Below are 126,336 nucleotides of genomic sequence, written 5' to 3'. Positions count from 1 at the left end.
AGAGATAGAAACATCAGTGAAGAGAGAGAATCATTGATTGGCTGCCTCCTGTTTGCCCTGACTGGAAATTGAACTGTGACCTCCTGATTAATAGGTTGGTGCCCAACCACTGAGCGACACTGGCCAGGCTGCTGTTGAGTTTTAAGAGTTCTTAATATATATTCTAAATACTAATCCTTTTTTAAAGTTTTGGTTTACAAATAGCTTATTTTTTCATCCTCTAAACAGGATATTTTACAGAGCAAACGTTTTTAATTTTGATAAAGTCCCATTTACAGATTTTTTTCTCTTATTGATTATGCTTTTGATGACATGGCTAAGAATCTGCCTCCTGCTAGATACTGAAGATTGTCTCCTGTGTTTTCTAAACTTTATAGATTTGTTTTACATTTAAGTCTGTGATCCATTTAGAGTTAATTTTTGTATAAGGTATGACCTTCTGGTCAAGGTTCTTTTTTTCTCAGTTTGCATTTTACTGTTTACTAATGAGATTGAGTGTCTTTTTACGCATTGCTAGGCAATTCATATTTTCTGGGAAATGCCTGTTATATCTTTTGTCTTTTTTAAGATTTTAAATATGATTTTATTAATTTTTTAGAGAAGAAGGGAGAGGTGTAGTATGATAGAAACATCAATGATAGAGAAACATCACTGAGAGGCTGCCTCCTGCACCAAACCAGCAACCTGGTCATGCGCTCTGACCAGAAATCAAACCAGTGATCTCTTGGTCCTGGGTCAAAGCTCAACCACTGAGCCACACCAGCTGGTCTCTTTTGCCCTATTTCCATTGAGTTTGTATTTTTCTTATTTATTCATATGAGTTCTTTATGTGTCCTGGGTTCTAATCATTTGTAGAATAAATGTGTTGCAAAAAGTTCTCTGTTTGTAGTTTATCATTCTACTTATTATATCTTTTGATAAATAGTCATTCTTAATTTTTTTGCAATCAGACTTATCAATTATTTTCTTTAATGGTTTGTATTTTGTGTCTTGGTAAACCCTTTTCTACCCTTTTGTCATAAAAATATTTTTCCACGTTATCTATCTACATGCACACATAAACACACATTTAAATGTCTAACCCACCAGAAATTGATATGTGTATGCACTATTCCAGTACCAACAGTACAACGATTGAAATTTCTTTTGAGAGCCAAATTTTTTAAACTTAAACTTTTTCTAACGCCACTTCTTCAAAATAGACTCGCCCAGGCCGTGGTATTTTGTGGAAGAGCCACACTCAAGGGGCCAAAGAGCTGCATGTGGCTCGCGAGCCGCAGTTTGCCGACCACGGCACTATTCAATTTCCTTTATTTTTTCCCAAATGGATAACCAAGTGTTCAAATCCTACATATTGAGAAGCACATCTTTCTTCTTCTCTCTGTAATGCCCTCTGTCATAAATCAAATGTTCACATATGTATTGATTTGGTATCTTGCAACCTGACTATTTTTTTTTCTAATAATCTTATGGTGGCATCTTTAGGGTTTTCTATATAGTATCATGCCATCTACAAATAAGGACAGTTTTACTTCCCAGTTTGGATGCCTTTTATTTTTCTTGCCTATTTGCGTTGGCTAGGACTTCCAATACTATGTTGAGTAACAATGGTGAGGCATCTTTTCCTTGTTCCTTATCTTAGAAGAAAAGCTGTCAGTTTTTCATTATTGAATATGATATTGGCTGAGGGTTTGTCAGAATTGGTCTTTAGTATGTGAGGTACTTCTGTACCCATTTTATTGAGTGTTTTAATCATTAATGGATGTTGGAGCTTGTCAAATGCTTTGTCTACATTTATTAATATGATCATATGACTTATTTTGTAAATTTAGTGTATTATTGCATTTGATTGATTTGCGTGTGTTGAACCATCCTTCTGTCCCAGGAATGAACCCTCCTTGATCATAACGTATATGATCTTTTTAATGTTTTGTTTGATTTGCTAGGATTTTTTTGAGGATTTTTGCATCTATGCTCATCAGAGATATTGGCCTGTAGTTTTCTTTTTTTGTGTTGTCCTTGCCTGGTTTTGGGATCAGGGGAATGTTGAGCCTCATAAAATGAGTTAGGAAGTTTCTCCTCCTCTTCAATTTTTTGGGGAGAATTAGAGGAGGATATTAAATATTCTCTGAGTGTTTGGGTAGAAAAGCCATCTGGTCCTGGGCTTTTGTTTTTTTTTTTGGGCGGAGGTTTTTTTTTTTTTTTTTTTGTGTTTCAATTTTGTTAACCAGTGATTGGTCTATTTAGGTTTTCCAGTACCTCATGATTCTGTCTAGGGCGGTTATATATTTTAAAGAATTTGCCCATTTCTTCTAGGTTGTTGAATTTGGTGGCATGTAACCTTTCGTAATATCTATATATATAAAAGCCTAAGCGACCATCTGACTATTTGACTGTTTGACCGGTAGCTATGACACGCAATGACCACCAGGGGGCAGATACTCTGCACAGGAGCTGCCGAGCTGCGGTGACTTGGCAGCTGCGGTTCTCAGGTGACGCACCTGGAACCAGAGAGGAGGGAGCCCGATTCCAGGGTGTGTCACCTGAGAACCACCCTCACAATTCGGGACCCCTTTGGGGATGTCGGAGAGCCGGTTTTGGCCTGATCCCCGCAGGCCAGGCCGACAGACCCCACCAGTGCACGAATCCGTGTACTGGGCTTCTAGTTCTTATATAATACTTATATTTCTGTTGTGTTCATTGTAACTTATCTTTCACTTAGGATTTTATTGAGTCTTTTTTTCCATAATTTAGCCAGAAGTTTGTCAATTTGATTCTATTTCTTTTTGTTCTTTATTTCATTTATTTTCACCCTAATTTTTATTATTTCCTTCCTTCTACTGACTTTGTGCTTTTTTTTTTCTTTTTCTAGTTCTTTAAGGTTTAATTTTAGATTATTTGAGTTTTTTTCATGTTTCTTGAGATAGGCCTGTTATGCTATAATCTTCCCTTTTAGAGCCACTTTGCTGCATCCCAAATATTTTGGTGTGTCATATTGTCATTTTCATTTGTCTCAGGTATCTTTTTTACCGTAAAAAAAATATTTTTATTAATTTCAGAGAGGAAGGGAGAGGGAGAAAGAAACATCAATGATGAGAGAGAGTCATTGATCAGCTGCCTCCTGCATGCTCCACACTGGGGATCGAGCCCACAACCTGGGCATGTGCCCTGACGAATGGAACTGTGACCTCCTGGGTACATAGGTTGATGCTCAACCACTGAGCCTCACTGGCTGGGCTGGGTGCATATATATTGATGAGTGTTAGTTCTTGATTGTCTCCTTTATCATTGTATATCTATCTTTGGTCTCTAATAACCTGTTTGTTAATCTTCATCCGAGGATATTTTTCCATTGATTTAGATAAAGAGCAGAAGGGAGGGGAGGAGTCAGAGAGAGAGAGAAAGAGAAACATGGATGTGAGAGACACATTGATTGGTTGCCTCCCATACTTTCCCCAACCGGGCTAGGGATCAAGCCTGCAACCGAAGTACGAGGTATGTGCCTTTGATCAGAATTGAACCCACAGTCCTTCAGTTCATCAGTACAAGGTATGTGCCTTTGATCAGAATTGAACCCACAGTCCTTCAGTTCATGGGTTGATGCTCTATTTACTGAGCCAAAATGGCTAGAGCTCTAATAACTTTTTTTTTTTAATAAATCTTTATTCAGATTATTACAATTGTTTCTCCTTTTTCCCCCCATAGCTCCCCTCCACCCGGTTCCCACCCCACCTTCTGCCCTTACCTCCCCCCCACTGTCCTCATCCATAGGTGTATGATTTTTGTCCAGTCTCTTCCTGAACCCCCCATACCCTTTCCCCCTGAGAATTATCAGTCCACTCCCTTTCTATGCCCCTGATTCTATTATATTCACCAGATTATTCTGTTCCTCAGGTTTTTAATTCACTTGATTTTTAGGTTCACTTGTTGATAGATATGTATTTGTTGTTCATAATTTTTATCTTTACTTTTTTCTTCTTCCTCTTCTTTAAGAATACCTTTCAGCATTTCATATAATACTGGTTTGGTGGTGATGAACTCCTTTAGCTTTTTCTTATCTGTGAAGCTCTTTATCTGCCCTTCAATTCTGAATGATAGCTTTGCTGGGTAGAGTAATCTTGGTTGTAGGTTCTTGCTATTCATCACTTTGAAAATTTCTTGCCACTCCTGTCTGGCCCGCATAGTTTCTGTTGAGAAGTCAGCTGACAGTCGTATGGGTGCTCCCTTGTAGGTAATTAACTGTTTTTCTCTTGCTGCTTTTAATATTCTCTGTCTTTTGCTCTTGGCATTTTAATTATGATGTGTCTTGGTGTGGTCCTCTTTGGATTCCTTTTGTTTGGGGTTCTGTGTGCTTCCTGGACTTGGAAATCTCTTTCACCAGGTGGGGGAAGTTTTCGGTCATTATTTTTTCAAATAGGTTTTCAGTATCTTGCTCTCTCTCTTCTTCTGGCACCCCCATAATTCTGATGTTGGTACACTTGAAGTTGTCCCAGAGTCTTCTTACACTATCTTCAACTTTTTGCATTTTTTTTTCTTTTTTCTTTTTTGGTTGAGTGTTTTTTGCTTCTTTGTATTTCAATTCTTTGACTTGATTCTTGTGCTCCTCTAGTCTGTTGTTGGGTCTCTGTATAATATTTTTTATTTCAGTCAGTGTATGTTTAATTTCTAGTTGGTCCTTTTTCATATCTTCGAGGGTCTCATTATATTTATCGGCCTTTTCTAGGATATTCTTGAAAAGCCTTATAACCGTGGTTTTGAATTCTATATCCAGTCGTTTGTTTTCCTCCATTTCTTTCGTTTGTGATCTGTTTCTTTGACGCCGCATTTTCACTGCTTCCTTGAGTTGGTAGGGTAGATTTGTGTGCTAGGTTTCCTATATGGCCCAGTGGGTCGGCCTCCCCAGTTAACCTGAGGTGGACACTCTTGGTGCACCCCTTTGTGGACTGTGTGTACAGCCTTGTTGTAGTTAAGTCTTGATTGTTGTTGGTATCACTGGGAGGAATTGACCTCCAGGCCAGTTGGCTGTAAGCATCAGCTGTGTCTACGCTCGGAGAAGTTCGGTGCTGGAGACAGCCTTATAGGATTAGACTTGCCAAATTGCAATAGCCTCTGTGCTCAGCTTGGATGGGGTGGAGTCTTAGGGCGGAGCAGACAGTCTTGGCTTCCAGTCAGCCTTGCCCTTGCGCGCATGCGCGCCTGCATACCTCTGCCCTCCCCAGCTCCCGAGAGTCCAGATTCCCCCCACAAGAGCGTGGGTCCCCAGGGGCTCGCCTGGAACTGGGGTTCAGTGCAGTCAGAACTGGGGCTCAGTACAGTCAGGAGCTTCTGACTCCCTTCCACTAGGGAAAGCCTGTGGCAACCTCCGCAGCCTTTGTGCGCACTGGCATGCGTGTGCCTTCAGACCTCTGCCTTCCCTGGCTCCCGAGTCTCCACCCGAGAGTCCAGATTCCACCCCCCCCCCTCCGTAAGAGCGCGGGTCCCCGGGGGCTCGCCTGGAACTGGGGTTCAGTGCAATCAGGAGCTTCCTACTCCCTTCTGCTAGGGAAAGCCAGTGGCAACCTCCGCAGCCTTTGTGCGCACTGGCGTACCTCCAGTCCCCTGCCTGCCGGGGCTCCCCCGGGTCTCCTCCGAGTCTCCGGGTGCCTTTCTCTCTACCTGACAGTCCAGACTCCCTCTGTATGAGCCTGGGTCCACGGGGTTTCGCCCGGGACTGGGGTTCAGTGCAGTCAGAACTGGGGTTCAGTGCGGTCGGGGGCTTCCTTCCCCCTTCCGCCAGAGAAAGTCAGCCAGGGTCTCAGCCGCCCTTCCTCTCTGCGCGCACAAAGACCCTTTGCCGTACCTCCAATTCTCTGTGAGCTTTTCTCTTTCCTTCTAGTTGTAGAATTTTCACTCAGCCAGCTTTCCTGTGGTTCTGGATGGTGTCCGTTCTGTCTTTTAGTTGTAGTTTTGAAATTGTTGTGCGAGGCAGCAGTTTAGGTGCTTACCTATGCCGCCATCTTGGTTTCTCCTCTAATAACTTTTTTTAAATCTTGAAATCTATTTTGTTTGATATAAGTACAGCTACACCCACTTTTCTTTGGATGCCATTGCTTGGAGTATCAAAGGTCTTCTGAAGGCAACATAGAGTTAGTTGGGTCTTGTTTTTTAATTCATTCGGATACTCTGCCTTTTGATTGGTGAGTTCAGTGCATTTACATTTAGGATGATTGCTGGTTTGTGAGGACTTAACTACAGCCATTTTATCTTTTGTCTTCTGTCTGCTATTTTAGCTTGATGTTTTTCTATTTCCCACCCCCATCCCCCTGTTTTCTCTTTTATGTTTCGTGTCTCAGCTCTGGAGCTTTGTTTTGTGGTTACCGTTAGGTTTATGTAAAATGAAAGTTCCATACTTACCCTAGTTCTTTTTCTTCCGGTTGCGGCTCCACTCACCTGTGTAAGTTCAGTCGCCCTCCTTTATGGTTTTGTTGTCACAAAGCATCCCTTTTTATGATGTGTTCATTTCCAAATTGCAGAGTTATAGTCTCTTTTTAAAATACCTTTTCCCCTTTAACCTTTATGTCATATTTGTTTAATACTATATTCTAAAGTAGAGTTGCAGTTTCTTGCTTCTATCCATTTTTCTTCTTACTCAAAAGTTTTTATTGATTGATTTTAGAGAGAAACATTGATTTGTTGTTCCACTTATTTATGTGTTTATTGGCTGACTCCCTGACTAGAATTGAACCCGCCACCTTGGCATATCAAGACGACGCTCTAACCAACTGAGCTACCTGGCCAGGTCTTAACAGTTTTAATACACTCCCATCTTTTTGTTTCCTGTAGAAGAGCTCATCTAAATATTTCTTGTAATGAAGGGCTTGTGGTGGTAAAGTTCCTCAGCTTTTGTTGGTCAGAAAAAGCCTTTATTGCTCCTTCAGATCTAAAGGCTAACTTTGTTGGATATATTCTTGGCTGGTGGTTTCTCTTAAAATATTTCAAATATTTCATTCCATTCTCTCCTGGTTTGTAAGTTACCATCTTTTTCCCTCCTAGGATTATTTTTTTGTCATTAATTTCTGACAATTTTAATATAGGGTGTCCTGGAGGTCTTTCTGCATTGACATAATTAGGTGTTCTGTTAGCTTCTTTTTTTCCCCTGTATGATTCCATTTATTTATTTTTTAATATATTTTTATTGATTTCAGAGAGGAAGGGAGAGAGAGAGAGAGAGAAACATCAACGATGAGAGAGAATCATTGATTGGCTGCCTCCTGCACATGCCCTTCCCCCCCCGCACCCAGGATCGAGCCTGCAACCCAGGCATATGCCCTTGACTGGAATCGAACCCTCACCCTTTAGTCCACAGGCTGATGCTCTATCCACTGAGACAAGCTGGCTAGGGCTGTATGATTCCATTTATATGAAATTCCAGAAGAGGCAAAAGTAGCCTATAGTGTCCGGCCGACGTACTCAGTGGTTGCTGACCTAGGAGGTCATGGTTTGATTCCTGGTCAGGGCACATGCAGGCTCAATCCCCAGTAGGGGGCATGCAGGAGGTAGCTGATCAATGATTTACTCTCACCATTAATGTTTCTCTCCCACTCCCTCTCCCTCTCCCTCTCTGAAATCAATACAAATATAGTTTTTTAAAAAAGAGTAACCTATAGTGACAGGAAACAAGCCCCAGCTGCGGGGCCTGAGGGCTGGTGGGTGATTGACTGCAAAGGGGTGTGGGAGAGCATTTTGGAAGATGTTGTTTGTGTGTGTGTGTGGTTGTAATTACATGGGAATATACATTTGTCAAAACTCATGTACTCTGAAAATGGGTGCATTGTAACTGCATGCAAATTATACCTCAAGTTGATTTTTTTTTTTGTAAGAGGACATTTACTGGGTGAATTACAGAGGTAGAAAAAGTAACAAGCTTAAGAAACAATTATAGAGGTAAAGGAAGGGCCTGTGGAGCTTGGGAGTGAGGAAGCTAATGGTAACGTTTGTGTGTGTGTGTGGGGGGGGTGTGGGGGGGAGAGGCACTGGTGTGCTCCCAGGAGGGAGAGCAGTTGAGTGGATTTGTAACAGTATAGAAAGGCAGCAAGAACAGCATATTCACATTAAAGATAACATGAGCTCTGTTCGCTTCTTGAATTTGAGGGCCCAGCCCTTGGGATAGGTTTGATGAGTTATCAATTATTTGGTTGAATAAGCCTGTTCCCTTCTGCTCGTCTCTTTTCTGGTATACCCGTTATCCTATCCTTGTCTCTAATGGAGGCAGGTGGTTCTCGTCGAGTTCTTTCATTGTTTTACACTCAGTTCTCTGCCACCTGAGTCATTTCTAGATTTCTGTCTTTGAGCTCCCTACTTCTGTCTTCCATGTGGTCTGCTCTTTTCCATCTTTCTAATTCATTCTTCATCTCATTTCTTGAGTTCTTCAGCTCCAGAATTTGTTTCTTTTTATAGTTTCAGTCTCTGATAAAATTCTTTTGTTTATAGATTTTATTCCTTAGCTCATTGAACTGCCTGTTTTCATAATTGCAATCTTGAATTCTCTGTCATTTAAATCAGAGTCTTCCATTGTCTTGGAGTTTGTTTCTAGAGACGTTTCTTTCTGAGCTACCTTGTCACTGTGGCTATTCATGGTGCTTGACGGGTTGTTCCAGGGGTCCTCAAACTTTTTAAACAGGGGGCCAGTTCACTGTCCCTCAGACTGTTGGAGGGCCGGACTATAGTTTAAAAAAAAAAACTATGAACAAATTCCTGTGCGCACTGCGGGCCCGGGACGAGTCGGCTGCTAAGCAGGACAGGCAGCGGCACCCGGCGGGCCAGATGAATGTCCTCGGCAGGCCGCATGTGGCCCGTGGGCCGCAGTTTGAGGACTCCTCTGCCTGGCCTCTCGAGTCCGTGAACTCTTAGGTACTGTTTTGCTCACAATTTTGCAGGTCGGTAAGTATAGGTCTTTCTTTTGTTCTCCACTAGATGGTGCTATATTGCAAGTTTTCATTTTCTCTTACCTGCTCTGCTGGCACCTGGGGACCTCCTTGGGGCAGTGTTGCCTCAGTCATGGAAAATGCCCCGTGTTTCCCAAGGAGTTTGGTGTCCCCTCCGTGTCTGGGTTTCCTCAGTCTCAGTACCATCCCTGTGATGGGCTATTGGGCTCTGGGCCTGAGTCCCCAGTGCTGCCTCTTTGTAATCAGAGGCCGCCATCTGAGGTGTCTCCATACCAGGTTCCACCATGATGGGTGGTAAGGGTGGTGGTGGTGGGTGGGGGAGGCGGGTTCACAAGTCTGAAGTTTTGCCTTCTTGCTCATAATGGTGACCAGTCTGCTGCAGTCAGAACACTGCTGTGCCATGTTGCAGCCCAGTTTGGCTGCACTGGGAGCCTGCTACTCAGGCTGGAATGTCACTTCTGCCCATTCCACCCTTTGGGCTGCCCCCTGAGGCTGCCCCTGGCTCCTCCACTCCTGGTTGAGCTGGCCTGCAGCAGGCGGGGGCGGGGCAGGTTTGAGTGTCTGCAGCTGTCGCACTGCTGTACCACATCTCCACCCTTGTCACCGGTTTAGCTACAATAGGTGCCACCCACTCAGGCTGCAGTGTTGCTTCTGCCCTCTACTGTTGTGTGAGAGGAGCTGCCCGACTTCTTCCTGCTTTTGAATCAGCTGGGGCCAGGGTGGGTGCCAGACTGGATCTGCGGACCATCTCTGTCCTCCCCGCCCTGCCTCCCCTGCTCACTGTGGGACACCCACCTTCAGGTGTCTCAGTGTGCGGATCTCAGGTGTTTGTGTGTTGACATTGACCAGGGAATCCTTTTTTGTTAGTTGTCTGACTTGTAACTTTCTTTTTAGCCTATAGATGTCCAGTTGCCCCAGCACCTTTGTCTTTTCCTTCATGAATTAACCATTTGTACACCATTAAGTGTTTATACGAGGGGTGGGCAAACTTTTTGACTCGAGGGCCACAATGGGTTCTTAAACTGGACTGGAGGGCTGGAACAAAAGCATGGATGGAGTGTTTGTGTGAACTAATATAAATTCAAAGTAAACATCATTACATAAAAGGGTACAGTCTTTTTTTTATTTCAATAGTTTTATTCATTTCAAACATTTTAACAAGAATGTAAACACTATTATAATTTGTAACTTCAAAAAATGGAGGAATCATAGCACAATAACATACCTTATATTGAAGATGGCAAAGGCAAAATAAAATTGCCTAACAAAGGAAAGGTACAAAAGCCTTTCAAATTAAACTTAAATATAATAAAATAATTTAAAACTAAAACAAATAGAAAAGAACAAAATGTGTAAACAGTAAATGCGGTTAGTGGCCACGGTAGCGTTACTGATACCGCATCCGTATCAGCAAAAAAAATGCAGCCGCAGCATGGCTAGTGTGACACGTACTCTTTGTCTTTTTCCCTGCTGCGCGCGTCCGCAGTGGGGAAAAAAAATGCAGTGGATACAAGCCCTAAAAGCTGAAAGTCTTTGTTGTTTTATTAACAAGTCATTGTGATGTACAGAATGTGGGAACAGGAAAAAATTGTGTTTGAGTAGAGCTCTTAATCTTACCTCAGAAAGGCTCTGATACTGTGCTCTCCAGGGGCATGTCTCCCTACATCACCAGGATAATGTGTCTACGCATTCCCAGGGTGATTCAGGAGACGCGTCCGCGGGCATTACAAGGAGCCTCTGGAAGATTGAGAGGTTGTTCTTCTACTGAATGGGTGGATATAAATCCGCCCACTCAGAAGAAGGAGCTGCGGCCCTGTTTCCCGAAGTTGCCATGTTAACACTGCTGCTGGTGAAGGAGCGGAGGGGAGAGCAAGAGAACCCTCTGCTCTTTCGGCTCCGCGGGCTGTATAGAACAGCCGAATGGGCCGGATCCGGCCCGTGGGTCGTAGTTTGCCCATGGCTGGTCCATACACTCAAGCAGTGGACCTTTTTAAATTCAAAATACTGTGGCAGTTAACTGGTTAAATCTTGCATCTTTGTAGAAAACCATTTGGGCATATTGTGCCTATTTCTGGATTGTGGATTCTGTACTATTGGTCTGTGTGTCCATCAATACCACACTGTGATTCCTGAAACTGCACACAGGCACCTCATTTTATTGCGCTTCACCTTATTGCTCTTCACAGGCGTTGTATGGCTTACAAATGGGAGGCAAGACTCCCACCAGCAAAAAGATGAGTTTACTTTATTGCTGTGGCGTGGAACCAAACCTTTGCTATCTCCGATGCATGCCTGTAATGAGTTTTGAAATCTGGTAGACTTTTTCCACTTTATTCTTTTTCAAAATGGTTTTAGCTAGAAGTTTAAAAATAATCTTATCTACCTCTATAAAATACCTTACTGGGGTTTTGGCAGGAACTGCATTAAATCTGTACATCAATTTGGGGAGGATTGAAATCATTGCTACGTTGCATCTCGTAGTCCATGGACACCGTAAGTCTCCATTTAACTCTTGTTCGGTTTCATTCATTCATGTTTTGTAGCTTCTGGCATATATGTAAGCCCTTATGTGTTTTGTTATATTTACAATTAAGGACTTTATTTTTAGAAGCAATTGTAAATGGTACTTTGTCTTATCCTCACCAAGGATATGGTTTATTGATTTTAATTTTTAATCCTCACTGGAGGACATACTTACTGATTTTAGAGAGAGGGGAAGAGAGAAATATTGATTGCCTCCGGTATGCGCCCCGACTAGGAATGAAAACTGCAACCTAGGTATGTGCCCTGACTGGGAATCGAACTGTAACCTTTGGGTGTATAGGACGACACTCCAACCGAGCCACCGGCCAGGGCAGCACTTCGTTTTTCATTGTGGTGATCACATGGTCATTGTTAATATGTAGAAATAGGTTTTGTATGTTTACCTTATATCCTGAGATCTTGCCAAACTCTTATTCTAGGTGGTTTTGTGGGTTCCTTAGGATTTCCTACATGGACCAGTGTGTGGTCTGCATGACAATGCTAACATCTAGGTCCCACCCCAGGGACTCTGATTGCGTTGTCTGGATATTAGGACTTTTAAAACTTTCCCTTGTGATTCTAATAAGCAGCCAAAGGCTGAGAACCACTACTCTTTGAACCTGTCCATCCATGAGCAGAGATGCCTTGAGCGTGAGGGCCAAGGGCCCAGACTGCCCAGTGTGCATGGGGCCTACCTTGCTGTCTGCTCTGGCGTGGTTAACAGGCTTGCGCTTGGCTGCTGGGGAAGACAGAGCCCTGGGCCTGATGGCCTCACTGCTTCTAGCCCAGCACACACTAGACCGGGATGGATAACCAGCCAATTTTAATGAACACATTGACGCGTATAAAAAGGTACTGTTGTCGGTCACTTAAGTGTCCCCATTTTCTGGGTGGGGAGTCGTCTTCTCCATGGACTAGAGTCCCTGCTTCTCCCATGGCCCCAGCATCTGGTGAGTGCTGGCTCTGTCCCCCAGGGCAGGGGCCGCCATGGGAAGGGAAGGGAAGGTGTGGGCTCTAGTCGGCTTTTTCACACAATAAGAAGAGCCTGGATCTTGGCCCGAGAAGGCCACCAGCTTAGACAGAAGTAACTTGCTTGGTACAGTGTCTGCCCAGGTGCCACATGTGTGGGAGGGAGGCCAGCCCTTCACCTTGGAGCTGCCCCTCGGCCTACAGCTCTCGGGTGAGGGCTGAGGTTCTCAAGGTTCACTTCCTGGCACCGAAGACCCAGCCCCGCCAGGAGCACGTCCACACCAGCACAACTGGAAGTGCCAGGGACAGTGGGAGGGGAGGGTCCATTTGGAGAGTAGGTGAAGTTGGGCCCTACACTTGCGCGGGGCAGGTGTGCTGCTCTGTTTCCCTTCACGGCGGTGCTCAGGACCTGTGGTGCCCTGCACAGAGGTGGCAGAGGTGACAGCTGCAGGGTACAGATAAGAGCTCCAGTGGCATTAGTACCTGAGGCAAAGGAGGGTTACGGGCCACTGCCCCAAAAGCTGAGTGGGCCACAAGCAACCCCAGCACCCAGGCACTTCACCGTTACCAGGAGAGCTATCAGCTGACCACCTGCAGAGCAGTGGACAGGCCTGACCGCAGCCTTTCGTCAGTGGGCGCAGGTTCTCTAAGTATTGGCTCCAGCTCCTTAGTCTTAGGGCTCCTGTGGCAACCAGGTTGGCACTGGACTTCTGCGGTGGGGCCTCAGACCTGCTGAGCAGCCCCGTCCAGACCCGACACCAGAGGTCCTAGGACCGGAGCTGTCCAGAGCCACTCCAGACACCTGCTGACAGGAGCGGAGTCGCTGAGAGACCCATCCAAGGCACTGAACAGCTGCGCAATTACCACCTGGCAGGAAACGCCCGTGGGAGGGATGGGCACCAGCAGTCTCCTCGATGGAGGCTCCCTGGCACCGGGCAGCCTAGCACAGCCCTGGAGGCTGAGCTTCCTCAGCTTCGTAGTCATTCCGAACACCCAGCTCCACTGCCCCTTGTCTGGGCCCTCCTGGGTTCTGCTGCAGCCTTTCCTGGCTCGGGCCCCACAGAGGGCAGCTGCTCCATCTACCTGCTGGCCGGCTCTTGAGCTGACACGACTGCCTGCCCTGGAGGCCTGAGGTCAGAACCGCAGACACATGAGGGGAGGAGAAGGGGGTGGAATGGTGGCTGAGTGGCACTGCAGGGCTGCTACCATCAGCACCGGCTGCGGGGATGCCCCTGGTAGGCCTGCAGAGCCTCCCGGATGGCCCGCTGCCAGTCTCGGGCCAGCTGCACGGGGGTCGCTGAAGCCTGGGAACAAGTTTGCTGGGTCAGTCCTTTCCTCTTAGCACCCCCACCTGCCTTCCCTGGGTGCGGGGCCTGCTGGGACTCACCTGGTTCCGCACACCCAGCTGGGCTCCGTAGAGCAGCAGCATCTTCATGGCTCTGTAGTGGCCGTGTCGCACAGCCTCATGTAGAGCTGTATCCCCTTCCTGTCGAGAAAGGGGACGTCGGTGCTCTCCCAGGCCTTTCCCTTCCCCCACAGGAATGCATTTCCTAGACTCTTAAGGGACCCCGCTAGGTGTGCGACCAGGGGAGCAGTGGCAGCAGCAGCTCTTCCTTGACTCACCCCTGAATCTGTCCCCAAGTTCCCTGATCTCTGACTTCTCAGGGCGCTAGAGCAGCCCCACCTCGGCGCTCCCCTGTTGCTGCTTCTATCCTAAACCCTTATTTTACTGTCCTCAGCTTTAATAAACGTATTCTCAAAAAAGGAAACATCATCCTCTCCCTGAGCTCAGGCCCAGGTCACTGTCCCCCGCTGGAGCTGCCCCAATAAGCACCTACCTTGTCCTGTGCGTCAATGTGGGCCCCGCACGCGATGAGGTGCTCCAGGCACTCACAGTGCCCCGTGCGCACGGCCACGTGCAGGGGGGTGCTCCAGATCTAAGGGCACAAGTGGCAGTGTCACTCCTGAGTGGCAGGCTTCACCCCAAACCCAAGGCTGTGCTTCCTCCAGGAACACTCAGCTCCGAACAGGCCGCCCACTGTGGAGTGCCCTCACCTTGTCCCGTGCGTTGACTTGGGCTCCGTGGTTAAGCAGCTGTTTGAGGATGTCCAGGTGTCCTCCACGGCAGGCCCAGAACACAGGTGTCCTGTCCAGCTGCAAAGCAAAAGCGCTGATGTCTGACGCACTGCATGCTGTGCCCAGCCTCTGCGGGAGGAGGAGCCTTCCCCGATTCTCACCAAGTCACGAGCGTCCACAGTGGCCCCTGCCTCCAACAGCTTGTTCACAAGCTGGCTGTGGCCCTTCAGGCAGGCCCAGTGCAAGGCCCTGCGGTGGAGCTGGTGGTGGAGACTGGGAGGGTAAGCAGGGGCAACAGGGCCACCTCTAGAGGTCCCACCCCCACCTCCACCCCCACCCCCAGAGTTGGTGCCCTGAAGAGAGCTACCTGCTCCTTAATCATGCAAAGAGCCCCTCTCTCCTGGCTCAGGAGGCCCCCGGGATTTGTGTCCCATAAACAGAAAAGCCCCGTGGTTCCCTAGGCTGCGCTAGAGCACCCCGACGACGACGGCACTCCTGCAGTGCTGAGCTGCTCTCCGATTCGCCCTCCCTCGCTACCTTGTCATGGGCATTGGGGTCCCCTCCGTCCGCCAGGTACTTGTCAATCAGGGCCTCCTGATTCTCAGCCGTTGCCTTCAGGAACGTCTCCAGGCCCACGGGCTCTGGCTGGGCCTGGGCCTGGGGCTGGGTAAGTTAAGGACGAGAGCAAATCAATTGCACACTGAAGGCTGCAGGGACGTACGTCACCACTTCACTGGTCACACCAAGTGGTCCCCACAGAGACACTGTTGGCTTGTACAAATGACAGTTTTTAAAAACTTATCTCAGTAGATTCTGGCCAGATAGCTGGTGGGGTGGGGGAGTTATGGGTTGACTTGTGCCCCCCGCCCCCAGTTCATATGTTGGAAGTCCTGACCCCCAGAACCTCAGAATGTGACCTTATCTGTAACCGTCATGGCAGCTGTCGTGCAGGTGAGGGCACACGGAGCAGGTGGGCCCTAAGCCAGTGTAACTGGTGTCCTTACAGAAAGGGGGCATTGGGAGTAGAGCCATGCACAGGGAGAAGGCCATGTGGGCATGAGGCGGAGGTCGGGTGATGTGGCCACAAGCAAGGGAACAGCACGGATGGCCGCAGCCCCCAGGAACTTGGGGAGCAGAACCTGCCTCCCCCTGACCTCAGACTCCAGCAGCCCCAGGGCCTGAGCACAGGCGGGGCTCCCGCTCAGGCTGTGCAGCTGGGCAATTGCTGCCACTCAGGCGTGGCTGGCAGTGCCCCCTCTTCCCCAATCCCTCCCACAGGTGCCAGAAGCTCTTCCTCAGAACTCAAGCCTTGGGGGTGCGCCCTCTTACTTCCCCCATCTGACTGCTCACCCACCTTAACCACGGGCTCAGGTGCCCTGGGGGGGACTCTGCGTTTCAATCGCTTTTCTCTTCGTCTCTGAACCAAGTTTTCCAAGTCAGCCAGATTCTCCAGATTAATTCTGGAACTCTTAAATCTCTCAAGCTGAGGCAGAAGACCAAAGACCATGCCATTCATCAGCCAGGGTGCCAGGATGGGGCAGGCTCTTGTTCCCGTCTGGCCTCTCCCACCTACCGCAGAAACACCAACCGCCCCGGCTGCCAGCACGCCCCGCTCTGCAGGCCCTCCCGGCTCTGGGCCTGCCCCCCCCCCCCCCCCCCCCCCGCCAGGGCCACTCGCCAGGGCCACTCACTCTCCTCCTCTTCTCCTCTTCCAGTCTCTGCCTCTCCTGGGCCACGGCCTCATGGGGTCCCAGCCTCCAGTCTCCTGGCCAGCCTCCAGGATCAGGAATTCCATGTCCACATCCCAATACTTTCCTTCCTTCTCTTTCTCCACTTACCTGTAAGGACAGGGTAAGGATGAAGAAGACAATTAGGAGAGTCCTTAGAGAGCCCAGCTGTGCAGTAGGGGGTCCAACAAGAGCTCACCCTTTTCAAAACTCCGATGCAGGGTTGCTGCTGGCTCTCACCAACTCCGCCTGCCCTGCCCTGCCCTGTTAGCAAGGGCACAGGATGGGGCGTGACCCGGTCTATTTATACTGCTGGGCTTTGTCCAGGGGAGCTGGAGCACATGACACCTCAGCTTTCCTTGCATTCCTACCAGATCACGCCATACTGCCAGCCGACCCCAAGCTCAGGGGCACAGGAGATGCCTCGGGGGCGGGGGGGTTGTTTGAATTCCTGGGTTCCAGTCTTGGCTCCTCACAAAGCTGTTTCTTCATCATTAAAAGGGTGTAGAACTAGCACTCAGCTCAGCTGTGCTGGGACAGAGCCCCCACACAGTGCTCTGCCCTGCCTCTGCCTGGCCCACCCCAGGCATCAGGAGCTGGACGCACCAAGGAATGAGCGTGTAGAGGCGAGAGGTTGGAATGGCAGGATGGCCGGGCCTGGGGCTTCCAGCCACAGGGAACTGTATTCCCTTTCAAAGCAAACGCTGGCCACCTAACACGTCTGGGGCCCGCTGGGCACTGTGGCACCAAAACATGTCCCAAAGTGCCATAGGTGCTGCCGGTTCTCTCACAGCCCAGGGAACTAGAGAGCATCCTCCTCCCTCCCCAACCAAGGCAGCTGGCCTCTGGCCCATTTCCAGAGCAATGGATGTCCGACAGTTGAGCTAAACTGAGACGCAGCTACAGTGGTGTTTTCCAAGACAACCTGCCATTTCCTGTTCCTCTTTAGCCATCACCATCCCTGTCCAGGGCAAAACTCACTCCACTCTAGGATTTTCACGTCTCTGTTTCCCTCTTGCTCCCTAACCCCCTCCCTCGCCACCCACAGGAGAATCAGCACACAGACCAGGGAGCTGCCTGTTTGGGCTCTGAAAACCCCATCCTTAGACCACAGAAGCAGCTGCTGCCTCCTCATTTGGCTGAGAAGGTCTGGGGGTACCCAGATGACTGGCTGCCCTCCTTTCCCTCTTCCCATGTCCTTACCAACTGCTGCACGCTGATGACATCCATGGTCCCCCCCAGCTCTCCAAACCCCAGTGAGAAGAGCTGAGCTGCCAGCCCTTTTATAGGCGAGCTGTACCCTGGGGGCAGGCAGGGCGGGGCAGTGGCTTGCACCCGAGCCAGATGACTTTGTGGCTCTGTAATGCCCACCAAAATACCAGGGTGGGCCTGTAGCTGTGCAGGCAGGAGGAGCTGCTCTGAGCTGAGTCAGGTGCATCCTCAGACACCTACTACCTTGCACCTATGCCATCCCCCCTGCCTACTCCGGAGCCGTTGCACCAGACACGTGTCCTAGGGTGCCTGGGCCACTGACCCGGATTCAGGGGGAAATAGCTCCCACTCTCCTAAGTCCAGACACCACTTATGAAAAAGAGTCAAGTGTGAGCCTCGACACTGTAGGTCCGGCCGCCTGAGACCCTGCAAGGCCCAGCCCTACTGCCCTTGCGACAGGAGGCCCGAGTCCCGGAGGGCCTGGGAACCCTCATGGCACCAACAGGAAGAAATCAGGCGGCAAGGGATCTCCCAGTGCCAAGGCTGCCCCCACTCTTGGTGGCTCCCCCAACGTGCCCTTACTTCTCTCTCACCACTGGGGCCAAGTTCAGCCTGTTGCCAGCACCTCAGCCCTGGGAGACCCAGGCCCCACAAGCAGGTCCCTACCAGACGTTCTCCTGGAGTAGGACATGTCTTTCCATAGGGAAGGCGAGACTGACATCGCTTCAGGTCCAAGTACATAACATTAACCGCTAATCCAGTCGCAAAGCAACCTGTCACCAGCCACAAAATCAAAGTTCCTAATAGTCCCTAAATGCCAGCATGCCCTTCAACCAGCTGAGCAAAAAACTCTGTCTTGACCTTTGAGAGGAAACCTGATAGCCAGTAAATAAGACTCCAGAATGGGAGTAACATGAGCAGAGATGACCAAATGAGAGGGAGGGGGATTTCGGGTCAAGGACAGCCCAGGCCTTGAAGGGCTGCCAAGGTCCTACCCAGGGCTGGCTGGCTAATTTGTAAGTCTTGCCAGTTCTGAGACCAGATTTTTAAAAAAAATAGTTACATCTTTTTTTAAAAAGTATGTTTTTATTGATTTTATAGAAAGGAAGGGGGAGGGAGAGATAGAAACATTTATGAGAGAGAAATATCATTGATTAGCTGCCTCTTGCACGCCCCCACAGGGGATTGAGCCCACAACCCGGGCATGTACCCTGACCGGGAATCAACCCTGACCTCCTGGTTCATGGGTGGATGCTCAACCACTGAGCAACACTGGCTGGGCTGAGACCAGAATATTTTTTTTTTTTTTTAAGAAACTCAATCTGTATGCTTCAGGGTGTCTGTCAAAGGTGCTTTCTTGTCTTTCCTTATGAGGAGGGAAAGGGTTACCTAGACCTGAGTGAGGGTGGACAGACAAGAAAAAATTAGACTTCAGCTCTGGGCTCCACTGCCAGCCACCTACTCACACTCCTCTCCCTCAATGTTCCCGGTGGGTTTCACCTGAAACTCAGCGGAAAACTAGTTTCTTCCACATGAAACTAACGGGCTTATTAAAAAAAAATTACTCCTTGTAAAAAAATCCATACATAACAAATAAAGCTCAACAAGAGCCCCTTTACTAACCACAGTGGCCCTAGGGAACCATGGTCACAGTTTGCTATACTTCCTCTGACTTCGTTCCTGCAATTTTGTGAATGTACATACTTGTTTCTACAGGCATGTTTTAAGAGGCACATACTGTGATCACAACTCAGCACGCTTCCCACATTAGCATACACCATTCCACTGCATTGCACTCAAATGGTATGTGGACCAGAAGTTAACCATTTCCGTATCGGGGAGCACCCTGGTTCTCTCTCTCTCTTTTTTTTTTAATATTACACCCCAGGCTCAAATGTGTATCTTTGTGAATACCTCCGTAAATAGGCATCTTTGTAGATATGAATATTCTTCTATGTAGCTACAGAGAAACAGAATTATTGGCCCGTTTAACAAAATTTTTTTAAATTTTTTTAAATTTTTTTCTTGATTTCAGAGGACAGGAGAGGGAGAGAGAGAAAAATCAATGATGAGAGAATCATTGATCAATTGCCTCCTCCATGCCCCCTATTGACCGGGAACTGAACCCTGACCTTCTGCTTTATGGTTCAATGCTCAGCCACTGAGCCACACTGCCAGGCTGTTCATTTAAATTTTAATAGATATTGCCAAATTGCCATCTATAGTGGCTGTACCAATCCATGAATAGATGCCAACAAAGTTAAGACAAATGACAGTATGAAAGGAAAAAATACATACATCTAAAACAGAGTCAATATCCAGAAGCCATAAACAACTCCTATCCTTTATAATAAAAGGCTAATATGCAAATCGACTGAATGGCAGAATGACTGGTCACTATGACACACACTGACCACCAGAGGGCAGACACTCAATGCAGAAGCTGCCCCCTGGTGGTCAGTGCACTCCCACAGGGGGAGCGCTGCTCGGCCAGAAGCCGGGCTCACAGCTGGTGAGCGCAGTGGCAGTGGCAGGAGCCTCTCCTGCCTCCACAGCAGTCATACATCCCCTGAGGGTTCCCGAACTGTGAGAGGGTGCAGGCTGGGCTGAGGGACCCCCTCCCCGAGTGCACGAATTTCGTGCACCAAGCCTCTAGTTTATATATATAAAAGCCTAGCGACCAGAACGGCGGAACGACCAGAACCAATGGTGGCTATGACATGCACTGCGACAGCCAACCGGCCTGATTTGGGCCCTGATCAGCCCCAGCTCCCAGCTGGCCCGGCCCCCAACACCCTGATCAGGGGCGGGGTCAGCCAGCCTACTGCCGCGGCCCCTCCCCTCTGCTGGCCCAATGTGCCCCCATGGCGGGGGGGCCGGCCAGACTCCACCCACGCACGAATTTGTGCACCGGGCTTCTAGTGAGTCAATAAAAACAAATTTTTTAATGGGCAAAGGATGTGGACAGGAAGTTCACAGAAGACCGGTGTCAACCTCACTAGTAATCAGCAATTCAAAATAACAGAAACAGCATTTTTAAATGTATCAGATTATTAAAATGCATGAAACTATGGTATAAAAACGTGATCAGGTTTTGAGAAAGGGTGTGCTCTAATACACTGCTTGCAACATGCCAGGCACTCTCTCCAGTGCTCCCCATACATTCAAATACCTAATCTCCAGTGACTTTGAAGCAGGTCCTACTAAAACCATCCTCATCTCACAGATGAGGAAAGTGTCATTTACCAAAATACCTCAGCTAGCAAGAAGTTTGTTACGTATTCTGTAGTTTCTCCTAACACTTACTTCCAAAGTTCTGTGGTTTTCAGTTAAGTCTTTTTATTTAAGCTTTTTGTTGTTATTTATTGATTTTAGGAAGAGAGGGAGAGAGAAAAAGAGAGAAACATTTATTTGTTGTTGTTCCACTTATTTATGCATTCATTGATTGATTCTTATATGTGCCCTGGTGGAGAATTGAACCCACAACCTTGGAGTATCTAACCAACTGAGCTACCTCGCCAGGTACAATTTAGGTCTTTAATTTACTTGAAATTTAATCTGGGCATGGGTGAGGTAAGGATATAACTTTATTTTTTCCAAACAGATAGATGTTTCCACATGAACTAATTTAGAATAGGGTCATCTGTCCAGGCTTAAGCACTTGCAGCCCCCCAAATCTACTCCGTCACTCCAGGGGCCAAAATTAGGCTCTTCCTGGGTCTTTGGGCCTCACTTCCCCACCCTGCAGCATGGATGCTGACCAAAGCTGGGGCTTAGAGACCTAGTCTGTGTACTCTTGCATGGCAGCCTGAGACAGAAGGGTGGTGATTCAACTGGCCAGCAGGTCCCGCAGTTCACTGTTGTGGGGCAGCAGGTCACATGCTAGTCGTGCCTTCCGATCCCGGACGGCCTTCAGGGCTGGGCTGTGTTGCAACAGAAGGGAGCAGATATCCATGTGACCCTTCTCAGCAGCCTGTGGAGAGAACGGCCTGAATCAAAAGTCATACCTCACTAGGCCCTGCTCTTGCACTACTTCTGGGGGTCTCTTAGTCCTCGTGGAAATGGAGACACCGGCTGTTTGGGTAGACTTCACCTAACTCCTACCCACTCCCATGACTGACACCCAGGTGGGCAGAGTACTCTATGACCATCCTGGCAGTTAGCTTGAATTTTTTGGTTCTCGTGGTCTTTGGCTCAGTGGCCATTCTTCCTTGTCCAGGCTGCACAATGAAGATAAGTACAGAACCCTGGGTCTCTATGTGTATTTTACAAACATTCTGATCATCTATAGGGTGCTGGGCACCATGAGCACAAGAGACATCAGACATGGTCTCTGACCTCTTGGAACTTTCAGATGAGCAGAGAAAAATGGGCCCAGGTCCCCAGCTTTCTCCTCTCCTCCTCTGAGATAGATTATCCCAATCTGGATGTCAATTTCTAATTTATTTCCAAAAAATAGCAATTAAGTGATTTACATAAATTATCTTATTTAACTTTCATAGTAACTATCAGAAGTAGGCACTATCATTATTCCCATTTTATAAATGAAGAAACGGAGGCTTATAAAAGTTAAGTGACTTACCTAAGGTCGCAGAGCTAATGTGGCAGCCTGGGGATTCTAAAGCAGGTCTGTCTGACCTCAAAGTCTGAACTCTTAACAACTGTTATACTACTATTCTCCCTACTCCTCCCAATAGACAAACTGATGGAATACAGGGGCTTTTGAGAGGTATCAAAATTAATATTAGTAGCAACCATCATCTCAAATTTGAACCCAAATCTTTTTTAGCAGGTCCTTTTGATGATTATAGACCCAGGTTCTTAATTCTGTTGCCTCATTTCAGGCAATGGTATGTTGTGAACAACTGTGAGAAGTATTTCAAGTAATTTTTTTTTTTAACCAAAAAAAAGTACCAATGTTCGCAAGTAGTTTATTTAAAAAATAAAGAGAAAGTGAGGTCCAAGATGGTGGTGGTGAACTCACCCCTCCATGAGCACACTGAAATATATGCCCACATATAGAGAGAGCCACTCCTCCAAAGAGACCACTGGGAGTGACTGAGCTGCTTCTGCACAAATGCCAGAGAGGAACTGTACAGAGAAGGCTGGGGGACTGTGGGAGGCCTCCAAGATGGTGTGAATTCTATGAGTGCCAGTGAACACCCTTGCTTGTATTTCCCTCCACCTCCATAGGGCAGGTAGCAGCTCTACCCAGGTACTCTGACCTCCATGCAAGGTCACTGCAGTGCTTTTCCAGCCATACCACCCAGAGCCCATTTCCGCTCTGAACGAAGGGATAAAACAGGATCAATAGGGCATTACCACACACAGCTGGCTCCAATGGCCTGCCAAAGACCCAGCACACAAAGCCACAAGGCCACTTTTTCTTTTTTAATTTATTTTTATTTGTATTGATTTTAGAGATGAAGGGAGAGGGAGAGAGAGATAGAAACATCAATGATAAGAGAGAATCATTGATCAGCTGCCTCCAGCACACCCCCCCCCCCCACTGGGGATCGAACCCACAACCCCGGGCATGTGTCCTTGATCAGAATATAACCTGGGACCCTTCAGTCCACAGCCCGATGCTCTATCCACTGAGCCAAACCAGCTATGACAACACAAGGCCACTTTTTCAAGACTAGAAAAGATAGTTATTTTGTCTAATTATATAAACTAGAATGTCAAACAAAATGAGAAAATGAAGGAATATCTCTCAAGGGAAGGAACAAGAAATATCCCCAGAAAAGAATCCTAATGAAACAAAGATAAGTAATTTATCTGATAAAGAATTCAAGAAATGGTCATAAGGATGCTTACCAAACTTCAGGGTAAAAAGGGACTTAGAGAGAACTTCACCAAAGAGTTAGAAAGTATAATAAAGAACCAAGCAGACCTGAAAAATACGATGAGTCAAGTGAAAAATACGGAAGGAATCAGCATCAGATTAGCTAAAACAGAAGAATGGATCAGCAACCTGGAAGCCAGACTAGTGGAAACCAATCAATCAGAACAGCAAAAACTTAAAAAAAAAAAATTAAAATGAGGATAGTTTAAGGGGCCTCTGGGAAAACACCAAGCACATAAAGATCATATTATAGGGATCCCAGAAGGAGAAAGAGAGAAAGGAACAAACTTTCCTAACCTGGGAGAGGAAACATATCCAGGTTCAGGAAGCACAAAGAGTTTCAAACAAGATGAATCCAAAGAGACCCACACCAAGACATATTGCAATTAAAAAGGCAAAAGTTAAAGATAAAGAGGCCATCTTAAATGCAGCAAGAGGCAAATAAGTTGCATACAAGGGAAAACCTATAAGGCTATCCATAGATTTCTCAGCAGAAACTGTACAGGCCAGAAGGGAGCAGTAGGACATATTTAAAGTGCTAAAAGAAAAGAACCTACAACCTAGAATACTTTACTGGGCAAGATTATTATTCTGAATTGAAGAAAAGATAAAGAATTTTCTGGACAAGCAAAAACTTAAGGAGTTCATCATCACTAACCCAGCTTTACAAGAAATGTTAAAGGGTATTCTTTAAGGAGAAAAGAAGAGGCCATAACCAGAAACAAGGAAATATGAGAAAGGAAAATAACCTATAGGTAAAGGCAAATATTTAATAAATAACAAATTAGCCATTTGAAAAGCTACTATGATAGACAAAAGTACCAAACTCAATAAAAACTACAACAAATAGTTAGGAGACACAAAAAACAAAGATTTATTAACAACAAAAAAAGAAAACAAACAAAAAATATCTAAAGTATGACTTCAAAAGCCCTAGTTCAGTGGTCGGCAAACTCATTAGTCAACAGAGCCAAATATCAACAGTACAACTATTGAAATTTCTTTTGAGAGCCAAATTTTTTAAACTTAAACTATATAGGTAGGTACATTGTTATTAACTTAATTAGGGTACTCCTAAGCTGGCCTTTGCTAAAAACTCAAGGGGCCAAAGAGCCGCATGTGGCTCGCGAGCCGCAGTTTGCCGACCACTGCCCTAGTTGGTTTGGGTCAGTGGACAGATGGTCAGCCTGCAGACTGAAGGGTCCCAGGTTCGATTCTGGTCAAGGGCACGTGTCCAGGTTGTGGGCTCGATCCCCAGAAAGGGGCGTGCAGGAGGCAGCTGATCAATGATTCTCTCTCATCATTGATGTTTCTATCTCTCTCTCCCTCTGCCTTCCTCTCTAAAATCAGTTATAATTGTTTTAATTAAAAATAAATAGATAAAGTATGACCTCAAAACATAAAGACTGGAGGGAGGGGGAGCAAAAATGTAGTCCTTTTAGAATATGAGAACTTACATGCCTAGCAGCTTAAAATAAACAGCTATAAATATAGAATGACACACATAAACCTCATGGTAACCACAAACGAAAAACCTACAAACGATATAGGAAAAAAAAAATAGAGAAAGGAACCCAAACAGAAGAATAAAGAAAACCAGCAAACCATAAGGAAAGATAAAGAGAAGAAGAAAGGTATAGAGAGGAACTACAAAAACAACCAAAATAACAACAAATGGGAATAAGTACATACTTACTAATATGACTTTAAAGGCATTAAATGTTCAACAAATATACATAGGATGGCTAAATGGATTAAAATCATGACCTATCTATATGCTGCTTGCAAGAGACTTACTTAGAATTGACAAAAACATACAGACTGAAAGTGAAGGGATAGAAGAAGGTATTTCATACAAAGAGAAATGAAAAGAAAACTGGGGTAGCAATGCTCATATCAGACTAGACTTTAAAACAAAGAATGTAAAAAAAGACAAAGAAGGACATTATATAATTACTAGAGGCCCGGTGCATGAAAATTCATGCACTGGAAGGGGGGTCCCTCAGCCCGGCCTGCCCCCCTCACAGTTTGGGAGCCCTCAGGGGCGGGAGGCAACCCAGCAATCAGGGGAAGGCAACGCCCCATCACACCTCTGCTGCTGCCACTGCTGGCAGCACAAGCTTTGGCCGGCCCTGGTTACCTGAGCCTCAGGTGGCCCTGGGCGGCTGGGCAGCCGTCATCCAAGGCTCGCTTGCGCCTCGGGCGTCAACTGGGCAGCTGACATCTGAGGCTTGCCTGTGCCTTGGGCCAGCCCTGGGCAGCTGGCGGGCTGGGGGGACTGGGGGACTCCAGAGGCACTCCGCACGCCTGCCACCCCAACAGGGCTGAGGGGACTGGACGCCGCCATCTTGTGGCTGTGGGCGCCACCATCTTTGAGGGCAGGACAGTCAATTAGCATATTCCCTCCTTATTGGCTGTGGGCACCACCATCTTTGCGACCGTGTGAGGGTCAATTATCATATTCCCTCTTTATTAGATAGGATAAAGGAGCCAATCCAAGCAGAGGATATAACAATCATAAATATATACACACCCAACATAGGAGCACCTAACTATATAAAGTAATTATTAATGGACATAAAGGGAGAAATCTACAGTAATCCTCGTATATAATAAAAGGCTAGTATACAAATTGATCAAACGGCAGAACGACTGGTCGCTATGATGCGCACTGACCACCAGGGGGCAGACGCTCAATGCAGGACCTGCCCCCTGGTGGTCAGTGCGCTCCCACAGGGGAAGCTCCGCTCAGCTAGAAGCTGGGCTCAAAGCTGGTGAGCACAGCGGCCTTGGCGGGAGCCTCTCCCACCTCCACGGCAGTGCTAAGGATGTCTGACTGACGGCTTAGGCCCGCTCTCCATGGAGAGCGGGCCCAAGCCATCAGCCAGACATCCCCCAAGGGCTCCTGGACTGTGAGAGAGTGCAGGCTGGGCTGAGGGACACTCCACTGAGTGCATGAGTTTCGTGCACCGGGCCTCTAGTACAATAGTAGGGGATTTTTAAATTTCTTTCCTTCCTTCCTCCCTCCCTTCCTCCCCTTCCCTTCCCCTCCCTCCCTCCCTCCCCCTCCCTCCTTCTCTCCTTCCCTTTCTTTCTTTCATCTATATTAATCCTCACCCAAGGACATGCTTAGAGAAAGGAACAGAGAGAGAGAGAGAAACATCGATAGGTTGCCTTCCGTATGTGCCCCAACTGGAGATTGAACCCGAAACCCAGGTATGTGCCCTGACCAGGAATTGAACTGGCAACCTTTTGGTGCACAGGATGATGCTCAACCAACTGAACCACTCTGGCTGGGCAAAAACTGACAAATTTTTAGCTAAATTCACAGGAGAGAGCCCAAATAAATAACATTAAAAATGAAAGAAGAGACATTACAACTGAATTTGTAATGATTACAAACCAATTTTTAATGATACAAAGCATCATTAAAGGATACTATGAACAATTATATGCCAACAAACTGAACAACCTAGAAGAAATGGATAATCTTCTAGAAGCATATAACCTTCCAAGACTAAACTAGAAAGAAATAGAAAATCTAAACACACTGATCACTAACAATAAAATTGAAAAAACTCCCAACAAACCAAAGTCCAAGATCAGATGGATTTACAGAAGAATATTTATCCTTCTTAAATTATTCCAAAGAATAGAAGAAGGAGGAATGCTTCCAAACTCATTCTACAAAGTCAGTATTATCCTAAAACCAAAATGAGACAAACACATTACACACAAAAAAAATTTACAGGCTAATATCCTTAATAACATAGATGCAAAAATCCTCAACAAAGTATCAGCAAAAAAATTCAGCAATACATTAAAAAGATCATACATTATGATCAAGTGGTACTTATTTCTAGGATGCAAGGTTGGCTCAATATCCACAAACCAATTAATTTAATATACAACATAAAATTAAGAATAAAAATCATATGATATTAATAAATGCAGACAAGGCATGTGACACAAAAACAACATCCATTTACGATAAATTCTCAGCAAACTGGGGACAGAGAAAAAACACCTCAACCTAATAAAGGCCACACATAACAAACCCACAGCTAACATCACACTCAATGATGAAAAGCTGAAAGCTTTTTCTTTAAGATCTGGAACAAGAATGTCCATTTATACCACTTATATTCAACACAGTATTGGAAGTTCTAGTCAAAGCAATCAGACAAGAAAAAGAAATGAAAAGCATCCAAATTATAAAGGAAAAAGTAAAACTGTCATTATTAGCAGATGATATAGCATTATATACTAAATAAATAAATAAATAAATAAACAAATAAATAAATAAGTATACCACTCTACAATCTACAGTTTCAATGCAATCCCTATCAAAATATCAATAGCATTTTTCATAGACCTAGAATAAATAATCCTAAAATTTATATGGAACCACAAAAGACCCAAATAGCCACAGCAATCTTGAGAAAGAACTATATCTCTGTAAACATAACATGTCAAGGCTGCTGAGCCCATGCAAGCACCTGTCAGGTTCCGCTCCTGGAGTCCAGCAGCTTGCTGTGAATTCGTCAACCCTGAGGTCTCTGTTATTAGCGGGGGCAACAGAGTTGGAACACTGATTCCCAGAGGCTTTCTCCTGGAAATAATGATTAATATTTCTTGTCTTCTATGCGTGAGGGGATGGAATATAGTCTGTAATTGGAGATCCCCTTTTGAGAGACACGTCTCTAATATGAAACAGTTCAATCATTATTGTACACCTCAAACTAATATAACATTGTATATCAACTATAATTAAAACTAACTTTTTGCCATACCTGGTTTGGCTCAGTGGATAGAACGTCGATCCGAGGACTAAAAGGTCCTGGGTTTGTTTCCAATCCAGGGCACGTACTTCAGTTGCAGGCTCGATCCCCGGCCCTGGTCAGGAGCATGCGCAAGAGGCAACCAATCGATGTGTCTCTCTCACATCAGTATTTCTCTCTCTGTGTCTCTCCCTAAGAATTAATGGAAAATTATCCTTGGGTGAGGATTAACAAAAATAAACAAACAAACAAAAAAAACAATTAAAAAAAAAAAGTGAGCACAGCCCAGCTGGAGTGGCTCAGTTGGTTGACTGTTGTCCTGTGCAGTTCGATTCCTGGTCAGGACACATACCTGGGTTGTGGCTTCGATCCCTGGTTGGGGCACATAGGGAAAGCAACTGATCAATGTTTCTCTCCCTCCCCCTCTCTCTCCTTCTCCATTCCTTTCTCTCGGGTAGGAATTAAAAAAAGAAAAAAGCGAGCACAGATTTTTAGTGAATAGCAAAAAGTGTCAGTCACAGGTTCTGTTGTTAACGTAATGCAGACAACTACTTAAATTTTTCTTTTTTAAAAAATGTTTTTATTGATTATTTGAGAAAGAGAGGGATTGAGAGATGGAAACATTGATGAGAGAGAAACATCATCAATCGACTGCCTCCTGAACATCCCCCTACTGGGGATGGAGCCTGCAACCCAGGCATGTGTCCTGACTGGGGATTGAACTGGTGACTTGTTGGTTCCTTGGGTCGATGCTCAACCACTGAGCCACACTGACTGGGCTTCAATTTTTCTATCTTAATATTCACAGCCAGAAATGTGTTTCACAAACTACAATTCAAAAATATTATTTATTGTGCTCCTGGTTGTATAAATAAATAAGTTAAAAAAAAGATGAACTGGAGAGGCAGGCAGGGGCTAACCTCAAGCCTGGTAAACTATATTCAGGACTTTAAAAAGCTCAGAAAGAGTATAAGTTTGGCATGATCCAAACTGCTTTTTAAAACCATCACTCTGGAGGAAAATCAAGTGGGGACAAGACAGAAATAAATTTACACATATCCAATAAACCACTTCTCAAAGATGCATAAGAAATGGTTAAAAATGTATGCCTTAGGGAGGGACCTAGAAGAGGGACTAGGGACCAGGGGTTGAAGGGAAACTCATTTTCACAGTATACCATCTTGTACTCCTCAGATTGTCTACCACGTGTAGGTATTTCTAGTTTGAAGTGTTTTGGGACAGGTGAGTATATGTGCAAGTTTCAGGAAAAAATTATGTAGAAAAGCATTCATGACATATCACTAAAGGAAAGAAAAATTAAATGATACTATATTTAATTCTAATTTACATACACCGGAAAAATGCTGGAAAATTACACATTAATCCTAAAGTGATGAGACGTGAGCACTGCAATTACAAATGCTTTTTATTTTCTGCTTTATGCTTTCCCGTTTTCCCCAGGTTTCCTACGGTGAATATGTTCTATACCTTTTATAATGACAAAGATCAAGGTTTTAAAGGGCATGAGGGGGCATACCTTATGTAGACTGGTCATGCCATCATCATCTACCAGCCTGGGATTGGACCCATGGGAGAGTAGAAGCCGTGCAATCTCTGTGTGCCCACAGTAGCTGGCCCGGTGCAGAGCGGTGGCACCCCCACGTGTCTGGGCGTCACACTTGGCCCCACTTTCCAGCAGGAACTGGCATACTGCGTAGTGTCCATTGCGGCTGGCATAGTGCTGCAGGGAACAGAGACCAAGGTCGGACAGCAGAACCAGGCAGGCGACAGGGGAAGGGAAGGGAAGGGGAAAGCATGGGTCCTAGAGCAGAGGCCTGGCTCCATCAGCTGTGTGACTTGGGCAACTGGCTTCCTCAATCATTTCTACCTCACAGGACTGTTATGAAAATGAAATTAAATAACTGATGTAAAGCACACTTATTTTAAAAATCCAGGTTCACATGACACTTAAAAAGAGAAACCCTGCTGGGAGAGAAGAATGGGAGGGAGGAGATAAGGTCAACCTCAACCCCCTCAGAGAGCAGGACCCCAAGTTCCTCCCAGCTCACCAGAGCGGTGTAGCCGGCCAAGTCCGGCTGACTAGGGTCCACTGCCTTCTGGATTAAATACTTCACTCGGCCCAAGTCTCCATTCAGGGCTGCTGACCAGATTCCTAAGGAAAGACAACCAAAGTACCAAAGTACTGAATGGTTTTGACCGAGAACATTTAATATTTCCTTCACCCCTTGACCTCCACTTTTTTTCATCCATAAAATTGGTAAGAAATGGGTATTGGATTAATATCCATTCAACAAATATTAACCAAGCACCTCCTCTGTGCCAAGGATTGTCCTAGGTGCTGGTGACATAGTAGTGAACCAGACAATGAGCTTGCCTGACCAGAGCATGGGGGTTGGACACAGAGATCCCTTCTCCCCACTTTAAATGTTGAGTAATGTTTAAAATGGTTGAATGCACAAATTCAAAAGCACGACAAGAACCTTGCTAGGTGCCAGAACAAGGAGAAAACCACAGCCACAGTGGTGAGCAAGCACTGGGTATGTAGGACCCAGAGTCCTCACAACTAGACACACACCTCAGGGGCTTGGGCTCCAGTGCCTGAGCGGGGTCTGGAGCAAAGGGAACTAGATAAGCTCTGTGCACAAAGCCAGGAGGTGCACATCATGGATGAACTGGGACTGAAAGATATCTCTTGTCCTGGGAAGCAAGCCACCATGTACAGGCCCTTCACTCATTCAACAAATATTTACTGAATACTTACTATGTACTAGTATCTGGCACTGTTCTGGGTACTAAGGGTCAGTTGAGAATAAAAGACCTCCTCCCAAATGTTGGTCTTATGGAGCTTATATTCTAATTAAAGGAGATAGACAAGGAGAAAAAACATACATGAAATAAGTCAGATGGTGCTAAATGCTATGAAGAAAAATAAAGCAGAGAAGGGGTATAGGTAGTGGTCAGGGATGGCATCTCTGATAAGGTGACATTTGAACAGAAACCTAAAGGAAATGAGAAACAGCATCATTTGAATAGGTGTGATGAGAAGATAGCAATGCAGAAGAAAAGTTAAAAAATCAGAGGCCCTGACCTATGCCACTTGGAGGTGTGGGACCTGTATCTACCCACATTACCTTAAAGAGCAAACCCCCAAGCTAAGAATGTGGCATAAAAACTGATCCAGATAAGTGAACCCTATAAGGGCCAGTCAGAGGCAACTTTTTAAAATGACCCTTAAGGTCCAGCCAGCGTGGCTCAGTGATTGAGCGTCAACCTATGAACCAGGTCACGGTTTGATTCCTGGTCAGAGTATATGCCCAGGTTGCAGGGTCCATCCCCAGGAGGGGGCATGCAGGGGGCAGCTGATCAAGGATGCCCTTTCATCATTGATGTTTCTATCTCTCTCTCCTCCCTTCCTCTCTGAAATCAATAAAAATATATTTTAAAAAAATAATAAAATTACCCATTAGGATGTTTCTATTAGCCTCAAAGCTATGTGTGACAATCTCTTACAAAAGAGGACCCCGGGCCAGTGTGGCTCAGTGGTTGAGCATAGACCCATGAACCAGGAGGTCTTGGTTAGATTCCCAGTCAGGGAACATGCCTGGGTTGCAGGCTAGATTCCCAGGAGCGGGCATGCAGGAGGCAGCCAATCAAAGATTCTCTCGCATCATTGATGTTTCTCTCCCTCCCTCCCTCCCTCTACAATAGAAAAATAGTGTGAAAAATAAAAGAATAATATTTCCAAAGGATTGGGTGGGAGAAGCAAATAACTGTCAACCTAGAATTTTATACCAGCTAAGATGGTGTGTGTGTGTGTTAGTGAAGCATGCTCACTGAAAAAACTATTAAAGGATATACTTCAAGCCTGGCCTCATGGCTCAGTGGCTGAGCATCAACTTATGAACCAGGAGGTCACAGTTCGATTCCCAGTCGGGGCACATGCCCTGGTTGTGGGCTCAATCCCCAGTAGGGGACGGGCAGGAGGTGCAGGAGGCAGCCGATCAATGATTCTCTCTCATCACTGATGTTTCTTTCTCTCTCTCTCTCTCTCTTCCTCTCTGAAATCAATAAAAATATTTCTTTTTAAAAGAGATATACTTCAGGAAAAATAAAAATGAACGAGAAAGAAAATATGAAGAAAAAAATCCACACAACAAAAAAGGATCTTTTCCATGTGTGCAAAATAGATAATGAACAAGCAAACAAAACACAGGCACACCTCGTTTTATTGCACTTCACCTTAATGTGCCTCATAGATGTTGTGTATTTCACAAACTGAAGGCAAGACGTTCCACCAGCAAAAGAATTAGAACTCGCTTTATTGAGATGCTTACTCCCTTTTTACAGTGGTCTGAGTCAAACCTGCAATACCTCCAAGATGTGTCTGTGGGTCAGATTGTAAAAATTGCTGATTAAAGCAAGGTGATCTATCAGAACCTGGAGGGGCAGGGGCCCTACTTTGCATGGGTTAAGATTTCTTTCTAACAGCAGCACACCCGACAGGTGTTGTCCGGAGAACTCTGATGGGAGCTATCCCGCGCACCGCGGCGGGGAGCAGGCCTGGTCTGCACCATCCAGCGCCCATAGCCCCCTCAGTGGTACCTCAAGGGCGTCTAGACGTTGCCAAAGACCTTAAGGGGCAGAACTGTCCCAGCTGAGAACTACTAGTGCTCACTACTAGGAGACCCTACAGGGGCGTGGGAGAGCGGAGGAAAGAAGGCAGGTGGAGACGTGTTACTTCTCGGGTCCCACGCGGCGGGATCCGTGGGCGGCCTCGAGGACCTCCTAGGCCGTCTCCGACGCACACAGTGCGGATACCGCGGCTCAGAAACGTCAGCCCCCGCACAGCGCGGCCGCCTGCCCCGGAGCTGCAGCCCCCGGGTGAGAGGAGATCCCCAGCCGCCCCTCTCCGACACCCGAGCGGCCAGAGTCTCCACGTCGCACGGGCCCAGCTTCCCTCTCGTCCGAGTCGGCGTTTCCAGTGGCCGAGCAAGTGCCAGGCCTCGGAGGGATCTCGGTGACCTACAACCGGTGCCCCCGACCGCCCCCTCGGGCCGCCTCCGGGCCCCGCGGCGCCTCACCCCTCTCAAAATCCATCTCGTCCAGCGTCTGCCGCGCGCCAGAGCGGGTGCAGCAGGGGCCGTCAGCGCAGGGCCCAGGCGCCGCCATGCCGGCCTCAGCGCCGTCCGGCCACCTGGCCAGTCGGCGTCTACCGCCGCGCGGACCAATCAGACGCCCGGGTTCTCACACGCGAGCCAATCGGACGGCAGGGCAGGACCCGGGCTGCGCGCCTCGCCCTAGACGGCCGCACGGGGGCGCCCCAGGCCCGGCAGAGCCGGGCGCCAGGGGCCGGAAAGGACTCCGGCGGAGGGCTGGGCACGGGGCACGGGGCACGGGGCGCGGGGCGGGGACGGGGTGCGGGGCGGGGACGGGGTGCCGCCCCAGGTCCTTCCCCGCCTTTCCCGCACCACCCAGGGCCCAGGAAGGGGGCTCCCCGCAGCCACTTGAAAGGCCTCACGGACACTCTCGCTCCTCACGCCCTCCTGGCCCATTTCTTGAAAACCCGTGGGAGTCAGGAGCAACTGTAAATCCTGCGGGCAGGAACAGGGCCTTGGGTTGGGCGGAACCCCGTCCCACAGTGGCGCCTAGTTTACGGACTCAGCCTTCAATACATCAGAACGTCGTCGCAGGTCCCAGCGGGTCTCCCACAGCCAGGACACCAGCGCTGCAGCCGGTTCTGGCCACAGCAGGCCCCGCGCGTGCAGGACACTGCACCTCAAGGCCTGTCTGCGGGCAGTTTCCACAGTGCACGCTGGCTGGCCTGGTCACGCCTCCAGTCCACGAAGCTGCGGCATCCTGGAGGGAAGCTGGAAACCACCTCTGCTCCCAAGCGAGGTGAGCTCAGTCTCACAGCCAGTGCGATCTTAAGTGCTTCCAGGGAGCGGCCCTCCTTCCCTCACTCCCCTTCCCCTTCCCTGAGTTCTGGGAAGTCAGTTCCTCTCCTGCTTTGACTCCCAGTTCCCTGACTTCTCCCTTTGGCCAGAAGCCAAGGCTGGCTCCCATTGGCCTTGGCCCTGGCCTGGTTCCCAGCCCCACAGCCACCACTGCGGGTAACACTGGAGTCTGGTTGTTCCCCTTTGGAGGGGCACTGGCAGGCGGGGCGCCAGGACGATGGGGAAGTGGGATGGTCCAGCCTGACTCGTTCCACAGGGAGTCTTCCCTCTTGGCATTCAGGTTTTAGCCCAAATGTCTCATTACAGTCAGTTTCATTTTCTCCATTTTATTTGTCAATATAAAAATACTCAAATATTTACAACAAATAAATACGCGGGAACACAATAAGTTACACTGTTAGGAGCCCTCCTCCAGGTCTGGGAGAGGATATGCCATATCCACAGCATGCCCACCCTCTCCCCCTCCCCCCACCTCTCCCAGCCCTGTAAGGGAGGACAAGTATAAAATACCAGGAACCCCAGGGCCAAGTGGGAGGCCCTCCCTCCCTTCCCCCAAACACACAGGAGGTTCCACTCCCTCCCCCGAACCCTGAAAACATTCACCACCCTAGAAGCAGGACTAGACCCACCCCAGAGCCCTGCACTCCCCCCATGGGTACAGCACCCTGCCCAGCCCACCCCCATATGTACATCCCTGCCCCTCCTGGGGACAGTGGGGGTAAGAGAAGCAAAGTGATGACCCCTTCCCCTTCATAGCTCCATTGACTCACCAGGAGGGCCCCAGGCCAAGGGAAGACTCCACAGAAACAGAAGACTGTCACACAAACACACCCACATGCACACACACACATACACAAACACACCCATATCTCCAACTTCTGTCTTGAAGTTTTGGCTGCTGGGGTCCCACGTGTCTGTGATTCACAGCCCCTCACAGAGAGGAGGAAGACGCCTTGTGGGCGGCTGGTGCCTTGGTGAGCCACACCAAGTGGCAGTGCCCGTGCTGAGCAGAGCAGGTCCTCATGGGCGAGCAGATGCTGGGCAGGATCTGTCCCAGTAGAGCAGGTGCCCACGCCATGTCCCTGAGGTAGCTGGTGCCTGTGCAAAAGTAGGAGCCACGGCTCCCAGGCTGCCCCACCGACGTGGTGGGGGTCCCTCATACCGAGGACTCTTCGGGATTGGAGTCTGGTAGGGGCTGGCGCTGATGTAGTTTGCGCCTCATTTCATCCGCCAGCTCGGGCAAGGGGTGCCCAAGCCCCTCGCTGTGGTCCTCCCCACCTAGCTGTAAGCGCACATAACCGTTGGCATTTGAGTTCCGCCCACCCCCCAGGTGAAGCCGAGTTGGGGATGGCAGGGGCTGGCCAGGGATGCCAGGAGGTGGGGAAGGGGGCCCAGTCCCAGGCTGGCACCGGGCGTGTCCAGGCACAATCTTGAGGGAGCCATCTGAATAGTAGTAGCCAACAGGGTCCCAGAGCTTCTCATCAGTCTCGGGGCCAGGGCGGAAGGGGGGGCTGGTGGGTTCCTTGGGAAGCTCCAGAGGGTACACCAGGGTCCTCTCTGCCGCCTTGGCACCTTTCTCCAGCTCCTCACGCAACCGACGGCGCAGTGACAAAACGAGCAGCAGCAGCACCAGGCACACGGCCCCCAGGGCCACCACAGCCAGCCACACCAGCCCCAGGTTTTCCAGGGGGGCCCGGGCCTCCAGGGTCAATGAGGAGCCAGCCACCACAGCAACCAGGTAGCCTTCAGCAGCCAGCCGTGCCCCCTGCTCCTCCGAAAAGCAGTGGTAGGCCCCGGCGTGGCGGGGCTGGGCGGCCATCACGACCAGGGCCTGGAGTCGGGCATCATAGAGGAAGGAGCCAGGCTGTTCCACAGGTAGGTCCCGGCCCCCAAAGGTCCATCGGGCATGGGCCAGGTTGGAAGACAGGCGGCAGGGCAGTACCAGGTCTGTGCCTGCCACCACCGTGATGTTCTTGGGCGTGAGCCTGACTGCAGCGGCCGGGAGAGGAGAGGGAGCAGAGTCAGTGCAGGAAAGCCAGGGCCAAAGGGAAGTGCAGACACTCCAGCTCTGGCCCAGGGCCCATCCCGCTGGGAGGGGGACAGAAGGCAGCTCACCTTTCTTACTGCCACGGAAGTTACAGATGCCCGAGGTGTCTGAGATTCTCACTTGCTGGATCAGCAGGGATCTGGTTGGGGAAGAGGGTCCATCAGCATCCCTGCTCCCACCACCTGCCCTCCCCTCCTGGTCCCAATAGGAGCAGAGCCCTGCTCACCCAGAATGGCCACCCACGGCCACACAGCGGCTAGCATTGACGCTCCAGGCGCAGTAGGGGTCCCGAGCGAGGATGCAGTCTGCACAGGAGCGGTACTTCACGCAGTCGGCCAAGGGTAGCTGAACCAACTGTGAGCGGGAACCGGCAAACAGCAGCTTCTGCAAGAGAAGCAGTGGGCATAGGAGAGGGTCCACCAGGCCCAGACACAGCATGGGCACAGCTGGGACAGCTGGGACTGCTGGGAGCGGCACAAGGCAAAAGGGGCCAAAAGAAGGGAGAACCAAGGATGGAAATCTAAGGACCAAAGAATGCCTGGAGGGCTTATTACAAGCCAGACACCATCCTAAGCACCTTAAAGGTGACCTTACTGGAGAGGAACCGTAGCCCTGTAGTGCTGTGTATAATCACACTCAGACTCAGGCGCGCGCTCGTGCACACACACACCCAGCGCGTGCGCGCGTGGCTCTAGTACAGTATAAATAGTGCAGGAAGTATGTTTTCCGCAAGGCCCGGCAGCCCTCACAATAGTCTCACAATAGAATGGGGGACATTGGGCAGAGATCAGGACCCAGACCAGGCAGCCCTCTTAATAGCAGCAGAGAATAAGGTGTTTTCCTGTTTGCATGGTGACTGCTAATCTGTGTTTCTTCAACCAGACTTTCTTTCTACCATCATTCCATGTTCTAGGGAACAATATGAGCCACAATAGTTGGTAAAAGAGGAGCATGTGAAAGTTTAGGTGCGACAACAGGCCAGAAAAGGGAAAGGTGCACCTCAGGGAAGGGGGAAGGTATGGGGGTCAGGACTTGGGGGCAACACAGCCTCGCAGGGACCTGGCCATGTACAAGGCCTCCAGAGTGCAGGATCCACTAGGACTGATCTCCTGGAGCTTGTCCCCAGCTAAGCAAGGTGTGCTGGAGTGCCTCCTCCTGCCCTGAAAGGGCCAAGCACAAGACTAGGGAAGGTGGAGGAAGAGCTGTGGGCGGGGCCTGATGATTACCTTGCTCTGGGACAGGACCAGGCTTTTCACCGGCTCCTGGTCAAACACCTGCAGCTCCTCAATCAGGTGGACCCAGGACCCCAGGCTCACAGCCTTAAGTAGCCAGCCGTCTCCTGAGAGGGGGTTGGGGAAGGACAGGTGTCAATGAGAGCCCAAGGGCCCCGGGCATCCCCAGATCACCCTATCCAGGCACACAGGCCTTCAGCCAGCCTCTAGCAGCTAGGCCCGCATGCCCACGTGCCTACCTGTGCCAATGAACAGCACTGTATAGGAGGCTCCATCAAGCCCCGTGACCCGGTCAGCCACCAGGTGGGTGAAGTTGGTGTCCTTCTTTACGAGCAGGGGCCGGCCCCTGAGGGGCTTCACCTGCTCCTCCAATAGGGGGTGTTTCTTGATGAAGTTGAGGGTGTTGTCGGGCAGCTCCAGAGAACTGGTGTAGCCGTGGTGACGGTGCCAGTTGTTGATGCACTAGAGATTGGGATCGGGGAGAGCGGTCAGTCAATGGGAATAGCACAGGGGCTGAGGGCAGCAGTGCACCCTCCCGGGGCAACTCACCGAGCCCGGCCGTGGGCTGGGTACTGGGTCGGTGTAGCGGCCCCACTTCTGGGATTGCTCGTGGTACTCCTTGTAGGGACCCTCGAACACCCTCTGAATCTCTTCCAACTGGTATTCACAGACTGCTGACAGGTCCACATCACCCCTGTCACAGCAAGGGAGGGACCCCAAGGATCAGGCTTGGTACCCACTGTACCCCAGTTCAGGGCGCATAGGGGGAAGGCAGGGCTCAGCATGAAGCGGTCATTACACGCACAATGTAATGGCAGCTCTAAAGTGCCATGGGGGGCAGGGAACTGGCCCATGTCCCCCTGGGAGCAGATGCCCAACATCCTCCTTGGCTTCCAGAAAACTGGCCAGCCGGATTTGCCCAGAGGCCTGCACCATAAACCACCCCTAACCTGAAGACCTGCTTCTCCCCACCCGCTATGACTTCTGGCCAGCTCACCATCGTGCCCGAAAAACCGCAAAGAAGGTGGTGTTGTGCCAGGAGGTGTCCTGCAGGGTGTGCAGTGCCTGTAGGTGGCTGAGGTAGAGGTGGCGATTGGGGGCCGAGCACACCAGGTGTGCCTTCAGGAAGGTGGTCCACTTCTTCTGCAGGGTCCGTGCGCCCCCCACGTCTCCCTGGCAGATGACAAGGAGACATTGGCAGTCAGCTCTGCCCGGCCAGCAGGGCTCCCAGCACTCACCACCACAGACTCTGTACCTTGCAGACTCGGGCCACACGGGCCACCACCTGCTCCATGTAGCAGTTGTACTCCAAGGCCCGCTCGCTGAAGAAGAAGTAGACCTTGTCATCGTCCCCCGTCAGGCTCCCCACGCTCTCCGGGACGTAGGCAGAGCCAACAAAATGAGGTTCTAAGAGAAGGGGAGAAGACTTAGCGAGGCCCTAGTGATGTTTTCCCCCCAGAGCTCCCCCAGTGCCCACGCCAGCTCCAGCTCCGAGGGGCTCACCGTTGAGCCAGAAAGCCAGGTACTCTGTCTTCATGGGATGGTGGGGCCCCATGTTACGCAGGATGATGGGCTCTGTGCCCAGGAAGTTGTTGAGTGTGGCCGAGTACAGCTCGCCATCTATGGAGACAGCGGGTCAGCCAGGCCAGAGCGGTGAACATACCAGCAGGCCACACAGCCCCAGATGGAAATGAGCCCTGGGGCACACCCCAGCCTACCACAGGTGGGCCACTCACCCACAAGGAGGCCAGTGTGGCCCTTAGCTGGGTCATAGGGACACTTCCCCTTCCCATCCTCAAAGGCTCCATGCTCCAAGGTGAAGGTGACCATGTCCTGAGGCAGGGAAGAGACAGACAGTGAGGTGCAGAAGGCCCGGCGCTCAGAGCAGCACACGCAGGGCGGAGAGGGTGCAGCACTCACAATGTAGGCACACTTGGGCTGGAAGGCGTAGGTGCCACACACATACAGGTGGGACGTGTTGTACGGCTGTAGGAAGCGGATGAAGTTGAAACACTCCGTCTGGGGAGAAAAGTGGATCCAGTTGAAAGAGAATAGGGGTTCCAGTTAAAAGAGGAGGGCTCAAGAATGGGGGATACTGGACTGAGATCAGGACCCACACCAGGAATGAAAAGGGAGCCCTGGGCAGAGCGTGAGCCATGAGGCCCAGCCAGGGGGAGGCAAAGGCTCCTGCCCCCACCTCCCTTGGTCTGTCCCAAGCACCCACCTGGTTATTCTTCCCTTTCTGGACACACTCGGTCTTCTTCTCCGCAGGAGCTGCCCACGAGATCTGGGGACAGGGACAGGGTACATCAGCAACGTCACGGGTAGACTGAGCATGTGACCAAGCATGGCCTGTGGCAGCCACAAGGAAGACCAAGTGACAGTACATGGTCCCCACACCCTGGGAGCTGACTTCAGTGGAGGACATAGGCCCCACACGGCCCCATGGTAGCAGAACCCAGCAAGTGCTGCAGACAGTAAGGCAACTCGCGCACTCTGCCGAAGGCCTTGCAAACCCAGCAAATTCCCAAGGGGCAGCCTGGCCAAGAGAGCCTCTGGGGTCCTGCCTGTCACATGCCTGTGTGCCTCCCGCTCCCCCACCTCTCACCACTCCTTGCAGCTCCAGAGCCTCCACGCTGAAGGCAAACAGGGCCTCCCGGGCCCCGACGTACAGGAGCCCGGTCTGCTCGGTCAGGGTTAGCGTCAGAAAGTCCTGAATGCCCGTTTGGGAGAACCGCCGCACCACTGGGGCAAGCTCTGCAGGGATAAGATGGGAGTGAGCAAAGTTGTGGATAGGTGGGCCTTCTTAGGGCTCCAGGCACGCCCCCCTCCCCCCAAATCAGCCTTCCTCTACACCAGAAATTTTCAACCAGTGTGCCACAAGAATTTTTAAAACATGCAATACCTGCCCTAGCCAGTTTGGCTCAGTGGATAGAGCGTGGGCCTGCAGACTAAAGGGTCCCGTTTTCAATTCTGGTCAAGGGCACATACCTTGGTTGCAGGCTCCTTCCCAGCTGGGCCCTGGTCAGGGCTTGTTCAGGAGGCAACCAATCGATGTGTTTCTCTCACATCAATGTTTCTCTCTGTCTTTCCCTCTAAAAATCAATGGAAAAATATCCTTGGGTGAGGATTAGCAACAAAAACCATGCCTGACTATTTTAGTCAGGGCCACTGACCACTTTTCCCTTAGATCGTCCAATAAAAAAATGACAACAGGTAATATAATAGCCATCCCGTATGAATGAATCAAAATTATATCTTTTTTTTTTTTTTTTTTTTGGTCAGACTGGCCAAAAATACAATATCTTTTTTGGTGTGCCACAGAATTTTAGTAATTAATTTATGTGTGTCATGAGATGAAAAAGGTTGAAAAATCGCTGCTCTATGCAATGGTCTCCTGGGCCCACTTGTTCTTGGTCCCCACATGAGGGCTAGCAACCCCACAAGCAATGCAGCCCAGTTCCCTGATGGCAATAAAGGGCATTTCCTGAATTGCCGCCTGGCTGACAGCAACTGTGGGCCTCCTTGCTTTCCCTGGGAAAAGCCTGGGAGGAGGCACATCTGAGCTGTGAGGAGGAAGGAAGGATATCTCAGCCACAGCTTCCGGCCAGAGGAAGCCATCAGAATTATGGCTCCCACTCTCAGGTCAGCAGCGCCTCTGGCTGCAGAGCTAGGCATTCTCCTCCCAGCTTCCACAGTTGCCTCTTCCTTCTTTGCTCTGCTGCCCACTGCCCACATCAGAGTCCAGCCAGACCCCGCCCTGACCCAGGCGGGCAGGGCATACCGAAGTTGTGAGTGCTCCTTGTCTTAGAAACCCCCCCCCTCCACTCAAACAAATGCAGGCTGCCTGGCATACCAGCACAGCTGGCCACTGGAACAGGCAGGGATGGCAGGGGAAACCGGAGGCTGGGACCAGAGATGGAGCTGAAGCCTGGGGGCTGGGAAGCCTTGCTGCCATTCAACAGGCAGGGCACGACGACATTCATATAGTCACAGAACCCCTATGTCGGCTTCCAAAATAGCTGCCGACCTGTCCTCAGGGTCCCCCTAAACCAACTTAGTCTTTGGAACCAAAGATGGGCCCAGACACAGTCAGGTAAGGAAAGGCTTCATTAGCACCTGAGTGCAGCCTGTGGGAGGTGAGCTCATCCCAGGTCCCCAGAGTGCAGGGATGATACAAACACCTGACATCACCTCTTGGTACATATGTGTGTGCCCACAGTAAGGGCTGTCAGGTCCGTTGTTCTCCCACATGAGCAGGTGCACACACACCCACCTAGGGCCACCAGGTCGCAGGCCTTGGCTTCAAGCTTATGCTGGTTCAGGATTCTCTGGCTAGACTCTCAGTGAGAGTGACAATTTCAGAAGTGAGGCATGGGGAGAGTGATGCAGAATGGGGACTGCAGGTCCTAAGCATCAGATAGCCCTGGTCCTAAGCTGGACTATCAGTTCTAAGTTCCTAGGTTCAAAACTGGGTCACATGCGTCGGTGGGCCTTGACAGCAGAGAAAAGCTGGCACAGCCAAGGGTGCAAACCCTCAGCGTCTCTTCCCTCAGCAGCCCCTCCTGGCCCCTCTCTCCAACTGGTCTGTCTCCTCTGATTTCAGACACTCACCCCCAGAAGATACCGTCTTCCGGGGCACCAGGTTCCACCACATCTCAGCCCCAAAGCCCAGGCCCCACAGCCCCACAGCCAGCAGCCAGCCAGCCCAGTGTGGGGCCATGGCACGCGCCAGGCTCTAAGCTCCAGGCCAGCTGCCCTGCTGGGGGAAAAGAAAAGGGTCAGAATCGCAGCCAGCGCATACAGCGGAAGGCACTGCCAGGACAGAAGTGATCAGGCCTCCCCAGGAGCCCCCGTGCCCCAGTCCTAGGAGCAGAGACCTAGTTCCCACTCATACCTGAGCCCCCCCCTCCCCGCCCACTCCAAAGGACCAGGGAGTCTCCCTGAAGGGGTGGGGCCGAGTGGGAGGGGGGAGTAGGCCCTCCCTCATTCCCTCTCCTCAACAGGAAGTTGTTTAAGAAAATAAAAAGGGACCCCTCCCCCACATCAGGCCTGACAGATTCGATGATTTTTAAAAGTAACCTCTGGAAGCAAGACTAGACCCTACTGGGGCTTCAGTCACCCCAAGACCTAATTCTGGACGTGAACCCGTAGGCAGGGTGAGGGGGCATGTGGTAGGCGGGCGGGGGACTAGAAACCTCGGGCTGGGGGTCCTGCCCCAGCCTCTCCCCTCCCCCAGCGCAGACAATGGCGGGGCAGAGCCCGAAACCCCGCTCCACACCAAAAGGGCTGAAACAGGCCGGGGGCTGAAGGGGCTCGCTTCCCGAGGCCCCTTTGTTGCCCAAGAAGGGAGGCAGGAAGTGGATAGGATGGGCGTGGAAGTGACCAGCGCCTCCTCCGTTCCTCGAACGGCCTCCGAGGACACCGGCCCTCGGGCTGGGGGCGGTGGGACAGGAGCCGCGCCGGGGACACGGCGGCGCCCTCAGGAGGGGCGGGAAAGGGGCAGGCCCGGGCTGGGGGCTCGAGGGGGCTCCCAGGAAACCGCGGGTGCCGCGCAGGTTCTGACGAGCCTTCCCACTCGGGGATCGCGCCCCGCCAGGCCAACTGGGCTCATTTCCGCCGCTGCAGGCCTCCAAGGCCGGGCATAGAGACATAGAAGCCGGGGACGTGTTAACCCCAAAACAAAGCGTCCCCGCCAAGACCCTGTCCCTGTCCCCTCCCCCCCGCACCCCCCAGATCGGGGATTTGAATGCAAACAAAGCAGCCGCGCAAGGAGCGTGCCGGAGACCGGCCTGCGGACGCCCCCTGTCGGCCCAGGACCCCGCGCGGGAAGGGCGGGGGACTGGGGACACCCTTCGGGTCCCAAACACCCCCTAGCCCTCCCTCTGTCCCTTACCCCAGGCCTGGCCGGACTCCGCGGCTCGCGCAGATGTGCCCCCACCAGGGAAATCGGGGCGACCTCGAGGTGGGTGGAGGGGCGCGGGGTCCCGGCGGTGGCCCCTCACCCTTGCCCACCACGAACGGCAGCCGATGGGCTAGCGGTCCAGCCGGGGACAGGGCCGGCTGAGCTCGGGAGCTGGCTTTCCAGGACACCCCGCCTCCCGGGCGGAACGGGCGGGGGGCCACGGCGGGGAAATCCGATCCCACAACATTGGCCTCGGCCCAAGCCCGCCCCAAACTTTCCATCGGGGGTGGGGGAGCTGGGGGCAGCTCAGGGGCCTGGAGAGGATCTCGGCCGCGGACCCGACTGCACAAGGGACCCTTCTCTCAGCCCTGCTCCTGGACCAGTCCGCGCCTAGGACCCCTGGCTGCAGGCACTGCTGGCCCCGCTCCAAGCCCCTGCCCAGGGTGCAGGAAGGATCTCGAGCGGACAACTGTCCCCCACTGCCCTTTCCTGCGCCCCTAGATCCCGTCCTCGCGCGTGAGGCGGCCCATGCCCGAGAAGGGGGACAAAGCGGCGCCCCGGAGCCCCGCGCCGCCCTGGCCTCGCTCACCGTCTCCTCGCTGCTGGAGTCCCTGGCGCCGCCCGCACGCTCGACTCCGACCGCCGCTGCCCCGCCCGCGCTCCCCCTCCGCGGCCCCTGCGCCGCCGCCCTCGGTCCCGCTCGGCTCGGCGCCCTGAGCTCGGGCTCCGCGCGCCACCGCGGCGGACGCCGGCTCTTTCTCTTACAGCCGCCACCCCGCCCCTCCCCTGACGTCAGGCGGGGGCTCGAGGGCGGGCCCCGGAGGCCGGGCCGGGAGGGGCTGCGGCCCGCCGGCCCTCTCCGCGCCCCGAGGTCCGTCCCCGCGTCCTGCCCCTGCCCTGCCGGCCGCGCGCGGGAGCCGCGGGCGCTCCGTGGCTCCGGAGGTGGGACGGGACGGGCGCTGGGCATTGTCCGGGGAAGCGGACTCACCGGCCTCTCCGAAGTGTCTCCCAGGCCCACCGCGGGCTACGCGGCCGGGCTCGGGAGGGGCCTCGGGGCGAGTGTGCGAGAGGGGCGCAGGGGAGCCCGGCCCCTCCTCTGGGCCGACCACTCGCCCTGCAGCTTGACTGCACGGGCCTCCCTGGCCAGGAAGACCCCTGTCTGCGGAGACACTCTGCGCTGGCTTTTCACTCCACAGGCACGGGGACCCACTCAGCGCCCCTTGCCCAGCTCCCTCTAGCCGAGGGCACAGAGCTGCCCCAGGAAAGGATTCCTTCTGTGCCTCCGGTAGGCTAACAATTGACAGGAGCCTCGATGTTCAGATGTAAGGGGCTGAGGGTAGCCACGCTGCAGATCTGCCACCTTCAAAACCGCCAGTCTCCGCCCACGGCCGCTCCTAGAAGTAACTGGTAGCTCCTGGGTGATGTTGCCAGCTGGTCCTCCGAACTGGGAAGGTGGACAGAGGCCAGCACCCAGCGAGATGCCACCTCCTGGCCAGGAGCAGAGGGCAGAGGCAAAGAGAGGCCCAGAGGCTACAGTAGTTGCTTTACGCCTGCTGCAGCCCTACAGGGGAGGAATGCTTTCGGGCCCCATCAGCAGATCTGGATTATAAATCAGTCCAGACAGAAACTTTTGTTCAGGGTTAAAACTTGGCGTCTGAAGAGCAGAGACCAGAAGAGTAGAAGAGATAACTGGGGAGGCAGCCCAGTTTGGACTCAGTAACAACTGGGTCTTTGCTGGTGCACATAAAGGCCCCTTCTCCCACTCTGGCCGTTGCCACATTTCCCAGCTCCTTTCCACCAGAGAAAAGCTGTGTAGCTTTGGAGATAGGGAGCAAACCAGCTATTAGAATGGGGTGGGCAGCAGGCTCTCTGCCTCCGCAGGCAGGGAGGGAGAGGAAGTGTGTGACCTCAGTAGAGTCACATTTGGTATCCATTTAAGAGGTGACCTGTATGCAGCTCCCCTCACCTCTGTTCTGTGCTGTAGACTTTGCAACCTGCCTCCACTACATTTTCTTTTGTTCCACCCTCAGGACCACTTTGTAAAAGTGGGCATTGTTTGTCCCACTTTGTAGATACAATGAGTCTCAGAGAGACCTGCTGGAAGTCACATAGATATCAACAAGGTCAGAATGTTGTTACCTTGGGCCATAGGACTCCAAATCCATCTTTCCACTAAGTCACATTGGATCCGGACAACTTTTAGCCCCCAAATGCTCCGTTTCCTGCTATTCTGCCTCCCCTTCCAGCCCTTCCCCCACTGCCACCAACTAGGTGTGAGGGTTACCAGACAGAGACTTGAGCTCCTCCTGCAAGATAGCCCCAGTGGAAAGTTTCAAAAGGTGGTTTGGTTTCACTGGCAGGGACAAGTCTTCCGCGCATACCCCAAGGCAGGCTTCTGTGTTCCAATAACAGACTCCAGGGAGCCCCTCCCTTCCAAAGGCTCCTCCCCAAAGTTAGGGCTGCAGCCCCCACACCCCTTCCCCACCTATGCCCATTTCCTCTGCGTTCTGTTCATTCCCAGTACTGGCCTTTTCCGGGGGTGGGTGAGCAGGGAATAAAGTTTCCTGCATGACCATTTGCTCATGATTCATACTTTAAAAAAAAAAATGTTTTCATTGATTTTTTTTTTTTTAGAGAGAGAGAGGGAGGGAGAGAAATAGAAAGATAGAAAGACCGATTAGAAACCTCATGGATCCGCTGCCTCCTGGATGCCCCTCACAAGAGATCAAGCCCACAACCCGGGCATGTGCCCTGACCAGGAATCAAACTGGTGACCTCTTGGTTCCTGGGTCGATGCTCTGCTGCTGAGCTATACCAGTGGGCATGAGTCATACTTTTTAATATAAGCACAACTGGTCTAAAATGAGGATTCCTGGGTCTTAAGATAAAAATTTTACGAAAAAAACAATGTGTATCTATTGACCTCCCTGGGGCCTGTCTGGCATATTCAGTGGAAGTGCCCACCTCAGCCTCAGGCCCTGACACTCCTATTTGCCCCACTAACTCAACTGCCAAGGCCAAGTCAAGGAAAGGCGGACACTAAATGCCTTCTGAGGTTTGCCCAGATGCACTGGCAGCTGAGGCTGGCCCCACAGGTGGGCCCAGGAGTCACACCTGAAAAGCAAGGCTCCACTCTCCCCCACACACATCAGTCCTGCACCAGAGTGGCTCTCATTTGAGGCCCCCCTGGCCCCCCACTGTTCTGAGGCAGCTGACAGGAGGAGCCATACTTCCCACCGGGGTTCTCTGGTTAACATGCCTGGCTACTTCCCAGGGAGCCTGGAGCTGCTGTGACCCCAAGGGGAAATGAGAAAGCCTGGGTCAGCCACCCTTCAGGGATCTTCCTGAGGGCCTGGGGACTGAGGTCAGTGGGGACATAGGAAAAGGACTTCCTCCTGAAGGAGAGTTATCAAAGCCACCCACCTGGGAAGCCTTTCCCTTCCCAGCCCCTCCCTGCCACCATCACCCAAAGGAAGCAGGAAAACATCCGTCATCACAGCCCCGGATGCTGCTGGTCAGGGGCTTCAGGATACCCCTCCCTTTCCCCAGGGCTCCGTCTGGAAAGGGTGCCAGGACCAGCACCTGTGAATTCTTGGCCTAGAGCAGGCTGAGTCTCCAACTGGCCCCAGACTAGTTTTAGATCTGGTCTGCTCCAGGCCAGTTCCAGAGAGGGCCCATTACATGTCCCAGGGGATGGTGTATGCCCTTGGGTGACCTCAAACTGCACACCTCTGCTCAGGTTACAGCTAGGCCTCCGGAGGGACTGAGTCGCCACCAACACCTCCTTTCCTTGGTGTCTATTTCTCTCCGGGGGATGAGTGTTTGGGGCAGTGCGAGAACCAGAGCCGGGAGCGAAGGGACAGCGCCATCCCTTTCTAAGAGCCACAGAGAGATCTGGAAACTCCCCAGGTCTCCCTACTCCCTCTCTGCCCTTGGCAGTGAAACAAAGAAGGGAAATTACAAAGGTGATTTCCAGGTTTCCAGAGGGAACTGAATGGCTGCAGATTAACTGCCAGGATGTACAGGGCAGCCCTGAGGGAGGGTGCAGGAGGCCTGCCCTTTTTTTGGAGTACCGCAGGCCTACCTGGGGCCTCAGTAGTGCCCTGGCCAAGGGGACCTGCGATGCAGCCAGGAACAGAAACCAGAACTCTTGGTCCAGTCACCTGGGCAGCCACATCCCCTGGCAGAGGATTTCTTCCACCTCTCACTTGGCAAAGGCGTCGAGGCAGGGAGGCGTCCTGCATGGTACCCAGCCTCTGAATTATAGATGCCCCTAGCTCCCAGCATTCTGGCTCCCAGTGAGGGAGGCCCAGGAAGTGATGGGGTGCTGCGGGTTTGCCAATTGAGCTACTTGCCCTGAAGGTCTTTTATTTTGGGGGAGCCTCTCTCCTAGTTAGCCCACCTTCCCCTGACCTCTGTGGCTTGGAAGGACAAAGGAGAGGGACAAAGTCTAGGCATCCGCCATGGTGATGCTCCACTGGCAGACACTAGGGCTGAACTGAGGAGTGAGTTGGCAGGGGTCGTCCTTTGTTACTCCCCTTCTACTTCTGTGGCCCCTGCAAATCCCCATCCCAACCCCGAAAGAGTCAGGAGGGGCTGGAGACTAGAAATGGATGCTCAGGATTGGAGGAATGGACGGAGGGAGGAAATGGATACCCGGGTCTCCTGGGAAGGCCCCCTGGGATGCTGGGGGTACGGAAGACCCACTCATTTCTCAAGGGGAGAAGGTCTAAGACATTCAGCATCCTGTTAGGGATCAGCACCCACAAAACTCACCTCTGGCAGCAAGGCCTGAGCCCAGTCACATGGCTGTCCGAGGTGAGTATTCAGCAAACTGGATGCTGGCACGAGACCTCAGGACAGGGGCTGCAGGAAACCATCCGAACCACTGATGTGAAATTGGGCTTTAGTGTGCACAAACAACCTCACATTCGTGAGAGAGGAAGGAGAGTGGGAGGACGAGGAGGACATGCTGGGCAGGGAAGGAGAGCGGGAGGAGGGTGGGGGCAGGCAGCGAGGGGCAGGGTCCCTTGCCACTGGGAGTCAGGGCAGTAGTGGAGGCAGGCTCTTGCTTCATCAGATGGTCCTCCTCTGGCCCCCATTCTTTGCTTCCTCCAGTTCCACGGATCCTGTTCACCCCCTGGCAGAGCGCAGCCCTGGGCCACCCTGCCCTGCTCCTTTAGATGTCTTTCCGGGGGCTGAAGTACTGGGCCTGCGGCATGGTGAGAAAGGGTGTGGTTGCCCTGGGCCCTGATGCTCCCTGACTCTCCAGTGTCCATTCAACATCCAGGACAGCCTCCCTATGCCAGTTGCTGAGTGACAGGACTCCTGGGGCTCAGCCCAGGCAGGGCTCAGGGCAGCAGGCCACAGGCCACACCTCTGCCTGGTCGCCTCCACTCCCTCGCTGCTGGCTGCCTGCAGCCCCAGGGCAGTGTGAGTGGTGGGCCTGCCTCCCGGCTTGGCCAGGCCACACATCACTTTTCCTTCTTTTCATGACAAACACAGTTTCCCACCAAAAGACTAGTGTGATCCAGTTCCTTGGGGACAAGGGTGAGGTTAATGCTCCAGCTTTCTCAGGGACTTGTGAAATCTGAGACCTAAGCCACAGCCTGTGGTGACATGTCAGTCCCATGTCAGAGGTTATAGGGGAAGGACACGCAGAGAGAAGGCAGAGGAAAGGCTGCTCATCTCCACCAAGGGCTGGGGGCCCCGAAAGGAAGTGCCCCTAAGCCAGCCGGCGCTGCTCCTTGAGGGATGGAGGCCAGAGGGAGGATGCCAGGGCAGGGCCGCAGGCGTGGGTGCCAGGCTGGCCTGGTGCCTCGGTTCTGACATTTACATGCTGCCTGCCTGTGAGACGGGCAAGCTAGTTAACCTCTCAGTGACCGTGGTTACGTTCTCTGTAAAATGGGGGCATAGTAATACCTGCCTCATGGGCTGTGTGGACTCATGTAGAATAAGTATTAGCTGGGAGTAGCATCGCCTCAGTGTGAGAAAGGGAGGCGTGGAGGTTGATGCTCCAGAGGTTGGAGGGAGGGCCCGGGCAGCTGGGAGTGCTCCTGGCAGAGCAGGCCAGCTTCAGCCTGCAGGGCGGGCAGGCAAAGGGGGGACAGCTGGTGCCCGGGTCTCCCCTCTCTGGGCAAAGTTCCTCTGCATTTGCTCAGTGGAGGCTTCTCTGTACCCCATGCCACACACCCACACTGGTAGCTCACTCTTGATAAGAATGCTGAAGGCCTCCAGGCCCTCCCCTCCCCTACACAGCCCTCTCCAGCCCGAAGCTCAGCAGCTGCAGTGGGGGTGGACACGGTGGGGGGGCCGTGCTCTGGCTCTGGTCAGCTGCCTGACCACTTCCCTCCCCTCCCAGGTCCGGAGGCGAGAGGGGCACCACCTGGGGCCGGCAGTGGGTCAGCAGCTCCTGCCAGCGGATGTAGGTCTGGGTAGCCAGGTCCTTGAGCTTGGTCCGGTGCATGGCCTGGGGGTTCTCCCGGATATGGGTGCTGATGTGACGGTCCAACTGCATACACAACAGCCGCAGCTCTTCCTGCGGAGGCACCGTGGAGGGGCAGCTGGAGAAGTCGGGCAGGAAAGAGAGGAGAGGGACAGGGCAAGTGCTGGGGGCACATGTTGGTCACTCTTGAGAAGGCCCCATGGGATTCTGGGAGAAGGCAGAGGCCTGCTCCAGGCCCCCCCCTCCTCCCCCGGCCCCCTCAGCTGCTGCTGCTTCTTTCTCAGCCCCTCTTTGCAGTTCCTGACAGCAGGGTGGGCTCCACCCCAGCTGACTGTAGCCCAGCCTCGTGGGAGACTCACACACTGGTCTGGAGTAAGGTCTTGGCAGCTGACCACCACCCCAGCGAGTGTCAGGAGGCTGTGACTCAGGTAGCAGACCTGGAGAGAGTACAGGAGACGGGCAGCCCTCAGTCCCTCGCCCCAGTCCTCCTTCCAGGCCCTGCAGGGCGAGGGCTGGGCTTCCAGCCAGTTTCCTGGGAGGCGTTGTCCAGGAGCCCAGGGCCCCACTCGCAGGGCTCTCCCTTCCTTCAGAAAGGGAAGAAACCCTTCCACCCAGAGCCCACGCTGCCCCAGCCCTGTCCAGGGCTCCAGTGGAGAGCGCCGCTAGGGAGAGGCTGTCCACTCAGACCTCTGTGCTGCTCCTCGAGGTGCCAACTACATCTGTGGGCACTGTCATTGGGAGCCACTCTCTTCGTGGGGGTGCGGGGCCCATGGGTGCCGGCTCACCCCCGGGTGGAACACCACTTGCACAGACAGATGTGCAGCCCATCCAGACATTCAGACTTGTAGACACGAGGAGGCAGGTGAAGAGGCGGAGGCAGAGGGATGGCTGTGGGTGCGCATCTGCATGGCTTACCCACCAACGCATACCCTTGCTCTTGCCCTAGGCACTGAGGGGTGAAAACTGGACAAAGGCCGATGCCATTTGGTCAGAGTGGTGTGATCCCAGGGCCCCGGACTCTGTGGGTGCTCATTCATCTGCTGTGCAGAGAAAATGAGGTACCGGGAACACCCTAAAGATGGGCGAGGCCCTGCTGTGGAGACGGTCTGCTCCTGGCACTCTGAGGTTCTGTCTGCGGACACCCTCCACCTTGGACTCCTATATCTGAGACGGGGAGGGTGGCAGGAAATGACCCTGACCTGCCATGTACCTACAGATAACTGGCCCTGAGGCTGAGCTGGAGGGAGAGGCGGCTCCAGAATGGGGCTGGAGCTCAGAACCAGCCCAAGGCTCCCCTGCCATCACTTCCCCTAGAGCACGAAGTGGTACCCAGAAATGGGGCAGCCTCTTTGCACAGACCAGAAGCCTCCTTAGGGCAGAAGCTAGAACCACTGTCGAGGGCACCAGACTTGGCACTATGGAATAGTCTTCTTGAATTCAAATGCCACAGTGCAAAGGCCTGACGGAGACTACCTGCCCCTCCCCCAGCAGCACCTGCCCTGCGCAGACCCAGCCTGTTCTTCAACACCGCAGCGAGACCCCCAGGGGGCCTGACCCGAAGGCTGGCAGACACAGAGAGAGGCAGTGGGGGAAGCCAGGGGTACTGGGTGTGCCTGCAAGCAGTGCTGCTGGGGTCACGCCTGGCCTCTCTGAGCCAGCTCAGACTGCAGGGTCCTGCAGCTGCCAGTGCCCAAGTCCCCCAGCAGGCCGGCTCACCAGGGAGCTAACTGGCTAGCAATGCCCTGCTCCCCAGGGGCTCCCTGTCCCCAGACTGGCCGTGCCCTTTGGAGGGAGGGCCACTGCATCTGGAGCCCCCTCTGACCTCTGCAGTCTGGACAAGCGGCTCATCACCACCCCTCCCCCACCCTGAACATAAAGCGGGCTCAGGTCTGTGTGCTGGTCACTGCACACAGCCACAACCTTAGACATTAGGGGAGAACGACGCAGCAGGAAGGCAATCGTTTGGCCGACAGATCCTGAATTTCAGCCTCCCCAGCGAGCAAAAGGAGAAAGGGCTTCTAAATTTTCTGGGGGTGGTGTGCAGCTCCAAAGTTTCAAGGAGGAAGTGACTAAGCTACAACAGGCTTCCAAGGAACAGTAGCATCTGTGGTGAGGTTGGCTATGTGGGGCCAGCGGGCAGGGCTGATTACAGTACCAGACAGAGCCCGGGGCTGATTCAGGGAAACAGAGGCAGGCACCATGGGGAGGGGTGAAGCAAGGAGGGGAGGGGCACCCTGATGACCGGGCTGGTGGCAGGGGTCTGGGCAGTGGCCCTGGGGAGCAGGGAGGCTGGTTTGAGTCACTCCTGTCTCTGGTATGCTTACTGTTTTGAGCTAAAGGCAACTTTAGCCTCAGGCTCAAGAGAAACTGCTGCCCCTCCTTTTAACTACCTGGAAAATTTGAATTAGGGACCTTGCAGAATTTGACCTATAGAAAGGTCAAAAGCGACAGGGCAAATATCTATTTGCTGAATGCCTGTGCTTCTGACCATCCATCCTGCAATGACCCGTGGAAGGCCCAAGGACACGACCTTCTCCCTGGCTCAGAAAGTCTTACATCCTCAGCCCCCTTCTGTCCCTGAACCTCGCCCGCATGTGGGTCTCTGGCTCTCTCATGTGCCTGCAGGATTCCCGTACGAACGTATGTGTTAAATTTGTTATTTTCTCTTGTTAATCTGGCTCATGTCTCTGATTATTAGGCCAGCCAGATGAACCTTGAGGGTGGAGGAACCTGGAGGGTGGAGGAAAGTTTGCTCCTCCCTGACGTGGGGGGCAGGTGGACACCTGGAGAAGCGGGCACAGAACCCGCTGAGGTGGGAACATCAGTGGCAATGCGGCTCTGAGAGAAAGGTTTAAAGGACATCCTCATTTTTTTTTCTTTTTAAGATTATTTCTCTACAATGTGTATACTTTACTCATATGATCAAAGTACAATGAAAGTTTTTAAAAATTAATTTTAAATAAGACAGTGCCAATTAGAATTGACTAAGCCTGGTTGGGTTTGGGATGAGTATGACCTTGAAAAGGAACAGAGCCCACTTCAGTGGCTCAGTGGTTGAGCATCGACCTATGAACCAAGAGGTCCCCGTCAGGGCACATGCCTGGGTTGCGTGCAGGAGGCAGCCAATCAATGATTCTCATCAAGGATGTTTCAATCTCTCTCTCCTCCCTTCCTCTCTGAAATCAATAAAAAAAAAAAAAAAAAAAAAATAGGCCCCTCTGTGAGAGAGCCTTGAGCACGCTGAGGGTGAGGGTGAGACGCCAAAGACAACATTCAGGGGCAATGGTCTGAGGGGCTGAGGAGGGGCCCTGGCTGCAGGCTGGGTGTGAGAGCCAGGGAGGCGGGGCAGAGAGGGAGAGAAAGCTTAGTTCTCAGTCCTTTCACTTAGTTGTCTCTTAGCCCTCAGCTGGGGCAGTGGCTCTTCCCTCTGCCTGAAAGCTCATTGGAGGTCTGTGCTGTGCACAGCAAGCCTGGGGCTAGAAGGGATCTGCCGCCAGCCTGAATGGGTCCCCGGGGCCCAGGCACCCTGCAGAACTCATCTTCCTAGGAGACAGTGTGGTGGGCGTGGGCCCAGGATCTGAGGAATGCCCTGGGGGAAATCTGTGAGGAGGGATTTATTGAGGAAAAAAAGACTACTTGTATGTAAAATTCACAATTTCCTTCTTTTGCTCTTTCCCATGATTGAGCAGGAGGAAAATCCCCAAGAAAACGATTCTGAATGAGTTTTGGGGGTTCCAAGTGTGATAGCAAGAGGAAATGGTAGCTCTGAAGAAAAGCCCCACTAACCACATTCTATTTTATAAGCCGATTTTCCGAAGCGGGGAAAACTGCTCCTACCTGGAAGAGGGGTTGGTGCGTTTCTCCTTGCATTCGAGGGTGATGCCTGGAGTCAGGGTTCAGTGACCAGGGCCCTTTAAGGAAGACCTTGACCCCACTTAAGGGGATAAGGTGCTGAACCGAGGGTCCTTACAACTTTGATTAAATTTAATTTTAAATCCTAGCACTAGAAATAATTTCTCTCTCTCTCTCTCTCTATATATATATATATATATGTATATATATATATATATATATATGTATGTGTGTATATATATACATATATATATATATATATATATATATATATATATATATATCCCTCAGAGACCTAGCCTTTTCTCCAATAATAGGCAGGCCCCCAGGCAGCAGAAGACAGAGCTTGGGCTCAGACCTCTGCAAGCTAAAGATAACATCTTCACCTAAATTATGTTTTAGCTCCTAAACCCTAAAATAGAAAGACCCCCTTGGCTACTTTCCATGAGATCAGATAGTGGGATGCTGTAGCAGACCTCAGCTGTCCTCAGACCCCAAAAAATGACTCACCTGATCCACCAGCGATCAGCTCCCAGCACTACCCACATCCCTAAACCAGGGTCCTGGATGTTGCTGAACATAATCTGCAACCTACACACCACTGGGGTGTTAGAGCTCCCTGTTTCCCGATTGAGCAGTTCACTATAAAACTATTTTTCCTTTTGTGGGGGTCCAGAATGAGTTACCCCAAGATCTGCTCTTGTGGTATGCAGACTATTTGGAACTAAAGGCAACTTTAGCCGCAGGCTGAGGAGCAATTTCTGCTTTCCACCTGTAACTGCCTAAAAGAATTTGAGCTAGAGGCCTTGCCCACTTCAGCAATAATCCTTTCAACCCACCTATATGGCAGGGCAAACTTTTATTTACTAAACATCTGCTCTTCCTTTTTTGTTTTTGTTTTTTGTTAATCCTCACCCGAGAATATTTTTTCTGTGATTTTTACAGAGAGTAGAAGAGGTTGGGGGGGGGGGGGGAAGGAGAGAGAGAGAGAGAGAGAGAGAGAGAGAGAGAGAGAGAGAGAGAGAGAGAGAGAAAGAGGGAGAACATACCTCCCAGGTGCCCCAATTGGGGACAGGGATCCAACCTGCAACCCAGGTACGTGCCCTTGACCAGGCATCAAACTTGTGACCCTTCAGTACTTGGGCCAACGCTCTAGCCCAGCCGTGGGCAAACTACGGCCCACGGGCCGGATCTGGCTGTTCTATCCGGTTCTCTTTCTCTCCCCTCCGCTCCTTTACTTTGAATTTATATTAGTTCACACAAACACTCCATCCATGCTTTTGTTCTAGCCCTCTGGTCCAGTTTAAGAACCCATTGTGGCCCTCGAGTCAAAAAGTTTGCCCACCCCTGCTCTAGCCACTGACCACACCAGCCAGGGCACATCTGCTGTTATCATCCTGCAATGAGCCTGTGAAACTTCCACAGTAGATTATATACCTCAGTACCCTTCTGTCTCTGAACCTCTCCTGCAAGTGGGGTTCCCATACATATGTGTTAAATTTGGTTAGTTTCTCTTGCTAATCTGTCTCAAGTCTATTTGATTATTAGACCAGCCAGAAGTTGTGCACCTTGAAGGTAGAGGAAAGTTTGCCCACCCCCACTTCCAGCTGCTGCATTTCTTTGGCCAGTGCACCCAGGCAGGACTCAAACACTGGGATCCCCAAAACAGTTCCCCCTGTGGTCAGAATCTTGATGGCTAGTCTGTGTGGCAGTGCTTTTGAAAAAAAGGCTTCATTATGTACATAGGACACGCCCAGACCACATTCATCTGTCACGCCTCAGGCCCGAGACCTGCAGTCTCAGCATTGAGAGGTAAGAGAGGCAATGGTGCATGCCTCCCAGAAAAGGAGATGTTAGTGGACACTGGGTCAGAGGAGGCTGGACCGGAGTCTCCATCCTCTGACAGTCCCACTGTGGCTGGGGGACCAGAGGCGACCCGAGTGCCAGCCAGCCATGGTGAGAGCCAGCCGTGCCCAGGAGGACACCAAGCAGACAGCCAGGTGTGAGCACTGCAGTTCCTGCTCCAGTCGCCGTGACCAGTTCCTGAACTTAGCAAGCCCATTCCTGTTCTGGCTGGCACCAGACTTGGGGCTCTGATTTCCTTCAAGTCGCAGGGAAGGGGAGGCTGGGCAGAGGCACACGCTGCTGGTTGCCACCAAAGCCCCTGCCGCTCCCATTTCCTGCACAGCTGGGAGTGCACGGTGGCCGGAGGCCCTGTCCAAGTCCCTAAAGGCATGGGGGTGGGGCGGGGCGGGTTAAAGTGTGACAGGAGGCGGTGGTGGGGGCTGTACTTGTCCAGTCTTCAGGAACTTGTCTGAAAAATGGGCCCTCACCGTTCAGGCTGCCCAACCCCCGCCTCCCCCCACCCACACACACACTGGGTGTGAGTTGGAGGCTGGGAAGCCCCCATGGGAAACGGGCCCAGGAAACATCAGTCAACAACTTGGAGAGGCAGAGTCTGAGGGTGCGGAACGGGACGTGCCTGAACCCCATGTGAACAAGATGGGGCCGTCCCCTGCCGACGCCGCTGCTGCTGGCCAGGCCTGCAGCTTTCGCTTCCTGGGTCTTTTCCCAGAGCCAGGCGGGCTTTTCTGAGAAGTGCCATGCAGGATGTCTCCTTCCTGGCTCTGGACCCTTAAAGGGCCCACCCGGCCCCTGGGGAAGGATGACAAGGACAAGAGATAGAAGACAGTCTGCTGGGCTTGTCACCCACCAAGGGGGAGTTCTGACCCCAGGAACCAGGGCCAAGACTCCCTCTGCAGCCTTGCGTCACACGAGGAGGGGGGAAGGGTGGCCGTTTCCCAGGAACTCCGTCCTTTACAAAATTCCCCTCCAGCAGTGCCAAGGAAGCGGGCTGTGGCCTGGAGCATTTGTGCTACAACGGGGCAGAAAGGCGGAGGGGGAGGATCTCCCAGGAAGCCACTGGCTCTGCCCAGAACATTATGGTTTTCCCCACCTCAGGTCATGACCAGGAATCCAGACTTAACTAACCAGGCAAGTCTTCACCCCAGCCCTTCTCAAGGCAGCCAGGCCGGGAGAGGATGGCAGACCTTGCCCCTGGCAGGAGGATCCTATGGGAGCCGCTCCCACCAGGCCCCAGGCAGCTGGGTGGGGGCGAGGGTGGGGGTGGGACTTAGGCTGACCCAGGAACACCTGCTGGAGAGGATCAAGATGGACCCACAGGACGTGCCCTCTGGGGCCCAGGGGTCCAGGCTCCTGTTCAAAAAGTCAGCCCTGAATGCCTACTGGTGTCAGGGTTCCTGCCTGGGATCCCGGGACCCCAGAGTAGCCTCCTCTGGCTTTGCCGCTCCGGTTCACTGGCTCTGGGTGGTGGCTGCACTGGGGGACCTGCATTCAGCCACATCTGGCTGGGCTGCTCTCAGCTTGACTAGAGGGCCTGCTGGTCCAGCCCAGCCATAGCACTGACTCCAGGAGAGGACCCTGCCACAGGTCCCGTCACTGTCATGTGTGGTCCTCTCGGGGTTTGTTCCATGGGAGACATTTAGACTCATGCACAGGTGCTGAAGGTCAATGCTAGAGCTAATCTGGCCTGGGCAAGACTGACACTGCTCTGGTCTACTACTGTGGGACATTTCAGGCCCAAGGCTAGAGCTGGGTCCTGAAGAATTATTTTTATTTTCCTTCTTTCTGTTCTTTAAAATGAAATTTAAACCTACAGCCCCACTTATCAGTGCCCTGAGAAGGAGGCGGGGGAGGGGCTCAGACATGGACACTGAGCTTGGAGAGATCCCCTGACTGCGTGACCACCTCCAGTGAAGGTTAGATCTGTGCTTCTGCCTTAAGTTGGACAAGCTCTGAGTGTGTGTGAGTGTGTGTGTGCGCATGCACCCCTGTGGTCCTCCTTCAGAGAGAACAAGGCCCTACTGCTGGCACAGCAAGGGCCCAAGGGCCTGCTGGAGGCTGGGTAGGGAGAGGCTGAGGCTGCTCCTGGGAGAGGCCCCCAGGGCATGGACTAGGTCCTTCGCCACAGGCGGGTTGGACAACAATAATTAGTGATGAGTAATCCTGACGCAGGGCTACTTGTGGGCCCCAGGCCAAGGGCCTCAGCCCACGAGAAAGCCTAGCAGCTCGTCCGGCTGTTGTGTCCACAAAAACAAGATGAGAGGGGATGCAGTTTTTCAGGGGGGCCTCGTCTGGACCTGTCATGGAATGTGGCCTCTGCTATCATCTCTAGGAGGCTACCTCTTCCCTACCCCCACAGCCAACCACAGACATGCTCCTGCTCCAAGGTCACGCCCCTGACCTTGGCTTGGACCGTCATGAAAGCAGCAAGCAAGAGGGCTGTGCCCAAAGGAAAGCTGAGTTTGGAAACGACTCCGACCAGGACAAGTCATCGGCCATAAGTCCTAGAGAGAAGGAAATGACGAGGACATTGGAGTAATCACTAGGAAATGAGAAGAGATGGTGACACACCTCTTCCCAGGCCAGGGTCCCTGCAGGCACAGGGCAGAGAGGCCAGAGATGTCATAGGCAGGGCCTGCCACACTCACCGTGGCCTGTGAGGCTGGACCCTCAACTCTTAATGAAAGTGCCCTTTCGGAGGTGGGGGTGGGTTTGAGCCCAGAGATGAGGCACTTGAGGTGATGGGAGACAGGCTCAGCTGCTGGGATGGCGCCCTAGAGAGTGCTCCGAGCCCCGCTGGGCAGAGGCTGGACGGCTCGCGGAGGCCCTGGAGCCTGGAGGCTGCTGGAGCCGGGCTTGTGTCAGTCCACGCCTCAGACCTGAGGACAGAACTCACTTAGGAGAGACAGGATTTTCTTAGCTCTATCTTGCCTCAGGACTAGGCCCTGGGCGGCCCTGGCCTTGGCTCTTGGTACTGAGGCCAGGGCAGAACTGGAGGCCAGGGCACGGTGTGGTGCGGGGGCGGGGGGGGGGGGGGGAGGATGGGGAGAGCTGGAGTTGGGACCAAAGCAGGAAGGCTGAGGGCTTCTGTTCCTAGGGACCAGCCGTAGGGAGGTTATCTGAGCGTCTGACCCACTGCTCATCTGCCCGCGGGAGGAGAGGTGGGGCGGGGGGGGCTGTAGGCAAAGCCTTGCTAGAGCCCTCCCACCAGCCCACCCTTCCTTTCCAGCTTCCTGCTGGCCCTGAGGGCTGGGGAGATGACAGGCGGGGGTTGGCTAGCTCTTCCTGCTTCTCCAGCCAGAACTAGAGACCCTGACCCCAGAGGGATGTGGACAGGAAACCCAGCTCTGCGGTCTGCCCAAGAGGGACTAGGTTCTCCCCGCACCATTCGAGAGTCCACGCATCAGTACGTGGGCGCCATGCTGAGGAGCCCGAGAGCAGCGGGCATGGCATGAGCATCCTCGGGGGCTTGGAGAGGCCTCCCAGGGCAGCACCTCCTCCAGAGCAATGGCTCCTCCCTTCACTTTCCCACTCGCTGCTCTGGCTCCTGGCAGGCACAGCCCTCCTCCTCCCTCCCAAGGATAACACGTAGGACCACTGCCCATGGCTGAAGCCCGGGAGGATGCCATGGACGTCTAAGGTTTCCAGGTGCCCAGATTCTGTCCCTTCCTTTGTCAGTGTCCCAGCCTCCTGTTCCCTATATCTAGGCCAAGTTGCTCCAAGAGAGTGACTTTAGCCCTGACTCAAGGGGAGACGCGGCCCAGGCTGGCCTATCCCTGTGCACCTGGCTCTGTGATTGGTTTAGAAATGAGCACATGACCTTCGCCGAGCCACCGAAACTAAACTCTGGGCCTCTGGTTAGGAGCCCGGGACAGAAGCCTTTTCTTTCTCCCTGGCTGGGGCTGATGAGGGCAGGGTGAGAGTGTGGAGGGTCCAGCCCCAGCGGGGAGAGCCTGCTGGGAGGCAGAGCCTCGAGCTTCAGGGAGCAGCGTCCAGACCTCACCACACTGCTCAGCCCTGTCCCAGCTGGAGGGGCTCTCCAAACCTGCCAGGGTGTGTTTGAGTTTCTGCCACTACAAAGTCCTGGCAAAGACAGGGAGAAGGGACTGGAAAGGCAGTGAGCAGAGAGCTGGTGAGAAGGCATGGTCTGCCTGGCAACTGCTCCTGCAGACAGAACAGCGGGTGGGGCCTCACACCCTGCCTGGACCCTCAGCTGTGTTGTGTTGCTGAGCCCAAGCTGCTTAGACGTAGCACTTAAAAGGCACTGCTCTTGTCCTGGCCGGTGTGGCCCAGTTGGTTGGAGCATCGACCCGTGCACCAAAAGGTGGTGGGTTCGACTCCTGATCAGGGAACATGCCTGGGTTTTCAGTTTGATCCCTGGTTGGAGTGTGTGCGGGAGGCAACCAATCCATGCTTCTCTCACATCAATGTTTCTCTCTCTCTCCCTCTCCGTTCTTCTCTCTCTAAAATCAGTAGCCATATTTGTTTGTTTGTTTGTTTTTACTATATTGATTTCAGAGAGGAACAGAGAGGGAGAGAGAGATAGAAACATCAATGATGGGAGAGAATCGCTGATTGGCTGCCTCCTGCACGCTCCCTAATGGGGAGCGAGCCCGCAACCTGGGCATGTGCCCTCGGCTGGCATCCCATCCAGGACCCTTCAGTCCAGGACCCTTCTATCCACTGAGCCACACCAGCCAGGGCGAGACATATTTATTTTTTAAAGAGGCACTGCTCCTCCACCTACTGGTTCAGGCTCGGGCGGGTGGACTGGGCGCAGGGGGTGGGAAGGGTCCCTCAGCCTCCTGCTATCCAGCCTCCAGCAAGCCCTTGGGCCCTTGCTGTGCTCAGCAGAAGGGGCTTGTTCTCTCTGAAGAGGGATCCACTGGGGATGCAGTTGAGACAGACTCAACGGTGATGCCGTTTAGGTGAGTGAAGCCACAGGGTGAGTTGAACAGCCTGTGAGGCCACGGAATCCAGAACAGGGGACAGGCCGCCCTGCCAGGAGGAGCACGAGCAGGAGCAAAGCCTCAGGCCTGAGCAGGGGGTTCTGGGAAGGACAGCAGTGCCTGGCATCAAGGATGTGATGTGACCCAGGACGGAAGCGCATGGACGAAGGGCCAGCTGAGGAGCAGGGATGGCAGGGCTTGAGTTGACGGACGGGCACTGAGGGCCGCTTTTTTCTGAGCAAGAACGGGAGGAAGATGATCACAGAGTGGCCCAGGAGGACTTGCAGGATAAAGAGGCTGGGAAGGTGCTAGGTCAGAAGAGAGAAGTCACAAGCATGGGGTAAGGACTGTGCCGGGGGCCCCTGGGCCTGGGGTGGGGCGGGCAGAGAGCAGGCTTGAATGCCAGCTGCATGGAGAAACCCACCTGCTGCCCGTTAAGCTCTGCCCCTTCAAGCCCTGCAGAGCGGGCCTGGGCCTGGGCTGTGTGGCTTCCAATGCTGAGGAGGCCACTCTGAGGAGGCTCGGCGGCCACTGTATGCGTGTGAAGTGCGCGGATGCCCCTTAGGGTGAGCTTTCCAAAGGCCAGCTCTGACGTTGACTTCCAAAGATGTCTGAGGCTCCTCACTGTGGAGGAAGTAAGAAGACCCACCAACGCCAGCCAGGGAAGGGACTCCCGACTCCAGAACATCTACTTCCTGTTCCTCGTGCCCAGTCAGTTCCCCATCCCTCCTAACCGTGGCTCTCCCTAGGCGCAGGAAGAAAGGGAGTCACCTGCAAGAAGGCGGAGGGTACAGGAAGAGGGAGAGGTTCCAGTCCACCCGTCCTCCTGGGTGACAGGCACCAGGCCTGTGCTCCACAGCCCCAGGGAGCGCTGTCCCATGCTGCTGGCAGTCGCAGGAGGGTGCGGGCAGGCACACAGCCGCCAGGGGCCTGCCCCTCCCTGACCTTCCTAGAGCCGCCCAAGTCACTTCAGGTGCTCTTGGCAGCAGGCCAGACACAGGGACAGGACTGCTGCCATCACAGCAGCAGAAGCAAAAGCAGTAAAACTTGTTCATCAGCTCCACTACCGCAGGGCGCACCAGAAAGATGTGTGCACCAGAGATATCCAGGAGAGGTGCATACACACAGACGCAGGCACACAGACAGGCACATCCAGGCCAGCGTCCTCTGCAGTGGACATGCGGGGATCCCAGGCGTAAGAGCACTCAGAGGACTCGAGGCCCAAAGGGTGGTCCAGCTGGGAGCACACCCACCTCCAACAATCAATTCTACACCAGCACTTCTCCCATCTAGGCACGCCCATCACCGGGCTGACCACAGGCCGTATGCATGGAGAGGAAGCTGGCAGGAGCCACCTGTGGCCGGCCAGGCTCCATCTGGTGTGTGGCCTCTTGCAGCTAGTCCACCAGGGACAGGGCCCATCACATGTGCAGAACCTCACGCTGTCTGTCCCACAAGGACATCATCCGGCTGTGAGGAGGATGAGGCCAGAGGCTGACGAGACAGGACGGGCTCCTGGCGCCTTGGCGCAGTCCCCCGGACTTCCTCTTTGTGGACCTTCCTTTTCTTTCACAGCGAGAGACAGTCTACTTCCTCAAAGCTCCCAAATGTGACCAAGCTGGGGAGAACTCCCCGCACCATGGAGACCCTGCAGGGAAGTGCGGGAGACGGGGCACAGCAGACGCGGAGGCTCAGCAAGGCCAGTATCAACCACCTCAGTAAAAGGGAGGCCGAGACCCTAAGATCGGCCAGGATACAACCAGACAAAAGCTGCCCAAACACGCTGCGGGCAAGAAAGGGGCCACGTGCTAAACCTGCTGGCTCAGGGGAGGCCCATGTAGCGGCCTTACAAACTCATGGGACCTGAAGTAATCATGTAGATGGTTTGATCATCAAAATTCCTGACTGAGAGCGGGTCACATCCGAGGCCCGCAGCTTGCGTGACAAGGTCAGTCTTTACCTAAGTGAGCCTGCCTAGCATCTTTTTGCATCGATAAGATAACATGCCTTTGAAATGTCAGAGTAATCTTTTTTCAGAGCCCTCACAACCCAGAGTGAACTCTCATTGTTATCTTAACCCCCGCATACCATCTCCGTGCGGTAAATGTTAACCATCCTGTACCCACAATGCAAAAGAAGTACCTGTCAGTGGTTGAGCATCGACCTAGTAACCAGGAGGTCATGGTTTGATTCCTGATCAGGGCACATGCCTGGGATGTGGGCTCGATCCCCAGTAGGGGAAGTGCAGGAGGCAGCCGATAATGATTCTCTCTCATCATTGATGTTTCTACTTCTCTCTCCCTCTCCCTTTCTCTCTGAAATCAATAAAAATATTAAAAAAAAAAGTATGTGTCTGTTTTACTTTATCCAATGTCAGAGATCCCCACCCCCACTCTGCTCTCTTCTGCCTCCCTAATCTACCAATGGGTTTCATGTAACCCCTTTACATTTCCTCCTTTGACTCTAATCCTATCTAATAAAAGAGTAATATGCAGATTGACCATCATTCCAACACACAAGATGGCTGCCCCCATGTGGACACAAGATGGCCACCACAAGATGGCCAGCAAGGGAGGGCAGTTGGGGGTGACCAAGCTGGCAGAGGAGGGAAGTTGGGGGCGACCAGGCCTGCAGGGAAAGGCAGATGGGAGGGACCCAGGCCTGCAGGGGAGAGCAGTTGGGGGGGGACCAGGCCTTCAGGGGAGGGCAGTTAGGGGAGACCAGGCCTGCAGGGGAGGGCAGTTAGGGGTAACCAGGCCGGCATGGGAGAGCAGTTTGGGGCTATTGGGCCGGCAGGGGAGCAGTTAGGTGTGGATCAGGCTGGTAAGAGAGTGGTTAGGGAGTGATTAGGCTGGCAGGCAGAAGTGGTTAGGGGCCATCAGGCAGGCAGGCAGGCGAGCTATTGGGAGCCAGCAGTTCTGGATCATGAGAGGGATAATCAACTGCCTGTTTAGGTCCGATCCCACTGAGATCGGGACTAAATGGGCTGTCGGACATTTCTTGAGAGGTGCAGGCTGGGCTGGGCTGAGGGACACACACCCCATCCCCGTGCACAAATTTCGTGCACCAGGCCTCTAGTATATAAAATAAGCTGCAAAACTGCCATTTTTCAGGAGCATTTTTTCAATCAAATTCATTAAAAATTATCTACAGGTTTGGACATTTCTTAATGTCCATCGACAATGGTTTACATGTGTCAACAATAAAACAAAAAAGCTCCAGATCCCTGGCTCTGGGTTGGAAGGCTCAGCAGGTAGCTTCTTGGAGACAGTGGCCGCTTGAGTGCAATTACCTGCGTTTGTCTGCTAGGGGCTGAAACAACCTCACATGGAGCCCAGGGGCCTGTCTCTCACAGAACTGGTATCCTTGGGTCAGAGGGGAGACCTGGAGGCCAACTCTTGCAGTCCACTCCTACATTAAGACATCTTCTCCCCCTCTCGTACCCTAAACCTGTCACACTGACCTCTGACCTCTGTCCTCCTCTGGCAGAGCCCCTCTCAAACCAGGCAAGCACAGGGCCTACACCAGCCACGCAGGAGCAGGGAAACTTCCCTCTTCCGGCTAGTCGAAGAATTTGAAAGACATACAGCAGGTAAGAGGAGAAAACCAAATCTTTTATAAAAATTGATTTTAGAGAGAGGAAGGGGTAGGGAGGGAGAGAGAAACATTGATTGGCTACCTCCTACATGCACCTGACTGGGGATCAAACCAGCATCCTGGGCACCAGCAACCTTTCACCAACCGAGCCACACCAGCCAGGGCGAAAATCAAACCTTAATATTTGTGCAAGGGAAATTCACAGAAACATAGAAATTATAAACACTACAAATGACACATATCCCTTAGTAAGGCAAACTGAGGTGTATATGTCCTTTTGGACTAAGGAGGGGGAGGTAGGCAATTCACAGGTAGTTGAGAATGATCAAACATTCGGTAAATACATTCCTGCCTGCCCCCACAACAGTGGGCGCAGAGGGGAACCTCAGAATCGGATGTTCTTGGACCCCGCCTAGCTGCCACACGTCATTCCTATGTGAGAAGGTTCCCTGTTCTGAAGCAGGTTTTTCTCTCTGATTCTCTAACAGGAAAGGGGGAGCTGACAAACTCTTCCTGAGTTTATTGGGCTTTAATTGTTTTCTATTCAAAATATTCTGACCCACACACCACAAGGGGCTGGGCAACCGTTTCTGTTGCTCACGGGATGACGCCCAGCCAGCTGAGCCACAGCAGCCATGGCTGGGCAACCATTTCTTTATCCAAAAGCACTTGAAAATGCTGCAAGTATTCTACTCGCCCGTCAGGAAGCAGGGCTCCTCTACTCCACAAGCTCTGTGAGCTGCTAGGGCACAGCAGCACTCCACCCTCCACGGAGGGCTGTGTTAGCAGCAGGCTGTCTCCTTGGTGGCACTTGGTGGTTAGCGTTCCCAGGCAGGAGCCTCACTGGCTTATAATTACACACAATGTTCTGTGATTGGCTCTCTCACAAGCAGGTGACCCTTGTGGAGCCCAGCATCTCACAGGCTACAGGCCCCTGCAGCTCTCATGACACCAGGACTTTAGAGGCAAGGGGGCCACATGCAGAGACTGGTCAGAGGGTCAGAGGGCATGCAGAGGGAGCAGGTCTCAGGCCCTCCAGAACGAGGGGTGAGGGAGGCAGAGTTCAGAGAGGAGAGGAATTGAAGTTGCTTCATTCATTCACTCATCTAGCGCCAACCGCACCACACGATGCTGGGAGACACAGGCTGTGCCCAGCTAAGGACAGGTAAAGGAAGAACGGCAAAGCCACCAGATCAATGAGGACAGAAAAGTCATGCCCTGGGCAGCAGAGCACCTCTCCCAGTCGGGGGGCAGGCTGGGAGCCTCACTGGGAGAGGAGACTGTGCCAAGGCCCCAGGCAAAGAGAGGAGGTGGGAAAGCGGGCGTGGAGCCTGGCAGTGTCTATCTGAAGGCTAGGGAGGGCTGTGACCACGCAGTCTCTCCAGGGCAGGAAATCACCCAGACAGGAGGGAGCAGTCTGAGGGAGGGGGCCCGAGGGCTGGGAAAGGGCCTGTTCCCTTTCAACCTCACTCTGGCCTTGGTTTCCCCGCGCACCTCAAGGAGAAAGAAGGCCAGGCCTTTGAGCTCTGGGATAAAAGCTCAGCCGGCCCAGACCACCACTCTTGTAAAACAGGGCGGATGACGCCTCCACTCTTTTCGGCTGGTGAGTAGCCTGATCATCTTTGAAGATGAAACGTGTTGGGGCCTAATGAGGAGTCAGCGGCCTGGGAGTGGGGCTGGGCTGCCGGAGCCCAGTCACCGGCCCCACCAGCCCCACCATGTCCTCCAGGTCAGAGCAGAGCCGGCCCAGGGGTTAGGACACTTCACATTTCTGTGTCTCCACTGTGCCTCCTGCCAGCCTGGCCTGCTTTCTCCCCTTCCCTGCTCTGGGCCACCTCCCTCTCAGGCAGGACCAAGACCAGGGGGCTCGTGCCTTCCTCTGCAAAGGCATCAAGAGCCCCCTGGGCCCCTCTGCTGCCCTGGCCAGCACACGCCGCACTCTGCCCTGATGTCGGGCCACTCCATGTTTCCAGGCCAAACTGGTCATGTCCTATATGGCCACTGGCCAGGGGGACACTCCAAAACGCTTTTATATGTGGGAGAATCGTCCTCAAAATAAAGTGTACCCTCGCCCAGGGGTGAAGTCACGGGAGTGGCCCCAAGGTGCCTGGAGGTCGCACTCTCCTCGTGGTGGACAGACAGCCCCTCCCTTTCCTCTCCCCACTCCCCTCCTCCGCTCTTTTTCTTCCTTCTCCAGCCCAGGCCTGAGGGCTCACCACTGCCCTGCTCAGACAGACCACCCCGGGGCTGACCCCCCAACACTCCACTTGTCTCCGAGCCAGCTCCCATGTGTCAGGAAGTAGCTGGCACCAGAGAAGGGACAGGTGGGCGCTCCCACGCTACGGGAGGCCGTGCCTGGCAGGGCACCAATGTCAGGTGGAGCTGAAAGACAGCCTTCCTCCACTCCCCAGAGGAGCGCGTGCACAGCTCGCACTCTTCCTAATGGTCGGTTTGTGTTCATTGAGTCATTAATTTGTTTATCTGATTTGCAGGATGATGCCCAAAGGTTAGACTCCTGACTGCCAGCCCCCAGGAGCCTTTGGGATCACCTTCCTAAACCAGGAGGGTGCCTGTCTGTACTCCTCACCCAGGGTCCCCAGGGCGGGCTCACTGAGACCATGGCTCCCCAGGACCTAGTCTGGGATCCAGTCTGAAGCCCCCACACCACCCTGCTGGTGTTCACCCAGGGCCACGGCCTCACTTCTCGGAACCCACACCTGCCGCTCCCGCTGAAGAGTGGCTTCAGGGAACCGGGCAGCATCTGGAGGGGCAACAGGAGGACTCGGGTCAACGACAACCATGCCGAGTGAGGACAGGGAGGCTGACAGAGCGCTGCCCTCCGAGAACAGGAGGCCGGCACGTCTGGATGCCCCCACCCCCGTCTTCTCCTTCGTGTCCCTCCCCACTCCTCCCTCAGCAGCAGGGCCGCCTGCATCCTCTCTGACAGGCTCTGTGGAACTAATGGTGACCGTGGCTACACCACCAGGCCAAGCCCCGCAGCAGACCCCGGGTGGCCTGTGCCTGAGCTCGCAGCGCCTCAGCGTGGGGCCTGGCAGGGCACAACCACAGGCAAGGCCCAGACGGAGTCTCCACTCACCAGGGAGGCAGGGAGCAGGTCTCTCTCCCTTCAGGGCCCACAGGGCGAAGGTGGGGGCTGCCTCACCCGCTCCGCTGGTTTGCCCGAGGGGGCGGGCAGTGTGGTGCTCACCTTGTAGTCTCGCTCAGCACTGGCCATCGGCTGCTGCTCCTGGTGGGGTGGCGAGGTCTCGGAGTCCAGGAGCTGCCCGAGGGCTGCCGGCCTCATGAGGCTCAGGAGACGGCCGAGCACTACCAGCTGCGGAGGAAAGAGGCCGTGTCAGTCGGGCGGCTCCTGCCCTGGCTGCCTGGCTGGCATTGGTGGCTGAGAGTGTGGGTTCTGGAGCCAAACCACCAGCTTCCGGAACCTGGGTCCACCTCTCACTCTCGCTCTGTACAGTGGAGGCGAGTACACACCTTCCCGAGCAGGAGGGCACACAGTCACCCAGGCCTGGCACAGGGCGAGCCCCTCGGAGGGGTGAGCAGGGAGGAAGAGCTCCAGGGGCTGGAGGCCGCCCACTCGCCTGCAGCCAGCAGACACTCATGGTTTGAAGCGCGGCCAGCAGAGCGGGTCCCCTCTGCCACCAGGAAGGCCCCCTGGCTGAGCTACTCGGGCCCACTCGCCCGCGTCCCTCTCTTTCCATTAAACCCTGTGGGGCCTGAGCAAGGGCTCGGGGAAGGGGAGAAGCTGTATTGCCGCCCCCCTCACTGGGAACAATGGTCCACGCGTCATCCCATGCTGCCTGTTGTCCCATCCTCTCTCCCCCATTTTCCTCCCAGAGAATTTTAAAACAAATCTAAACACCACATTATTTTACCCACAAAGAGCTTCTAACAGACAAGGACAAGGATCCCTCCCAATATAATCATAATACCATTCTCTTGCCTAATAAAATTACCAAGAATGAATTCCTTATATAATCTAACACCTGCGTCTCAAATATGTCCTCCTGTAGTTGTTTTGTTGGAATGGGGATTCCCCACAAGGTCCACAACTTGCATTGGGTTGAAATGTCACTTAATCTGCTAGCTCCCCACCCCCGCTTTAACTGACCACCGTCTCTGAACAAATGGGCCAGTGTTCCCCACCCTCTGGACCGTGGTCCACATGAGTCCAGGTGTCTGCAGCAAGCAATCCTTCCCGCCAGCCCCTGCACCTGGTGTGGGCAGCCTCAGCTGGGCCCCAGCCAGCACCACCCAGCTGCCCCGGAACTAACTGTGGCAGGCAGGCTCCGACGGGGTCCCTCTGAGGCCACGTGCTGCCTGGGGAGCTGGTGATGCAGAACCAGGGAGCAGCATGAGGGGTGGGGGAGGTTCACAGAGGCACCATCTCTTCAGATGTAGCAGGTGCAGGGCGGTCAAAAGGGCAAGGGCTCAAGCCCCGAGCCCAACCCCTGCTTGAGCCCAGCCTGCCCAGCACACCTGGCTTTCTCCCTCTGTCACCCTCAGCCACCTGCTCAGCACCCCAGCAACTGTGGGCTTAGCCCAAAAGAGCAGCTGGGCTGAGGGCGAGGAGTCGGGCTTGAGGAAGCCAGGGACCTGGACTTAGTGTCTAATCCGTCAGGAGGGCAGAGAGGAGGCAGAGAGAGAGGGAGGGAGAGAAGGTGCTGGGTGAAGAGAGACACCACACCCAGTGTGCCTCTTACTCGGTCCCTGCAAGTCTGGGAGAGGTCCCAAAGCAGCGCTGCCTGCTCAGGGTGCACAGGGGCGCTCTGCAGCCCTCGCCCCAGTGGACCCTCCCAGCCAGTGAGCCTCGGGCAGGGCAGAGGAACACACGCAGAGCTCCCCAGTTTCCCCTCACCTCCCCCCCCCCAACTCAGCACAGCAAACCTCCAACTTCTGATTGCTTATCCCCTTGTGGTTCCAGTTCAGCCAGCCCATATCTCTCCAGGATAAGGACTTGTTTGGCCTGCATGGGTCCCAGTGGGCCAGCACATCTCCCCACCTGGCCCCCGTTTCTGGGAGCCGGCTCCATAAACACTCAGCCCTGGAAGGCAGACACCTCTAGGCCAGAAGCAAACGATCTTAGGAAGGCAGTGCTCCACTGGCCTCAACAGTCTGCGGGCAGAGGAGGCATGCCAGTTTCAGTGTGGGCACTGCCACAAAGCCCGTCGCTCCTGACTCAACCCGACCGCTGCTCCTCTTGCCCAAAGGAGAAGGCCAGGATCTCACCAGCGTGTGATGCCCCGGTGACCCCTGCTGCTTCCGGGAGCCTGTGCGAGTGGTCCTCTGACCAGACACTGCACAACTGGCCTCCCCTCCTTCTAGCCAGGCTCCAGGCCCACTGGCTGGTGAGGCCTTGCCCAATTCCCCGCAACATGCATCCTCCCGCCCTCACCACCCATTCACCAATCCTGACTCTGCCCTACCTTATTTCCATGGAACCTATCACCTTCTAACATGCTGTGCAATTTACTTTTTATTATTATCTGTTCCCCCTCCCTTACTAGAATGTAAGCCCCATGAGGGCACTGTCCCAGAGTCTAGCACAGTGCCTGGCACGTGGTACGTGTATAACCCACATCATTAAATAAACTAAAGGTAAAGAGCTGGGCAGTGCTGCAGCTAGTTTCCCTCGTAGAGGCAAACCTCATCCCCCTTGACGTCAACAATTTGAAGCCCATGTTTTTCGAACTCCAAACTGGAAGACATGACTTGACCAAAGAGGCTGCTGTGTGGCAAGAGGTGCCCTGAGGACCTCTGCCCAGCACTCGTTCCACATCAGTTCTCAGCCCTTGCATCCCCATTCCTAGGGAATCGGTTGATAAGGTTCATCAAGCACTCGTGCATTAAGGAGGACAAGGAAGGGATGGCCCTTGTCCTCTGACCTGCCATTCAGGACTAAAGCTCAAAGGACCAGCAGGCACCTGCAGCCGGAAGTGGCAGGTGCGGTCCAGGCTGTCACCACAGTGCAAGCCAAGGAGGGGCTGGGGAAGCACAGATGGCTCATGCGAGTCAAGGGCAGGACTCTGGAGCCAGGGCCTCTGGGCTCCAATCCCAGATCCACGGCTTTGCTGAGTGACCCTGAGAAGTTCCCTAACTCACCTGCCTTGGTTTCCCCATCTGTAAAAGATGGGCGATAAACCGAGTCCTTACACCTGGGGCTGCTGTGAGAAAGAGGCAAGCTTGAGATGGCCCCTGGGACACTATCCAGTTGGGAGGTGATGGGTGAAAAGGAAGATGTGTCAGTGCACAGAGCCGTGTGTGGAGGCGCTGAGCTGGCCCGCAGGCGGCTGCACAGAGGAGAAGTCGGGAGGGGGGCGTGTGGGCTGAGCATGGGTAGCTGTGGGCTCCAATGGCCCTTTGAAGGTGTGTTTCATGAGGATCCGTCTGACAAGCCAGACTGGAAAGGGGAGTGCCTGCAGCCGACACCAGGGAGGAGGCCGTGGCAACGGGGCTGGCTCGGAGATGGGGAAACACACGGAGGCCATGGGCAGGCCCGAGCTGGTCCTGCCTCCCCCAGCCACCAGGCATCTGGCACGGTCTTGCACAGCTGTACTGCCCGCTGCAGACTCCTCTTGCAGCACAAGCACGGACCAGCCTCCAGGGTTGGCTCAGGACACCGCTAGGAGCCTGTTCACTGCCTCCACTCCTGCTCACACCCTATCTTGATGGTGGCTCCCCTGCAGAGCCCGCAGGCCTCCCACCATGCTCCCCTCATGCACAGGCTCTCGTCAATAAAATCTAAGCAAAACAGCACTGGCCGGTGTGGATCAGTGGTTAAGAGTGTTGGCTATGGACTGAAGGGTTGTGGGTTCAATTCTGGTAAAGGGCACGTACCTCGGTTGCAGGCATGATCCTCAGGCCCTGGTCAGGGCATGTGTGGGAGGCAACCAATGTACATGTCTCTCTCACATTGATGTTTCTCTCTCTGTCTCTCCCCCTCCCTTTCTCTACCTCCCACTCTCTCTAAAAACCAATGGGAAAATATCCATTAACAACAACAAAAAGCAAAACAAAATCCCAAACCTTGAACTGATGCTGACATTGGAGTCGCCTCTGACTTTCTAGTCACTGCCAAATGCTACGGGCGGCTACCCCTACTGGCCCCCCACCGCACGCAGCCAGTCCTGCCCTCCTTGACCTTGGCGCTGGCCTTGCTGCACTCTGCTGACACTGTGCTCTGTTCTCCGTGGGGCTCGGTGACCTCTCTGGAGCCCTCTGGGATCACTCAGTCTCGTCCCTCACTGTCCCTGCTGCATCTCTGCCCGCCCTGCCCCTACCCCTTGGCATCCCCCACAACACTGTCTGGTCCCTCTGTTCTTCACACAGATGTCCCGTCATCAGCTGTCACTTCTGTGAAGTGACCCCTGTTCAGGCCACTCCCTCACCCAACCTCCCAAGGTCTCTGTCTGGAGAATATTCCCCTGCACATGTACCAGCAACTCACTGCCACAAGTGTGCATCCACAGTGTACACCCGCAGTGTACACCCACAGTCTGCACCCATAGTATATATCCACATTATACACCCAGTGTGCACCCCAGTGTGTACCTGTAGTGTACACCTGCAGTGTATACCCGCAGTGTGCACCCACAAGTGTGCACCTGCAGTGTGCACCCACAGTATACACCCACAGTGTACACCCACAAGTGTGCACCTACAGTGTGCAACTACAGTGTACACCCACAAGTGTGCACCTGCAGTGTGCATCCACAGTGTGCACCTCAGTGTATACCCACAGTATACACCTGCAGTGTGCACCCACAGTGTGCACCCCAGTGTGCACCCACAGTATACACCCGTAGTGTACACCTGCAGTATACAGCTGCAGTGTGCACACACAAGTGTGTACCGAGCTCCTTTGTGGCCAGCACTGTGCTAGGTGCCAAAGGGCAGCAGGAAGCAGCAGCCATTTGGTCTCTGCACTCAAGGAGCTGCTGGTGTGTGTGTGTGTGTGTACAGATACTGAGCAAACAAGTAAGAAAATATCAGGAGGTGAACCCCAGGAATAATTGAAAGACAGGGTGCCGGTGCCAGGGTACTTGGGTTGGGTGGCCTCTTCAGCCAGAATTGGAATGACAAGAAGTTCCAGCTGCGCTAAGTCCTAGGGGAAGAGCTTCTAAGGCAAAGGGGACAGTTAAGGCAAAAGCCAGGCGGGGCCTGCTCTGACAAGCCAACCCTGGTCACCTTGCTGAGCTCTGTCCCTGCTATGGCAGACTCAGCAAACCGTCTGCCCTGCCCCGAATGTGCTGGAACATTCTCTTAGCACTCTGGGTAAGGGGTTGCACCTCCAGTGGCTGGGCCTGTCCTGCCTGTCCCCAGGGCTGCGCTGGAGGGTTGGGCTGTATCCAGCACTTCTGGGTTTGCAGGGGGAACTCTTGGGAGGGTGAGCGCATTCTCAACCTCCCTGCCATACAGCCTGGCTGGCTGGGACCCAGGCTGCCCAGGGGCCCTGAGGGATGTTCTCTGAGCTGCAAGGAGGTTGTATCAGAGCTTTTTGGAGAGCAGAGGACCGGGAAAGAAAACAAGACTGCCTCCCACTGCCCTCAGGATGCCTGACGCTGGCACAGAGGTCACTGAAAGGGAGCAGTTTCAGTTGAATAGCATTTGTTTTCCATGTATAGAGAGTGATACAACAGCCCTGGCGGGTGTGTGCAGGAGGCAGCTGATTGTTGTTGTTCTTGCTCTCTCCCTCTCCGTTTCTCTCTCTCTAAAAAATCAAATCTATATATGCACGTTCTTTTTTTTAAAAAAAATGGCATCACCAGGGGCTGCAGGAGGAGTGGTTGGGGTAGTTAGTGTTTTACAGGTCGTTTCTGTTTGGGAAGATGAAAGTTCTTGAGATGGCTGGTGGGGACAGCCTCACAACACCCTGAACGTACTTAAGGCCACCGAACTGGACACTTTAAAATGGCTAAAAAGGGTGAAGTTTATGTTATCTAAACTTTACCACAATTTTAACTAAAAGTAATACACACTCCCTGCTCCCCACTCTATCCTCAGAGCCTAGCACATAGCAGGCATACACAAGTAACTGTCCAATGCAGGGATATGAGTAAAAAATTCAAATAACCTTTGGGAAAAGCACAGGGACGAGCAGGCCAAGGGGAGAGCTGTTCACTCGCCCACAGGCTTCCCAGCCTCCAGCAGACACACCTGGCGGAGGCGCAGACTCACCTGGGCTTCCTCTTTCCAGAGCAGGGGTGCCTCCTGCTGACCCAGCATCCGGGCAATGACCATGAGGCTGAGCTGGCTTCGAAGCTGCCTGTGGGAGAAGGAGGGAGGGGAGCAGAGTGCAGAGTGCGCAGTCAGACAGGAGCTGTGTTGACATCCATGGTGGGGGGGCGGGGGGGGGAGGACACCCACCACAGAGAAATGAACAAGGGAGAGCCGCTCTGTCTGGAGCACATGGGCTTTCTCATTTATTTATTTTAGAAGTAATCAGCCACGCATGATGGGAAAGTTAAAAAAATAAACAAACAGAAAAAGCAACTGGTAATTCAGAGGCTAGCATAGTGTCTTCCTTCTGTTCGTTTTCTTGCTCTGTGCTTACACTTACCTGTGGACACACAGAGATAGGGTGTGACCAATCCCCTTGCACAGGCCTTGCCTGTTCCCACATTTTGCTGTTGTTTTTCACTCAGCACCCAATGACTTTCCTTGGGAGAACCTCTTCCCCAGCCAGCCCAAACCTGGGCTCCCAGGGTGGGTGAGTGAGCTGGGCCTGGCCCAACACAGTCCCCATGAGCGAACCACTGGGCGGTGCCAGGGGTCTTGGCCAGACCTGACAGCCGAGTGCATGCCTTTCCAGCAGGGCCACTTATTTGGCAGAAGCGATCCCACAGCGGCTGGTGGCCATCTGCCTCCCTGTGGGCGTGCCTGAAGGATGAAGCAAACCTGATGGAGAGCAAGCCCTGACAGCACCCAGAGCCGCCATGCCTGAAGCCTCCAGCCCCAGGCCGTGCACTTGCTAGCAGCTGGTTGGTTGTGTGAGCCAATGAAGTCCCGTCTGCTTGAGTCATTTTGAGCTGGCTTCTGAGTCTAGCACCAAACGGCCATGATTCACTCATGATGGGGCTGCCATCTCCTCTCTTTAGGAGTGAAGACCTCTGATGTGGATTTAAGATGCTAATCGCTGGGGCTCTGATTTCCAGAGTCCTTGAGGGCTGGAGTGAGCCAAAGCAAAGAGAGGAGGGAAGTGGAGACCAGAGGGGGGAGAGGTGATGGGAAGGGGTCCAGGGCCCCTTCCCCACTCCTGCCACAGCCTCCACCAGGAGGTTACATCTTCCATGCACCCCCACACCTGTTGCCCCACCTCAGCAGCAGATGGCAGCCCCTAGCACACACTTTGATGTGGCCACAGCCCCTACTTCCTGCGGAAAGCCACCACCAGGGGAAGCAAGGAGAGTCCGGAGCTGGAGGAGACTGTTGGGCTGGAACTGCTCCTTAGAGAACCGCCCTCCAGTGACGGCACTGTGGGGGACCCACAGCGTGGACGACAACTCAGGAACTAAAGGAGGGAGGGGACGTGGGAGCAGCAGGTTGAGGGCAACACTCAGAAATGACGCTGCCCTAAGGAAGGACTTGGGGGAGCAGGACTGAGCCTCCTGCACCCTCTACCCCATGCCCAAGGCTGCCCAGGCCCCATGGTGCTGGGGATTGCGGGGCTGGGCAGGCTGGCATCTGAACCAGGGGCCTCATTTATTTTCTTCACTAGCAGTCAAGAAAGTCAGAGGCATCAACAAAGCGAGGCTCTTGATTAAACAAAGAAAAAAGGCAGCAGCTGGCGGTACCACTCCCACCAGGATGAGCATGAGAAGGAGGGAAGGCCCAGTGCCAGGAGGGTGTGGGCAGAGGGGCTCGCACACAGCTGGTGGGAACGCACCCTGGGGCCGCCACTCAGTGAACTGTTTGGGAGATCTACGGAAGCTGTCCACATGCCCACCTCGTGGCCCCGCAGAGATCGTCCCGGGCACCACGCACAGAAATGAGGAAGGCAGAAGGGCGGCCCCATGGTGGGTGAAAAATCCTACAACCAACCTTGCACGGGCAACTGTAGACCGCCTGCCAGCTCACCCAGCAGCATTCACGACCCCCTCAGTGCCTTGTGCGAGGCCAGACACAAAGGAATAGCCCTGGCGAGCAGCTCGGGCAGAGCAGCGTCCTGATGTGCCAAGGTTGCAGTTCGATCCTGGTCAGGGCACGTGTAAGAATCAAACAATGAACACATGAATAAGAGGAACAACAAATCGATGTTTCTTTCTCTTTCTCCCTTTCTCTCTCTAAACATCGATCAATGAAAATTTAAAAATAATATATGTATGGTTTCACTTATAGAAAGAACAAAAACGGGCAAGTACCAGCTAGCTGCTGGAAGTGGGGATACTGGTGACACATGGTGGGGCAGGTTCTACTTATGTTTCATTTCTTTTCTTTTTTAAAATTTTCTATTGATTTCAGAGAGGAAGGGAGAGGGAGAGAGAGATAGAAACATCAATGATAAGAGAGAATCCTTCATCAGCTGCCTCCTGCATACCCCAACACTGGGGATCGAGCCCACAACTCAGGCATGTGCCCTGACTGGGAATCGAACTGTGACCTCCGGGTTCATAGGTCAATGCTCAACCACTGAGCTACATTGGCTAGGCATGGTTCATTTCTTGATCTGGGTGCTAGTTCCACATGCTCAATTTGTGGAAATCCGCTGAGCCATACACTGACGGTCTGTGTTCTGTTCTGTTCATATATTATAGCTCAATAAAATAATTACTTAAAGAAGGAATCCAGCTGGGGGAGGAGAAAGGATTGCCAGATTTGGCCAATAAAAATATAGGATGCCCAGTTATTTTTGAATTTCTTATAGATAAACAAAGAATGTTTTTAGCATACGTTTCTACCATGCCATATTTGCATGATATCTGGCAACCCTGGGAAGGTCTGGCCACTCCCATCCATTCTTGAGGGGGAAGATGTGACATTAACCAGCGAGAGGTCGTCTGGCCCTGGCTCCTGTCAGCCTTGACCTTCTCCGCAGAGGGCTGTGGGTTCCCACCTCACCTCCCGAGTCCTGAGTGGGCTGCACCGGGCACAGAACACAGGAGCCCTCATCCTGGGTCCTCCGCCCTGCTGGGCACCTCTCAGCCCAGGTCCCCCACACTGCTGGGTACCCCTCATCCTGGGTCCCTACACCGCCCAGTCCCCCTCAACCTGGGTCCCCTCAGCCCCACCCTTCAGCCCTCCCTGGGCCCTGGCCCATCACACACCCTGCATGGTTTCCCTTCACAGTGAGCCAGAACCGGCTCTGCAGCTGCTCAGAGCCCCAGCAGCTGGCAGGGGACACAGTGGGAGGTAAATGGCCCCTCTGAGCTGCTGCTCAGAGCAACGTGCAGCCAGAGTCAGAAGTCCTGCATCTGGGCGTCCATAATCTAGCCAGGACTGCGAGGAGCTCCTTGGCACAGGGGGCAGGCGGGGAGGGCCCCGGGTGGGTGCGGGCGGGCGGTGAAGCAGAGCCGGGTGGGTCCAGAAGGGAAGAGGCGGTGGGTGGGTCAGGACAGGGCTGCTGTCCAGAAATGAAGAAAAGCCCAGAAAAAGCACTGAGGGGGTGAATGGATACAAAGAAACCCACATCTGAGAGCGGTGCTCCCCCTCGCCGCCTGCCTTTTATCCTAGGCTCTCCCTGCCTTTTAAACACAGTCCCCGGAGCTCTCAGCTCCCACAGGGAGAGGGGATGGGACCACTTTCTAATTTTAGACAAGTCACTCTGCAGAGGAGGAAAAGCAAAGATGCACCCTAACCACCCCCGCTGCAGGGGGCAGGCAGAGGGCCTGGCCGAGGATGGCCTGGGCTCCTCCCCACTGGAACTCGCACCAGGCAGACAAAGGAGGACGACGCAAAAGCCACTGGAGCGGCCCAGCCACTGTCATATAAGGCAAGGCTCCAGCCCAGGCTCAGCAGGCCCGCCTCGCCCTGCCCCCGCCACTCCCGGGGCCTCCCGAAGACCAGGACACTGGAGTAGCGCTCAGAGGAGCCCCAAGTGCTGGGGAATTTGGAAATGATTTTTTCAAACACCCAGCAGAGCCAGGATGTGGGATGCACCCCCTCAGCTCCTTCAAGGGGCAGCTCAGCCAGCACCCTGCAGAGAAGGCAGGACGGCTACCTAGGCAATGCAGCCCCCCGGGTGCCCGTCTTCCCTCCTCCAGGAACCAGGCCCTGCAAGGCTGAACTACCCTAAAAGGCCATCAGGCATCTGGCCAAAGGTGTGAGCCGCCTTTTCCATGTCTCTAGGGCGGCTCAGGAAGCAGCAGCAGCAGCTGCCCGTTCCTAGTGGAAATGCCGCCCAACACCCTGCCTCGGGGTGTCTGCCCAGCTCGCCTCGCCTCTCACCCACCTGCCCCAGGCCCTTCATGTGGGCTCCCTCCTGTGCGTGAGCAGGCACTGCCCAGGCACAAAGAGCCAGGACCTGGGCTCAGAGCTGAGGGCCACCTCCTCCATGGTCTGCAGGCATCCACACGCAGGCTGTGGCACCCCTGACTGTGGGCACACAGCGGGGACAGGAAGTATAGACAGCCACAGGCCCGTTCATGAACTGCCGTGTGGCACCTCCAAGGACCACCCTCTTCAACGGAGATGAAACCCACGGAGCGCTGCCGCTCTCCACTGTGCACGAGCGCGAGCGCTGCAGGTCCCTGTTCTGTGCACGTTCCAGCCTCGCAGACCCACCTGCCTGGCGGGGGCGGGGGTGGGAGCGGGAGGGTCTCTCTGCAGGTGCAGCTGGTGGAGGCTGTGGGCTCCTGGGGAGCAGGCACAGACTCTCCCAGGATGTGCTGGTGGCTACACAGGTGGCCCCTGTGAGGAGCATTGCGGCCCCTCTGCGGGGTTCTTCCTGACACACATTATAACTAAGGGGAAAGGTTACTGCTCTTTAGGAAATAGAGCTCATATGGACAATTGCAAGACAATGTCATCCCTCCCTCCCTCCCTCCCTCCCCCCTCCCTCCCCCCCTCCCTCACTCCCTCCTTCCCTCCCTGTTTTGGTATAACCCTGGGCTTAGAAAACACCTAAACATCACCCATCTACCATCTGCCCGGCCATCCATTCCAACAGCCCTCACAGTCTGGAGGGAGGTGGCAGTGCTGCCGCCAGCTTCTCTCCTCGCCACTCTAGGCTGGTTCCTCCCAGGGCATCCGCGGCAGGGGAGATGCGCGGGGCAGAGGCCCCACGATGCTGTGCAGTAACGGAGTGAGCCCAAAGGCTTTCGCACACATCTCGCTGTCAAATCCCCCTTCCTACATCTTCTTCTTAATTGTGCAGCTGGGTCTCTCTTTTCTCCCCAGCCCGGCACTATGGTGTGTTGAGATCTTCCTTTTGCTGTCAATTGAATTCATGCCACGAGTGAATCTGATTATTGTTCCCCTGATGGCCTCGTCCGAGATGCTGGGTCTCCTGGTCACGCTGGTGGTGAAGACAGCACGCTGGTGGCCACAGCCGCCCCCAAGCAGACTCCATGGCCAGCAGTGCCTTCTGATGAAGAGCCCGTCCAGTTTACATCCCTCAGCCCACGTTTCCTCTACACGGTCCACAAGCAGCAATGACGGCTCTACCCAATGCCCTGGAAGAACCTAGGTCTACAGAGTACTTCCTGGCTGCCTGTCATAGAAGAAATGAAGCTCGCCTGGTTCGATTTGCTCCCGGGAATCCTGGACGGCTGTGTGCTCACAGCCCGTTGCCAGGGAACGAACTGTGGGTGTGGGCGGAGAGTACCTTCTGCCCCTCCCCAGGCCCCGCTCTCTCACCCCAGGGCACCATCTGCCCCCCTCACAGGACTGATGCCACGTCCCTCCACTGGAGGGAACCTCACCTCCTCCACACAGCCACATGCTGCCTACATCCCCTCCTGAGGCCTCAAGTCCCTGCGGCCAACATATGAGTCCAGGTGAAACATTATGCCCCCAACAAAGACGACAGATGCAGAAGAGGGATCTGTAGTGCTTTTCTCTCTCCATCAGTGTGAACGTTTCACTGTCAGCCCAAACAGCGCTCCCGGCTGCCAAAATAGCTGCACACCCTCCCACGGGCCTTGGTTTCCCGCACAGTATTACCACCATCCATGTGGTCTACTCCTCTCGCTTTTGAACCCTTCCTCCCATCTCCCATCTTCCTTCCTTCCTTTTATTCTTCTTCTTTTTTTTAGAGAGAGAAAGGGAGAGGGATAGACAGAAACATTGATGAGAGAGAAACACTGATTGGCTGCCTCCTGCACTTCTCCTACTGGGATTGAGCCCACAGCCTGGCATGTGCTCTGACCAGGAATTGAACTGGCAACCTCTTGGTGCATGGCGATGCTCGACCACTGAGCCACACCAGCTGGGCCGTAGTCAGTTGTATCGCAGGATCTCCTAGCCCAAGTCCCATCTTTGTTTCTGGAGTCCACTACTAAAAGATCACCTCTCTCAACGCTTTTTGAGTCCTGCCCTCCAGAAGCGCCCGCTCCCCCAGCATGCTTACCGAGCCCCCCTCACCACACTCCTCCCTCAGCAGGCTCCAGCCTGAGGCGTCTGCAAAGGGCACCAGCCACCAGAGGCTGTGGCAGGAGGTTTCTGGGAGGAGGCGACGCCTTGCTCGGAGCCTCATCTTGAGGGTGAGGAAATGTTTACCAGACAACGGGAAGGAGAGGGAAGAGGCTTCTCTAAGAAGAGGGGGCGCCTGGCTGGGGGGCTCAGTTGGTTGGAGCCATGTCCTGATGTCTTGGGGTTGTGGGTTTGATCCCAGTCGGGCACATACAAGAATCAACTAATGAATGTATAGGTAGGTGAAGCAGCAAATTGATGTTCCTCTCTCTCTCCCACTTCCTCTCTCAAATCAATTAAAAAATTTTTTTTTAAAAAAGAAGAGGGAACAGATGTCAAAAAGCTTAGAGACAATGCTTGTGGTTTTGGTGGCCACAAAGATTTAGGACGTGGCTGGAGCGTGGCAGCCTGAGGGGGGTGGGAGCGGGAGGAGGGGAGAAGGTAGAATTGGGAAAGAGGCCCAGAGGCCCTCATATGTGAGGTGGGGCTCGAGGGTGGTAAGCATAGGAGTGACATGGCCGGATGTGTGTGAAGGTCACACTGCTGGACAGCGGGGCAGTTGGTTGGCGGGACAGAGCCTGGCAGGATACAGCTCTGATTCCCTGGCAGAAGTCCCAGCTGGTAGCGCAAGCTGGAACGGTGGCAGCCACGGTAGGATGACAAGGAGGGATGCATATTCCCCAGCGCGGGAATGGGGAGGCCTGGCGGGACGGAAGGTGCCCCCGCACTGCCAGGCTTCAGGTGGTGGGCAGGTGCTAATGCCACCAGGGGGATCTGGGCGACGGGGGTGGGGGGGGGTGGGGGGGGTGGGGGGGAGGGGTGGCCCTCCTTGGCAGGTGTAGACTTCTGCTTCACGCACGTGCACCTGGGAACGCCTGCCTGCACAGGGAAGTCTGGCCACAGGTGTCGCCTTGGCAGCCCTGCATGTGGTTGGAGCTGAAGCTGTGAGGTGGATGGGGTGGGTCTCAGGTCAGGACCACCCCTGGAGGGGAGTGAAGGAAGCAGACTTGGGTTAAGGGGGAGCCAGGCTGCGATGCACTCATGGCAAAGCTGACCCCACAAGGAGCCCTGGGGCTGGCGAGGTCCTTCAGAGACACCCAGAGTGGGGCCTTTGTACCCCATCACTGGGCTGCTCCCGAGGGAGGGCCCAATCTTGGGGAAGGTGACCGGCTTCCGCGGAGACAACCCCTGGGGTGGGCTGGGGAGGCAACAAGACTCCGGCAGCTGGGTAGGGGCGTCCGAGTTCCCCAAGGGACAGAAACCACAGTGCCGGCCCGCTGCAGAGAAGAGGCCTGGGGCAGAATCCTGAGCACAGCAGGCTGGAGGGCAATCAGTGACACAACGGAGGAGGGGTGAGGACAGGGAGGGATCAGGAGGGGTCCTGTGGAACTGGGGAAGAGGCAGGACAAGACATTGTTCAGGAGAAAGAGCTATCAGGTCACTGGTGACAGACACCGAGGAGAGGCTGGTGCTGGCGAGGTACGTCTTGTCCACTTCTGGCTCGTAAGTCACTCCAACCACCTCCCTACACACTCACTCCTGAACGTGAGCCGGGCCCTCTGAAGCTACTCCCCTCACTCTCCCGCTTCCTGGCTGCGTTTCCTTTGCTGTCTACCTCCCAGCTCCAGCCATGGCCCCTTGACCTCCAACATGACCTTCATCTTTGTTTCTTGTTCCTCCAAATGTTGAACCCTTCTAAAATACTAAGGCCATTTTTACACGTTGGCTGCCTCCTTCTAGAATGTTCTGAATGTCTTTCCAGGTGAGAACCCCCTACAACACTCTGAGCTCTGAAGACTCCAGCATGTGTCTAGGTTCAGATAAGAAGCAAGAGGAAGCCGGGAAGGAAAGTTTGGAGATGTAGCAGGAGGTGGAGGAACGGGGGTGGAGACAGAACTGTTCTAAGGTAGGATACTCACGAGGGCAATGATTTGCTGAGGAGGGAAAAAACTAGTAGAGAATAAAACGCTAAAGGTAGAGGAGTAAGTCTGCTTCATCAGCCAGCTCCCCTTGGGGCTCAGAATCGGCTGCTTCAGGCAGAAAGGGACTGTGCTGAGAGGACACTGGGGGCTCTGGAATTCAAGGGAAGGTGAAAAACTGGGCTTGAAAACCAGTCAGGAGCCAAGGGCCATGGGCAGCAGTGAGCAGGCAAGGTCCTGCAGGGGAGGAGTGGACGGGCTGCTTCCTGGGCTCCTTGCCACAGAAGCATCTGCCTGGTGTGCCCGCTGGCTCCCAGGAGGTGACAAAGCTCTGTGTAGAGGGAGCACAATGAGGGATTTCCCGCAACACAGGAAGGATGCCCAGCGTCTAGGAACAACTGGCTCTTCCCTTAAAAATAAAGAGAGCCCAAACCGGACTGTGAGGCACGTTCTGGCCTGCACGTGTTCATAAATATTCAGGAGCACCAGGTTATTCCATCACTGGTCCAGGCGGGAGGACCTCTGCAGGGAGCGGTGCTCTAAGGGACAGGGGGAGAGAACACACAAACAAATGCCAGGAGCGTTTGGTATTTGGTAAGTCAGGAAGGGAAACGAAGACATTCAGGTCTGGAGGCCCCAAGGAGGGAGCCGACTTGGAGAGGATGGTCAGCTGAGGTTTCTGTGAGGAGGCGACATTTTGGCCGAGACCACAGTGATGCGAAAGTGTGAGTCTCCTGCCAGTGTGGGGGAGGGAGTGTGCTGGAAAGAGGGGACATCAAGATGAAAGTCCCCGTGTGCCCCAGGGACAGCGAGGGGCAGAGCAGCGCCAGGGGCCACATCCCAAGGTGCCTTACAGGCCATCTTGGAATGAACTTCCCTCCCAGCATGACGCGAAGCCTTTGGGGATTCTTAGACAGGGAAGTGACTCACTTTTCTGTGGTGGTTCTTTTACTGCTAAATGTCCTGTGTGTGATAACTATTACGTTAAAAAACACATACGTACAGGAAGCAAGGCCGTAACTTTCTGAGATACCGTCAGGACCAGAACGATCTGACGTCTGGGATCTGTTTCCCGAGGATCCGGGGTAGGAAAGGTGGGGAGAGCAGGTAAGGGTGGAAGAAATCACCAAGGCCATAGTGAATGTCTGTTGAGATGGAACGTGGATGTGTGGAGCCCATTACGCCAGTCTCTCTACTTCTGTATATGTTCAAAATGTTCCAGAGCAAAACTTTAAAAAATCATTAAATAGCTCGGCCAGTGTGACACTCAGTGGTTGAGTGTCGACCTATGAACCAGGAGGTCACGGCTCAATTCCCGGTCAGGGCACATGCCCAGTTGTGGATTCCATCCCTGGTAGGGGCCTGCAGGAGGCAGCAAATCAATGAGTCTCTCATCATTGATGTTTCTATTTCTCTCTTCCTCTCTGAAATCAATATATTAAAAAAGAACTATCTGAATAAATGTGCCAAGTTCGTATACATGGAAAGTCACTGGATGGGTATCCAGAGTTAGGGGCCTGATCATGCGTCCGTCCACTAGGGAACACTGCAGCTGTGGAAGAGAAGGCTTTCCTCCTAAGTGTGCACGTGCATGTACACATGTATATGTATATGTACAGTGTGTGTGTATAGCCCAGTTCTTTCAAATATCGAGCAAAATCTTCCCTTTCAGGACTACAGGGAGGCCTCCTCTCCTTCAACCAGAGTCATGGGAAGGAGACTGAGCCCCCATCTCAGGACTGGAGTTGGGCTCAGGCTGGTCAAACCCCACTAGGCCCAAGGGACATGAGGCTGAATTAAAGCTCCAAGCTCCCCCAGAAGCACCCGGGGAAGGAGCTGCAGGGGCCGGCCCAGTGGGGGTGCCTTGAAGGCTGAGGCCCTTCCGAGGTGGACCCCAGGCCAGGCCAGGTTATAAGGGTGGGCAGGGGTGTCATTCTAGGCGGGAGGAGCTGCAAGTGGACCAGCCAGAAGAACAGAGGGGCTGGGGAGGGCCTGCTGAGGGAAGGGCACTGCACCCCTGAGACGGTGGCTATCGTGGGAGAAGGAAGGAGCGAGGTGAGGGGGGGCCAGGTCTAGCGGATGGGTGCATCTCCGTGTGGGCTGAGCTTGCTCCTCGTTCAACAGTGTGAGGCGCTGTTCTAGGGCGGGATGCGGCATGGCCCGGGGAAGGACTTGCTCCTGGAGGGCCCAGCCACACACAAGGAAACACAGGAAGATCACTTGGGGCAGAGACCACTGCAGTGCAGATGTAGCAAATGATAAACCTAGAGTGTGAGAGGCGGGTGGGAGGGGCAGAGACCAGGGGACCTCGTGCAGAGTGGTCTAATGACAAGAAGGAACCCTTCACCAACAGGGGAGAGAACGCAAAGAAAGGAGGGCGGGGCCACCAGTCACCAGCTAACTGTGTGAGACAATTGCTTTGCTAATAAAACCACTGTAAGGAAATTCGCTTTTCCCGTCTGTAATGAACTCATTAGTGAGTACTGTTTTTAGTCCTTTCCCCGGGGTTTTAGAGACTTTGGAGTGTGGGAGGTTTGCTGAGACTGGTGGGGATGGCTCTGGATTCCCACACCCCACCGGCAGGGGCGGGCTGAGTATCAGAGGGAGGAGGCCAGGAGGTGCACCCCCCTGATGCGGCACCCACCTGCTGCGGGAGGTCACATCCGGGAAGAACTGCACGACGGCCAGCAGATTGTGGTGGTGATCCGACACCGAGCTCAGGGCGCGGCACAGCTGCTGGAGCTGTGGGGACAGCCAGCACCACCGTGGTGGGCGAGGGAGGGGCCACTTCCTCCTGACTCTCACCAGCCCCCTCGGAGGGTCAGAGGACCAGCCATGCAGGCAGGGACAGGAGGGATGTTCCCTGGCATTTCCATGACCTCATGACCTCTGAGCATGCCATCCCACTCTGGGGCGTGTGAAGGGCACCTAGGGGTCCTCTAAAGGAGGGGGCTGGGGCTGGCCCAGGGCTCCGTACCTTCCCCGGCCACTCCTGGATGTTCTGGAGGAGCAGCAGCAGCAGCTGCTGCAGGTCGGCATTGGGCAGCAGGCGCAGCCGCACGTCCAGGCCGGCTCTGCACAGCAGCTCCATCAGGTCCAAGAGGTCTCCATCAGGGGTGGCCCTGGGCCGCGCCTGCGCACACAGTGTCAGGAACTGGAGAGCAGAGAGAACACGAGGGTAGTGGGGCCTTCCTGGGCGACAGGGCAGCAGGAGGGGTCGCACTGTGAGCCCCTCGCCACGTTGGGGAGAAGCCGAGATAAGCAGGGAGGTGAGTGCAGCCCCGCGGGCCTCAGGTGGCAGGTGGTGGCATGGAGGGTGTGAGCGTCCTGGCGTCAGTGCTGGCAGCCCGTGCAGTGCCTGCAGTGGTGCCCAGCCTGTGGGTGCGGGGTGGCACTCCCGGAGCTGGCCTGTGGAACGGGCCTGGATGGGGCATAGAGGCAGCCATTTGACTCACCTTATAGATGTAGCTCAGGCTGATGTCCAAGGCCGTCTCCTGGCGGGTGTCCTGCTGCTCACGCCAGCTCGGGCTGGCCGCACTGGCAAGCACTCTAAGTCAAGACAGAGACAAAGGGAAGGAAATGGGAATGGGCACCAGAGAGAACTGAGGTGAAGGGGCCCGCACTCGCTCAGAACACAAAGCCCAGGGCCCAACCACTCAGCCTGGACCCCGTGTGTGCCAGTCGCTACTGCTGTGAACAAATTACCCCAAATGCGAAGGCTTAGGACAACGTTTTTATCTCACACAGGTCCGGAGGGGCGGGGACACAAAAGCAACTCAGCTCTGTGGTTGGGGCTCAGGGTCTCTCAGGAGGGTGTCCCCAAGACGCTGGGGGATGGGCTGCTGTGGTGTCAGGCCTGGCTGGGCAGGCGGAGCTCCCGAGCTCACTCCCACAGTCAGCAGGCAGCCTGCTTTTTGAAGGCAGGCAAGTGACTCGAGAAGAGAAGCCTGGGACGAGGATGTAGCCTTTCACACCTGGCCTCGGAAGTGACGGCCAGCCTGCGGACACCGAGCCAGCCTGCGGACACCGGGCCAGCCTGACGGCTCCACTCTGGCCAGGCCTCCAGCTGCAGGTTCCTGGGACTTGGGAAGTAGAAAGCCGTGCTCCACTGTCCCCACAGCCGTCCTCAGAGGCGTTTTCTCCGTCCATCCAGGCGTGGAGATGCGTGCTCCGGACGCATGGAGCTGCAGCCTCCAAAGTCAGTAAGGCAGGTGACAATCAGAGCAAGAGCGATGTTCGAAAACCCTCCAGGCGGCACACTGTCAGGCGTGCGCTGAGGAGCCCAGCATGGACCCTCCTCCGAGGGAGGGAGCAGGCCTGGGGTAGCCCAGGTGCAGTCAGAGGACAGGGTCATAGCAAAACCCATTCAGGACTAAAGTCACACTCAGGGTGGCAGGATGCCCCCAGGAGGCAGGGCCACCGCCCCCTGCACACGCTTCGCAGGACGCCCCGCTCAGCCATTCTCTCAGGGGTCAAGTGTGTCCTGTTGAGGTCAGATAAGCGAGGCGAGTTTATGACACTGTCTCATCCACGTTCCCACTCGTGCGGACCAGCCTGGAGGGCTGCTAGCGGGAGCCCTCGCTGAATGAAGACGCTGATGACAGCGCTGCCAACCCCAGGTCCTGCTCCCCCGCAAGCTCCGGGGAGGCCTCTGCTCTTCCCTACGTGGCACTGGCACTGCTTCTCGGGCAAGGAGGAGACCCAGTCTAGGCATTAATGATGTCGGTGCCAACAACCACGCTGGGGCGCAGGCGAGGGCTGGGTCCCCCGTGGATTAGGGCCAGGGAGGGGGCGGCCAGCTTACACCTGGGAAATGTGGTTGGGCTGTCAGTCCCAGGGGATGCAGCTGGAGCAGCCTGAGCTCACAGGTGGGCAAGCATGGGGGGCTTCCAGATTCCCCAAAGGGAGCATCAGAGTGCGCACGATGCCTCTGTGGAGAGCAGTGGGCTTTCAGACACTGTGGTGACCTGGGAGCTGGTGACACCGAGGGGGGGGGCGTGGCTGTGACAGAGCCCACTCCTCCTGGGAGGGAAAGCCAGCCTCCCAGTGAGAGGGACAGCCTCCCCCAGTGAGTGGGACAGCCTCCCAATGAGAGGGACAGCCTTCTGGAAAGTGTCCCACACTCTGCCTCCCTGTGCACCTCTCCTAGGGAGCAACAGGCTGTAGAACGGGGTCCTCCCCTCCCTTCTGAGGAGCCACTTAACTGAAACGTGGCGTCTGTGACTGCTCTGCTGGGAGGCAGCATGAGCTGGTCCCAGGCCTCCACGTGGCTCCCGCAGGTGGCCACGGAGCACAGGGACTGATGGCCTAGCCCCCTCCCCGCAGCAGGTTAAGAGGGAGCCACGTGAATCCATGAGCGAAGCAGCCTCATCTGGGCCGCCCGTCCCTCACGGCGAGGTCAGGGCTCACAGCCCCATGAGCAGCACCAGGAGCTGGAGTCTGGGTCACAATGACCCACTGAGTAATCTTTCTTTTTTGGGGGAAGAATTATAAATGTATTAGGTCATCTGGAAAACCAGCCCCATTTTGTTTTTCCCAAGAGTTGAAAAACAACAGTTACTACCTGTATGGCTGCGACCTTCTCAGCAGGAGGGTAAGTGTGGGTAACACCCTCCCACCACAACCCAGAGCTGCTGTGAGGGCGAAGAGGGCCCTGACTAGCAGGGGCCCTTTCAGTGGACTGTCATCTGCTCACTGTTTCTTTCCGAGGGCCACGTGGGGGCCTGCCAGCCCCGGGCACAGCAGCAGGCCTGCTGGCTGAGAGGCAGGCCTGTGTCCAAGCAGGGCTCTCAGCTTTGTCATCGGAAGCGGCCCTGGAGGACCAGCCATGGTCCCTGCGGCCCTTCCCTCTCTTCCCAGGTGAGACTCAGGAGCATGTGGCATAGCCCCTCCGAGGAGGCCGGAGCTCTCGTTCAGCGCCCACACTGGTCCCTCCTCCCCCGCTCCCCCACCCCAACATCCTCCTGATGCCTCTCTGCGCTGCCCCGTCTCTGGCAGAGGGCGACTCTTTGCAACAGGCGAACAGCAGACCTTCACACGTGTCCACTGCGGAAGGGCCATGTCTTTTTGAAAGGACATCTCGAGGCTCCCCAGGAGATGCTGACGGTGTAAGGAAATCTGAGATTAAGAACAGATGGTGGGAGGCCTGAATTTCTCACAGCAGCGGGAAAGGCAGCCAAGCCGTGGGCCGCGCAGACGCTCAGCCCTGTTTCCAGCCTTGGCCATCACGAAGCCCTGTGGGTGCCCTGCAGGAGACCCAGCATCTGCTCTGCCCAAGATGGGGCATCCCTGAAGCCGACAGAGAAGAGCTGTCCCTGGTGTGGACCCAGCTGGTGCAGGGCAGGCCTGCTCTGAGCCTGGTCAGGAACAAGATGAGGAGGGTGGTGGGAGAAGGCAGCTGCCCTCCAGTGCTCTTGTGACCCGTGTATCCACGAAGGATGCCACACCCTTGCTAGAGGAGATGCTGGGACCTGCTTCCTGAACCTCCCCCATGACATGTCATCTTCCCACCCATGACCCCCAGCACTTCCCCAAGCACAGCAGTCAGCCAGCCCCCACGAAACACCTGAGCATCTTTTGCCACTGCCCCCACGCGGTCACAGGAGGGCATCCAGGACCTGTCTGCTACTCTGCAGGAGGCTGTGTCCAGGCAGATACACCTCCCCAGGTCTTGTGCCTGGTAGATGGTTCTACCGACTCTTACAGCGCAGTGACAGGGAGTCCACGGTGGCCACTGACTGCTCCTTGGGGCCAGCTCTAAATGCTCTTGGGAAACGGCATCAACCACAAGCCCAAGGTGTGGGCCCAGGGAAGGAGGCCTGGCTGTCACCACGGCTCTGGTTGCTCCTGGGCCTGGTCTGAGGACCACTTGGCTCTGCCTGCCTCCTGCACAGGCTGACTGCACCTCGTAAGGCGGAAGTCTGCGTGCTGGGTCTGTTCCCAAGTGTCTGGGGGACACGTTTAAAGGGCCACAGTTCCAGGCCAACCCGCCTGCCTCCCGCAGCCTCCAAGCACAGTGGTTTGTCCTGAAGCATCCGCAGCAGGAAGCTATGGAAGGGAGGGGGAGGGCAGTGGCTCTGCGAGCGCAGAGTGACTGAGTGCTTATGTCTCCAGCCAGGCTCTCTGAACCCCACAGCACCCCCACTTCTGATGCGCACTTGTTTTCTGAGTGCCATTCTCTCCTGACTCATCCTAGGGGGTGGTGTGATGGCAGCTCTGGGCTGGGAAGAGGCTGATCACTCCGGCTTGAGCTCAGGCGAGTGGGGGCTGGAGCTGCAGGCAGGCACGCGCAGGACAGTCACGGCAGAGCCAGTGTGGTTTAGTTGGCAGATGATTACTAATCACGGTCGTGGAAGAAATTCTTCAGAAAGCATGGGCCTTCTCCGCGGATGGACATTGGTCCCAGCACCTTCTGGGATGAGGGACTGTCCGCAGGAGGCGGCTCCCATGTAACAGCCCGCTCAGGGTTCTGAACACTCTGTTGTATCTCAAACCAACTTCTGAATGAATTTTCCAGAAAGAGGTTAGATGGGCCATAACCTGTAGAACAAGCTCCTAGTGTGTACGGCTTTCACAGCCCAGGTCTTGTCACTGTCCATCCAACTGATGGGCATTGTATGGCTTTGTTCCAAAGGGCAGGGACCATGCTTATGCAAATTAGCATCACCCAGCCCAGTGCACAAAGGGCACACCCGCACACAAATGGAGCATCGTGGAGTCCCGAGCTACTGTGCCCTGCTGATCACGAGGGTGGGAGCCCCACGGAGGCCTGGAGATGGACTGAAGAGGCTGGGCGCGTGTCTTTGGAGAGGCAGGGCAGCGAGGGCTCTGCATCAGGAAGGGGCAGAAGAGATGCCAATCAAAGCAGCAAGACGCATGAGTCTAGTTCTTTCTGTACCGCTAGGTCTGGGAGCCTGGTATTTCATGCATGAGGTTCTCGGGTACTTGTGTGGGGTTGTTGTGTAATTCCCTCAGACTCGGCTTCCCCGAGTTTAGTAACTTTTTAAAAAATATATTTTTATTGATTTCAGACAGGAAGGGAGAAGGAGAGAGAAACATCAATGATGAGAGAGAATCATCGATTGGCTGCCTTCTGCACACCCCACCCTGGGGATCAAGCCTGCAACCCGGGCATGTGTCCTGACCGGGAATCAAACTGTGACCTCCTGATTCCTAGGTTGATGCTCAACCACTGAGCCATGCTGGCCAGGCTAGTAACTTTTTACTTCAAAAAATGCACATAATTTTATATAAAAAGTCAGAAGAAATCTTTCTTTTTCTGGCTTATAAATGCTCGCTGAGCTGAGGATCATTCCACAAATAATAAAATCGATAGCTTTGTGAAAGGAATGGCTAGTTGTGTTACATTTATAGAATAGGATATGCTTAAAATTAATATTTCCCAGCATGAATATATTTTTAGAAGAATGCTTCTTTGTGGGTGTACTACTTTGTTTTGTTTCTTAACATTTGTACTGAGGTGTAATTGGCATGGAAAAACCTGGTCCTACTCAACGTATACATTTTGATGGGTCTGAACTGAGTCCTGTACCTGGTGAGGGAGGACCTGGGGAAGGGGCTGCACTCACCTCCTGCCATGCAGAGAGGGCCCCTGAGGGCACAGAGCAGGGCTGTGGGTGCCCAGGCTGCAGACCACCTCCATGACCTCTTGTGTTGAGGGGCACCACATGCGCACGTCCTCATCTGTTGGGCCAGAGGGAGGCAAGGGTTAGAGCAGGCGGAGGAAGACAGGACATGCACCTCCTGCGGAAGGGAACCAGCTTTGGCATCCTGCGGCACAGGCACCCCCTGCGGAAATAAAGCACCCATGGTTCTCAGACACTTGTTGGGGCTCTGGGAACCTGGACCTTCATTCTCTGACCTTCAAGCCATGGCCACCTGACCATTTCTGGCAGGCAGCCCGCAGGGCACTGAGCCACTCAGAGCTGAGCCAGATGGCGAGCCCTGACCCACAGGCCTCAAAACAGCAGAAAACGCCCGTCTCAGCGCCCCGGCTCTGCCACACAGGGCCCTGGCCCTGGCCGCAGGGTTTCCCAGGCCCCCATCCTTGCCCATCTTCTCAGCAAGCGCGGGCTGTGAGCACCATCTTCTCTTGACCAGTTTACAAAACATGAGTGATAATCTGGCCCCATCCACAAAGGGGAAAACCTTACATACTCAATGTTAGACTCCCAGGGCAAGGACGATGGGCCAGATACAGAAGGTCACCAGGCAGAAAGCCCCGGATGTGTAACAAGGGTCAAAACTGGGGAAACAAGACCCCTGCCCCCAGGGTAGCCTGTCCTCCCCTAGCATAGCATTGGCCATGCGTCTAGACCCGGATCTTTCATGTCGCTGGTCAGGCGGTTTGGACCCCTGGCCTTTTCCTCCCTAAAGATAACATCTAGGCCTCAGTTGTATTTTATTTTTTTAAATATACTTTTATTGATTTCAGAAAGGAAGAGAGAGGGAGAGATAGAAATATCAATGAGAGAATCATTGATTGGCTGCCTCCTGCATACCCTCTACTGGGGACAGAGCCTGTAACCCGGGCTTGTGCCCTTGACCGGAATCGAACCCGGGACCTTCAGTCCGCAGGCCGATGCTCTATCCACTGAGCCAAACCGGCCAGGGCTCAGTTGTATTTTAGCTCCAGGCCTAGAAAAGCAGCAAGGCACTCAGGTCACTGAGCCCCTCAGAGCTGAGCCAGATGCAAGCCCTGCCCCAGAAAATGCCCGTCTCAGCACTGTGGCTGCCTCAGGACCAGCTGCAGTGACTAATGACCCCTGGCCCTGGCACTGACCCATCAGTGGAGACCACGACCTGAAAGAGCACAGCCGGAAAGCTGATGGATTTGCTATGAGACCCTCCCCGAGACCTCCCTGAGACAAATACACTCAGGACAAAGGACCCAGCATGCGCTCTCCCTCCAAGGAGCACGCTTGGGCCCTTCCCCCACAGGCACGAGTCCCTCACCCCCTAAGAGACCCCACGAGACTTGCAACCAGGGGAGCAATGGGCAGTGGCAGCTAGTCCTGGGCTTACCCCCTAACCTGTCTCCAAGGCCTCCTTTTCTCTGTGCAGCCCTTCCCTTTGGATAGTTCACCCCCATCCCCTTCCCTTAAATAAATTCAATTTTCTTTCATCGCCGTCTGAGACAGCTATTTTTCCTGACTCTAACTTTTCACTCAGGGCTTTTGCTTTTGTCAGACTATTTAAGGACATTTTCAGAAACAGGAGGACAGAAAAATAAAAACTGTGTGGCCGGGCATGTTTCCTAATGATGAAATGCTACAACGTCCTCTCTGCACATGACCGCCCCCCCCCCCATGCCCATCAGACACAGTGGAGGAAGAGGAAGGAAGGGAGGGAGGGCATCCTAAACCAATCTGACGAAGTAGTGCACGGCTAAGAGGGCAACTGACAACAAGTCACAAAATAAACTGGCTGTGTCAGAACACAAACGCAGAATTTGACAATGAATGAGGTATTGGATCAAGAACCTGGAACAGGGCCCTAGCCGGTCTGGCTCAGTGGGTAGAGCATGGTCCTGCAGACCAAAGGATCCTGGGTTTGATTCCAGTCAAGGGCACGTACCTCGGTTGCAAGCTCCTCAGCAGGGCTCGTGCAGGAGGCAACCAATCGATGTGTTTCTCTCAATCAATATTTCTATCTTTCCCTCTCTCTTTCACTCTCCCTAAAATCAATGGAAAAATATCCTCAGGTGAAGATTAACCAACAACAACAAAAAAAGAAAGAACCTGGAGGCGGGGCTGGGGCTGGGGCACTAGCTGGTGTGCGCCAACCTTGCCATCAGAGGGTGGATGCACCCTCCTGAGGGCCACCTCCCTGCGCCCCACGTGTGCGGGAACTGTGCCTGGTGCTGAGGCTATAAAGGTGACCCTGTGAGAACTTGACCTCAGGGAGCCCGCAGTCTAGGAGGGAGAGGGGCCAGGTGGACACATGAATACAGGAGCATGTTCATGCAAAAAACAAAGCAGGTGAAAAGTACGGCGCCTGCTCAGAGGAGGGGAATCAACTGTCCAGAGAGAGGAGGGCAAGGAACACGCACAGGCAGAGGAAAGGAAGCACACCCCTTGCAAAGCCACAGAAATGACAAGACAGAGAAGCATGTCCAGGGACCGAGGCAGTCACCAAACGGCCTAAACTCATTGCGAAGTTTCGGCCACAGTCCAGCCCGGCAACGAAGCCAGCAGCCAGTGGAGTGGCAGGCAGGGGGTCTGAGTCCTATCCAAGGACGTGGCTTCGGCCGCATCGGGTGTCTCTCTCTCGGAAATGTATATGGGTCCAGGCTCACCCAACAAGTAATTAGACTCCTGGAGGAGGAAAAACTTTCCTTGTTTGTTTTTTTCCCTCTCAGACGGCTTAACAAGTAAGAGAGCGTAATGATACCCCTTGTCCACTTCACAAACCAGCTGGGAAGAATGAAGTCTGCAAAACACAATGCGACTCCACTGGAGAGAGAGCTGTTTACCGGGCCCCTGGGGACGTGCTCCTACGTGCACGCGTGTGTGGGCGGCGATGAACTTTCCAGGGAGTGGAAGGCGCGTATGGAAAGAGAATCAGGCTAGGGCGAGGCCCAGCTGGGCCAGAACATCCTGCCAGGGTGTCAGACCCAAAGGGTGCTGTGCGGGGCCTACACCCTTCCCACTGAGGCCCACACAGGTGCTGTGGTGCTTTACCCCTCCCTCCCCCGCATAGCAGCGGGGGCGGGGCACCAGCCTCAAGCCTGGAGCCTGGCACTGTCTAGTGGTTACTCCACATGCAGTGTGACCCAGGCGCAGGTGTCAGAAGCCGTTTCAGAGAACGGGTCCTGGGCTGCCTGGGGATAAATGTCATCACAGCCCGGAAGCTGGCTAAGGGAGGACAGGCACCAGAGAGCCCGTAATTAACGTGGCCTGTAAGTAGGCCATGGCTCAGCGTTTCCTGAGCAGCCTGTCCCAGGCGAGGGTGTTCTGGAGAGCTGGCACAGAAGAAAACCCAGGCATGGAGCTGCCAGCTCCATCTCCCTCAGTCTCCACGCCCACAGCAGTCATCCGAGGCAATCCCCGGGCTGGCTGTGCCTTCCTCCAGCGCCAAAAGCCCGCACAGCTGGCTCTATTTAGAGGTTGAGGGTCTGGAGGCGTCCCTGTTGGTGGCTCTCCTGGGATGGAACGGATGCGTTGAAGGCAGGCAGGGCAGGAAAAGCATCAGGCCTAAAACAGTGACTTTCCCATCTGCGCCTCATAGCAGTTGCTTCACATAACCCCACTTTCTCCAGGCCCTGTGTGCGTGGGACGGGGAACCACATATCCCGGGATGGGGGGAGGGCTCCACCGCCTCAGCCTCCATGGGGGCTGCTCCCGAATACCATCGCTGCCAATCATCAGACCACGCCCCAATCCAGAGTGTGGGGGCCCTCCACACTGAAGGGAGGTTTAAACCCATCTGCCTGCCCTCCCATGTCTCTAATCCCTTAGCTTCCCTCAGCACTTTCCTAGTTACATTTAAACTCATTTCAATTTCACTGATTCAGCCTGAGTCATTTGAAGTCTTATTCACTCAACAAACAGTAAGTGAACACTGAATGCTGGGGTCCAGGATGTAGGAGAGAGACAGACACACGTGCGTGCGTGCATGCGTGCGTGCGTGCGTCCTGGTCTCTTGGAACTGATGAGTGGGTAGGGAAATAGTGCATGTGACAAATTGACAAATAAATACATAAATGATGGCAGGTGGGCGGCTGGCCTGGGAGAAAGGTGGCCAGGGTGCCGGCGATGTCACTGACAGAAGGAAGAGCCACAGGGACCTGACGCCAGAGTACAGCTCCTCCCAGCAGAGCCGGGTGCTGGGGGGTGAGAGGTCCCGGGTGGGGCCTGCTGCCCTCCAGATGCTGGGGGGTGCAAGACTGAGGGTGGATGCCTGCTGCCCTGCAGACTTTGGGGGTGTGAGGCCCTACTGCCCTGCAGACTGGGGCAAGGACGCAGGGCAAAGGAGCAGGCTGGTCATGTGGGGAGGGAGTGATGTTACCAAAGGGATCTATTATGTGCTGAAATACAAAATCCTATCAAGTCCATATTTTAAAATGCACTTATTTCACTGGCACAACTACAGGGTGAGGCCCCATGCACGGGGGGTTGGGGGGTCTCCCATCAGCCTTAATGGGGTGCTGGTTCCTAAAGGAAGCACGTTGCCCACCCATCGTTGGAGAGAGCCGTGTTTTCCCAACACTCACGGTGCCTCTCACAGCAGAGACCTGGCGCCTAGCAGGACCTTGACAAGCTCCTACCCACTCTGTTCTCGGCTCTCACCCCCACTGGCTCCTTCTCCAGGCCTGCTCTACCCACCTTCTTCCAGAACCTTCTTTCTGCTTGACGCTGTGCAACTGCCCATGGGCCTCTTCACTCTCCTTTTCCCCCACTCCCTGAGACCAGGCCCCCCCTCCCTGAGACCAGGCCCCCCTCCCTGAGACCAGGCCCCCCCTCCCTGAGACCAGGCCCCCCTCCCTGAGACCAGGCCCCCCCTCCCTGAGACCAGGCCCCCCCTCCCTGAGACCAGGCCCCCCCTCCCTGAGACCAGGACCCCTTTTGGTGCTGCCACAGCCTCTGTGCCTGCCTTGTGTAGCCCAGCCTGCACACAGCCCTATCAGCCTGGCCTATTTATCTGTGGGGCCGAGGGTGTGCACAGGGTAGGTGATGCCGTCCTCATGCCACCTCTCTTCTGCTCTGTAACTCACACTACCACCTGGTGTCACCTGACACAGTGGAGCACTCCAGGCCCTGCTGTGTGGGGGACAGACCTGCATTGTGCCAAACCACTGAACCACTCATATCAGCTAGAATTAGGTTCAGATGCAAATAACAGAGACCACAGACCAAACAAAAAACCCGCCGCATTTTAAATTAGCTAGATTTTAATTCTCTTTGATAAAAAGGAAGCCTGGAGGCGAGTGGGCTGCAGGGACCTGACTGACCTGTAGGGCCCTGGGTGCCCACCTTCTGCTGTGCCATTCTCAGCATGTGCCTCTCCTTCTCAGGGCCGCCTCGTGGCCCAAGATGGCTGTGAGAGGCCCGGCCATCACGTCTCAACCCCAGGCAACTACTTCCTCACTTTGCCACCTCAGTGCTCATGCTTGGGTTGTTGCTAAGGATGTAAGGCCCCTCAGGGTGACCTGGGAAGGCTGTGGCAGATCACCATCCCAAGTTTGGAAAGCAAGAGTTTGAGAGGAATTTAGACACTGGCAAAAGACTCCCTAGTGAGTCCCCGAATGCATGGGCCTCCACTTTCTCTCTCACTTTGATTTCTGAACCTGAGACATTGGAATATTCCAGATCTCTGGAATAAAATGAGACAGAAGACACCAAATACAGGCAAGGACTTGGTGCAACACGAATTTTTCATTCATTGCTGGGGGGAATGCCAAACGGTACAGCCACTTTCGAACACAGTCTGGCAGTGTCTTAACAAAACTAACCATATGATCCAACAATTGTGCTCCTTGGTATTTTCCCCAAATGAGTTGAAAACGCCTGCCCACACAAAAAGCTGCACATGAATGTTTATAACAACTTTATTCATAACTGTCAAAACTTGGGAGCAACCAAGATGTCCCTCAGTAGGTGATGGATGAACACTGGTTCACACAGATAGTGGAGCGTTCGTGGCTGATGATACAAAGAAACAAGCTATCAGGCCATTAACAGACACGGGGAAGCCTCCGGCGCATATGATTAGTGAAGGAAGCCTCTGCAAGGCTACGACGTATGAGTCCAACTGCATGACATCTGGAAAAGGCAACCACAGAGACAGGGACAGAGCGGTGGCTGCAGGGGCCGGGTGGGGGAGGAGGCGGGGCAGGTGGGGCATGGGGTTCTTAGGTCAGCGCAACTGTTTTGTGTGAGACACCAATGGTGAGAGATGTCATCACATTTATTAAAACCCACAGAACATACAGCACAAAGAGTGAACCCTAAACAACAAGCTTCAGTTAATAACCTTTTATGAATGGCTCATCAATCCTAATGGAGATACCACACTAATGAGAGATGTGACTAACAGGAGAATCTGTGGTGTGTGTGTGTGTGTGTGAGAGAGAGAGAGAGACAGAGAGAGAGAGAGGGAGAGAGAAAGCAGGGAGGGGGGGGAGAGAGAGAGAGAGAGAGGGAGAGAGGGAGAGGGGGAGAGGGGGAGAGGGGGAGAGAGGGAGATGGGGGAGAGGAGGAGAAAATGGGAACTCTCTGTACTTTCCCACTCATTTTTCTGAAACACTAAAACTGCTCTAAAATTTAACAATGACAACAACAAAGAATTCTTTAAAAAAGAGAAGAAACAGAAGAAACACCCAGCACCGGGCAGTGGCCCGGCCTCTCAGGAGGGCACGTGTGGGGACCGCATGTGCTCTGCTCGGGACAAGGACACAGCGAGAGCACACGGTGGGTCTCGGACTTGTCTGCACATTTGGAGTCACTTTGGGTGCAGCTTCAAAACGGCTGCCATCTGTGTCCCACCAGTGACTGCCGTTAAGTAGTCTGGGGTGTGGCTGGGGCTTTGGAATTTTTGAAAATTCCCAAGTGGTTCTGATGCACAGCCAAGCTGGGAATGCTGAGCTAAGGAAAGCACGGCCCTCCCAGGCTCCCTCCTGCCCTCCTGTCCTGCTCCTGCGGTGCCAACAGGGAGGTGGGGTGAGGTGGGGGAATGAAGGGAAGGCAGCCCAGCTCCCACACACAGCCCTCGGCTGGCAGTGGCCCAGGGGTTCTCAGCCCCTGCTGTTTTCTAGAATCGCCCAGGAGGTTTCAGGATGCCCAGGCCAGGCTGCACTCCAGAGCCACCTCACGGGCAGGGCTGGGGCCTCCTGCTTTGTGAGGCTCAGCAACAGCTTGACGCTGCAGTGGCTGAGGTCCAGATAGCATGTCCATGGCTTGGCCGCACAGACAGCTCCACAGCCCACTGACCGATGGGGCTCAGAGGAGCTAGTGGGAAAGGATGCTGACGTCCACCGTGGGCAATGCACCCGCTGCCTGAGACTCATCCTCTCCTCCACAGGCACTACCTGATCCTCCGTGTACCCGGCTCACACAGCTGCGGGAACTCCGAAGAAGGCTAAACAAAAACAAGCAACGAGTGGCTCCTGTGCTCAGGAGCTCACAGCCTGGGAGAGAACATGAATCAAGGAATTCACACGAACTATGACCAGAGCCACGAAGAGTGGAAAAGGAGTGTGAGAGTAGAGAGAAGAGGGACAAGACACGGGGTACAGGGCAAAGTGCCACGGAGGCGAGCCAGAGGAGATGACGTTGAGCAGGCAAATGCAGGCAGCTGTAGGGAGGAGGAGGTGTGCAGCCAGGCAGGGGACTGGCACATGCAGAGGCCCTGTGGCAGGAAGGAAGATGGGAGAAAAAGAAGGCCCTCAAGGCTGGAGCACTGAGACGAAGAGAGAACATGAAAAAGTGAGCCGGGCCAGGGTTGGGTCAGGCACTCAGGAGACTATGTACTTTCCTATTCATTTTTCTGAAAAAAGCATCACCCAAAGAGTGTGCAGCTCGGGCCTCCCAGCCCTGATTATCTGCAAGATGGGAAAACAGTTCTATCTACTGTTGGACTGTCCTGGCGACTACTAGTAAATGAGATAGGCAAAGTCCTGGGCTGTGCCTGGCACAGCTCTCTAGAAACGTTAGTCATTATTTTCAATGAAACGACCTTCATTATCACAACGACAATGTGACATTTAAAAAATGAGGATCAGTTATGAAGTCATATTACTGTTATCCTTCCTTTCCAACCAGAGACTTTACAGGGGTGGAGCCAAGCAGAGGATGGCTCTCCTGGTGGTCCCTATTGCTTTCCTGCCCGCCTGGGTCTGCACAACCTGCTCGCAGTACCAGTGCGGGATTAACAGTGCAGCTGGCAGACCTGGGTCCCGGCCACCTCTCTGGGTCTGGGGAGAGCAGCACCCACCCAGGGAAGTTAGTGAACGAAGGGGACCCACACGTGTCTGCTGCTACTGCTACTGCCACTGCCATGGGAGATGTGGCCCACTAACAAGGCGGTGAGGCAGGGGAGCTGTGCCCGCTGGGAGCTCTGGGAGGCTCTGGATGTACTGCATCCTGCCACACAGTGCCCGCCGAGGCCGTCCTGCCTGTGAGAGGCGGACCAGGCGAGGAGCAGCATCTCCTAATAGACAGTGAAGGACAGAAAGTGTCCACTGGATGTGTAGACAAAAGGATTTCTGAATGCTTAAAAGCCCTCTGAGAAAACAAAAAGAAAAACCCAACCCAACCTTCTGGGACAGAAATGGCAAAAGCATACCTATAGAAATTAAGAAAAGGGACAGACACTACTCAGTGTTCCTTCGGTTTATTAGTTGCCTCTCATTCATAAAAAACATGTTTGTTCTGAAAACTGCTATCATATTTTGAGTGCCCACTGTACACCAGGTGCTTCCCATCTGTCATCGCTGCTGACACCGAGACAGTCCCGAGGGTCTGACTGCTCAGCACCACCTTGTCTGATGCTGCCCTGTGCACCACTGGGTCCCCCAAGGGGGTGACTGCTGTCTCTACTCCACCCACCCCATCCTATGCTCTATCACAAATCACGCATCCCGTGTCCCCAAGATACGTCTCTGCTCAAAATTTCCAATGAGTCAGCCTAAGTTCCAATCAAAGAATGCTTGTGCTGGTCTCCAAGCTTTCTGATGTGCAGATCCACCATTAAAAAAATCTTAATTTATATCTTCAACAATTATACATTTGTAAACTATGTAAACGTACCATGATACTTACATATGTCCGTTATATAACTTAGAGAACTTGAAAAAGATGAGTTACTATGAGCTAAGTTTCCACCTCAAGAAACTGTGGGGAAAAAAGAGCAAATCAAACTCCAAACAAGCAGAAGAAAGGAAACAATAAAGATAAGAGCAGAAGTCAGAAAACAGAAACACTAAAAGGGAAATTAATGAAGCCCGAAGCTGGTTCTTTCAGAAGATCAACAAAGTTGAGAAATCTGTAACGTGACTGATCAGAAAAAGAAAGAAAAATTCCCAAATCAGAATGAGAAAAGGACCACCATCATTGGCCCAACAGATGTTAAAAGGATAATAAGGGAATATTAAAAAAAATCTATACCAACAAACTCGACAACTTAGATGAGAGGGACACAAACTAGATGTAGGTAACATAAACAGCCACATAGCCATTATAAAAATCGGATTTGTAGTTAAAAATCTTCCCACAAAGAAAACTTAAAGCCCAGATGGCCTCACTGGCTACTTTTACTAAACATTTAAGGAAGAAATAATACCAGTTCTGCACAAACTCTTCCAAAAAATTGAAAAAGGGGATACTTCTCAACACATTCTATGAAGTCTGCATTCCCTGATGCTAACACCAGAAGGAGAAAACCTTGGTGTTTTCTACAGACTAATATCCTCATGAACATAATGGAAGGGCTCTTAACAAAAATTTAGCAAATTGAACCCAACAATACATAGAAAGTTAATACATCACGACCAAGTAGGACTTACTTCAGAATGCAAGGATGAATGAATCAACATTCAAGAATCAATGCAATTCACCATATTGAGACACTAAATAAGAAAAACCATATAAACATCTCAAAATCCAGCATCTTAAAAAATATCCAAAGAATGTATTAGCCAGGGTCATTTTATTTTATTATATTCTCCCCTCCTACACAAATACTACAGAAGCTGCTAGAGAATGAAATGGGTAGGTGAGAATGAACAACATTGTCCTGGAAGCTAATTCCTGGCAAAAATTCTCAGCAAAGTAGGAGTTTATTAAGATTGTAGTTCAGAAGGTCAATATACAGAAATCAATTGTATATCAGTACACTGGCAAGGAACAATCCAAAAATAAAAAATTTAAAAATCCCACGTACAAGACCTTCTAAAAGAATAAAATGCTTAGGAATAAATTTAGCAAAAGAAATGCAAGGCTTGTACACTGAAATGCTGAAAGAAACTAAAGAAATCTAAGGAAATTGAAAGGCATCCTGTGTTCATGAACTGGAAGACAATATTGCTAAGATGTCAAGTTGTCCCACATTGATCTATTGGTTCAGTACAATCCCAATAAAAACTCGAGGATTCTTTTTGGTAGAAAATGACAAGTTCATTCTAAAATTTATAAAGGACCTAGAAGAGCCAAAACAACTTTCAAAAGGAAAAACAAAGTTGAAGGACTTAAACTACTGGATTTCCACACATATAAAGCTATAGTAATCAAGATAGAGGAGGTAGACATATAAATCAATGAAACAAAATAGAGTCCAAAAATAGACCCACACATATAACCAATTAATTTCTGATAAAGGTACCAAGGTAGTTCAATGTAGAAAGGATAACCTTTTCAACAAGTGGTGCTGGACCAACTGGACAGCCATCTGTAAAGCAATTAACTTACTTTACATCATAAACAAAAATTAACTCCAAATGGATGACTGACCTAAATATAAGGCTAATTATAAGCTATAAACTTACTTTAATTATAAAAATTATAACTTAGAAAAATTGTAGAAGAAAACAGGAAAAAAATCTCAGTGACCCGGATTTCACAAATATGACAATAAAAACAGAAACTATACAACATGAATAAATTGTACTTCATTAAAATAAAAAAAATATGTTCTCCAAAAGACACCATCATGTAAATGAAAAGGAAAGCCACAGATGGGGAGAGAATACTTACAAAACATGTATCTTGCAAAGAACTGTAACTAGAATATATAAAGAGCTCTCACAATTCAATAAGAAGACAACTCAACCCAGAAAGGAAATGGACACTTCACCTAAGATCATATACAGATGGCAAATGAGGTCACACAAACATTATCTGTCTTTAGGGAAATGTGACATAAAATGCCAGTGGGCTACCACTACATGCCTATTAAGAGAGTGGTGGGAAGGATGCTGGGCACTGAATGCCCCTCCATTGCTGGTGGGAAGTGGTATGACCACTTTGGAAAACAGTATGGAAATGTCTTAAAAACGCAAGCATACATCTACTACACGGCCCAGCCTGTCCACTCTTAGGTACCCCAAGGGGAAAGAAACAGGTGTCAGTGCATAAGCATGTTCACAGCAGTGTTATTTCAATAGGCTCCAAACAGAAACAACCAAAATGCCTATGAACAGGTGACTGGATAAACAAACTGTGGTGAATCTCCACATTGGAATACTACTCAGCTATAAGAAGGAATAAACTATCAATGCACAACAACATGGATGAATTTCAAAATAATTATGCTGAGGTAAAAAGCCAGACAAGAAAAAGAGAAACTACTGCCTGATTCCATTTATATAAAATTCTAGAAAATGCAAACTAATCTGTAGAGACAGAAATCAGGTCAGTGGTTTCCTACAGACAAAAGGGGAGGAATTACAAAAGGCACAAGAACACTTTGGAAGTGATGGAAATGTTTATCATCATGACTGTGGTGAGTTTTATTGTGTACAGGTTGACATATGTCAATTAAAACTCAGTAAAACTTTTTTTTTAATGGGCTAAAATATAAATATATGCATTAATGTTTTCGTTTTGCTGCCTAGTGGCTCATCCCACCTCCAGGACTCCCCACTCTGCAGGCTCCTGGACATCCAAGGAGAGAAGTGGAAAATCCTAGAAGAATAACTCTCCACTGGAGGTCATTTTGTTTTTTAAATATATATTTTTATTGATTTCAGAGAGGAAGGGAGAGGCAGAAAGAGAGAGAAACATCAATGATGATGTTCCTGCACGCCCCACACTGGGGATCAACCCTGCCCGGGCATATGCCCTGACTGAGAATCGAACCGTAACCTCCAGGTTCACAGGTGGATGCTCAACCACTGAACCACACCGGCTGGGCTCTGGAGGTAATTTCAGATGACTGCTCAAGTGGCAAAAGATATATGGTGTAAGCAAATCTGTAAGTATGAATACTTACATTATGTGGCTTGTGCATTCATTTTGTTCCTGGAAGTAACCACAAGGGGTTGCTAATAATGAGTATTGGGGAGAAGAAGTGGCTATCGGGAGCAAGTCCCAAGGGAGCTTTCACTTTTCACCTTTCTCTAGTATTTAAATTTTCTGCACTTGGTACCTGGAATACTTTAAAAATAACAACAGCCCAGCTGGTGTGGCTCTGTGTATGAGCATCAACCCAGGCACAAAGAGGTTGCCAGTTTGATTCCCAGTCAGGGCACATGCCTGGGTTGCGGGCTCAATCCCTAAAGGGGGGTGTGCAGGAGGCAGCTGACAGATGTAGATGTTTCTCTCTCATCAATGTTTCTACCTCTCTTTCCCTCTTCCTTCCTCTCTTTCTAAAATCAATAAAACACATATTTAAAAAATAACAAAGGTTACCCGGCTAGTGCGATTATGGTCATTTTTTGTTTGTTTTATTATTTTTCCAAGAAGCAACCTTATAAATATTATCTGGGAGGGAGTAAGGAGGAAGGGAGAGGAGGAGGAAGGAGAATGAAAGCAGGCCACGACAGAAAAGAAAATTACCCACAAAACAGGGGCATGTCCAAGACACTCCCAAAGCCCCAGTGACTATGATACTGGAGCTCTGGGGACAAAGGGAAAAGCATGGTGAACAAATGAGGAAGAACAAAGTGCCCAAAGACACTACTGGTGAAAATAAAACTAATTTGTTTTGAGAGCTGAATTTCTCGCCCACTTAAAAAATATCCAAAGAATGTACTGGCCAGGGTCATTTTATTTTATTATACTCTCCCCTCCTACACAAATACTACAGGAGGGTAGGTAAGAATGAACAACATTGTCCTGGAAGCTAACGGGAGAGAACCTACACGTTTTATGCCTCTTCTGATGTGTTTTGATCTTGCTGACGGAGCTCCTTTCTCCAGGCATTGCTGCCTACTCAGGATGATGGGCGCTAGGTTTACTGGCCAGTCCTACATTGTTAAAGAAACATGAGGTCATGTCTTTCAAGCAATTAATTGCACAAGAATATGTTTGTTTTCAAAAACCAAATTCTGCCATAAAAAGAAGAAACTATTAGAACTAATAAATGAGTTCAATGAGGTTGCAGGATATAAGGTCAAGATACAAAAATGTGGTGTATTTCTATACTCTAGCAAGGAACAATCTGAAAAGAAAAAGAAGAAAAACAATTCCATTTATAATAGCCTCAAAAAGGTTTTACAATACTTAGGAATAAATTTAACAAGGGAAGTATAAGACTTGTACACTGAAAACTACAAAATGTTTTTGAAAGAAATTAAATATATCCCAATATCCCATGTTCATGGATTGGAAGACTCAATATTATTATTTTGTTGTTGTTAATCCTCACCCGAGGATATTTTTCCATTTATTATTATTATTTTTTAGAAAGAGTGTAAGGGAGGGGGAGAGACAGAGAGAAACACTGATGTGAGAGAGAGACATTGACTGGGGTCGGGATCAAGCCTGCAACCGAGGTACGTGCCCTTGACGGGACACAAACCCGGGACCCTCCTACTGAGGCAAACTGGCTAGGGCAAGAGTGAATATTATTAAGATTGTCAATATTACCCAAAGTTATTTATAGATTCAACACAATCACTATCAAAACCCTGGCTTTTATTTTTTGTAGAAATTGACAAGCCAATCCTAAAAGTCATACAGAAACACAAGGGTTCCAGAGTAGACAAAAGACTTTTAAAAAGGGAAAGTTGGAGGACTCACACTTCCCAATTTCAACATTTAATACAAACTACAGTAATCAAGGATTTGGGGTAGGCATAGAATAGATGTATAAATCAATGTAACAGAGTGGAGAGCCCAGACATAAACTCATACATCTATGGTCAATAGATTTTTAACAAGGTGCCAAGACAACTCAATGGGCAATGAACAGTCTTTTCAACAAATGGTGCTGGCTGGGACAAATAAATTTCCACCTGCATAACAATGAAGCTAGACTCCCTATCTCACATCATATATAAAAATCAACTCGAAATGGATCAAAGCCCTAAATGTAAAAGCTAAAACTATAAAACTCTTAGAAGAGCCCAGTTGGTTAGAGTGTCATCCCAATACACCAGGTTTGATCCCCAGTCAGGGCACATATAAGAATCAACCAATGAATGCATAAAAAAATGGAACAACAAATCGATGTTTCTCTTTCTCTCTCTCTTCCCCTCCGTCCCTTCCTTTCTCTCTCCAAAATCAATTAAAAAAAAAAAACTGTGAAGAAAACTAAGGGAAAATTTTTATGACCTTGGACTAGGCAATAGTATCTTGTTTGACACCAAAAGCACAGGCAACAATAGAAAAAAACACAGATAAATTAAATTTTATCATAATTAAAAACTTCTATGCATCAAGGGCACTATCAAGAGAGTGAAAACATAACCCACAGAATAGAAGAAAATATTGGTAAATTACATATCTGGTAAGAATCTAGTATCCAGAGTATATAGAGAACTCCCACAAATAACAAAAAAGACAAAAAAAACCCAACCAAACAATGGGCTAAACATTTGAATAGATGTTTCCCCAAAGATGATATACAAACAGCCACTAAATACATGAACAGATGCTCAACATCCTTAGCCATTACAGAAATGCAAATCTAAACCACGCTGAAATACCACTTCACACCCACTAGTAATGCTACTATCATGAGGTGGACAATAACAAATGTTGGCGGGGATGTACAGAAAGCGGAACCCTCAAACATTGTTGGTGGGAATGTAAGATGATGTCACCACTTCTGAAAATAGTTTGGCAGTCCTTCAAAAAAGTTAAAAACAGAATCACCATTATGACCTAGAAATTCTACTCTTAAGTGTGTGTGTGTGTGTGTGTGTGTGTATACACATACATATACACACACACATATATCCCCATAAACACTTGTGTGCAAATGTTTATAGTAGCACTAGAGGCCCGGTGCATGAAAATTCATGCACTGGAGGGGGGGTCCCTCAGCCCGGCCTGCCCCCTATCACAGTCCAGGAGCCCTCAGGGGTGGGAGGCTACCCGGCGATCAGGGGAAGGCGACCCCCCATCACACCACTGCTGCTGCCACTGCCGGCAGCGCAAGCCTCGGCCAGCCCTGGTTACCTGAGCCTCGGGTGGCCCTGGGCGGCTGGGGGTCTGAGGGTGGGTCCAGCCACACCGTGTGCCTGCCGCCCACCCCACCCATGGCGGGGCTGAAAGGACTGGGGGACTCCGGCGGGGCTGAGGGGACTGGGCACCGCCATCTTGTGACTATGGGCACCGCCATCTTTGTGACCAAAATGGGCCAAACATTTGAATAGATGTTTCCCCAATTTGCATATTCCCTCTTTATTAGATAGGATTATTCGCAATAGCCAAAAAGTAGAAACAACCCAAGTGTCCATCAACTAATGGATAAAATGTGGTACATCCATACAACGAATACTATTTGGCTATAAAAAGGAATGAAATACTGACAAACACTACAACATGCATGGACCTTGAAAACATTATGCTGAATAAAATAAGCCAGACAAAAGAATTACCTACTTTTTTGTTGTTGTTCATTAGATGCCACATATGAGCAAGATCATGTGATACTTGTCTTTCTCTGACTGGCTTATTTTGCTTAGCATAATACTTTCCAGGTCCCTGCATGTTGTCTCAAAGGTAAGAGATCCTTTTTTTTTAAACTGCTGCATAGTATTCCATGGTATAAAAGTACTGATGAACAAAATAGAGCCAGAGATATAGAAGCATGGAACAGACTGTGGAATCCCAGAAAGAAGGCAAGGGAGGGTGGGTGGGTGGGTGGGAAGAGATCAACCAAACACCTTGTATGCATATATGGGTAACCCATGGACACAGACAATAGGGTGGTGAAGGCCTGGGCTGCGGGGAAGGGAGGCTAGAAGAGGTCAATGGGGGGAGGGAGGGAGAGGGGACATATGTAATATTTTCAACCGTTAAAAAAAAAGGTCACCTACTGTGTAATTCCATTTATGTGAAATGTCCAGAATAAGCAAATCCACCGAGACAGACGTAGACTAGGGGTTGCCAGGACCTGGGAGAGTGGGGACTGAGAGTGACTGCTGATGGGTATGGAGCGTCTTGTGAGGGGTGAGGAAAATGCTCGGGATTAGACAGTGGTGATGGTTGAACAACTCTGTGAATCACACTGAATCACACGCTTTAACGGGGTGAATTATATGGTATGTGGATTATATCTAAATAGCAACATTCTGTCTTGGTTTTACCAAAGAGTAAGCTTTACCCTGTCTGTAGCGACCCCACTGTCCTCTGAGACCTGGCTCCCCATGTTCAGCCTCATCTCCTGCACCCCCTTTTCTTTGTTCTGCTGCTTCCTGCTTCCCTGTAGCTCTGCACCTGAATCCTCTCCCCAGGGGTGGGGCAGGCCAGTGGAGCTATGATCCATCTACAGTTGAAAAGAGTCTGCAGAAGGATTCACAGCGGGAGTTTTTGCTTTCCTTTTTTTCAATCCTCACCAGAGGATATTTTTTCCATTGATCTTTAGAGAGAGAGTAGAAGAGAGAAGGGAGGAAGATGGGGGGTGGGGGTGGGGGAGAGACAGACATCAATGTGAGACACATCAACTGGTTGCCTCCAGCAGGGGCCAGGGATTGAACCTGCAACTGAGATAGAGGTATGTGCCCTTCACCAGCAATCGAACTCGTGAGCCTTCAGTCCTCAGGCTGAAGCTCTAACCACGCAGCCAACCCTGCAAGGGCAGTTTTTACTTTTGTTTTCTAACTGAATTAGTTACCCTGAGATTTCACATAAACATCCACATTCTGGACATGGCAGTTGGCTGCCTATCCAAGAGCCACGCTCCTCTTCTTCCCTGGGAGAAGCCGGGTTTTGTTCTGGCTTCTGCTAGGAAAAGCTGGTCCATCCAGTGGAAGAACCGTGGCATCCCCCTGCCCTTTGTAGGACTGGCCTAGGGTGGCTCCTGGAGCAGTCAGAACTCTTAGCCCAGGACTGGCTGTTGGAGCAGAGAACAGTTTTATCATGTGCCAGAGCCACCTGACCACAAAGCTGATGAAGCTTAAGGCCCAGGGCTCTCCCTTGTGTGCCCGAACTTTCTAGGTTAGGTAAGGAAGCCCGGCACGGTCAGCAGGCATTTGTGCGTGAATGTTTCTGGAAAACACCCTAAAAAGATGGAGGAGAAAGAACCTTCCACGGTCCAGCACTTTGGTCCATGATTTCTTTACTCATTCTAAGTAACAGCTCACTTTCATACTTAATTTTCCATGTAATGATTTAGATAATCCAAATGTTTGAATTACAGAGGAGAATTTTAAAGCAGCTATTATAACTGTGCTCAAGGAGGTCAATGAAAATATGCTCACATTGAATGAACAAGTAAGAAATCCCAGTAGAGAAACAGAAACTATTTTAAAAAAAGAAAAAAAAGGACTAACTGGAAATTCCAAAACTAAAAATTCAAATATTTAGAAGGAGGCTGGAAAAGTGAGTGTCCGGAGTTCTACCTTGAAGGAGTAGGATTCATGCAGCTGAAAATTTTCAGACATAGCCAGGGGTTCAAAGGGCACTGACAGTCAGGAAGCCGGTGACACAGTTCTGTTTAATGAACCAAAATGCAAAGAATGTCCTGCCTTGCGCACTGCTGCCTCACAGAACATGGTGACGCTGGAGCTATGACTCTGCAACCCTGTGGGAGCCGCGAGGCACCGGGGGCTGAGCCAGAGCTCTGACACTCAGATCTGTAGCACAGAGCCCGCAACCCCACCTCTGGAATGTTTGTTACGTGAGATAATAAACCTCTCTGACCTGGGTATTTGTTACTTACAGGCAAAGTCCATCCTAACCAACACACAGCTTGTCTTGAACATGGGGAGAGACCAGGCAGCACTGGACCTGCCAGTCCTTTAGAGAGAGCTTCTTCCCCAGAGGCAACTGAGCTTGCAAGCCCTGCCCTACCATCTTTCGAGAGATGGATCACTGGCCCCTATTCTACAAATCACGCCGCAACTCCTGTCCCCATCTAGCTGGAGTAATCCCCCTTCCTTGCAAATCCATTGTTTTGCCTTGGCCTCCCTTCCATCTCTTACTGCAGCTGCGCAGCCATCCAACCAACCGGCCAGCGGCCTCCCGAGGGCAGGAATCTGCCTCCTCATTCCCGACTCTCGCTCTGCCACACCACCGAGCGAGCTGCTAGAATACAGGATGCCTCAGAGCATGTCTGCTGAATAAATGAACAGGCACCCCCTGCATGAAGAACATCAGGGTCCCGGGTATCCTGTCCTCCAAGCTCACTAAAAGGAGCTCTAAACGATTATGTGTGCTTCTCAGTCAGGAAAATCCTTCCCACCACACTCAGTACAACACTCCAGGGACCCCCGCTGCCAGTCCTCAGCCCCTCACCTGCAGGACACCTGCACACTGTGAGCTCCGCCAGGGGCCAAGCCGCCTCGCCCTCCCCAGGCCGGGGAAGCGTGGTGGGGTAAGACTCCCCAGCGTGGTCTGGGAAGGGCTGCCCCCAACCACGAGCTCCAGGAAAGGGAAGAAATATCCACAGTTTACAAAGAGAAAGGTCAGGCAGCTTGAAGACTCACACACCAATCACAGATCCCGATGGAAGGGGGCCCCCTGGTTCTTCCCTGAGGTCTGTGACCTATGATGAAAGGACACTCAGAGCACCTCAACTTGTAGACGAATCCCAAGGCACGTGATTCTGTTTGCAGTGACCCTGGGTCTAATGGACCTCGCAAATGCTTCTGGAACTGGCGGCAGACTTTCAGCTCCAGCTTTTGGTAGTCTCTCCTGGCACTGGCAATAGGCTCTGGACTTGGCTGGGGTGTGTGTGTGTGTGTGTGTGTGTGTGTGTGTGTGTGTGTGTTATGGTACAAAGCACAGGACATGGAATGGTGATGGTGACTGCACAGCAGTGAGGAGGGTTAGGATGGCAAAATCTATGCTTCTCCAGAACTTATCTTCCCAGACAGACACTGTGCTTATCAAACACGAACTCCCCACCCCTCCTTTGTTCCCTGGCAACCACCTTCTACTTTCTGTCCCTATAATTTCGATGACTTTAGGGACCTCATATAAAAGGAGTCATATAGCAGTTGTCCTTTTGAATCTGGCTTATTTCACTCAGCATGATGTCCTCCAGGCTCATCCATGCTGTAGCCTGTCGGTTTCCTTCCTTTTCAAGGCTGACTAATGCTCCATCGCATGTGTATACACACTATTGTCCAGTCACCCACCAGCAGGTTCTTGGTTTGCTCCCACCTTTTGGCTGTTGTGAGCAATGTTGCTGTGAGCCTGCGTGTGAGGACATCTGTTCAAGTCCCTGCAGACAGTTCATTTGTGGACCTGGCCTTTGACTTTCTCTGAATCCGTGAAGACTACACCTTGGGCCTGGAATTCTAGGCCAGTCTATGGGGTGTGGGGGGAGAACGGTCCCAGGATGGGCTCTCACGTGGTGCATGAGAAATGCTCTGGAGTGGAGGAAGCAGAGCTAAGCCACCTAGGAGCTCAGGAGAGATCCTGGCCCTCCTGATGGAGGCAAATCAAGGACAATGTGGCAAGAAGCAGAGAAGAGTGGGACGGCCTCGGCCTCCCCTCTCTGGGAGGAGACATACCACTGCCTGGAGGAGAGGAGCAGGACAAGGGAGGCCTCTGTTCCCCAAAGGGCAGGCATGCCGCAGAGGTGGCCCCAGAGGCTCCAGAAAGGGCAACGGGTGCAGGGGCAGAGGTTATGAAAAGGGAGAGGATGCTGAGACTGGCGCTATTCAGAAATCCTCAGAGGGGCCCTAGGCAGGGGCAGGGGTCTGAATGCTCTAATTCGACAGCTGGCCCCCAGCTCAGCCAACTCCTGAAACAGGGGAGACACAAAAGCAGAAGGTCAAAGTGCTAGTGGGGTGTTAATGGTGCATCATGGGTCTCTGATCTTGGCCTTCTGAGCTATGCCGTCAGTGTCTCAGCGGGAAGGTGGACAGACTCGGGCTAGTGAGCAAAGGCGGGTCTGGACACTTGTCTGTCCCTCTCACTGTCTGCCTGCTGCAAGCAACTTGCAACTGGCTACATGATATTGTTTTTGGTGCCAAAGTGTCTGGGTTCAGGTATGAAACGGTGACAGCCTAGAAAGCATGCAGCTACTAGAAGGAAAACCAATTGCTTCTGTGAACTCAGAACTTCTGGAAGTGTAAGGGTGACTTATGTCACCCCTTCACTGTCAGGGCCAAGACAGAGATGTGAGGCTCTCACTCCAGACCAAACTCCGGCCTCGCTGCTGGTGGGCATGGCTCCAGCCCCTGGTTAATCCAAACCCAGGAGCTTCCCTGACCTGATGTAGAAGCTCAGAAAGAACTGTCCCCTTAAGTCCAGAGAACTGCCTTCTAGACTGTTCTGGGATCCCGAGTCTGTGAGGTCAGCCTGGGCTTAGCCACAGTGACATTCCCACGAGGCCAGATCCAGGTGCCACGGAGCCTGTCAGCTCAGCTTTCTACGAATGCTGACGCCAGAGCCAAAGATGGCCCCATGTCTCTACAGCCTGGTGACGCAGCGTCCCCCCCTTGCCCCCCTGGCACCTCCCCCGCAGGCCAGTGCAGGAGACTGGGAGCTGTGAAATGGTGACCCCACACCCTGGTACTGACCAGACGGACGAAAGAGACCATCCACGCTGAGATCCCACAGGAGACCAAAGGCGCCTGAGGAAATTTCTGGAGGCCATGTCAGCAGCTGGGAGGAGAAACAACAGGCGGCCGGTCACTCCTATGCATTACAGCACACTCCTTTACTGCTCCGTCACATAAGTCCATCCAGTCCTCACACGCCCATGCGGGACATGGATATTGTCATTATTGCCATTTTACAGAGGAGGAAACCATGCTCAGACGGGCAAGCAGCTTCCCAGGTCACCCAGCTAGTACGGGCAAAACCAGGATGCAACCCGGTCTATGTGACTTGAACTCTCCTACTCCGAACACCTCCCTGTGCGGGAGTCTTGTCCTGCCCCTCACTCCCTGCGGTCACGGCTGGGCCACTCCAGGCAGGGGCCAGTGCAGGAAAGAGAAAGAGCTTGAAAGTCAGCTGGACAATGACAGGCCGGCCACTCTTTGTGATCCCCCATCACGTCCAGGTCGGTGCCTTAACTTCCGTTGTCTGAGACGGCCATCTCAGACGTTCGGGGCACGCAGGGGAGAGCCCTGGGCCTTAACTTCCATCCTCTCAGACGGCCGTCATCTGAGACGGACGGCTGCACTCAGTGCAGATCCTCCAACAACCTGGGCTGGGGTTGGGGTGGCAGGTCACCCATTGACTCAAACGCCCTGGGATCCTTACTTGAAGGCTCCTTGACTCTGAGGGTTGAAGGGACCAAAATTCTGCTACCTTGAAGCTGCCCTTTCTGGCATATTGATTTTAAGCTGTTTGTTAAACGACTCAGAAAGAACCTCTGACCCTCCTCCCTTTCCTGCCCAAGAGACTCAGACAAAGCTGCTTCAGGAAGGAGACCTTAGGATGTCACCTGAGCCTGATGTGAATGATGTGTGGTGAACAAGAGGCCCGCAGGGCCTGGGAGCTACACACTGTCTATGAACCACGGTCTCAGGGTTGTCTAGTAAGAGCTTTCCTGTCAGGTGCGATCTGTTCTTCCTCGACTACCTGTGAGTCAGCCATTCTCACTTCTGGAATCTAATACCCTATTCCCTCTTGTCTCCTTTGTTCAAAAATGTCTTATATACCCGACGTTGCCTCACTGTCTTTGGAATTCCATGCCTATGTGAATTTCCCAGGCACATGCATTAAGCTTTGTTTTTCTCTGTTAACCTGTTCGTTTGATTATTAGCCCAGCCAGAAGAACTTGGAAGGTGGGAGGAAAAGTATTAATATTTTTTAGCCCTGCAGGCTCACAAGCTAGGCATCTGGGGTGAGTGGCATGGATAGCACCCTCCCCGACAGTGCCATCTGGCCTGAGGACACACAGATCCAGCCATGCTGCCCATGAACCGCCCTCCTGAGTGCTGAGAAAAGGACACTGTGGTGGACACCCTGGGCACAGCCCCTTTCAGGACAAGGTCCCACCCAGGGCTCAGTGCTGTTGCTCCCTGAGGGCACTGAGCCAGTCCCTCTGGACATTAACCTTGGATGAAGGGAGTGCCTCACCCAAGGTCACACCCCCTATCCAAGTGCAGCCTTTGTCTGATAACTGGCCTAGACTGGGGTCCTAAGGCCTGCACCCCTTGCATCCATTGGGACAACTCTAAAGGTCCCCCCAGTTCCAGAAATCCCCGCAGGACTGGCTGTGACCTCTCTTGCATTTGCTTTGACTCCGCCCAGGCCTTCTTCTCTCTCTCCCTCCCAGGGTAGCTGCTGAGAGTGACGCACACCCCCACCCTCTTCCCAGAAATTTGCTGGGAAATCACGTCTCAGAACCAGCTTCCTGGGATCTGATCTAAGACACCAGAACTCTGCCGCTGCCTCCTCCTCCCCTCATAATTTCTCATAACTTCTTTTTTCATAGCTGGACATCTGATTGTTTCCCAACAAGAATATAAATTCAGAGCATATGATACCTGCTTTTGTCCACGTCCCCAGCAAGACTCACTTGACAGGTATACACCAGGGCTCTAGTAACGAGTTCACGTAATTCATGAGCACCGAGGCCAAAGTCTATTCACCCAGTGCCCACTGAAGCCCCAACTGAAGCCCCTGGGAGGAACCCGGAAGGTAGCAGCAGGACCTTGTCCCATGGGACCTAAGGATATCCTTTCCAAAGAAACAGTCCATGAGCAGGTTGGGGAGGTCTGCTCTGCTCACCCACACGACTCTGAGTCAGCCGCAGGTGTGCCCAGGAGCCTTGGGCAGCCCAGGGACCCTGCTCACCCAGCTGCCTTTGATTGGATGGAGTGGAGTTGGGGGTGTCACTTAACCCCTCTTAGTCCAATCAGACTCTCCTTCCTGAGAATTTACATGGCCATGTAGTCTGCAGAGTAAAGCCAAGATCTTTCCTAGGATCCCAATCCTTCTCCATCCTCGTCCCTGCTCCTTCTGAGGACCCCACAAACGACCCCTGCACCTTTCTAAGAGTCTCCTCAGCAGCTTCAGGGAGCCCCATGGATTTCTGCCTCTTGCAGTCAGAGTCCCCATAATAGCGAGGCTAGAAGTATGCTGAGCACAGGGCCACATTCTGGGCAGGTACCCGGGACGCCAGTCCCCAAGCCCTTCCATCCCTAGAGCTCAGTATAGCAGGTCCTTTAGCCCCGCAGGCTCACAAGCCCCAGTTCACAGACTACAAAACTGAGGCCTAGGCTGACACTAGCTAACCTGCCCAAGGTCACACAGCAGGAAGTGGCGAGGAGGAACTGCAGCAGTCTGGCCTCAGGGCTGGTGCCTCTGTCCTATGGTTCTCCTGGGGTGACAGAGGTGGGAGAGGAGACTGGGCAGGGGTAGCTCACTCCTCCCAGGACTTACAGACAGGGAAGGCCGTCCACACCGTGCCAGGGTCACACAAGGACCCTCTGTGGGCGACGTCTCAGACGAGCCCTTTGTGCCTCCCAATGCCCGATTGTGTGTTTTGTCATATACTGTGCACGGAGCACAGAGACGCTGCCCTGACTGGGAGCAGAGAAGAATGGCCACACTGTTCCCTGTCACTGGCCCACCATTCCCACTGGGCCTGGGGGAGGGACAAGGGCAACAGCCACACACAATAGCCCCAGGCACCAAGGGTGCCTCTTCCCTCTGGGGCAGGGAGGGGCACTGGGAGGAGAGAGCTGGAGGGCTCTTTCTGGAAGGCAGTCAGGCAGCAAGGCGACTTCCTTGTCCAATCGCCCTGCATGCTGCTCTCATGTACAGCTGGGATCCAGGACCCAACGTGCAGGAATGAGACCAGGTGGAACTTCTGACCTGCCCTCCAGGACAGGGACGGTCCGGTCCTGGGCAGGTGCCAAGGCTGGCCACGTTCAGATCTCAGCAGCTGGTGCCTGGGCTGTCCCTGCTGGCTCTCACCCTCTTCCTCAGGCCCAGGGGCAACCAGCGGGGCAGAAAGAAGCAGGCGCAGCTGCTCTGGGTTTCCCCAGCTGACTACACCCACAGAAGAGACAGACACTCAACACCTGAGCAACCCCAGCTTGAAATTCACGAGGCCCCCACACTTCCAGGGTGCTCCAGGCCGCGGCAGGCCCTGAGCCAGGCCCTGAGACTTGGAGTAGAGATGAGCTGGGACACGGGAGGCACCTGTGGAGTAGCAGGAACAGAACCACAGAGAGGACTTCGGGGGCACAGGCAGCACCCTGCGAGGCACATGCTCTGGGTGACAGACCACAGGCTGGTCCCAGCATCTCCTCAATGATGCCATCACAGGCCTTCCTCCTCTTGCCTCAGAGGAACAAACCCAGAAGCAGCCCAGACCTGAGGAGGAAAAAGCATGCCCCCGCCCCTCCCCCCTCGCCCTCGCCCTCCCCTCCCCTCCCCTCCCCTCCCCTTCCCGCGGCTCTGCCCGGCTGTAGGCCGGAACGCTCCCGCCACCTGGTGGCAGGCCTGGGTCCTCACCTGGAACAGCCACCGGAGCAGGGGCACAGGGCAGCCAGGCCGGTGCAGGTAGAGGTTGCTCAGGAGGCCACTGCGCAGGAAGGAGAGCTGCTGGGCCAACGGGGAGCTGCGGGGCAGAGGGGCCAGGTTAGGGGGCTCTGGCCGGCGGCCTGGCAGCCTTCCTTAACACCCGTCTCAGTAAAACGGGGTGGGGGGTTCTCGCGTTTCAGCCTCACCAGGGTGCTAGAATCATGTCAGTCATCGCTATGGACAAACACGTTTGTAGAGCCCTGGATGCAAGCAGCTGCGAGGGCAAAACCGCTCTCATCAGAATCACTTGCTCCCCGTGAGCACATCTCACAGAGCTTTAAACACGCTGTCCTTCCCACGGGACAGAGGGGGACTGAGGTATTCACAAGGCTGACTGCGGGATCCGAAGCAGCTCAGGGGAGAATGGCTGGTCACAGCCTCAGTCTAGGGCCCCACCGTCGGGGCACAGTTACCACAGGGCCCACGTGGGCCAGCATCCGGACTCCGATTACACGGGGCTTTTCTGCCTGGGCTGTTTTTCCGAAACAAAGGGGACACCTGAGAAGATGGTGGAATAATAGAAAGAGGCCGGAGACAGGGAAATTCTGGGAAGCAAATCACAAACAAGGGTGCCGCCGAGGACTCCAGAAACTGCGTAAGCAGCAGCGACCCGAGTCCAGGGGACTGGCACCCAGTCACCACCTGCCTGTGGCCTGAACCTGAGCCCTACTCAGGACAGCATCCTAACAGGAGCCTCCAAATCCCACGAGCCACCGGCCTGCTGGCCACCCTGTGACCAGCTGAAACGCTCCAGGTGGCTCTAGGGCCTCGGGGAAGGAGCTCCGGAAGCCACTTCGGAGGGTCGCTGGCTTCATCCCTGGGAGGCTGGGGCAGGGGAGCCCTCCTGCTGCTGCATCTGTGAGCACCTCTTTGCTCTCGGGATAGTCCTAAAGGCAATGAATATGGATTCCAGGAGATGGGAATGTAATTTCCCGTTGTTCTTGCTTTGATGGCCAGGCCCACGCAAAGATTTTGGACAGCATTTAAAATCATGACTCCAGATAAAGTCCTTGGTCAGCCCACCCTTCTCCTTTTACAAAGGACATATTTTAATCTGTGAGGCACGGAATGCTCCAGAACAAAGGTTCTCCTCCAAGCCAAGATACTGTCTCCTTGAGTATGCCCAGGCAATTTACAAATTGTTTATATTTTCCAAGTCATTTAAGTTCAGAGGAGAAAGCAGCTTTCCCCCTGTGTATGTGAAGTTGACGGCTCTAAAATAGACCTTTATTTGTTCATGAAACATGTGTGTGCCCCGGGGCTGCTGGTGTGCACCACTTGGCTCCATGCGCTTGGTCTCATGGACACTTTCATGGACTGACCCCATGATGCCCGCGTGGTTCAAGCACAGAACCCCGGATGCAGGCAATACCCAGGCAAACAATGTCTGGAGGACCTCACAGATCAGCAGGACTTGGTCACGTGGCAGAGGCTGGTGCTCCGGGGACTCTTAGGAGACTGTGGCATTCTGTTGGGGGGCATCCTGCCCATTTCTCAATAGGGGGACTGACCGTACAAGCCCCTGTTGGCTCAATCAATGCATTTCCAACCGCTGCTCCAAGGGAGCGACACCCCTCGGGTGGCAACATCTCCCTTCTGCCTCACCCACCTTGCAGCACAGTTTTTGCCACAGGAATGACCAGGCTGCCTCTGGGCCCACGGCTGCTGAGTTAGGGTTAGTCTGTAAGACCAGCAGCAAGAGATGGCAGAAAGGGTGGCCCAGGGTGCCCGGAGCGAGTGGCTTTAAGAACTCTGTGCCCAGGGCTGGGCCACAAGTGCTGCTTCACCCCGCGGATTCACAGGCTGCCCCTTCAGTGGAAGGGACAAGTGAGACACGAGTGACCTCCAGCTTGGTGGAAGGGCGGGAGGGCCTCGCTGCACGGTGCCCTGATGGGAGCAGGAGGGAGAGCCGCAGCAGTACCTGGGAGGAAAGGGGAGGGGCAGGAGGTGTGTGCTGAACGCTCAAACATGTGGGTCACAGAATCAGTGGTTGTTAGATTTACCAAAACCCTTGCCACGTCTACAAATCAAGAACTCGGACGCCAGGTGGCTAAGCCAATGCTACGGTCAGCAGTTATGCAGACAATGAGCAGGGAGGAGGGAGCCTGGGTCACAGCAGATGCCATGCGGCCTGCCTGAACACAAAGCCACACTGTCCACTCTGGGGTCCCAGTAGGGAGGTTCTCGCCAGGACATGGAGAAGCCAGTCAGGAAACTGCTGATCCCCAGCCCTGTGGCAGGGATGGAGGGCCCTGGAGCTGAGGGAAGGAAGGGGAGTCAGTCCCAAAGGAGAACTGCACAAAACATGGGACAGCACCAAAGGGCCGGCGTGGACCCACACGTGGGTGCTGGGCAGAGCTCTGGCCTCTGCGTGGACGTCCATGCCTGAGAGTGCCTCGCCAACAGTCCTCCAGCCTTCCCTCCCTCCACCTCCCGCAGCAGTCCCAGAGGGCAGCCTCTCCGTGCTTCGGGAATCCCACGCTGGTGGAGGCATAAACACAGTGTAGCTATTTATACAGTATCAGTTTCTGCGCCCTTGCCAAGTTACTCAAATGAAAGTTTAACGGCCTCCTCAGAGAACAGAAAGGAATAGTGCTCAGAGCCTTCATCTCTGCTCTTCTCTTTCTTGCTTTCCTTTGTCAAAGTTAAGCAGCATCACCAGTCAGAGCAGGGACCCCAGCGACAGCCCTGCCTGTGGGCTCTGTATTTTCAGGGACAGTTGCAACCAATGGGTGGCTCAGTCCTGCCCACTCTCAAACTACTGAATTTATTTCACAGGCTTCAACCCCAGCATGCCAGGAAGAGGAGGTCCTGGCAAAGTGAGGGTTGGGCCTCAGAGATCCGGTGCCCATGCAGCAGAGACCTCGAAGCTCGGACCCGCCCACGTTCTCCTGTTAAAGTATTCATGAGCGAGGCCCTGGCCTGCGCACCAGGCACCCCACCCACAGGACACCCCCATGCACGCTGCGGGGCCAGGGGAGCACCCTGAATAATTCAGTGGGCAGCCCCCACCTTCCCTGGAGCTGCCTCCTGGCCGGGAGTGGGCACGTCCTGAAGCTTCCACTCAGGGCATTCGATTTCCTGTTGAATTGCTGTCCAGGGAGGAGGAAAAAGTTCAGCCCGGCACCAACTGTTCAGCCCTTTGGTCCCAGGGAACTGTGCGGAGGCCACACATCCAGCTGGGTGATGGGCCAGCTTGCTCATCAAGGGGATGGCCGGGCCACCTCCGGTGCCACAGCTGCGGGCTCAGACCCTGTGCAGGCCCAGTCCCGGGGACGTGCCGGCTGCAGCGCTCAGCCACCCACTTGCTCTGCTGCCTGAGACAAAACAGCTTGCTTACTCGGTGCCAAGGTTTCCCCTGGTGAACTGTGGGGATAAAGATAATCCTCCTTTTCACAGAAGGGCAAGAAGCGACTCTATTTCTGAAAGTGATTTTTATGGAGGCATTTACTTTTTTCTCCCCTCAAATGATAAAAATGTTCAGAAAGTCTGGAAAACACAGGAGTATAAGGAGGACAGTTACAATGACCTGTAATCACAGTGTTAGCTGTCTGTACGGCAGGAAATGGAAACACTGCTTTTTTGAGATCAAGTGATCTTTTATTCTTCCTCCATTTTCGTGTTTCCGGCTGAACACAACGGGATAATTATTAAAGGACCAGTATTCTCCACTCTTGTGTCTGAACTTGAAGTCCTTGGCAAAAATAGGAACTAAAAGATGGCCCCAAGGCTAATTGGTGACCTTCAGGAAGTAGCCCTTACCCACGGCGGAGCAGGGGCCCGGACCAGAAGGCCCTCACTTAGGGATTTGCCGGCTGGCAAGGCCACACTGTCCACTGTCGTTAGCATGCCTCAGGCAGGAGGGCCTGCATTCCTCCCTCCAAGGGAGCCGGCCAGCCACCTGGCCCCATCTGGCAGGGCCGCTCAGATCCAGGTCACTGCTCCGTGGGCCAGCTCATCTGTCCAACACTTCCTGTGGGCCGTCTAGCCCGGGGCAGAAGTCCTGCTGTTGGCACAAACCGTGAGGCTGCTCAGGAAGCTGCCTTCCTTTCCCCTGTCCTCCCCGCCCCACTCCTGCCCAGCCTGTTCACTATCCCCTCCTTTCTCCAGCTCCACTATCTTTCCTCTTCTCCCTTCATTCCTTTTCTCCTTTTCATCATCTCTTTATTAGATACATTTTCAATTTGGTAAAGTGAACCTTCATCAATATTCATACGCTCAGGCCAAACCACCTCACATCACACCCAGACCTCCAGACAGACACGTGTGTGTAAGAATATTCTCCACACGCTGTTGTAACAGGGGAGGGAACAGCCTGCCCGCCACGCAACGAGGACGGCACCAGTGCAGAGCAGCATCATTCCTCAGCAGCGTTCGCTGTCTGCCTGCGTGCAGTGTCTGCATCCTGATGCAAACAACATGTAGAAAACTTCTATAAGACAATCGAGGGAATCTCAACATTGACTGATAATAAGAAGCTACTATATTTTTTAGGTGCAATAATGACATTGATGTAACATCTAATGATAGGATCCTGCTTTTAGAGACACAAATTGAAGTATGTACGGATTAAATTATGTGTGTCTGGGATTTGCCTAAAGACAACCCGAGGGGACAATGCTAGTTAGTGGGCAGGAGTAGAGATGGAACAAGACAGAATTTGAGTTGATAATTGTTGAAGTTGATGCCGGGCACATGAGGCACATTATACTGCTCTCTCTACTGTTATGTATGTCTGAAACTTTCCATGATACTCAGTTTTAAAGGAAACACATAAAATGTTATCTATTATTTAAAAAGTAGATTTAGAATTAATGAAACACACACGAGGAAGCCCCAAACAGCTGGAAAAGAGAACAAGATTCCTGGGTTCAAGTCCTAACATGGCCGAAGGGGCCACAGAGGCAGCCTGACCTTGTGAGCTGGTGGGCCAGCTGCCTCCGCTCCAGCTCCTGGCGGCCTGCACTGCACCCAGGGACGGCTGCGCACTGCATCCTGTGGCTCTCTCTCTTTCTTCCGTGTATGAACTCACAATTGCAAGTATTGCATGTTACTGTCATGAAGTTTTTTTTAAGCCTTAAAAAGCAACATAGTCAGTGCTTATGTGATAACGATCATAAACTTCCTTCCCAGGGAAGAGGAACAAGCTGTCCTGACATTACACACAGTGCCTCCTGGCCAGGACACACTCCCAGCGTTAGCGCACACAGACTGACGCAGCGCCTCCGGGAGTGGCTGGCAGTGACGGTGCATGCTCTGGAAATTGCTAGCTGGCCCAGAAGTGGCTCTAGTGCTGGTGGAGACATAACTCCAAAGGCATGTAGGATGACTGTGATTAAGGTTGTTTGATAAAGCTCAGGTGTGAGGGGGAAAGGCAATATGAGTACATAAATACACAGGCTAATATTTACACAGGCTAATATGTAAGATTTAAAAATTAAATATTGTTAGACACTGTGTCTCTTTCATCTACATCTCTAAAAGTCGACACCTCCAAATGGGCCAAAACACGGCTTTGGATTGCCTCCTTTGAGGTGGTCCTAATCAGGGGCTCCATGGGGAGGGGCCTGGTCATGCTGCATAGACACTTACCTGAGGAACAGCCTTTCCAGGTGGTTACGGGGCTCCAGGTTCGAACAGTCCAGGTCGCAAGGCAGGGGGTGATGCCTGGGTAGAAACACGGACTCTCCTGGATGGACTGAGGGGATGGCCTGCAGGAACACGGAGCACCTCTCCACCAGCGTCCTGGCAAGCAAGGGTGGGAGAGCCGTCAGCAGGCACACCTGGTCTGCAGCTGGGGCCAGGGAGCGGTGGGGAGGGGAGAGGGGGTAGAACTGAACCAGGGGGACAGCGCCACCTGCTGACGGAGAAGAACCCCTGAGATGTAGACTAAGGCAGTGGTCTCCAACCTTTCGGACCTCACGGACCACCAGTGGTCCGGGAACCACCGGTTGGCGACCGCTGGACTGAGGAGCCCCCTCCTTTCACTGTGTCGTACACCTGACCCCTCCGTGAGCCTCAGTCCAGGAGCTAGAGGCTCTGGTGACAACCCCAGCCCCACCCGTCGGTTCTTTTCAGTCCCAATGTTCACTGAGTGCCCACCATGTGCAGTGCCAGGTGCTGGAGGATGAATCAGTGCCCTTGCACTTCCCAGTGCCCTCCAGCAGGTGGACAGGCCAGAGCCCAGACCTGGGTCAGCCAGGGTCAGGGAGGGCATCCTTGCCATGAAGGAGCCCAGGCTCTTCCTCAGGGCAGCGGTCCTCAAGCTCCATGATCAGGAGGACTCCCCGGGGAAGCTGCTAAAATGTAGATGCCCAGGCCCCACCTTCCCTGTGAGTCTGACTGAATAGATCAGAGAGCAGGGAAAAGAAGAGGGGATACCATCCAACCATGTCGGGAGGGTACACACGTCAGTCCCGTCACTGAATGAAGAGGGAATGGGGAAAGGGAGGCAGTGGGATGGCTCCTGGGAGTGAGGTGGCTGCACCACAATGCGGGTGGAAGAGCAAGCTGCATAACAGAAAGTGTGTGTGCACATGTGTGCGTGTGTAGGTATACACACACTCATGAATGCATTCAGTACCCCACCCCCCATCCCCAATATCTGGTACCTGCAACTATGACCTAGGGTCAGCCCTGGGCAGCAGGATTTGGGGAAAAGGAGGCATTTTCTGTTTACTTCATACAACAGTAACAGCAACAAATTAAAGCAGCTACAGTACTGCATGCCCTCCCTCACCAGAGGACTGTCCCCACCCAGGGTCCTAGCCGGGCTGAGACTGTGAACTAGGAGTGGGTAGCACTTTGGGCTCCCGTTAGGATCTGGGACATAGCAGCTGGCACTGGAGGTGGAGAGCAAGGTGGCTGCCCGCTGCTGGACAGGTGAACTCTCTCACTTCGTGCCAGGCGACCCACTGTCAGGGGATAACCAGAATTGCAGGTTGCCCTGAGGGTGGAACAGCACAAAGAGGTGACATCATGCTAGGAGATTCTGACCCTGAGGCCTCTGGAAGCAGCCTGGGAAAACTGCCACACAGATGGTAAAACAATTTTCTGTTTTACTCATTTCTTTGCCATTTGAGATTAATTTCTTCACTATTTGAATATTCAAAGTTGCTTTTGTAATTAAAAAATGTACAAATTATTAAAAGTCTGCAAGAAGTAGGCTTACCTACAAAAAGGTCTTAACCTTGTCCCCAAACCACTGTTCAAAGGGACTTTTGTGATATTAACTCTAACGTTAGTCTGTCATTCAGAGTTCCGAGATGACCCTCACACATCTAATCGAGGGCTTCCTGTGCAGCCCAGAACTGAGGATAAAGGATGCTGTTGTGGTTTAAATGTCCTCCTTCCCCCACCCCAGCACACACACAAGGTCTTTCAACTTGAAGAAAGAGGAATGTAGGACTTCGTCCATTCAAATACTAGCTAGTCCTTCACGTGCGAGCTGATGATCTGCTCAGGATGCTCAGGGTCCCTTCTGAGGGCAACTGTGGTTCTATGAGTCACAGGCGACTTGTCTGCCAGACGAGACTAGGCCCCCCTCAGCTCACCCCTTCCAGACCTACGCTCCTCCATGCACCATACTTGACTCAGGGAGGGAAGAGGCTGCTGGCTTTGTGTATCAGGGAGTCATTTTCTTTGAAGCAGAGAGTTGAACTGTCCCATCAAAATGATCCCACATCAAAACCACCACCTCAAAGTGGCTATTGTCAAAGGCTTTCTCAAAGTCCAGCTTGAAAATGTCACGTGCCCAGAAAAGTATCAGCAATTTCCAAGCCTGAAACTCCTTCTGTCTTAAACCGGTTGCCCAGATAACTCCCTTCCTGCTAGGACTTAAACATATCCGAGCGTGGCTTCTGTAATCCTGAGCACACGTGGCAGGAAGGCAGAGCTAGAGTAATGATTCTTGCTGCAGAAATTTTTTAAAGGTTCAATTCCAAGGCTATCTGTCCAGCAAGTGGGGAACCTGGAAACCAAATCTAGAGGCCCCAACACAAAGAGAGCAGTGCTCTCATTACCTGTGCCGCCACCAAGGCCTCCACCCCCGAGGTTCCACCATTTCCACGCTCAGCACACAGCCCCTTCCCTCAGGGTCCCTGGGCAGTGCATGAGCAGTGCTCAGCCCATCTGACCACTTGGCTCTGCACAGTGAGGACTGGCACCGGGCAGGGGGCAGGGACCCCGAACCTAGACCAGGTCTGCGGTGCTGCCTGCCAGTTCTGTATTGAGGCTTTAAGGCAGCACAGCCACTCACATGTCTGCGGGGCATTCTGCCACACAGCAGAGCTGAGTCCTTAGACAGACTGCATGGCCCGCAGAGCCTGAAATATTTCCGTTTACAAACTTCCCAGTAAGTGTGCTGAGCCCTGATCTAGTCCTGAGGTGACTGGTTACCAAGAAAATTGCAGAAAAAAGCAAACAGCCCACCAAGGTGTCGCTCATAATAATCTCTGGCCAACAATCACAATGTGCAGGCCCTGAGCAAGTCTGTGTGCTTTCACTCAACATCCTCAGTAAGGGGGTGCTGAACGCACACTCCGCCTGTCACTGCAAACCAACACGGGGTAACAGCACTCAGACTTAGGAAAAAGCAAAGCCTGCCCTGGCCGGTGTGGCTCCATGGTTAGAGCGTCGGCCTGTGCACCAATCAGGAACATGTACCTGAGTTGCAGGTTCGATCCCTAGCCCTGGTTGGGGTGCGTGTGGGAGGCAACCAATCAATGTGTCTTTCTTTTCCCCTACCTTCCCCTCTCTCTTAAAAATCAGTGGGAAAAATATCCTCAGGTGAGGATTGACAAAAAAGAAAAGGCAAAGCCTGGTCAGCTACAGTCGGTGCGTGCTAACCAACTTGTGCCATCACATGGCTGAGATGGCTCCCCTCTGGCAGCCTGAGGGAGGGAGGAAGGAAGAAAGGAAAGAAGGGAAAGACAGAGAGATCTATCCTGACTCCCCGTCCCCCTCCAACTAGTGCCCATTTTTCTCTTTGTTCTGCTCCTGTTCTCCTAGGAACCTATTCCAGTCAGGTTTGCCCAAAGCCACCTACCAGAGTTGCTCTTGTCAAGGTCAGCGTGGCCTCTATGTTGGGCCTTGGGCCCCTGTGTCTTCTCTCTATAAATGGCTCCCCAAGTCATCTCACCCAGTTTTGTGGCTTTAAATGTCATTTGTATATAGAAACTCCCAAGTTTGCCTTTCCAGACATGGCATCCTAGCCGCCTCCTTGATCCTGCCTCTGGATCCCCCAAAAGAACTCTCGATCCCACCCCACCCCCATAACCCTTAATCTTACCCCAGACAACTCCCTTCTGCTTGCTCAGGCCAAACCCTTCTGGACCCTTTGATTAATACCTGCCCCCCTGCCCCCAGCCTCCCGTCTCTCCTTGACACCGCTCGCCTCTTCCAGGGCTCTGTATAAAAGTCATCTGCTGTGGGGGTGGGGGGGGGCCTTCCCCAACCCCTCATCCCAAACCTCCCAGCCCTCCCAACAGTCCCAATGCCCCTCCCCAGTTTATCCTTTCTCATTAGCGCCTAGCACATGGCTTCACCCAGCTGGTTCACTGTTTGTCTCCCTGCCCTAAAGGCAAGTGATATGAGGGCAGAGATGTCCGCCTGGCTTCATTCCCGCTGCGTCCCGAGTCTGTTACAGAGGTAGAAGGTGGGTTTAGTTGTGGTCCTTGGGCATCTCTGAGACTGGCACAGATGAGTCCCCCACATGACAGCATGGAGAGAAGACACCTTCTTTTCCCAGTGGGGACAGGGGACAGTGTCATGTGGCTGCATGCTCCCCTTTAAAGGCAGTTTCCATTTAGGCTGCAGTTTTGTGTAGTTATTGTCCCAAGAGTAGATTGCATAAATGTGGGCAGACAAGTGGGGCCGAGCAGGCCATGTTTTGGATCTGTGTCCTCAAAGGCCCACACTAGACCTGACACACAGCTGGTGAATAAATATTTCTCAGTGAATGTGGATTTAAGGGAAGGAGGCGACCCCAAAACGCATAAAGGACACAGATCACTGGCTGAAACTGTTCAAAACCCAGAGTGTGGTGGACTAAATCCTTTGCGTGAAGAGGTGGGTGAAGGGGTCCTTCCCCCTATATCCTCCCCATCTCTGCCTGCTCCTCCTCGTACCCTCCCCAGTACCCCCCTGTGCCCCTGGGTGCCCACCCCCACCTGTGCCCCCCCTATAGCCCTCCCTCTTCCCATGTCTGCCCCCGCCACCTGTGCTCAGGTATGAGAGGCACAGCCTCCTCATGGAGATCCAAGGAGTCATGATCAGCAGGGTCTTGCAGGAGCAGCTCCCCCGGCTCCTGCTCCAGGGCCTGTTCCCTGCAGGGAAATGAGAGTCAACAGGGCAGTGCTGTTCCTGAGGGTCATCCAGCCATCACTGGGCTGCAGGGACCCCTAGAAGGAGGGGCCGAGCAGCCGAAATGCCTGCCTCAAAAACTTCCATCTTGGCGCTCTCCCTCCAGGGAGCATGCTCGTGCTATCCGCTTTCCCCTCTCCTTCCCCGACAGGCATGTACCCCCTAATCTCTAAGGGACACCAGGAGAGTTACACCCAGGGGAGCAGTGGCCGCTCATCCAGGGCTCACCCCCTGGACCTGCCTCCAAGGCCCCCTTTTCTCTGACTTCCCAGTGAGCCCGGGCAGCCCAGCCTAGGCTCCCCTGTGGCTTCTTCTATGTCCTTTGTTTCACTCTCCTAAGTATATTTTTGCTGCAGTCAATGAATTCTTCCTTGCTTTTCTGCAAAACAAAACAAAACAAAACAAAACACAAAACAACAATAACAACAAAAACACACACAACAAAAACACACCAAAAAACCCCCAAAACTTCTACCTTTATGGGGGTGGAACTGCACTGCATTGACTGAATTGTCTCTGAATGTGCAGAGAGGAGCACACAGGCCTGAAAGGAGGCGATTTCTGCCCTGGCTAGTGTGGCTTAGTTAGTTGGAAAGCTGTTCCATAGACTGAAATGTCACAGGTTTGATTCCCATTCTGGGTACATACTCAGGTTGTGGGTTCAATCCCCAGTCAAAGTGGATGCAGGAAACAGTTGGGCAACCTTCCTCTCTCTCTAAAATCAATAAAAGCATGTCCTCCAGTGAGGGTTAAAAAAAATTATAAAACAAGACGTGTTGCACTACACACTTAAAGTGTGCTTTTATTTAATTTGTTTTTCATTTTTATTTTAAATATATTTTTATTGATTTCAGAGAGGAAGGAAGAGGGAGAGACAATCATTGATGGGCTGCCTCCTGCAAGCCCCCCAATGGGGATCGAGCCCACAACCCAGGCATGTGCCCTGACCAGGAATTGAACCTCGACCTCCTGGTTCATA

The 126,336-nt window shown here is 52.8% G+C and overlaps 4 protein-coding genes across 9 annotated transcripts; all 4 read right to left on the bottom strand.

The window, feature by feature from the left end:
• Nucleotides 1-10,052: 10,052 nt before the first annotated feature.
• ANKRD23 (ankyrin repeat domain 23) lies at nucleotides 10,053-18,227 on the bottom strand. 3 transcript variants are annotated; one of them, XM_080686935.1, is made up of 9 exons: nucleotides 18,098-18,227; nucleotides 16,184-16,330; nucleotides 15,847-15,975; nucleotides 15,030-15,155; nucleotides 14,654-14,752; nucleotides 14,472-14,570; nucleotides 14,255-14,353; nucleotides 13,804-13,902; nucleotides 10,053-13,720 (listed from the first exon to the last, which is right to left on the bottom strand). In XM_080686935.1, exons 1-9 carry the CDS (start codon nucleotides 18,170-18,172, stop codon nucleotides 13,625-13,627), a joined length of 969 nt encoding a protein of 322 aa, XP_080543061.1. In that variant the 5' UTR covers nucleotides 18,173-18,227; the 3' UTR covers nucleotides 10,053-13,624. The 3 variants fall into 3 exon arrangements, with proteins under 3 accessions (XP_080543061.1, XP_080543062.1, XP_080543063.1); XM_080686936.1 differs by lacking the exon at nucleotides 18,098-18,227 and adding an exon at nucleotides 17,423-17,471; XM_080686937.1 differs by lacking the exons at nucleotides 14,654-14,752; nucleotides 18,098-18,227 and adding an exon at nucleotides 17,423-17,471.
• Nucleotides 18,228-20,357: 2,130 nt separating this feature from the next.
• Nucleotides 20,358-33,631, bottom strand: ANKRD39 (ankyrin repeat domain 39). Of its 2 annotated transcripts, XM_080686934.1 has the most exons (5): nucleotides 33,163-33,631; nucleotides 30,130-30,233; nucleotides 29,598-29,801; nucleotides 28,073-28,175; nucleotides 20,358-21,404 (listed from the first exon to the last, which is right to left on the bottom strand). In XM_080686934.1, the coding sequence occupies exons 1-4, from the start codon at nucleotides 33,248-33,250 to the stop codon at nucleotides 28,110-28,112; spliced, it is 462 nt and encodes a 153-aa protein (XP_080543060.1). In that variant the 5' UTR covers nucleotides 33,251-33,631; the 3' UTR covers nucleotides 20,358-21,404; nucleotides 28,073-28,109. The 2 variants fall into 2 exon arrangements, with proteins under 2 accessions (XP_080543060.1, XP_080543059.1); XM_080686933.1 differs by lacking the exon at nucleotides 28,073-28,175.
• A 729-nt stretch (nucleotides 33,632-34,360) lies between these two features.
• SEMA4C (semaphorin 4C) lies at nucleotides 34,361-43,890 on the bottom strand. Of its 3 annotated transcripts, none has more exons than XM_080684569.1 (15): nucleotides 43,809-43,890; nucleotides 41,929-42,076; nucleotides 39,923-40,071; nucleotides 39,539-39,601; nucleotides 39,235-39,333; nucleotides 39,051-39,147; nucleotides 38,818-38,934; nucleotides 38,570-38,721; nucleotides 38,312-38,487; nucleotides 37,864-38,008; nucleotides 37,554-37,776; nucleotides 37,309-37,421; nucleotides 36,309-36,466; nucleotides 36,151-36,221; nucleotides 34,361-36,024 (listed from the first exon to the last, which is right to left on the bottom strand). In XM_080684569.1, exons 2-15 carry the CDS (start codon nucleotides 42,035-42,037, stop codon nucleotides 35,192-35,194), a joined length of 2,505 nt encoding a protein of 834 aa, XP_080540695.1. In that variant the 5' UTR covers nucleotides 42,038-42,076; nucleotides 43,809-43,890; the 3' UTR covers nucleotides 34,361-35,191. The 3 variants fall into 3 exon arrangements, with proteins under 3 accessions (XP_080540695.1, XP_080540694.1, XP_080540696.1); XM_080684568.1 differs by having other exon boundaries at nucleotides 41,929-42,073; nucleotides 43,809-43,883; XM_080684570.1 differs by lacking the exon at nucleotides 43,809-43,890 and adding an exon at nucleotides 43,211-43,266 and having other exon boundaries at nucleotides 41,929-42,073.
• Nucleotides 43,891-48,107: 4,217 nt separating this feature from the next.
• On the bottom strand, nucleotides 48,108-115,026 carry FAM178B (family with sequence similarity 178 member B). Its single transcript, XM_080683840.1, has 11 exons — nucleotides 114,927-115,026; nucleotides 111,029-111,113; nucleotides 90,018-90,132; nucleotides 84,885-84,978; nucleotides 84,407-84,583; nucleotides 84,074-84,171; nucleotides 73,121-73,208; nucleotides 67,134-67,259; nucleotides 50,024-50,101; nucleotides 49,605-49,757; nucleotides 48,108-48,431 (listed from the first exon to the last, which is right to left on the bottom strand). The coding sequence occupies exons 3-11, from the start codon at nucleotides 90,116-90,118 to the stop codon at nucleotides 48,399-48,401; spliced, it is 948 nt and encodes a 315-aa protein (XP_080539966.1). The 5' UTR covers nucleotides 90,119-90,132; nucleotides 111,029-111,113; nucleotides 114,927-115,026; the 3' UTR covers nucleotides 48,108-48,398.
• Nucleotides 115,027-126,336: the final 11,310 nt, after the last annotated feature.

The sequence above is a fragment of the Plecotus auritus genome, assembly GCF_963455305.1.
Source record: "Plecotus auritus genome assembly, chromosome: 8".
Classification (NCBI taxonomy): Eukaryota; Metazoa; Chordata; class Mammalia; order Chiroptera; family Vespertilionidae; genus Plecotus; species Plecotus auritus.
Note: the sequence above shows the minus strand (reverse complement) of the source record. Positions and strands in the feature narration are given on the sequence as shown.

Excerpts from the sequence above, each read along its gene's own strand:
- ANKRD39 (XM_080686933.1), bottom strand. The coding sequence starts at position 33,250 with ATGGCGGCGCCTGGGCCCTGCGCTGACGGCCCCTGCTGCACCCGCTCT. Across the intron at positions 29,802-30,129 it reads TGGCCGGCTACACCGCTCTG|CACTATGCCAGCCGCAATGG; the intron begins GTGAGCTGGGAG and ends TGTTCCCTGCAG. Across the intron at positions 21,405-29,597 it reads GCATGACCAGTCTACATAAG|GCTGCTGAGAAGGGTCACAT; the intron begins GTATGCCCCCTC and ends TTCTCTCCACAG.
- SEMA4C (XM_080684569.1), bottom strand. The coding sequence starts at position 42,037 with ATGGCCCCACACTGGGCTGGCTGGCTGCTGGCTGTGGGGCTGTGGGGC. Across the intron at positions 38,722-38,817 it reads CCTGGCTTTCTGGCTCAACG|AACCTCATTTTGTTGGCTCT; the intron begins GTGAGCCCCTCG and ends CCCTTCTCTTAG. Across the intron at positions 38,488-38,569 it reads GTGTGGCCCGAGTCTGCAAG|GGAGACGTGGGGGGCGCACG; the intron begins GTACAGAGTCTG and ends GTCATCTGCCAG.
- ANKRD23 (XM_080686935.1), bottom strand. The coding sequence starts at position 18,172 with ATGTACTTGGACCTGAAGCGATGTCAGTCTCGCCTTCCCTATGGAAAG. Across the intron at positions 14,753-15,029 it reads ACCCCAATGCCCATGACAAG|CTCCACCGCAGGGCCTTGCA; the intron begins GTAGCGAGGGAG and ends CTCCACCACCAG. Across the intron at positions 13,903-14,254 it reads ACATTGACGCACAGGACAAG|GAAGGGGATACAGCTCTACA; the intron begins GTAGGTGCTTAT and ends CTTTCTCGACAG.
- FAM178B (XM_080683840.1), bottom strand. The coding sequence starts at position 90,118 with ATGTGGTGCCCCTCAACACAAGAGGTCATGGAGGTGGTCTGCAGCCTG. Across the intron at positions 84,979-90,017 it reads CCCTCTCTGCATGGCAGGAG|AGTGCTTGCCAGTGCGGCCA; the intron begins GTGAGTGCAGCC and ends GTCTTGACTTAG. Across the intron at positions 49,758-50,023 it reads ACCTTACTCCAGACCAGTGT|GAAGAGCTGCGGCTGTTGTG; the intron begins GTGAGTCTCCCA and ends GTGCCTCCGCAG.